This window comes from Haliotis rufescens, unplaced genomic scaffold (assembly GCF_023055435.1).
Source record: "Haliotis rufescens isolate VD_foot unplaced genomic scaffold, xgHalRufe1.0.p SCAF_6, whole genome shotgun sequence".
In the NCBI taxonomy this organism is placed as follows: Eukaryota; Metazoa; Mollusca; class Gastropoda; order Lepetellida; family Haliotidae; genus Haliotis; species Haliotis rufescens.
The window spans coordinates 45,373,285-45,489,823 of record NW_025964334.1 but is presented as its reverse complement, the minus strand read 5'-3'; the positions used below and the strand labels follow the sequence as shown (position 1 = coordinate 45,489,823).

At 42.0% G+C, this 116,539-nt stretch overlaps 6 protein-coding genes across 6 annotated transcripts; 2 read left to right on the top strand and 4 right to left on the bottom strand.

The window, feature by feature from the left end:
- Positions 1-2,010: 2,010 nt before the first annotated feature.
- On the bottom strand, positions 2,011-28,805 carry LOC124142945 (Bardet-Biedl syndrome 2 protein homolog). The gene is made up of 21 exons (XM_046511713.2): positions 28,711-28,805; positions 27,009-27,158; positions 25,157-25,378; positions 21,679-21,804; positions 21,153-21,215; positions 20,561-20,638; positions 20,191-20,295; positions 19,608-19,694; positions 19,360-19,504; positions 18,367-18,464; positions 17,865-18,026; positions 16,728-16,784; positions 13,515-13,548; positions 13,223-13,286; positions 12,189-12,296; positions 11,759-11,885; positions 7,785-7,913; positions 5,519-5,656; positions 4,952-5,064; positions 4,144-4,292; positions 2,011-3,324 (listed from the first exon to the last, which is right to left on the bottom strand). The coding sequence occupies exons 2-21, from the start codon at positions 27,123-27,125 to the stop codon at positions 3,224-3,226; spliced, it is 2,223 nt and encodes a 740-aa protein (XP_046367669.1). The 5' UTR covers positions 27,126-27,158; positions 28,711-28,805; the 3' UTR covers positions 2,011-3,223.
- A 153-nt stretch (positions 28,806-28,958) lies between these two features.
- On the top strand, positions 28,959-60,426 carry LOC124142947 (uncharacterized protein KIAA2013 homolog). Its single transcript, XM_046511714.2, has 15 exons — positions 28,959-29,147; positions 37,641-37,738; positions 38,675-38,797; positions 39,678-39,806; positions 39,995-40,053; positions 43,030-43,122; positions 44,050-44,123; positions 44,421-44,561; positions 46,354-46,456; positions 46,795-46,863; positions 51,285-51,484; positions 52,281-52,393; positions 52,804-53,068; positions 54,550-54,674; positions 54,989-60,426. The coding sequence occupies exons 1-15, from the start codon at positions 29,020-29,022 to the stop codon at positions 55,174-55,176; spliced, it is 1,908 nt and encodes a 635-aa protein (XP_046367670.1). The 5' UTR covers positions 28,959-29,019; the 3' UTR covers positions 55,177-60,426.
- A 4,825-nt stretch (positions 60,427-65,251) lies between these two features.
- On the bottom strand, positions 65,252-66,853 carry LOC124142948 (U3 small nucleolar RNA-associated protein 18 homolog). Its single transcript, XM_046511715.2, has one exon. It carries the CDS (start codon positions 66,749-66,751, stop codon positions 65,369-65,371), a length of 1,383 nt encoding a protein of 460 aa, XP_046367671.2. The 5' UTR covers positions 66,752-66,853; the 3' UTR covers positions 65,252-65,368.
- A 3,117-nt stretch (positions 66,854-69,970) lies between these two features.
- LOC124142949 (NSFL1 cofactor p47-like) lies at positions 69,971-85,459 on the top strand. The gene is made up of 10 exons (XM_046511716.1): positions 69,971-70,128; positions 74,116-74,267; positions 74,910-74,999; positions 76,249-76,329; positions 77,253-77,394; positions 79,475-79,584; positions 80,048-80,185; positions 83,052-83,195; positions 83,862-83,921; positions 84,476-85,459. Exons 1-10 carry the CDS (start codon positions 69,985-69,987, stop codon positions 84,606-84,608), a joined length of 1,194 nt encoding a protein of 397 aa, XP_046367672.1. The 5' UTR covers positions 69,971-69,984; the 3' UTR covers positions 84,609-85,459.
- A 110-nt stretch (positions 85,460-85,569) lies between these two features.
- On the bottom strand, positions 85,570-86,454 carry LOC124130670. Its single transcript, XM_046493737.2, has one exon. It carries the CDS (start codon positions 86,452-86,454, stop codon positions 85,570-85,572), a length of 885 nt encoding a protein of 294 aa, XP_046349693.2.
- A 3,504-nt stretch (positions 86,455-89,958) lies between these two features.
- LOC124142950 (dnaJ homolog subfamily C member 25 homolog) lies at positions 89,959-112,720 on the bottom strand. Its single transcript, XM_046511718.2, has 11 exons — positions 112,559-112,720; positions 106,735-106,763; positions 105,616-105,681; positions 102,578-102,631; positions 102,251-102,305; positions 101,557-101,663; positions 99,977-100,120; positions 99,155-99,219; positions 97,019-97,214; positions 95,145-95,210; positions 89,959-94,165 (listed from the first exon to the last, which is right to left on the bottom strand). Exons 1-11 carry the CDS (start codon positions 112,665-112,667, stop codon positions 94,043-94,045), a joined length of 1,014 nt encoding a protein of 337 aa, XP_046367674.1. The 5' UTR covers positions 112,668-112,720; the 3' UTR covers positions 89,959-94,042.
- Positions 112,721-116,539: the final 3,819 nt, after the last annotated feature.

Below are 116,539 nucleotides of genomic sequence, written 5' to 3'. Positions count from 1 at the left end.
CTTGTAATGGTCTCCAAACATGCCTGATGTATAAGATTGACATCCTTCTTGTTATAGTCTCCAAACATTCTTCATGTATAAGATGGACATCCTTCTTGTTATGGTCCTTCATCCTTCTTGTAATGGTCTCCAAACATGCCTCATGTATAAGATTGACATCCTTCTTGTTATAGTCTCCAAACATTCTTCATGTATAAGATGGACATCCTTCTTGTTATGGTCCAAACATCCTTCTTGTAATGGTCTCTAAACATGCCTCATGTATAAGATGGACATCCTTCTTGTTTTAGTCTCCAAACATTCTTCATGTATAAGATGGACATCCTTCTTGTAATGGTATCCTAATATGCCTCATGTATAAGATTGATATCCTTCTTGTTATAGTCTCCAAACATCCTTCTTAAAAGATGGACAGCCTTCTTGTTATAGTCTCCAAACATTCTTCATGTATAAGATGGACATCCTTCTTGTTATGGTCCTTCATCCTTCTTGTAATGGTCTCCAAACATGCCTCATGTATAAGATTGACATCCTTCTTGTTATAGTCTACAAACATTCTTCATGTATAAGATGGACATCCTTCTTGTTATGGTCCTTCATCCTTCTTGTAATGGTCTCCAAACATGCCTCATGTATAAGATTGACATCCTTCTTGTTATAGTCTCCAAACATTCTTCATGTATAAGATGGACATCCTTCTTGTTATGGTCCAAACATCCTTCTTGTAATGGTCTCTAAACATGCCTCATGTATAAGATGGACATCCTTCTTGTTTTAGTCTCCAAACATCCTTCTTGTAATGGTCTCCAAACATGCCTCATGTATAAGATTGACATCCTTCTTGTTATAGTCTCCAAACATTCTTCATGTATAAGATGGACATCCTTCTTGTTATGGTCCTTCATCCTTCTTGTAATGGTCTCCAAACATGCCTCATGTATAAGATGGACATCCTTCTTAAAAGATTGACATCCTTCTTGTTATAGTCTCCAAACATTCTTCATGTATAAGATGGACATCCTTCTTGTTATGGTCCTTCATCCTTCTTGTAATGGTCTCCAAACATGCCTGATGTATAAGATAAACATCCTTCTTGTAATGGTCTCCTCACATGCCTCATGTATAAGATGGACATCCTTCTTGTAATGGTTTCCTGACATTCCTCATGTATAAGATAAACAACCTTCTTGTAATGGTTTCCTTACATTCCTTATGAATAAGATGGACATCCTTCTTATAATGGTTTCCTAACATGCCTCATGTATAAGATGGACATCCTTCTTGTAATGGTTTCCTAACATGCCTCATGTATAAGATAAACATCCTTCTTGTAATGGTTTCCTTGTCACTCTTATGTATAAGATAAACAACCTTCTTGTAATGGTTTCCTTACATTATTTATGTATAAGATTGACATCCTTCTTGTAATGGTTTCCTAACATGCCTCATGTATAAGATGGACAACCTTCTTGTAATGGTTTCCTAACATTCCTTATGTATAAGATGGACATCCTTCTAGTAATGGTTTCCTGACATTCCTTATGTATAAGATGGACATCCTTCTAGTAATGGTTTCCTAACATTCCTTATGTATAAGATGGACAACCTTCTTGTAATGGTTTCCTTACATTCCTTATGTATAAGATGGACATCCTTCTTGTAATGGTTTCCAAACATTCCTTATGTATAAGATGGACATCTTTCTTGTAAACATGTCTCATCTATATAAGTATCAGATTCATTTTTGTTTGTTGTTTAATACCACACTCAGCAATATTCCAGCTATATGACCGCTGTCTGTAAATAATCTTGACCAGACAATCCAGTCATTGACATCATTAGCATTAATCCACCCAATTGGGATACGATGACAGTCAACAATGTACAACCACCTGACACATCTATAAGATTGATGGGGACGTATATTCTTACCAAGATTCCCCTCAGGGTTAAGATCCATCTAAAGACATCTTGTGTGACGATACTGGAGAAACCAAAACACGAGGCATGAGCATGAGGACGGAATCATTGTTGTGCAGTTTGTACAATATCAAAATATAGACAGAAAAAATACACTGGACATTGTGACATACATGTTTCTATATCAACAATTGCACAACATACATGTTGAAGAAATGTAACTTGGAGATGTTGTGTCATTGATAATAATTGAAATCAATATTTCAACCAATTAAAACATCAATTGATTCCCAGATTAATGAACACATCATACAATACTGATGCAAGTAGTTCTTTCAGTCTGTTGTTGTGATACATACATGTTGTATTTCAAGAGTAACAGAATAATATGTAAACATCTTATGGAGAAAGAAGTCAGAAATGTCCTATTGGTATAACACTGAGCCTGACTGCTCGGTTATGCCACTAAAATGTTGGGGATAAATGATGTAACAACTTCTGAGTAATTTTCTTACCCACAAACCAAAACATACCTTGAATTCAAAAGATGTCTGAAAACAATTTGTGTACACAGGATCAATCCACAAACATATTGACACATTCTCACTTGACACATTTCCTTAAAATGGCTTGAAAATGCAATGCCAGGTTATCTTCACCTGGAGAAAGCACCCTGGGTGTCATGCATCTTACTGGATATGGTATCAGTCCCTAACAAGGATGAAGATAGTGTTCTATAAACAATACATTAACATCTATCACACCATGGTAATGTTGGGAATATGTCTTGTCCCCTTAACATTGATGTGGGGTTTTAGTATGTACAGTGTGTACATTGACCTGCAATTCTGCATCAGTGATCTTGTTTGTTCAAGAAGAAGCAGTGTCCTCACTCCATCCAATCTGTGCTGATGACTCACAAAGTCCACAAAGTAATAGCAGTATCAAATAATTCTTGTACTCATAAGCAGATAGTTTCAAAATAGTACTTATCACAGTTGATGCTGCTGTTTACAGAGCTCTGTATAGACACTGCTGTTGATGGAGCTAAGTTGACATCGCTGTTGATGGATCACTCTGCAGACACTGCTGTTGTCAGAGCCATCTGTTAATATTACCAGTACTGCTAACAGACACTGCTGTTGACAGAGCCATCTGTTAATATTACCAGTACTGCTGACAGACACAGCTGTTCAGAAAACACTCTGTCACTGGTTATCAACACATTCCTGCTTACTGAAAATTCTGATATGCCACTCTGTTGTTGTTGTTGCTGTTGTTGATGATGGCACTGTGATGCATATTAAGCTGCTCCTGCCCGAATGATCTTGTACAGTCCATTAATGTTGTCATTTTTTATAGCTGCTCGACAGGCATTTACAATCTGTGTCTTGTATTTGCCCACTGGAAAACAAATTTAATATGACAAGTCAATCTGAAATCTTTCCTTGAAAGGTGTAAGAGATTAAGAACATACATTGAGAGATGCCTCGTGAACAAGGGGATCTATCCTGCATGTTACAGGAATATTATCTCTCAATAAGGTACTGCATCTGACAACCACCGGAAGATCTATCCTCCATGTTGTCTACGGATCCAGGAATATTATCCTCAATACAGTATCAGAATCTGACAACCACAGAACATACCTTTCAGTGATTTGTCCAAGTTATTTGTTAATCTCTAGTAGCCATGACCATCTGGGAGGAGTGAGTGAGTGAGTGAGTTGGGTTTAGACAACTGGGCCACCCGTGCCCCCCCCCATCTGAGAGGAGATATGGCTACCTCACAAGTCATGATACGTGTTGCTATTCCTGGGCAACATACAATTTGCATTGTTTTGTGTGAAATTTCTCTATGTTCTGCATGTTGCAAGTGGTCTGTCTGATAAGAGGTAATTGCTAACAACCAACTCAAAGGACAGCTTAAGTAAGGCTACTCCATACACCATTGTGCAACAAGGTTTAACATGATGTTTCATGATAGGCCATTAGAAAAAAAATTAGTGTGTGTAGTTATTGGTGCAAATGCAAATCTGTGTAAAAATCAAATTTTGAAAATCAATCCAGAATTAACATATGGTCCATTGTGGGGGAATCATGTATTGTATCGTGAGGTAGGTTTGTGATGCATCAGTACATCAGTGTATAATTCTGAGGAGCATTTGACCACCTGGGCTGGCTTACATGATGGACACACAAGTTGCATTCTGCAGCCTCCTACCTCTCAGCCTCCCGGCCTTCTGTATGATCTGGTTGACCTGCTTCAGACACGACACAAGTTCCTGGTGGTTGCCACAGCGTATCTTGTACCCATTGATCAGGTCCTGGTTCAGGTCAAACAGCTCCATATAGCCTTTCCTCATGCTCTTCCTGGCACACAAACACACAAAGGTCTGCACCAAGTCTACTGTATTGCACTCTGATCACCACACAAACACACAAAGATTTGCACCAAGTCTGTTGTATTGCACTCGGATCAACACACAAACACACAAAGGTTTGCACCAAGTCTACTGTATTGCACTCTGATCACCACACAAACACACAAAGGTTTGCACCAAGACAACTGTATTGCACTCTGATCACCACACAAACACACAAAGGTTTGCACCAAGTCTGTTGTATTGCACTCTGATCAACACACAAACACACAAAGGTCTGCACCAAGTCTGTTGTATTGCACTCTGATCACCACACAAACACACAAAGGTTTGCACCAAGTCTGTTATATTGCACTCTGATCACCACACAAACACACACAGGTTTGCACCAAGTCTATTGTATTGCACTCTGATCACCACACAACTTATGAAAACAATCAACATTAATTGGACACATGACACACAGCATACATCATCCACATTAGCTAAATGCTAATTTCTATAGTAGTCCTATGAAGCATGAAAGCATCAAAAAAGGTTTATGTTTCTGTTTGCCACAGGCCTTGCAATATTATCTTTACTTGTATGCATAAAGGATGCAATATTCTGCATCTGGTAACCCTGGCAGGCTATAAGTATAGGTCTTACATGTCTCCCATAATGCGAGCATCTTCTGCCCTGACGACCATGCTGCGGATGAGGTTAGAGTGATCGGCCATCTCTGCTGTCAGTTTCTGTCTCACTGAGTGGTACTCATTAACCTGGGACACAGGACCATCAACTATATTACCGAATTGCAGCAAGTTAGGTTGTTTTTCAATTCTTGCAAAGTCCAAGAACCCAAATATGTTCTTTCTAAACATCATGTATGACGATCATCGTTGACTGAGGACCCTTGACCTTAGATACCTTCAAATACAGTTTCAGCCCTCAAAAGCTTTTAGTTATTCGATTAAAAATAATCTTTATTAGATAAAGTTGAAACAACGTGAATTTCCTTGTAGCATGTATAGTGATAAACAATGATGTGCTAACCTAGGCTCATGGTGTCAAAAAAGGTCTGGAAAATGTAAACTTTGATGACAAACAGATTAGCAATGGTTGGTTGACCTACAGTGAGTTGGTCTACATGTTTTAGGCAACCTAGAATTTCCTGTTTAATTGTTTAACATTAACCTAAATACTAAACCGGTTAGAGAGAATGAGTGTGTGAACCTTCTTGAGGATCTGCTCCAGACTCTCCATCTCCACGGGGAAGTCTGCTGTGGACATGAGGTCCTCCAAGTTGAGGAAGACGGCCAGAGCCTGGATGATGTCGCCAGCCAGGTCCATGTTGTCTGTCTTAATCACAATCTGCAACAAGATCCTCACTTGCCTCAACTGTCTCCAACAGCTATCAGTGGATCTATCTTACTTCATGTCTGTCACATCACACGCGATCCAACCCTCATCCCCAGTTACAAGAGTGCACATGAATGCTCCTGTCCCTTGGCAGCCAAATCTCAATCCACCAGGAGAACACTGATGAAACCATGGAAACCATTCAAACACATACCAAATTTTTTGTCTGCGGGTTTCACTCCTGTTTGTCTTTTCTGTTCATTTTTATTATTTACTATTTTTGTATTACTACTGAATTGGGGGGCACGGGTGGCCCAGTCATCTAAGGCGCCGCGATTCGCTGTGCAGAGTTGCGTCTCTTGGGCACGCCAAAAACCTATGATTGTGGGTTCGAATCCCGGTTTGCCCCGATTATGTTTCTAGGTTTGTCAGCACCATACCCGTGCTCGTGGGTTTCACCGAAGTGATAAACGTCTGAGACCTGCATCACTTAGGGCTTTCCTCCCACATCAAGCTGACACGCCACGATATAACTGGAATACTGTTAAAAGCGGCGTTAAACCCAACACACTCACTCACTACTACTGAATTGTCATTTCTAGCCCACTTACAGTCCACTTTTAGTTTCTTTGTTTTATATGATACACCTCTTCTTTTCACTAACAAGTGTCAGAGTATCATACATATACACTTTTCACATGTTGCCATCTTAACCATTCAAGATGTGAATTAAGTCAACAGAAAACTTTCCTGACATTTCCTCCATTTATATGCTTTAAGCAAAGTTCTTTTCTGAATATTTTATGTCCGTTTCAGCCACTTTTGTCGGATATGTTAACAAATATTTGATGAAACATGGTTGAATGGGAAAGGACAACAAATGTTTTTATTTATCTGTATTCCATCTGTCTGATTCATCCTGATAAAGAGTGGTCCTCCACCAGGTAGACACATGCAGGTGTGACTCACCTGTCTTGTCTGATTCATCCTGATAAAGAGTGGTCCTCCACCATGTAGACACATGCAGGTGTGACTCACCTGTCTTATCTGATTCATCCTGATAAAGAGTGGTCCTCCACCAGGTAGACACATGCAGGTGTGACTCACCTGTCTTATCTGATTCATCCTAATACAGAGTGGTCCTCCACCATGTAGACACATGCAGGTGTGACTCACCTGTCTTATCTGATTCATCCTTATAAAGAGTGGTCCTCCACCAGGTAGACACATGCAGGTGTGACTCACCTGTCTTATCTGATTCATCCTGATAAAGAGTGGTCCTCCACCAGGTAGACACATGCAGGTGTGACTCACCTGTCCAGTCTGATTCTTCTGATAAAGAGTGGTCCTCCACCACGTAGACACATGCAGGTGTGACTCACCTGTCTTATCTGATTCATCCTGATAAAGAGTGGTCCTCCACCAGGTAGACACATGCAGGTGTGACTCACCTGTCCAGTCTGATTCTTCTGATAAAGAGTGGTCCTCCACCACGTAGACACATGCAGGTGTGACTCACATGTCTTGTCTGATTCAACCTGACAAAGAGTGGTCCTCCACCAGGTAGACACATGAAGGTGTGACTCACCTGTCCAGTCTGATTCATCCTAATAAAGAGTGGTCCTCCACCAGGTAGACACATGCAGGTGTGACTCACCTGTCTTGTCTGATTCATCCTGATAAAGAGTGGTCCTCCACCAGGTAGACACATGCAGGTGTGACTCACCTGTCTTGTCTGATTCATCCTGATAAAGAGTGGTCCTCCACCAGGTAGACACATGAAGGTGTGACTCACCTGTCTTGTCTGATTCATCCTGATAAAGAGTGGTCCTCCACCACGTAGACACATGCAGGTGTGACTCACCTCTCTTGTCTGATTCATCCTGATAAAGAGTGGTCCTCCACCACGTAGACACATGCAGGTGTGAGTAACATGTCTTGTCTGATTCATCCTGATAAAGAGTGGTCCTCCACCAGGTAGACACATGCAGGTGTGACTCACCTGTCTTGTTTGATTCATCCTGATGAAGAGTGGTCCTCCACCAGGTAGACACATGCAGGTGTGACTCACCTGTCTTGTCTGATTCATCCTGATGAAGAGTGGTCCTCCACCAGGTAGACACATGCAGGTGTGACTCACCTGTCCAGTCTGATTCATCCTGATGAAGAGTGGTCCTCCACCACGTAGACACATGAAGGCGACCTCGAGATCATCTTCACAAGTCAAGTCTTCATGCAGTAGAAAGTTCTGGTTGATCCACATCAGCAGCTGCGGGCAAATATAGTTCCAGTTTAGATGATTTAACAATCTCATTAAAATCTGATCTTAGTTCTCGCTATCACTAAACAAAGATCTGAGGACATCCCATTGAGGGTCATGTCAGAACGACCTTTCATCCAACCAATCAGAGCGTCGCTTACCAGGTCATGAAAGTGACAGTCGGAATGTGTTTTCTAATCATGCATATTTTAACACGGGGTATTCCCAACGACAGTTACGGGTTTTATGATTTTATCTTTACAATCTAGGCCATCTATAAGCCATTCCAGAATGCTCTTCTTATCAGTTTCAATTTTTTTAATCGAGAATACGTCAAAATATGTTTCGAATGAGTAGTCGCCAGTTTGAAACTAGTGTCGTCAAGCTTGAGAAAGCTGCCTTCTGATTGGCTAATGTCGATTTCTTGTCAGTCATTTCATTGGTTGGTCAAAATTCACGAAAGGTCGTTCTGACGTGACACATAATGGGATGTCCTTAGATCTTTGTTTAGCGGTAGCGAAAACTAAGATCTGATTTTAATGAGATTGGGTGATTTAACATTAAAGTGACTTCCTACACCTTTCTCATCCCTTTACAACAAATAATATATCATATTTATCTGAATATAAAATCAACATCATCAGTGAGCGAAACACTTTAAGCATGTTAAGAGCGAGCCCCTTCCACTCCGCCCCAGTGTTTTATATTTCATTAGGTTAACAAGGGTGAAAAAATACATGATAAGTGGAACATTTGGGCTTACTTGTTGAACATGCTCAGTGCATCTGTGCAATGCCCTTATCCCTCGATTGAAATAAACATGTTACTTGACCAGACAAACCAAGTATATTCTATCCATTCAAGAAACAAAATCATGGATGATTTGAATATTGGCATGTGAGGATCTAAAATTACATGAATTTGGATATTCATGATATTAGGATGCATATCCTAACACAACATAATGCAAAGTTTAGCCCACAGATAAAGGTAACCAGCGCCGGATTACATCTGGATTAGACTATGCTCAGTGAGCGCCTTCTACACTAATCCTGTATCACCTGTCACATCCTTACTCTAACATGAAAAGCTATGCTCCCTGGTCGAGTACCTGTAGCTTCTGATAAGCCAATAGGATCTAAATAACATATATTGTGATACTATGTGATCCAAGGGAAATATCTGGCAAACACTGAGCAGCAGCTGCAATGATGCTTGGCAGGATCAGATCTTCAAGTTGTTGTGAATAGGAGCAAGATTTCAGCAATCCCTTAGAGTATTTATTGTGACTCTATATGACTCAAGGGAAATATTGGGCAACCAGTTACCAGCAGCTTGTAATGAAGCTCAGAGGATCAGAACATCCAAGTTGTAGTAAATAGCAAGGAGGGCCCAGCAATTCCTCAGAACATATACTGTGACACTTTGTGACACAAGGGAAGTATCTGGCCAACTCTGAGCAGTAGCTTGTAACAACAATCTGAACGCTCAATGCAAAAACATTGCCAAGTGATGCGGTTGCAGCCACAGTGTTGTATCATGTATCAAAAAGAGCTTGATAATCTGACAGCCAAAAGTCACCCAAAGACATGTAGTCTAAGAAAGAGTTTTGTTTGTTTGTTGTTTACACCGCACTCAGCAACATTCCACCTATACGACAGTGGTCTGTAAATAATCGAGTCTGAACCAGACAATCCAGTTGATATCATGTACATCGATCTATTGGAATACGATGACATGCATCAACCAAGTCAGCGAGACTGACCACCCGATCCCATTAGGCGCCTGTTAAGGTAGGCATGGGTTGCTGAAGACCTATTCTACCCCAGATCTTCACGGGCCCTAGGAAAGAGTAGCTAAGGAGCTATCGATATGTGAAGTCCTGAGGATTGGTACTTCCAAGATGTAGCGAATAACAACAATCCCTCAGAATGTACAATGTGACACAGTGTGACATAAGAGCAATATCTGTTAAAACCACAGGAGATGCCAGTAATGAATGTTTGAATGCTGACTGTCAAGGATTACCCGGATAGTAACTCAATGATTTAATTTATCGCAAGCAAGTTGGATATTTCTTGAAAAGCACACTTAGCAATGTTTGGCATTACAGTAAGTAATATTCCTTATCGGTGAAATGGCTTGTTTTCACTTTATAAGTACTAGCACACATGCAGCTATCTTCATCACTTAATCACTGTTAATCATCATGATATTTTGTTATTCGATTTCATGTTGTGAGGACTATAGGTAGTAGTGCTGGCTGGTGGAAAGGTGTAGGAATGGAGACTTCATCAAGATATGGCCAGCACATTGTGAACCCAGGTCAGTGGATCCGAGATTGACATGAACTTGTGGTTGTATCTTGTAGCGCCCAGTTTGATGTTGGGTGCATCCAGCTGTTGACACATCAACCAAAGCAGACTCCAGAGTTCATACAGGCCTTTGGACTCAAGCACTTTTTATGCTCTTTTCAATAAAAAATGTTTTTAATGATTTCTCGTTTAACAATGTCCAAACCCTGTAAGTTTAATCCCAATAAGGACCTACAGTTTTTCCGGTGATGACTGCTTTGTCTTTGCGACTTTAATTTCTGTCTTTGTTTCACACATCCATCGTTTGTAATTGAGCTTGGGTTTCAAAGTACCAAACTTCCCCATGACAAACACAATTTGACTGCTTCCCGGATCCTCCGCTTGGTCCGTCAAAGGAACGGGAACCAGTCTTCAACTATATTCAGTAATACAATGCGTAAAGGAATTAATGCACATGAGCCATAATAGACAGAAGACAGTCTTTATGTTGTAAACAACAGGATGTAAACAACTCATTAAAATGTGATTCATAATAATTTTCTGAAGCAATTTTGCTACAGGTAGACTGATTACACTTACATTCCAGCACTTTCAAGAACTGTTAATAAAACTTCAGTAATTAGATGGTAAAATGTCACTCAAGCACTTTTCATCAGACATGGTAAAATTCAAGCACTTTTCAAATCTGTGTGAACTCTGGACTCGGATGAAGTTGCCATTCTGTTGGAGTTGACTGGTGCTGCTTGACAGGACGTTGGGACGTGTTGAGCCTCGGCCTCCAGCAGCCCACTGTCTATTAACCAGTAGAACTGTAATGTTCTGCCAAACGTATGACTGGAGTGTCTTAACACTATCTTGTTGATGTAGTGTGGCACGGTTGGGTGGTCGCTATAGACATCCTCTCCAATTTTTCCAGTTGCCGGTGGCTTACACACCTATCTGTGTCAAACCAGTATCAAATCCTTAAGAACTCTTTCCTATGTTCTTGTCGTCATTCCCAACGTTATATTAACTGCAAAGGGTCTCGCATGCCTCTCACAGTGATAACCACACTTCGATTGGAGAGACATAATTTATTATCTCCCTTGCACACAAACTGAAGCATCACTAGAATAACCAGCTACTGCCAGAATTTTCCAGCCTGTTGATGTACTGTCCCCTTGTCCGTTGACGACTGCATTGAAAGAACAAGAATGTTTGATCAACTTGAGGAACTTAGCATGAGTTGCGACAAGGCAAGGTCACCTTCAAACCAACGTCTCAGGTAATATTTCCCCAAACTCCATCAGCTGTGTATCCTCTTGTGCCATGAGAATGAAAGTGAAGGATCAAGAACAGATTGGTAACCAAGGGCAAGGGGCATCCTGGATGTAGAAGATGCACGTTTGGGTTCTGTGTTATATGAGTGAAGTGAAGAAGGAAATTGCAATATGTTGTGTCAGGATAAGAAACAATTAGGTTACATTTCAATCTGATGAAATCACTGTTGTGTCATAACATTGTTTAATAACAAAACAATCTTGTTTGAGATGGGCCTACCCTTGGTATTCTGTCATTCACTTGTAGGGTGACAGAGCTCTTTGGTTCTGGGACTGATGTTTCACAGAACGCATACATTGAAAACCGTGGCAACTGCCGACTCAACTCAAACACATGGAACTGTGAGCTGAAACATGAAGGATTTACCCACTATAATGCTGATGCTGGACATGAATTAGCTGCCAACACTGAAACATATTCCACCAACCCTTAAAAGAATACTTATAGTCTATTATACATGTATCTTAATAATTTATAATATATTTATACTGGTCATTTATCATAAGATGGGGGCAGTGAGATTGGTCTTAGCATGCCCCCTCACACATGTAACATTTTTGTCAAGAACTCCCAGAGACAAATGAAATGCACATCAAACTGGAATACTAGTTGTCTTCAGAGTGTAACATTCATTCCCTGCATGCAGTACCTGATTTTGTAGCCTACAAGAGCCTTGATGTGCAGATCCACTGGGACGTCTTTCGGTGGGACGATGGGGACTTTGAGATTCCCTGACAGACAGTTGGTGCTTGGGTGACTGGAAGCAGAGTCTGTGTTCACTCTCCCATCACATGAACCACTTAACAGTCTTCTGTGTTTACCTCTGGCTACTAGTCTGTGTAGCTAGCCATACTTTCACTACATTACATGTATCAGGGATAGTGAATATATTGTTGTTTACTTCTAACAATGTCTTAATGTACCTTGTAATATTCCTCAGTTCATGTAATATGTCACCAAATAGGGTAATGTCAGTGCATCATCTCTACTATTATGAGTACTACGTTTGTACATTCATAGTTAGTGAACATATAGACTTTCATGTTTATTAAGAATTGAGGAACTGCTATCAAGGATAAGTGTTGGAAGACGAAGTGGTATTGCTCATTGCAACTCTGTACATGCTGGGAGGACTTGAGTGAGTGAGTTTGGTTTTACGCCGCTTTTAGCAATATCCCAGCAATATCACGGCGGGAGACACCAGAAATGGGCTTCACTCATTGTACCCATGTCGGGAATCGAACCCGGGTCTTCAGCATGATGGGCAAACGCTTTAACCACAAGGCTACCCGACCGCCCCTGGGAGGACTTGAAGATGAGTATTACTTCATAGTGGTATGCTCATATTTCACTGCTGTGAGATCAAAATATATACCTGATTTTAATTGGAATAACTTGAACATGCGTAAATTCAAAGTTATTTTCTTGTAATAGATAGAATATATTACTGAATTTTGCAAAGTTTGTTGGAGATGCTCTGACTTTCAGAAATGTCCATTTGTAAACTTAACGTGTATACCCATCTGTCAGTGTAACATGAATCCTGCTGAATGTATGTGCATGGGCCCATGGCCTTTGTACCAATAAAGATATATAATCATGTCTGTGCACTGTTGTTTACAATTGATGATGATGATGATGACATTTTCCATCACACTAATGTCTTGAAGCATCTGTACTTACACAACATGACTTTCTCCTTCAAAGATTCCCTCAGCAAATATAAGCACTGCTTTGATGACTGTATCTGGAAACAGACAGAAGGCCATCAAACTGGCACAGTGCTGAAAATTGGGTGGATGTTCAAGCCAGGGCTACAGGAGGAGGTGAGACAAAGGCAAATACACTTGTAAGTCTCTGGAGTACAAACATGTTGACCTCAAGATTCAGCAACACAACACACAGTACCAGTAGATAGTTATTGTCCCTTAACCTTCAGCATATATCAGTCTCAATCTGTTATTTTCCAACTTACCATTGGTTGTGCTGATGATCAACTCAACATGAGGCTGAAATTATAGAAGGAACAAACTAATACAAGTAATTACGACTTGGACTGAAACCCAGGTGCACAAGTATGAGTCAAGTAAGATAGCTTCATGAGTAGTAAATTGTAACGCCAGTACCCATACAATTATCTCCCTTGTTCCCTTTATTATCTCCCTTGCTTAGCAGCCATGGTGGACAATTACCCTTTAACTGAGTGGCAAATGTGAAAATATAACTAAATGCACGATTTGCTCCACAATGAAGAACCACCTGAAAACAAAACATTTGTAACTACTGCACTCAGAGAATTGCGCTCCAAACTGATGGTATACTCGATTTACTCTTTTTTTATGATTCTTTATTACAAGAAAACAGGTTGTACAAAGTAACGTAAATATAGTAAATAGATACAGAATTCTGTTTTTTTTTACATGTTTTATTCATTCACTCAAGCAGTCATACCCTGTAGTGGCCATACTGGCTTTATAACATTAACAGGTGATGCCAGTATACAGATTTTACAAGGAAGGCTGTTCTGATGGACATTAAAAATTTATGATGTTGGTAATTTGATAAAAACAACAGCTTTTGTTTATCATTTATTTTGGACTATTTAACCAGATGGAAGAAGGTCATATTCATTCCACTATCATTGACAAACACACATTAATTATCAAGTAAAAGTGTGAATTGCTAAAAAGGTACAGTTGTCTGAAAAAACATTGACCAACAACCTGCTTGAAGGTTGACTTTACAAAGTGTGTGATAAAATAAATAGTTTCCCTGTCAATAATCCTCCCCCACACCCCATGTGTTACTTAACATGTCAAGATCACAGATAATCTTGTATATATATTAATTAAATGTGAAATACTTCAGATAGAGGTATTATGGTATGGTTAAATTAGTATATTAAGTTTAGATACTGTCGGGTAATACTCTGGGAACAGGTTAGATTCAGGGAAGCATGACTGGGTAAGACTGATAGCTGGGAAGTTAATTGGTGTAACAATGGGGAGGTCAGGGGTAGCTTGGGTAATGGGGGAAAGTTTAAATAGCAGGGCAGGGCAATAATTGTCACAGTCAGGCAGAATGAGTACCGGTATATTGTTCAGACAAGGAATGGACTGACATTGTGGAAGTTTTTCACTCTGGTTGGTGTAAGTTTTTGCATTTATTTGTTTCATGTAGGATTGTATTTTTTAAGGATAGAATTTTAAGTTATATATTGTTTTTAGATGTAATAATGAATATTATTACAATGAGAAACCACTTTAAAAAACAACCCAAAATATGATTAAAGCATAAAAAGTTCCACTCAGTGTAATGTAAATCGGAGTATTGACTTATTGGTGTATGTATTGTAAGGTATTGACACGTACCGAAGTGACTAAATTTGCTAATATTATATTAAGGTGTCCCGGAACTGGGCGGTTATGCTCATAGTCAAGTAAGGAGAGAAGTATATCCGACATTATGTAAGGAGAGAAGTATCTCTGACATTACGTGAGGAGAGAAGTATCTCCGACACTACGTAAGGAGAGAAGTATCTCTGACATAAAGCAATGAGAGAAGTATCTCTGGCACTACGTAAGGAGAGAAATATCTCCAACATTACATAAGGAGAGAAGTATTTCCGACATTACGTAAGGAGAGAAGTATCTCTGACATTACGTGAGGAGAGAAGTATCTCCGACACTACGTAAGGAGAGAAGTATCTCTGACATAAAGCAATGAGAGAAGTATCTCTGGCACTACGTAAGGAGAGAAATATCTCCAACATTACATAAGGAGAGAAGTATTTCCGACATTACGTAAGGAGAGAAGTATCTCTGACATTACGTGAGGAGAGAAGTATCTCCGACACTATGTAGGGAGAGAAGTATCTCCGTCACTATGTAGGGAGAGAAGTATCTCCGACACTAAGTAAGGAGAGGATTATCTCCGACATTACGTGAGGAGAGAAGTATCTCTGACACTTCGTAAGGAGAGAAGTATCTCTGTGGCAGTGCATAACATAGGATGAACACATCTGTGACATACAAGTAACACAGGCACCCTCAACTCCGTGGGGGAACCATCGCCTGGGTGTGAAGATCCCCACATTCACTACACAGAGGCAGTGTCCTCTTGTGAACTGTAATAGTACAGTGACATTAGAAACTGGACAAGCTTATGTATAAAGCTACTGTGAAAGACAGGGGAATGGCATTCTTGTTTTTGTATATTTGTACATTCATGCTGTCATTAATTCATTGTGTCATTGTATTAGTTTTGTTATTATTAGGACACAAGTATGGTTATCATGTTAGTATTGTAGAAGTAGAGCATTAGTGTTAGTGTTGTGTTAGTATTGTTAAAGTAGACTATTCGTATTAGTATAGTAGTATCGTGATAGTAGTATTGTTAGTAGTAGGTATTAGAGTTGTTGGTAGTAGGAGATTCGTAATAGAAGAAGTAGGCTAGGATAAGTAAAGCAAGCTAGTTTAGTTATTTGTTTTAGTTAAATTGGAATAAGTTTACATTTATATATTGTTATTGGGGTTTAAACATAACTTAAGGGGGGGAGGGAATCTTTATAAACTAAATTGGTGTTTGTGGTTACTTCAGCATGTGACATAATATATGCAATATATTTATGAATGTATGTGGTATTTGCAGATTTTCTTAGATTTTCTGAAAGTCATTAAAAAGGTAACTTTCAAAGGACAAATACAGGGTAAATTGTGCTGGATTTGGGATTATTTTAATTAATTTTTTTTGGGGGGGGGGGCCACGCCATATAAGGCTCAGCTACTGCCAACTTGTCGAGTACATGAGTACTCAAGGTCTAATTTAGGTACCCATTTCAGCAATAATCATTACAGTGAGTGAGTGAGTGAGTGAATGTTACACAACGACTTTTAAATAATACTAGTAATATGGCTTGGGATAGGTGGTTGATATCATGATCAAGATTCCACGCCAAATAAGCCAGGTCTGAACCACCTGATACCCACTTGTGTGAGCTTCTATAGGACAAGCATTGTGTATTGGGAACCATTTCTGTCAAGGGAGATAAGCAGTCATGAAAATATGTAAGACACTCAATGGCTGCACACGTTACAGTGTATGTGTTTTGGAGTAACTGCTAAGATTCAAAGTTGACTTGACATTCAATGATAAGGCAGCTTGACTTAATACCAGGGTATATACTCACAAGTTTGCCCTCCTCTCCTGGGAAGACGGCCAGGGTAGTCTGCAGCTGGGTGTTGGCCTGGGGACAACCAAACCTCCAAGTGAACACCAGTGTCTGATGGTGTCTTAACGCTGATTGCCGTGAGTGTCTGCAGGAGTGATGCCACACCCACAGCAAGCAGCAATAACACATCATAAGACCACACCAACTTCATTCCTTGTTGAATGACCCTATCCTAGTTATCATGAACAATGTGTTTAATCAAAAGTACACCCATGTCTGGTAGCATTGTTTTAACTTTCATTCAAGACCGTTGTTGAATCACACAAAACAAAAACATTTGACATAGAGAGGTATTTTTATAATGTCTTTTTTTATCCTTTTATCCCTTGTAATTGATCCAAGTAAATCTGGTGTCAGTTTTTAGCTCACCTGACTAAAAGTCTGCAATTGCGTCATCAAATTTGCTAAAATAAAGATGCTCACGGTATTTCATTAATGTGGTCGTTTAATTCCATGTATTATGTGTGCGATTTCGTGACAACAGTAAGCTGACACGAAATATTAACGCACATATCACTGTTGAAAATGGGGTGGGTGCCATTGTTTACATTTCACCGATGTGACGACCACTTTTGAGTCTCAAAACAGCCTAAATAATGTTTTCCTTCACTAAAAGTAACAATGGACTTTATTTTTGTGACGTATACTATACATTGCAAGAGCATTTATGAAAATGCTAAGAAAAGATTTTAACCACCCGTTCTAGCGTTTTTCTAAAGTAAATACATGCCATGTTTGTTTGTCTAGTGGAGGCGGTCATTGCCTGGGTCAGTGTAAGCAGCATACCCAGGGAACAAGGCTGTACCCCTGTATGACCTTTCCGAGATAACATAATATTTCTGAAAATTTCAGGTGAGCAACAGAGCCTTGTGGTAAAATACATCTGCAATTACAAGAAATATAGTCGGTCTGGCCAAACACCTGTTGTCATCAAAAGTATGTCCACACAGTAAGGCTTGGGTCCTTCAATAATAAATGAGTTATATCTGGGGACATTGCCAAGAATATCAAAAACATTATCATGGGAAATACACTGTCCCGTTTAAGATGTAATCCTGGTAATTACTAAACGTCATCACCGAAGTGAAGTCCTACCGGAATGACTCCCATCTGAGAGCTTTCGTACTCCCCAATCTTGGCGCCAACTTTGCCAACTTTAGCTATTGAGGTGGCACTAGCAGCGGCAGAGGCGGCAGTCACTCCCTGAGCAGCAGTCTTCATGTTCTCGTCATAGTTCCGCAGCTCCAACAGCAAATTCTGTGAAGAGATAAATTCCCCTTTTCAAAATAACATACATTTTATCCAAGGGCAAGTTCACACAAAAATTAAACTGTTTTGCAGTTTTTAACAGATTAACCTATTTGATTGGACAAACAGGGGGAAAACTTAAAATTCAAAGGCAAAGCTCTTGGCAGAATAACGTTTCTGTCTTTTAAGAAAATTCAAGTTTCATTTATAAAATATATCAACTCAGCTGAAGCATGTGTATTCCAACTACAATTTCAGTATACAGGAGTGAACCTGGCATGCTGCCAACAAGGAACAAGGATTGTAAACTTGTTCACAGTGAACAAGCATTTCATGACACAATGATCACCTGTTTCCTCTGACTTAGCTCTCGGATTGTGTCCTGCTCAATATTTGTGTCCATCAAGTTCCCACCCATGTCCTCCGGAGCTGGATTGTACCCTCGCACTGAAAATACACACCATTACTAGTCTGTCATACTGACCCTGAAACAAATATATCCAACATAGCCCATGCAAGTCTATATTAGTGGGCAAATCTACTAGATTAATGAAGAGTCTCTGGGATCCTTTGTATTACATTGTATTAAGATAATTTAACAACTATTTTCTTTGTAAAATATGTTCCTTTCAGAGACTAGATATTAGTCTGACACCATTACATACATCTTTAGTTTTAATTACGACACTCTTAGATTTTGCTACCACCTCAAACACCTATATGGTAACTATCTGACTTGCATGACTTTCCTCCCACATGGACATGTTGTGATGTTACTGAAACATTGTTCATTCACCAAGCAGCATGAAACCAAACTCACTCTCAAATTGAAGGAAATAATCAGAACTTCTCCACACAAATGACAGAACATCTTACACAGTCCTTCAAGATATCGCATGTATTTTTCATCTCTTTAATTTTCGACAAGTCTACACATCTTGATAAACATGTCATAAAATGGTTAACCGTCAATGAGAAAATAAACGAAAATGTGAAAAACTTTGCGTAGTTGTCCTTTATTTACATTGATGACAGCACATGGAGCTGTACAACCAAAGCCCTTGGAAGAGCTAGCGACAGGGTCACTTTGGTGTATAGATATATGTTGTCATGTACCTCACTGTTGCTGTTGTAGTAGCATATCTATATAATTAATCAAAACAATATGTAAAGAGCACCGAAAGGCTTGCATTAAACCAGTTTGTACTGATTTTAGTATAAGCGAGTTTGTTTACAATCAAGAGAAATGTCCGGTCAAATGATATGTAAAATAGCCTGTGACAGTGGTGTAATGTTAAGTGATCACTGCATCGGAGTGTCTGTAGTGAGCTGATGCTGCTACCTTCTCCGTCTGTAGACACACAGATGAGCTGCTCCGAGTTGGCCATTGTGTCCATCTTGTAATCCCCCTGCACAATGCCAGCAACTGCTGTGCTGAAGTTGTCCTTGAAGATGACCTCCCCTGTCCTGTCACTCCGGGCATCAACCTGATGCACAATGATAATTATTGAATGATTATGTCTCTCTCTGTTAATGATACCAGGTTAAGGTAAGAACACTTCTCTAGTTAATGAGGCTGGTTGTCCTCACCTTGCCATTACTCCAGCCAGTGATGAGTTCTGGGACCCCATCTGAGTCAAGGTCGAAGCTGTGGATGGCTATCGCCTGGTTCTTTGACTAAAATCATATTCAAACATGTACTGAGTACCTTCTCCCAATGCCACATACTATTACCACTTTAAACAACTTGATCATGTCAAACATTATTAGCAACCCATAGACACTTCTGTTACATAAGTTACGTCGAGCTGTTTTATATATGTGAATGAGTTGGGTTTAACACCGCTTTTAACAGTATTCCAGCCTTATCACGGCATGTCAGCTTAATGTGAGAGGAAAGCCCGAAGTGATACAGGTCTCAGGCATTTACCACATTGGTGAAACCCATGAGCACGGGTCTGGTGCTGACAAACCTAGAAACAACTGAGGTGAACTGTGATTCGAACCCACGATCATAGGTTTCTGCGTATTGCAACCCCTAAGACAACTGGGCCACCAATGCCCTCTTATCATAAGAGCTGTCACACAGCTGGAATGTTGCTGAGCACTGTCCTAAACAAAGACAAGAAACCTGTGACATTCACACAGTGCCTGCACACACAGGCATACTAACCTTAATCCTCCAGTACCGAGCTGTCCTGTCATACACACCCACTGTCCCATTAGCCAGAGCATAGCCAAACCGACTGTCAGTCATTGGACACAGTGATGTAACAGCCTAAAAAAACATGTTTTATCTTCAGCACATAAGACAGGAAATCAGTCTTGAGATATGGCCTTATCAGTTCACCAGTGACAAACTGTGTCAAGACAGTTTTATGTATTCAGGTAAAAAACAACAGAAACATTTACATTCTGCTTTAGATTAAGATAAAAATGAATACCCCATTGGTAGCCCTAAAATGAACATAAGTCATTTATATGTACCCGGTAGTCTATTGTTAGATGCCATATATATATATATATGGGTGCATAATCATCACCTCTGTTTCTGTCATCTCAGCAATAATTTCATCTTCTCGGAAAACTCGTATATCGAAATCCTCTGAGCCAACAATCAACTGAAATGATACACAAAAACATGTGATATGTCAGACTCCTGAGTCCTATTTTCTGTAGAATTTCCCACTGAAATACATGTACTCCAATAAGTGGTGAGTAAATATATCCATCTTAATGTATATAGCAGATATATGCAGCAGAAGAAACAGAAACACGAATAACTGGTTGTGAAGGATCAGGTTGTGCCACATATCACACTACACAACATAACGTAGCACATGCTACTGAGCATATGAAATACTTACCATGCTTACTTCATATCAATTTCATACATACTGGGATCATATCAAAAAAACAAATTCAACTGCATAAATCAGTAAGTTTCTGAATGGATGTAAACCTGTCTTTACAAATGAACTGAAGAATATGTACTCTTTTGTCAAGTGTTGAACAGAATTTTAACAGGTGACAGACAACATTTGACGGCTGCCGCAGGATGAATAGCCTTTACATTACCACGAAGTGTAACTATGCACCACATCCACGTCAGCACTGTATGGGTGATGCACTAACCTCATTCTGTCCATCATTGTTGAAGTCCACCATAGCCAGAGAGCAGACGTTGTCTCCAGTCACCTGATACAGCCAAGTTAATACACAGTACCAATACACACACATTCTGCAACATTTCTCAACAAGCGTTCAGAGATCATTGAGATACTAATGATACCATAGCACTGTGGTGCTACAAAGACATGTGCTGACCTCAGGACTTCACATCAGTAACAGTGAACATGGTAAATGAGATATCCTTTCTTTGACAGTCGTCATTTCATATAAGTGTTCTTATTACAAAGCTTTAAGTAAACACCACTTTGAGTATTTTGATGAAGCCTTAATATGAGCCAGTGTCTGGTGTAACTGTCACAATCCCCTTGCCTAACTATTAAGTTTCATTGTTTTCACCATGATGAGACATGAGACTTCTGGTGACACGACCTTGTCGTCTATGCTGACTGACTATAATTTAACCAGAAATACTTGCTGTCTACACCAATAGCTGGTGTAAATACTCCTTCAGGGATCAACAATATCTTACCGTCCAGAATGAATCATTGCCATCCTGGTCAAATCCCATTATAGAGCAGTTCCCGCCCACGATGGCTAGCGGTGTGCTGATAGTGCCGAGCTGTCCGATGACCACAGCATTGGAGCCGTCAGGAGTCTGCAATGGATGGCATGTTTATATCATTTACTATTACCATCACTTGTCAAGCTATTGCAGTTCCTATTCAAATGATGAACAAGTAATTCAAATGTTGATGACATTCAACATTGCTCTAACCAATCTAGTAAGTATTTATAATTGTTAGTGGAATCCCTTCAATCTCATAAAAATCAAATATTTTACTCTGATAAGTGAAGATGTGATGACATCTCCATAGGAAGTTTAACCCAGTGCAAACTTTGAACGTCCAGTCTAAATGAAGGATGTGTGGGTTCTTTAGCCAATCAGGGGTCAATTTTTTAAAACGATTTCAACTTTATTTCTTTACCACCTTGATTCATAAATTTTGATTTGTACAAAGGTCACAAATATTCTTTCGATGGTACTCCATTTTGGATGTAGACCCTCATGGTGCTCGGAAACAACAGGGTGTATAAAATACCCACAACAGCATTAATACATTAATCACTTTAATACATCTAATCATACAGTGTATTTGTACCTTACCAGCCATACACTAAGTGCATGCCCACAGCGCAACATTAGTCTTACAGGAATAAGATTCTCTGAATAGAATTCTTTAAAGATAAGATCTGAAAGTGTCCAAATTGGGTCATAGCCTTATTTGAGTACAAATACACTGCATGGCTCCCATTTGGTCAGTTGACTTAATTCCGGTCAGAGATGTTTATAGTTGGAGAGTTCTTGACATGTGAATGTAAATCACTCTGCACAGTAATCTGGAATCCAGCATTTGGTTGAAGCTCCACTCTGACTTCTGTGTAGATTGTGTGACTTGGCCGGTGTAGGGGCAAGTTGATCACCATGATAAGTGTGACGTCTGGTCCTGTCTTGTGAACGATGATCCCGAGGTGGGTACCCAGAAGCATATGACGATTCTGTCAAGTGTCGAATCAGTCTTGAATTTGTGATGATCGTCAACTTTTGGTGCAGATCATATCTATCAGTAGCCACATGAAAGAATTCTACGAGAGTACTAACGCCCTCTCTGTGGAATTGTTCAGCCAATGTTAAACAGGCACCGATTAGACAGAGAGAATTGGTGGGAACTTTCACAGAATCCTCCCCATGAGGCTGCCAGAGCTTGAGGAAAACGTTGGACCTCCGTTGTACGAAAGTCAATTGTGTGTCCAGTGACCACTAAGATCTTGTGTGTGTTGTTGGCCCCTTAGGGATCCAATCCGGAGGTATCATAAGCCTGTAGAATGAGAGCACATAACCACAAGGAGGTCCTCTTTCAGCTAACTTCTGTCTGCAAGGTCATCCCGGATGTGTGCTATGTCTGCCACCAGCTTAACCGAGGAACCTTGAACACCGATGATAGGGATAATATCACAAATTCTTTGTCCAATGCTGAGACCAGATCCTTCCGCATTGGGTCCGGCGTCATGGGGATAGGCTGCAACCAATAGTGTCTCGTTCATCCACGCCCGGGCCAGCCTCTGCTGGAACATGCACTGCATCAACTGCAACCAGGAGGGGCCGATATAGGGAACTTGGAGGAGCTGTTGAGGCGCCAGCTGGAAAGGCAGAGTCCGAATCCCGGAGGCGCCATGTAGCTGCTCAGGAGCGCTAGTACTTGTGGGAAGGCTGATCTCTGGGTCGTTGGCGCCAAGGTAAGATAGGCGAGGACATCAGTGTGGTCATCAGCGACTGGAGTACAGTCGTCTCTGGAGTAGACTCTGGTACCTGTACAGGTGAGGTGTTTGCCGTCAACGTAAATAGAAAAGACGCAGGGGGCTTCCAGCCCAAAGAAAATGGAGTAGCCGTGGCTAGTAGAGATGTAGCAGTCTCAGAGGAGGATCTTCTTTTTAGCTTGTCCACAGGCTTGCTGCGAACAGCACTTCAGAGAGACCCTCAGGTGCTTGGAGAAGGCTGTGGGAGAAAAGCCTGTGGGAGAGAAGGCTGTGGGAGAGAAGGCTGTGGGAGAGAATGCTGTGGGGGAGAAGGCTTTGGGAGAGAAGGCTGTGGGGGAGAAGGTTGTGGGGGAGAAGGCTGTGGGAGAGAAGGTTGTGGGGGAGAAGGTTGTGGGAGAGAAGGCTGTTGGGGGGAAGGTTGTGGGGGAGAAGGCTGTGGGGGAGAAGGCTGAGGGAGAGAAGGCTGTGGGGGAGCAGGTTGTGGGGGAGAAAGCTGTGGGGGAGAGGGTTGTGGGGGAGAAGGCTGTGGGGGAGAAGGCTGTGGGGGAGAAGGTTGTGGGGGAGAAGGCTGTGGGGGAGAAGGTTGTGGGGGAGAAGGCTGTGGGGGAGAAGGCTGTGGGAGAGAAGGCTGTGGGAGAGAAGGTTGTTGGGGAGAAGGCTGTGGGAGAGAAGGCTGTGGGGGAGCAGGCTGTGGGGGAGAAGGCTGTGGGAGAGAAGGCTGGGGGAGAGAAGGCTGTGGGGGAGAAGGCTGTGGGAGAGAAGGCTGTGGGGGAGCAGGCTGTGGGGGAGAAGGTTGTGGGGGAGCAGGCTGTGGGGGAGAAGGTTGTGGGGGAGAAGGTTGTGGGAGAGAAGGTTATGTAAAAGCTACATTTGTAGCTGTTGAACCTATATCGGAGCAGTCCAGACACAGAGGGTTGGGGTCCCAGCCAGACTTGTTACCGTGGCACTGAGTACAACTGGACATAAATCAAAAGGTGTAATCACAATGTGTTCCAACCATAATTGTGTGTATTTAGTATTCGAAATCCCAGAAGAAAGGTGACAGTTCTCTCTGAGTGACAGCAGTAATGTGATGATATGTGACGTCATCACGTCTGTGGTCCCGTTGGAGCTGTGTGATTGGATTAGACACACAACCAGTTGGAACAACTTCTTCAGCAAGACCTCACAAGAACAAGCAGTAAATGCATTAAGGAGTAATGCAGGATAAGTTTAAAAATAATCAGATTTGAATGTTAACTGGTTCAATCTTGATTGGCTGACAAGAAAGTTCACTGGGCATGGCATTCCTATGAAGGTGTCATCAAATCTTCATGCAGAGACATATTGTACCGGAGCAAAAGATGTGTTTATAATGAGGCAGGAATCCCTTCTGCTTGTTTTACCTAGACAAATCAAGCAGACTTGGCAGGGCCCCAAGATTGCACAAATACTTACTGCCTGTAAATGAGTTAAGTTTACATCACATATAACAGTGTTTCGGTTTTATCACAGCATGGCAGTTTAATAGGGGCAGATAACACAAAACAATTCAGGCAGGGGCATCAATCCAAGGATCATACTCAGGGCAAATCTGGGATTCTAATGCATGATTAGCAGATCCTGGCAAAGACTAGTGAGACACCCTCATAAACTGTATCACATGGAGGGTAACAAAAAAAGACACTAAAACATAAAATACATGTTCTCACATCTTTGTAGAAGAGATCACTGTTATTGTCCACATCATAGGCAATGAGATTCGTCTGTGTGCCCACCACCAGTACGTCGTTCATGTTGCTCGTGTGCAGTTTGCCTGCACACACTGATGACACTTGCTGGTTGATATTGAGAAGGCTGATATCATTCTCTGAGCTAGCCACAATTGGACCCATGCCACGCTGACTGCGAGTGTGGGGACTGTGGATCAGCACCTTCAACATAAAACATTCATACAAGCTGATTTCTGTTTCTGACTGAACCTGAGGACTTACAGGTTGACATCAAGGCATACTCATAGGCTAAAAGTATCACACAAACTATATATCAGTCCCTGTTACATTCTGTAATTCATGGAATGTTTTGCAGAAATGCCAACTCAGACAGAAAATGACTTTTTGTGCAGAACCCGTGCAGAATTTTTCATTTTCTGCCACAAAACTCTTCAAATACATAGCAGAATTTTAACATGTGAGTCAAAAGATGGTCTTAAATGTGTAAAAGTTGCATAGGTTTACTGAAACAGAGAGTCAATATTGAGTGAGTGAGTGAGTATGGTTTTACGCCGCTTTTAGCAATATTCCAGCAATATCACGGCGGGGCACATAAGAAATGGGCTTCACACATTGTACCAATGTCGGGAATCGAACCCGGGTGTTCGGCGTGACGAGCGAAAGCTTTAACCACGGGGCTACCCAACCGCCCAGAGTCAATATTGAAATTGTGCATTGTATAAATTGTAATTAGATCATTCCAAATGATAATTTGATGTGTTTGTTTCAAACTGAAAAATTTCAGTGATATTTCCTGTTTGCAGCAAAACAAAGAGCACACCACAATCCAAACACTGCTAAATTTACAGTATACTTCTCCAACATATATGTAGGTACAGGGTTTTTAAAAAAAGCATAAAAGATACTCTATTTCTAAATTAGGTGTAATTGAACATTGGGACGTCATGATACAGGTGTCACACAATACGATACATGTCTTGATACAGAAGCCTAGACAAATCATGCAGAATATGATACATATCTCAACACTGCATATACAACATTTTGTGTGGGAAACCCAGTCATTTGCAATTAGACTGAGAAAAGAGTCCACAGACTCGCCCATAAAGGTAAAGAAGGACAACTGACGAATTAATATCCATCAACATGACACACAGTCAAGTCAACAATTCTGTATAAGAAAATAATGAAAAACAAACACGTTCAGCTTCTCGTTTTTAATAATCTGTCCAGTTAAACATAAACAAACACACAGTTCCTGTTTCACTCAAGTTATCTGTCAAAACTTAAATGCTCTACCTGCACAGTTTATATCTAACTGTACCGTTCTACATGTTAATGAACTTAAACTTGGTTCTGTAAAATGTTTTCACACTTTCAAGAAAGTAAAACTATATTTAAGCTAAACACTTGGGATAGTACTCAACTTCCATAAAGTAATAAACTTCAATTATATCAACACATCTTCGACTAATGAGCTTAGAGTCTTACAATATTGTCAGTTGACTTAGTTCACACACAGTCAGACATGCATACAACTGGTATGTTTAGAACTGTTAATTCATCCAATCTAAACATGCTAAATGCAAATTACACATACTGTCTTTTCTTTGCAAAAACTTTCCTCATGCAAGCTTCGTCATACACAGGAAACTCGAAACTGGAGACTTGAATTTGCAAAGTGGATTCTCAAATTCATTATCCTTTTTCAATTCTGTTTACAAATAACTAAGCCCTATAGACATGATATCACTAAGAAACACTACTGATGAATGCTCAGCAGTTTGTGAAATTTTACTATGGCTACATGTTGTACAGGTATATATCCTACCTTCCCTGCTGTGGTTGCACAGGTGAGAGAGGGGTGAGTGCCGTCATACTTCCCTATCGTCACCATGTGGGGGTTCACCTTGTGGTTCAGCTTAAGGGTAAAAATAGGAACCAGCATCTTGGATGACTACACAATAAACCTTGACAAGTCCTGAAACAAAAGCAACAAAACAATTTTAGATTCTACAAAGCATCACAATACATGCAATTGAGGACACATTGAGTGAATAGGGCAGGTCCAGCTAATCCAAGGGAAATGTTTCAGCATGTTATTTTGGGTCATAGCTAAAACGGCACCTTGGCAAAACGTCACCGAGCGAAAACAGCACTGATTGGTGAAAATGTCACCTTGCCTAAAACGAAAATGGCACCTTATTTTTTTTTTTACGTTGGTACTGAAATACATGAAATTAAACTGACATGGTCACTTGCAAACACAAATAATTGTGAAATGTTAAAATAAGTTGACATTAGAAATTAGCCTCTATTCCAAATTACTTGCCAACTCTTGACTGGGGGCGCAACTAAACTTATTGTGAAAACCTTACATGCTTTAAAGTAAAATAAATTAAATTAAACTCACATGGTCACATGCAAACACAAATAATTGTGAAATGTTAATCGCCTTAAAACAAGTTTACATAAGAAATTAGCCTCTATTCCAATTTACTCGCCAACTCTGATTGGGAGGCGCAACTAAACTTATTGTGAAAACATCACATGCTTTGAAGTTTTAATTAACATAAACATAAAATATACATAAACATAACTTAAACATAAATACTACAACATAACATAGCAAAGTATGTAAATCAAGCATATATACTACTATATAAATCATTCTTTTCATTATTAAAAATAGACGTGCTGTTTTTGCCCGACAATTAGTTACTGTTTTCACCAAATGAGGTGCCATTATAGCCTGCACCCATTTTTTTCCCCCTTTCTATTGATTATATGGTTCCGCATTGCTAGCAGACTGATCATCATTGAGTGTCATTTCCAAATAATCTACCTTTTTCTTTTTACACTTAACAAAGACTGGATGTATTGTTGTTTGACAGTTGCTGAAGTGCGGTTGGATAGCCCAGTGGTTAAAGCGTTTGCTCGTGACACCGATGACCCGAGTTCAATTCCCGACATGGGTACAATGTGTGGAGCCCATTTCTGTTATCCCCACCATGATATTGCAGGAATATTGCTAAAAGCGACGTAAAACCATACTCTTTCACTCACTGATAGTTGCTGAAAGCTCTGCTTTACTTCACTGCTCTAACGCAGCTGTCTTCTCAGAGAGAAATTGACCAATTGATCAAGGGGAATTAATAAAAACAGAACAAACCAGCAGTAGCACTCTAAATTCACCACTGGAATCTCCATTGATGTTTTACTTTGGCCACTACTAGTCCGTAGGCTAGTAGATATTGATCTTTGGTTGACATGCTGGCAATCAACATGCGTGAAATGTGAGTGAATTACCGAGATTACAGGCGGCTACCCCCGGTGTGCTTCTCTTGCCGATCAATCTTATGCTACACATTGACAGTGACACAGCCACAACCAAGCTGCATTTGTTACCAGTACAAGCAGATCTGGGGCGACGATACAAAGCTATATATACCGACAGATATTCTTATGTTATGTCGTCATCGATAATGGTGTGAGGATAAAATGCTTATTTTTTCTAAATTACAAAAAATCACCTTAATAATAGGTTAATCGATGTGCATAGTATCAATCACAAGCTCATGATGTACGTTCTGTTCATCTCCAACCAAAACATTCCAACCGGATGTGAACTTCGAAAAGAATATTTAAAGTTTGGCGATTGGTGAAACATAATAATATAATCTATATCGCTCTGCTGATAATTAAAAGTACCATTACCGTCACATTTTGAGTAAAATATATCATAAACAGGTCATATCTGGAATATTTATAGCGTCAAATGTGTCAAAACATCATTAACTGCGGTATGAAAATATGGCGGTGTGTCACTCAGAGTGTTGAGTATGAGGAATGGATCAGCTGTGTTAAATAGAATATTTTCTCGTAGATTCCCTGTATCCATATCAATACGGCAAATGTGGCTGCAAAACAGGATCCAGAGTTCACTGAATGCTCTATCCTCCTTGAGCAGGTAAGCAGCTGTCAACAGGCGACACCGACAAGAATTGTTGTCGTAGTGGACGGAGTTGCAACTTGTGTCGAAGTTGCAACGTGGATAGTGATGCCTGGTGTCATTGTCAGGTGATATTTGCTTCTTCGCCCATTTGCAATGCACCCGTCTTTCATAAATGGTAATTGCAGAAAATGTTACACGGCCTTGTTGCTGTAATGTATTGAGGCTAACAGGAACAGATCCAGCCCTAAGTCATTTTCCTCAGATGCGGAGTTAAATCGCTTTTAGTTTAGGACCCAATATGTGCAATCAAAATCATAAGGTTTCGCTGTGGCTAAAAAAAGAGGAATCCCACACTTTACCTGGCACACTTTTTTTCGGATTTCAGTTAACAATGCTTAGAGAATCGAGCTTGAGTTGCCAGCCTGGCTGAAGCTAAGATAATGAGTTACTCTAAGTAACCAACACTTTACCATGGGACCATGTGCGCTATCAACAATAATTAGTATTTGTTTGCCAAATGATCAGCACCCAATTGTTTACATTGATGCAAATGCACAAGCAAAACAGTTTTTGAACAGTATTAGTCTGTCAGTCAGTATATGTACAGTTGGATACGTTTTTTCAACCTGTTTGCAGAATAAGCCTTTTGACTGAGGTTGACCTGTCTCCTTTTATTCAAGAATACAGTAACCTTCAGTTGCAGAAGGAGAGATAAAATGCCCTTGTAAATGTAATGTTAAAGCAATGGGGCAATTTGGAAATTTGTACTAGCCTGGGCAAAGTGCTAGTGTTGGGTTCTCTCCTTTGGTATGTGAAATAAGATCCACAGCCTGCAAAGCCAATTGGCGCTAGAAAGCAAAAGCAACACCTGGTTAACTGCTGTTGTGAAAACAAAAACAACTGGGTAACATAAATGGACCCAGTTTGTCTTAATTGTCCCCTGGTCATCATTAGCAAAACCATACCCAGCAACCATGTCAACATGATCAACAACAACAAAACATGTATGTGATTATTGAGCTTCCTGATTATTTATTAACATATGTTTTTAGCATTCAACCAGCATAAGCATGATTAAATGGCCAGTACCAGGGCTCAATACTTTAAGTTGCAACAGGTGCATGCCGACACAAAATCTGTGATGCATCAGAAGACAAAACCAGGTTGCCACCTGGTCCAATAACTTTATCAAAGTTGAAACAGAAATGCATAAACTAGTCTAAATAAGTGAAATCTCAGATCCCTGATGTGTCATGAATTACACATAACACAGGGATTAGTCTCTCTCTCAACTGATACCCAAAACTAGCAGCCCCACTCCAGTTTAAAGGCCTCCCGGGTTCTACTTCTTCATGGTGGACTGGGCGTAGTGGTTCTGCTCCCTACCCTACCTCATCTCAAGCTACCTCCCAGGGTTTCAACCTGTTGGTCACAGCTACAGTCAAACGATTCTGTGGCAAAGACAACACAATTTGCAAGGTTGGTAGCAAAGCTTCGTTTGTATTGCTTGCAATAGCAATTAGTTGTTACCTGATGGAATGTTACTATTATAACTAACAGTACACTAGCACAGAATTACATGATTATTGATCCTGCAGTTCATTGGTCTGCTTTGAACTATATGATCCTTATTGCCTTCATGGTTTAATTATTATGACACGGACGTGATTTGGTTCAACGAAGTCACCGGTACTCTAAATTGTTTTGCATGCCTACCTCCATCAAAGAAGACTATGGGAGTCACGATATTTTCTGGTGGCCTATATGTTATACCATGACAAAGTTATCTCCCTTTGCATTACACACAATATCTCTTCAGTTTGTTTTTTTACCCCAAATGTGGTTGGTATCCTTGCAGTCGTTACATTCTATGTTGTGTAATGTGTATAGATTCTATGAGACTGTGATGTAATGGCATGATGTAGTGGGGCGGTTAGTTTGGGTATCAGGTGAGAGAGAGATGGCGTTTTACGGAGGGCTGAACCAATTGTGCATCTGTTTGTGTTATTGTCTGTTCAACAGTTGGGTCTGTTGATTGCACTGCACACTTCTATATGTTGAATAATTGTACAGATTGTTTCATCCTGTGTTCCCAGTGTAATTTCTACAGGGGATTGCAATGAGTCACACCAGAGAGGAATTACACGAAAATTACTTTAAAAAATCAGCAGTGATTTATAAGTAATTGAGGATAATTCTTCTCTGGGGTGCTGCCCACCCAGCTTTACCTCATACCCTGCCCCACCATACATCCCCCTACCCCTCCATACACCCCCGTATACCCCCTACCCCTCAGTACATCCCCTACCCAACCATACACCCCCCCTACCCCACATATATACACACACCTACCCCACATACACACCCTACTCAACCATACACCATGTACACCCTCATACACACCACTACCCCACCATACATCCCCATACACACGCCTACCCCACCATACACCCCCTACCCCACCAAAAACACCAACCCCACCATACACCCCCCTACCCCGCCATACACACCCTACCCCAAAATAAACACCTACCCCACCATACACCTCCATACACCCCCTACCCCACTATACACCCCTATACACCCCCTACCCTACCACACACACCCCTACCCCACCCTACACACCCTACTCCACCATACACCCCCCTACCCCACCACACACACCCTACCCCACCATACACACCCTATCCCACCATACACCCCCTACCCCACCATACACACCCCTACCCCACATACACACTCTACCGCACCATACACCCCCTACCCAACCATACACACCCCTACCCCACCAGACACCCCCTACCCAACCATACACCCCCTACCCCACCATACACCCCCCTACCCGACCATACACCCCCTACCCCACCATACACACCCCTACCCCACCATACACCCCCCTTCCCTAACCATACACTCCCCTACCCCACCATATACACCCTACCCCACCATACACCCCCGTACCCCACATACACACAACTACCCCACCATACACCCCCATACATACCCCTACCCCAGTATACACCCTACCCCACCAAAAACACCAACCCCACCATAACCCCTCTACCCCACCATACACACCCTACCCCACCATAAACACCTACCCCACCATAAACACCTACCCCACCATACACACCCCTACCCCACATACACACTCTACCGCACCATACACCCCCTACCCCATCATACACACCCCTACCCCACCAGACACCCCCTACCCAACCATACACCCCCTACCCCACCATACACCCCCCTACCCGACCATACACCCCCTACCCCACCATACACACCCCTACCCCACCATACACCCCCCTTCCCTAACCATACACTCCCCTACCCCACCATATACACCCTACCCCACCATACACCCCCGTACCCCACATACACACAACTACCCCACCATACACCCCCATACATACCCCTACCCCAGTATACACCCTACCCCACCAAAAACACCAACCCCACCATAACCCCTCTACACCACAATACACACCCTACCCCACCATAAACACCTACCCCACCATAAGCACCTACCCCACCATACACACCCTACCCCACCATACACCCCCTACCCCACTAAACACCCCTATACACCCCCTTACACCCCCTACCCCAACCTACACAACCTACTCCACCATACATCCCCCTACCCCACCATACACCCCCCTACCCCACCAAACACCCCCTACCCCACCATACACACCCCTACCCAACCATACACACCCCTACCCAACCATACACACCCCTACCCCACCATAAACCCCCCTACCCAACCATACACCCCCTACCCCACCATACACACCCTTACCCCACCATACACCCACTACCCCACAATACACACCCTTACCCCACCATAAACCCCCTACACCGCCATACATACCCCTACCCCACCATACACCCCCCTACCCAACCATACACACCCTTAACCCACCATACATACCCTTACCCCACCATACATCCCCCTACCCCACCCTACACCCCCTACCCCACCCTACACACCCCTACCCCACCATACACACCCCTACCCCACCATACACACCCTTAACCCACCATACACCCCTACCCAACCATACACCCCCCTACACCACCATACACACCCGTACCCAACCATACACACCCTTAACCCACCATACATACCCTTACCCCACCATACATCCCCCTACCCCACCCTACACCCCCTACCCCACCATACACACCCTTAACCCACCATACACCCCTACCCAACCATACACCCCCCTACCCCACCATACACCCCCCTACCCAACCATACACACCCTTAACCCACCATACATACCCTTACCCCACCATACATCCGCCTAGCCCACCCTACACCCCCTACCCCACCATACACACCCCTACCCCACCATACACACCCCTACCCCACCATACACACCCTTAACCCACCATACACCCTTACCCCACCATACACCCCCCTACCCCACCATACACCCCCCTACCCCACCCTACACACCCCTACCCCACCATACACCCCCCTAACCAACCATACACCCCCTATTCCACCATACACCCCCTACCCGACCATACACCCCCTACCCCACCATAAACACCCCTACCGCACCATACACCCCCCTACCCAACCATACACCCCTCTATCCAACCATACACCCCCTACCCCACCATATACCCCCCTACCCCACCATACACCCCCCTACCCCACATACACACCACTACCCCACCATACACCCTCATACACACCCCTATCCCAGCATACACCCCCTACCCCCCCCCCCCCCCCCCCATAAACACCTACCCTACCATAGACACCCTACCCCACCACACACCCCCTACCAGTGAGGTTTATCAACACCTCTGTAGCCTCGTGGTACACTCACTGGGCTACAGATATGAAGGTTGCGAGTTCGACCCTCGGGAATTGAAGAAAACATTTGTCATTTGATTTTACATTTCATTACATGTTACAATCTGAACGGAAGTTATATTAATAAAATACCCAGGACATTATATAAAATCCCAATATCACAATAGGTCTTAATGCCTATAGAAAGAAGTCTCTTACTTAATAGCGATCCCAATGAATAGGTTTATAATTTTGGATAAGTACCAGAAGTTAATTGAATATTGTCTGCACAGGATCACATAGTACCTACAATGAAACTTAAAGTAGGGAAGTACACACACAGGAGTCTGATGATAATGTCACTAAGTTGGGTGTTTTAAGTCTTTTGTATTAATATCACTATTAAAACAGGTCTGTCATAAGGAAAGAATATAAGAATTGAAATGCAATGAGTCACCCCAGAAAAGAATATATCCCAACTTTTATCGGTGATTTAGACACATGTTAGAAACACCCAGTCTCTTAACAAACATAAAGGTTATTGGAAGGTTTATTACTGATGTCATGTATAAGAAGTTTGACATGTCACTGTGCAATATGGCTGGACACTCACAGGACCCTTAAAATACTCATTTGAATATTTGGATCCCTCTGGACCACCAGTTTCATAAGCATGGGTACAACCTTGAGTGAGAGTATACTTACATGATATTGATCAACTTGATAACACTCCAAATTTGTAAAAACACATAAACAGACCTGAGAGATACGTGTAAATCTATGCAATATTTTGTAACTGACTAAAGGTAATACTGATATTTTGTTTCTGGCAATTGTAGTACAATTAAGATACGATAAAGATATATAGAATACTAAACCAGCTCCTGTGTAATACCAATTTTATGAAACGAATGAATAGTTCTAGTATCTGGCGAGCGGAAGCGAGTCAGATACCATGGATACCAGAACTATTCAAATGTTTCATGAAATTGGTGTTACACAGGAGCAGGTTTATTATTATACTTATAACTTGCCTTTTATAAAAAAAATAAATTCTTTCACTGTCGTGTGTGAATATGCAGACATCTACTCAATCCACAGTCAGTGTGCGAGCTTAGCCTCAATTTTGTAATTGATATCTTTTCCCGTAAAAACCAAGCCTCGTTCTCAAGTGCGACCTACAAACAGTAAATACAATTTGCTAGCAGATGACATATTCACTTTATAGTCTGTGTCAACTGGAGTTTTTAAACAGAGGTTTCTACTGAAACAACGTTTTTGTACTTTTATTAGCTTTCCATGTTACAAAATATATTCACTGGATATTAATGCTTTTCACCTGGATAATAAGGTTTATTCATTTCATGATGAGGATCATCTTTTTTAAAATTGTCCCAACTGTATGCATACCTGACAAGGACGACATTGGCTACCATTACGATACGATGTCTTACATTTTTCTCAGGAGGAATGCCATTATTTTTTCTTTTGTTTCTATTTTTTCTGACTTGTTGGATGGCATAAATGCACATATATTCACAAGATGCAAAATTCTACTAGCGTTTAAACTTCTATATAATATTAATGCATACACAAGCCTTATTGGTATAAATGTACTCTTGATATTTTCCACTTGAACATTCATTAGTTATAGAGGTGCCAGAATTCCAATATGTTCATACCTTACTTGACAAATCTCCAGTGGTGTCACTTGGAAGTCGCATCATGATAAATAGTTAGTAAGAGACTGGTATTCCAAGTGAGTTCCAAGAAAATAACAGTTGAAACACACAATTTAGCCATGACCGAGCATAAAAATGCAATAGCCAAGGTATAATCCAAAAGTAATCGTCCACCACAACAGTAAAAGTAGTATACTGCTACAGCAGACGATAGGTTTGAGCCAATCATTTTACTGATAGAGGTCACGTGACTAAAATCTTGACTACTTCCGGTGGTGTGAAGGGTTACTTTCCCTAATTAAAACTAACAAACCAATACATATTTGAGATTTAAGTTCTGATTTATTTAAGTGCAAATGTCTGTTCAGTGTGATAACACTGACAAACTATGTCCAGACAGCTTAAGACAGAAAGAACCAAATGTCAAACACCACAACCTGTAAACCATCAGTTTAGACCCCTGACACACAAATTAGTCCCTCAATGACATATCAGTCAACTCAAATTTAAACAAACGGTGTTAAACTGCCCTAAAGTAACATATCTGTCACTAGAATGTGATGCTATCAGTAAGATGCCAGATGTATTTATGTTTCTGGCCGCTCTGTGTGGGACTTCTTGGTCACTTCGAGGGGGAAACTGGGGACTGTCTTTTATCCAATTAAAAACATGTTTACATTTGTAGCTCCTCCTGTTTTAAGTTGGATATAGTAAGCTTAGTGATCAGTGATTGCAGGAAACATAGGAAATGGCCCCTCCTCCCTTTAAGATAGATGGAACCCATATTTTTGTGAATGACTTCTACCCTGTGAGAGAATATTTTGAGGTCACGTGACTTCAATAAACATGTTCTCACAGCCTCTACAGTGCATGGATGGGTTATATTTAGGTATTATTTTGGTAAATTGACATATGTGGAAATGGGAAATATATGAAAACATTACATGTACATATAGGATTTGTAATAAAAGGTTTATATGAGGTAGGTGTAGAGCCCAGGATTTTTCACTTCCTGTGACAGGGGCTGTGACGTCACTATGGGGCCTTTAGCATTGAATCTATTTATAACCTGTGTGAAAGCGAGGCTTGGTTTTCATCTATAAGCGGTAACACAGGCTGAGCTCGCACACTGAGTGTACTCCAATTGAGTTTAACAGAATAATACTTCAGACACGTCAAAAGATGATACTTGCTAATTTAATATCATACAACGGCCAACCTTTAGAATTCAAGGGTCCGTTCCACAAAGCTATCGTAGCACTAACTTTATGTAACAAATATTATATTTGGGATAATTTATTTATCTTTATATTTATGTATTCATAGCACTAACTTTATCATGACTCCCATACTTTAACATAGACTTATGACTGCCGTTGCACTATGTTCACCATGTGGAATGGGGCCCTGCGCCACAAGGTTTACAATCATGTCACAATGCCCTATGATGTGATTTGTGAAATTTGTTGCAAGAGCCACCAGCCATGTGACTTCAGCCTAGCTGCAGAGTTGCTGGGGTCATTGAGTGTGCATAAGCTCCTCTCAGTGATCTATCATCTCTTCATGCAATGTCATTGAAAAAGCCCAGGGATGTTGGGAGTTTACAATATTTGTTACTGTTAGTGAAACTTGTTCCCGCAGTACATAAGCGCACACTTTGGTATTACACAATGTGTTATACAGCTGTATTTATCCAAAACATAATACATATATAAAGGGGATTAACCAAATACAACGAGACATTTAAAACATCGACCTGACATGGAACGTACAGCATTCAGAGCATAAAAGGTTTACAATTAAACAAAACAAATGATGCAAATATTGGGTAATGAAGGTAATATACATGATATACACAAGGATTACATTTGTTTAAAAGTGATATTCTACCTGGAAAAAGCTGATCATTTAGATTTAACTTTCAGAATGAGTTATCTTCATCCAGATGGTAGAGCAGAATAACTGTAGTTTAAAAATTACTTAAATGAATAAACGGCATTCTCACTGCAGATCTCGGAAGATAATCCTGCTTGTTCTGGTGTTATTGCTGCTGGTCTACTATCTGGTACCAACACTCTTCAACTTAACCTCACCCAAGATCCATCTAGGTTTGTACCAACACTCTTCTACTTAACCTCACCCAAGATCCATCAAGGTACGTACCAACACTCTTCTACTTAACCTCACCCAAGATCCATCTAGGTACGTACCAACACTCTTCCACCTCACCCCACCCAAGATACAGCTCGGTATGTACCAACACTCTTCCACCTCACACCACCCAAGATACAGCTAGGTATGTACCAACACTCTTCCACCTCACCCCACCTAAGATACAGCTCGGTATGTACCAACACTCTTCCACCTCACACCACCAAAGATACAGCTAGGTATGTACCAACACTCTTCCACCTCACACCACCTAAGATACAGCTAGGTATGTACCAACACTCTTCTACTTAACCTCACCCAAGATCCATCTAGGTACGTACCAACACTCTTCCACCTCACACCACCCAAGATACAGCTAGGTACGTACCAACACTCTTCCACCTCACACCACCCAAGATACAGCTCGGTATGTACCAACACTCTTCCATCTCAGGGGCAGTCGGGTAGCCTAGTGGTTAAAGCGTTCGCTCGTCACGCCGAAGACCCGGGTTCGAATCCCGACATGGGTACAATGTGTGAAGCCCATTTTCTGGTGTCCCCCGCCGTGATATTGCTGGAATATTGCTAAAAGTGGCGTAAAACCATACTCACTCACTCACTCACTCTTCCATCTCACCCCTCCAAAGATACAGCTAGGTATGTACCAACACTCCTCCATCTCACCCCACCCCACCTAAGATACAGCTCGGTATGTACCAACACTCTTCCACCTCACCCCACCTAAGATACAGCTAGGTATGTACCAACTCTCTCCCACCTCACCCCACCTAAGATACAGCTAGGTATGTACCAACTCTCTTCCACCTCACCCCACATCAATCTGGGGATAAACCATCTTGGGATCTCCTTCACCACACTTCTCTTGGTTTTAGCTCTGGAGGACTGTTTAGAAGAGAAAATCCACAAATCCTTTTTCAAGTCCTCTGAGTCCTTGGATGTAGTGATCAACCACAGGCCCCTGCTGCCGGGGGAGACGGCATATCCCATCTATGTTGGTAAGAAGGCAGTTGACAGTGTAGGATTCTTCCCGCTGTCCTTTCATGGGTGAAATGCCTGTCAAATGTTGTGGTCAGCATTAGGTTATTGTGGTTGCCAGTTACCATGGTTACTTTTGTACTTTGATACATTGTACCAACAACAATCACTGAAAGCACATGAAAAATTAATTCTTCCTAAACATTTGTCTTTGTTGATTTGGTTAACTGTGGTTCAACTGTAATGATCAGTTTTAACAAGGATCACAACATCGTGTTGTCTTGTGATATGTTACCACAGTGTTTTCACAGTTAGTAATTGTGGTGTCTGGGTTTTACTAAAGGCCAGATTCTAAGAGAAGACATGGATTAGGTAAACTGAGTGAAGGAACGCTGCTACCACATTGTTATTTGTAACATCTGTAGTGACATTGCCAATTATGTAGACATGCTTCATCAGGTGTTAGTGGATTTGACCAGTGACTTTTCTGTTTGTGAATTCCAGTTTTAAATAAATGTATGGTATCACGTAAAATGTAAGTTGGTGCTCAGTCATCGTAGTGTGCTGTAAAAATGTCATGGGCGAGAACAGTGAAAAGAAAGAATTAAAACGAATATTGGTAACATGTTTTGTATCTGTATCTCGAATCACTTGATATCTTCAACCTGGAGGGTTTGTCCCTTCAAGTTCCTGGTAGAGGCATTCTACTGTATATTACGTGTCACTGACAGCAATCAAAGCCAGGCCACCTAACTGAGAATCAGCAACATTTATGTCATCACTCTTGCCACAGATAGTTATGTACAACTTCTACCAATATTTTAGTTTAACAACGCAGTGAAGTCAAATACTGGTTGATGTCAGATGGACAGTAATGTTTCAGTACTTTCTTCAAAACAGGCAATGGTAAGGTAGCGGCAGCATTTGACTCACAGAATGGACTCTTTATCCGTTTGAACAGAGCTCTGTCTCTGCCGGTCAAGTTCTACCCAGTTGTTCAAACTCAGGTTGATGGAGAACCATCGAGAGGTGAGTTATGTAACTTGTATTGATTCCCCCTGTTGTAGAGATATCTCCATGATGACATGAACATGTATAATGTAGCCACTACCATTATCATCCTCCTCATCATATCCATCACATCCAATGCAAAGATTAAATTCGAATGGAAATGTTATCAGTGGTATGTCACAAGAACATATAACACTCTGTTACAGAGGCATTCGCTGTGGATATGAAGGCAGGGGTGGCCTACCGGATGCAGACAGTGAAGAGGGTGAGAGATTACACACTAACTAACATCTGACAAAGGTCCATCTGTCAGGAAGCTGAAAACACTTCGCTTTATTTTAAATCAGTTGTACAAGAAACTTTAGGTGGTGGGTGGAAGGTTACTCCATGTTAACCTGTCTATTAAATGCTAAGGCAGCCACTTGTGACTGATCATGTAAACACAGGGGTACCTCTTATGACTGATCATGTAAAGCAGGGTTGCTACAAGTGACTGATCATGTAAAGCAGGGTTGCTACAAGTGAATGATCATGTAAAGCAGGGGTGCTACAAGTGTCTGATCATGTAAAGCAGGGTTGCTACAAGTGACTGATCATGTAAAGCCGGGGTGCTACAAGTGACTGATCATGTAAAGCAGGGGTGCTACAAGTGTCTGATCATGTAAAGCAGGGTTCCTACAAGTGACTGATCATGTAAAGCAGGGTTGCTACAAGTGACTGATCATGTAAAGCCGGGGTGCTACAAGTGACTGACCATGTAAAGCAGGGGTGCTGCAAGTGACTGATCATGTAAATCAAGGGTGCTACAAGTGACTGATCATGTAAAGCAAGGGTGCTACAAGTGTCTGATCATGTAAATCAAGGGTGCTACAAGTGACTGATCATGTAAAGCCGGGGTGCTGCAAGTGACTGATCATGTAAAGCAGGGGTTGCTACAAGTGACAGATCATGTAAAGCAGGGTTGCTACAAGTGTCTGATCATGTAAAGCAGGGTTCCTACAAGTGACTGATCATGTAAAGCAGGGTTCCTACAAGTGACTGATCATGTAAAGCAGGGTTGCTACAAGTGACTGACCATGTAAAGCAGGGGTGCTGCAAGTGACTGATCATGTAAATCAAGGGTGCTACAAGTGACTGATCATGTAAAGCAGGGGTGCTACAAGTGTCTGATCATGTAAAGCCGGGGTGCTGCAAGTGACTGATCATGTAAATCAAGGGTGCTACAAGTGACTGATCATTTCAAGCCAGGGTGCTGCAAGTGACTGATCATGTAAAGCAGGGGTGCTACAAGTGTCTGACCATATAAAGCAGGGGTGCTACAAGTGTCTGACCATGTAAAGCAGGGGTGCTACAAGTGACTGACCATGTAAAGCAGGGGTGCTGCAAGTGACTGATCATGTAAATCAAGGGTGCTACAAGTGACTGATCATTTCAAGCCAGGGTGCTGCAAGTGACTGATCATGTAAAGCAGGGGTGCTACAAGTGTCTGACCATGTAAAGCAGGGTTGCTACAAGTGTCTGACCATGTAAAGCAGGGGTGCTACAAGTGACTGATCATGTAAAGCAGGGAATGCTGCAAGTGACTGACCATGTAAAGCAGGGGTGCTACAAGTGACAGATCATGTAAAGCTGGGGTGCTACAAGTGACAGATCATGTAAAGCCGGGATGCTACAAGTGATTGATCATGTAAAGCAGGGGTGCTACAAGTGTCTGATCAAGTAAAGCCGGGGTGCTACAAGTGACAGATCATGTAAAGCAGGGGTGCTACAAGTGTCTGACCATGTAAAGCAGGGGTGCTACAAGTGTCTGACCATGTAAAGCAGGGGTGCTACAAGTGACTGACCATGTAAAGCAGGGGTGCTGCAAGTGACTGATCATGTAAATCAAGGGTGCTACAAGTGACTGATCATTTCAAGCCAGGGTGCTGCAAGTGACTGATCATGTAAAGCAGGGGTGCTACAAGTGTCTGACCATGTAAAGCAGGGTTGCTACAAGTGTCTGACCATGTAAAGCAGGGGTGCTACAAGTGACTGATCATGTAAAGCAGGGAATGCTGCAAGTGACTGACCATGTAAAGCAGGGGTGCTACAAGTGACAGATCATGTAAAGCCGGGGTGCTACAAGTGACAGATCATGTAAAGCCGGGATGCTACAAGTGATTGATCATGTAAAGCAGGGGTGCTACAAGTGTCTGATCAAGTAAAGCCGGGGTGCTACAAGTGACAGATCATGTAAAGCAGGGGTGCTACAAGTGACTGACCATGTAAAGCAGGGGTGCTACAAGTGTCTGATCATGTAAAGCAGGGGTGCTACAAGTGACAGATCATGTAAAGCAGGGGTGCTACAAGTGACTGACCATGTAAAGCAGGGGTGCTACAAGTGACTGATCATGTAAAGCAGGGGTGCTACAAGTGTCTGATCATGTAAAGCAGGGGTGCTACAAGTGTCTGATCATGTAAAGCAGGGGTGCTACAAGTGACAGATCATGTAAAGCAGGGGTGCTACAAGTGACTGACCATGTAAAGCAGGGGTGCTACAAGTGACAGATCATGTAAAGCAGGGGTGCCACCAGTGACAGATCATGTAAAGCAGGGGTGCTACAAGTGACTGATCATGTAAAGCCGGGGTGCTACAAGTGACAGATCATGTAAAGCAGGGGTGCTACAAGTGACTGACCATGTAAAGCAGGGGTGCTACAAGTGACAGATCATGTAAAGCAGGGGTGCTACAAGTGTCTGATCATGTAAAGCAGGGGTGCTACAAGTGTCTGATCATGTAAAGCAGGGGTGCTACAAGTGCCTGATCATGTAAAGCAGGGGTGCTACAAGTGACTGACCATGTAAAGCAGGGGTGCTACAAGTGACTGACCATGTAAAGCAGGGGTGCTACAAGTGACTGATCATGTAAAGCAGGGGTGCTACAAGTGTCTGATCATGTAAAGCAGGGGTGCTACAAGTGACAGATCATGTAAAGCCGGGATGCTACAAGTGATTGATCATGTAAAGCAGGGTTGCTACAAGTGTCTGATCATGTAAAGCAGGGTTGCTACAAGTGTCTGATCATGTAAAGCAGGGTTGCTACAAGTGACTGATCATGTAAAGCAGGGGTGCTACAAGTGTCTGATCATGTAAAGCAGGGTTGCTACAAGTGACAGATCATGTAAAGCAGGGGTGCCACCAGTGACTGATCATGTAAAGCAAGGGAGCCAACAGTGACTGATCATGTTTCTGTTTCCAACAGGGTTGGAACTGTGTCAGCATTGGCTCCAAACTATACGCTCATCGATCACATCCATCTGTCCTTGTGCAGGACATCCGTATACAGAACCCAACTGTAAGTATCAAGTGGCCCTACTCACAATGTACTGAAAAAAGGTTCCAAATACATTAGGGAATCTGGGATACAGTCGCTGGCCAAAAAGTATGTCGCATGATGTAATAAGAGTTTTGTGCAAAGTGCTTGTGTTTACCTCTCTTGTGCCGGGTAGATGTACTCAAATTGATTTATGAATTATGTGAACAAATGATATGGGTATGTTGTTTGTCTAGACCCCGGCTAGTCTGAGTTGTGTCCCTTAGAATGTTTTGCTATCAGGCCTCCTGAGCCCCAAAAATTGACATCTGCCCATGCTGACCAGAGAAGTTATATGACCCCCGATCAGTAGGCTTAAAGATATAGAATTTCATACTTAACCGGTGTAATCCCTAGAACTATTCAAAAACCTTCCAAAAGTTTTTGGCAGTGCGAATTATTGGAATAATGACTGAGAGGTGAAAGGCCAAGAAAATCGTCTCCTTTAAGTGACCAGCAATTAATTTATTTGATGAAATATTTGAGAGATCTAACAGTTAATTTTTTCAATCGGGTACCGAACAGGTTTCTTCTCAAACTGTTAGCATGGTTAGAAGGCATATTTTTTCTCATGGTTATTGTAGATAAATTGTATCAAAGAAAATTACAATATACCCCATTAATCAGATTATGCCCAACCCAAAATTACTTTGGAGGATAGTAAGTGAGGAAGAAGGTAGTGTTGGAAACCACATGGACATGTGCTCCCTGGATGTTTTGGGTTTTCATAAGTTATTGTCCTGATGTCACACTTGACAAACACACTTTCAGCCAGCGATTGTTACTTGCAACTTGCATTGTCTGGTCCAGACTGGATTATTTACAGGCAGCCGTCATATCACTGGAATATTTTTGAGAGAGGTGTTAAACAGCAACCAAACAAAGTTAACTGTTAACATTTTATTTAAGCAATCTGCCGTGACTGTTGAGCTGGATCAGATTGGGCCCTCAGGATGGACGGACTCCAAGACACAGCAGTTTCTGTAAGCTGACATTGTAAACCACTGTTGGGTTCTATATAATTTTCCTGACACATGTACAGATATATTAATTTTAATGAAATCTTCATGCTCTACATGAATACTTTTTACCTTCACAAGGTTCTTTACAGTTTCAAGAATGTTCCATTGGGATCATGCAGCCTTCTCTCCTAAATATATAACAACATATAACAATTTTAAATGAACATGGTAATGTCCTGGCAATATTTCTTAAGTAATTTTGTAATATCTTTGTAAGAAGTGTCTTAAGATGGAATTGAGTTACTTTCTGTTCTGCAGGGGCAAGACATCTACAGGTGAAAATGTCTCATACAAAGTGACAACTGGCATTGTGCAGATCCCTGAATCCACATCAGTAGTGGCAGCCGCTATAGGCATGGTCTACCTGGACTCCGGCACAGTCACAGTGCAGCCAGACAGGTATTCAGTTACTGGTTGATGGACAGGTACTCAGTCACTGGTAGATGGACAGGTACTCAGTCACTGGTAGATGGACAGGTACTCAGTCAGTGGTAGATGGACAGGTACTCAGACACTGGTAGATGGACAGGTACTCAGTCAGTGATAGATAGACAGGTACTCAGTCATTGGTTGATGGACAGGTACTCAGTCACTGGTAGATGGACAGGTACTCAGTCACTGGTAGATGGACAGGTACTCAGTCAGTGATAGATGGACAGGTACTCAGTCAGTGATAGATGGACAGGTACTCAGTCAGTGATAGATAGACAGGTACTCAGTCATTGGTTGATGGACAGGTACTCAGTCACTGGTAGATGGAGAAGTACTCAGTCACTGGTAGATGGAGAAGTACTCAGACACTGGTAGATGGACAGGTACTCAGACACTGGTAGATGGAGAGGTACTCAGTCAGTGATAGATGGACAGGAACTCAGTCAGTGGTAGATGGACAGGTACTCAGTCAGTGGTAGATGGACAGGAACTCAGTCAGTGGTAGCAATCAGTCAGATGGAGAGGTACTCAGTCAGTGATAGATGGACAGGTACTCAGTCAGTGATAGATGGACAGGTATTCAGTCACTGGCAGATGGAGAAGTACTCAGACACTGGTAGATGGACAGGTACTCAGTCAGTGATAGATGGACAGGAACTCAGTCAGTGGTAGCAATCAGTCAGATGGAGAGGTACTCAGTCAGTGATAGATGGACAGGTACTCAGTCAGTGATAGATGGACAGGTATTCAGTCACTGGCAGATGGAGAAGTACTCAGACACTGGTAGATGGACAGGTACTCAGTCACTGGTAGATGGACAGGTACTCAGTCAGTGATAGATAGACAGGTACTCAGTCAGTGGTAGATGGACAGGTACTCAGTCAGTGATAGATAGACAGGTACTCAGTCAGTGATAGATAGACAGGTACTCAGTCATTGGTTGATGGACAGGTACTCAGTCAGTGGTAGATGGACAGGTACTCAGTCAGTGATAGATGGACAGGTACTCAGTCAGTGATAGATAGACAGGTACTCAGTCAGTGGTAGATGGACAGGTACTCAGTCAGTGGTAGATGGACAGGTACTCAGTCAGTGGTAGATGGACATGTACTTAGTCAGTAGTAGATGGAGAAGTACTCAGACACTGGTAGATGGACAGGAACTCAGTCATGGGTAGATGGACAGGTACTCAGACACTGGTAGATGGACAGGTACTCAGTCACTGGTAGATGGACAGATACTCAGTCACTGGTAGATGGACAGTGCAGCCAGACATGTACTCAGTCAGTGGTAGATGGACAGGTACTCAGACACTGGTAGATGAACAGGTATTCAGTCATTGGTAGATGGACAGGTACTCAGTCACTGGTAGATGGACAGTGCAGCCAGACAGGTATTCAGTCAGTGGTAGATGGACAGTGCAGCCAGACAGGTACTCAGTCACTGGTAGATGGACAGTGCAGCCAGACAGGTACTCAGTCACTGGTAGATGGAGAGGTACTCAGTCACTGGTAGATGGACAGTGCAGCTAGACAGGTATTCAGTCACTGGTAGATGGACAGTGCAGCCAGACAGGTACTCAGTCACTGGTAGATGGAGAGGTACTCAGTCACTGGTAGATGGACAGTGCAGCTAGACAGGTACTCAGTCATTGGTAGATGGACAGTGCAGCCTGACACTGGTATATTAGTACATGTATTTTGACTGATAGCATTTCAAGTTTTAGATATCAGCACATGAAGTTGTTACTCTGTTCCAGAACGAAGCTGTATCACATCCTGACCGTGGTACATTACACCAAACCTGCAGACAAGCATGAGGTGCCACATTTAGTCCCTGACCTCCTCTCCCAAGTCAAGATAGTAAGTCTAAATTAACTATGTACTTAGCAGCAAAATGAATGGGAGTACTTATGGGTTTTTTCAAACAATGATATCTCAAGTCAAAAGAGGATGTGCAGATCTATGACATGTTTGAAGTCAAGTCACTTGTTGCCAGCATGTAGATGCCATGGTCTCTCATGGTCACCATAGCTACGACCTCCATTGTCATGTTACTATTGTCATTATTACTAGTAGTCGCTACAACCTACAGATAGATAATCCAGACTAATGTAGGAAATATCTTAAAACACAATTTAGAAAACTTATAAGCTTCTGGTTTCTTCATGTTTGTGTAAACATGCATGTATTTGTTTCAGGATATGGAAAAAGGATTAAATATTGATGGGAAGCTTTTGCTTCAGGAGCACACCAGAGTGTGGGCATCCGTGAGTACACCTACCTTACTGTCTACATACAAAGGGTGGCAGAAACACTCTGAGCCTCACTTCCATGTATGGTACACCCGTAACTGTTTGCATGTACATGTGTTTTGTAAAGTAGTTTGAAACAAATACACAACAGATATAAAAGTGACAAGGTATTCTCTGTTGATGAACAAGAGTTATCAAAAGATGAAAATCGCAAAAGACACCACTTCAGGCCCTGGTTAATACATGGACCAAGTTTGGATGAAAAGTCTTTCACAGTTTTCACGTTATGTTCCGGAAACAAAATACGGACAGACAGACAGACAGATTAGATGATGACTATCCTCCCCCATTATATGCAGACAAATTTGGCTACTATGCTGTAATCAAGTATCTCCCAACTGAAAGGGCTAATTACAACAGCTAACTATGCAGACACGGTGTCAACCTTTAGGGGATGATGCTCCTTTCATTGCCACTGTTAGGAGGTGGGCATGGGAGTTTAAGAGGAGAAGGGAGAGTGCCGACGATAGTCCAAGACATGAACAAGACAAGACCATCATCTCTTGTCATTTTGAAGTAGACCCAGCTGATTGTGTTCAGCGAGATGTCACCATGGATGAGCCTTCTGTTCACCACTATCAGCCTGGGAATGAACAACAGTCAAAGCAGTGGAAAGATGTAACATCTCCTCCAATGAAGAAGGCAAAGTCTCTGCCATCAGCTGGCAAGATAATGTTTTGATTTTCTGTGATTCCAAGGACTCCTCATGGTTGACTATCACTCCAAAAGTCAGACCATTAATGGCCACTATAGTTCTAATCTGCTTCAGCAAACTGCTTGGGAAAATCAATCTTAGACATCGTGGAAAACTTGCTAAAGATGTGCTGTTTCACAAGAACAATGCACCTGTGCCCAAGTGTGTTGTTGCCATGGCTTCAATATATGACTTGTTTTGAAATCATTAAACAACCTCCGCATACACCAGATTTGACACCGTCAGATTTCCACCTCTTCCAAAGTTTGAAGAAAAACTGTCTGGCAAGCATTATGCAAATGATGATGAAGTTATTTCCCTTGTGGAGAACTTTTTTCACCATGAGGAGGAAGCCACTCCGGCATTACTGATAGAAGTGTGTGGAGCCCGGTGGGGAGTATGTACACAAATATATAGCAGCCAACTCCATCAACGCAGTCCATCATATTTAGGCTCAAAACTTCAGCCACCCCTCGTACCTTACTCTCAGATGTTGCTGAAAACACATGGGTAGAAAGTACTTCAGTTCCATATGATACCACATTTACACTGGTACAGAGAGTACTTCAGTACCCTATGATACCACACTTACACAGGTACAGAGAGTACTTCAGTACTCTATAATACCACATTTACACTGGTACAGAGAGTACTTCAGTACCCTATGATACCACACTTTCACAGGTACAGAGAGTACTTCAGTACCTTATGATACCACACTTACACTGGCACAGAGAGTACTTCAGTACCCTATAATACCACATTTACACTGGTACAGAGAGTATTTCAGTACCCTATGATACCACACTTACATGGGTACAGAGAGTACTTCAGTACCTTATGAAACCACATTTTCACTGGTACAGAGAGTACTTCAGTACCCTATGATACCACATTTACACTGGTACAGAGAGTACTTCAGTACCCTATGATACCACATTTACACTGGTACAGAGAGTACTTCAGTACCCTATGATACCACACTTACACAGGTACAGAGAGTACTTCAGTACCTTATGATACCACACTTACACTGGCACAGAGAGTACTTCAGTACCCTATAATACCACACTTACACTGGTACAGAGAGTACTTCAGTACCCTATGATACCACATTTACACTGGTACAGAGAGTACTTCAGTACCCTATGATACGACATTTACACTGGTACAGAGAGTACTTCAGTACCCTATGATACCACACTTACACTGGTACAGAGAGTACTTCAGTACCTTATGATACCACATTTACACTGGTACAGAGAGTACTTCAGTACCTTATGATACCACACTTACACTGGCACAGAGAGTACTTCAGTACCCTATAATACCACACTTACACTGGTACAGAGAGTACTTCAGTACCTTATGATACCACATTTACACTGGTACAGAGAGTACTTCAGTACCCTATGATACGACATTTACACTGGTACAGAGAGTACTTCAGTACCCTATGATACCACACTTACACTGGTACAGAGAGTACTTCAGTACCCTATGATACCACACTTACACTGGTACAGAGAGTACTTCAGTACCCTATGATACCACATTTACACTGGTACAGAGAGTACTTCAGTACCTTATGATACCACATTTACACAGGTACAGAGAGTACTTCAGTACCCTATGATACCACATTTACACTGGTACAGAGAGTACTTCAGTACCCTATGATACCACATTTACACTGGTACAGAGAGTACTTCAGTACCTTATGATACTACGCTTACACAGGTACTGAGAGTACTTCAGTACCCTAGGATACCACATTTACACTGGTACAGAGAGTACTTCAGTACCCTATGATACCACATTTACACTGGTACAGAGAGTACTTCAGTACCTTATGATACCACACTTACACTGGTACAGAGAGTACTTCAGTACCCTATGATACCACATTTACACTGGTACAGAGAGTACTTCAGTACCTTATGATACCACACTTACACTGGTACAGAGAGTACTTCAGTACCTTATGAAACCACATTTACACTGGTACAGAGAGTACTTCAGTACCTTATGATACCACATTTACACTGGTACAGAGAGTACTTCAGTACCCTATGAAACCACATTTACACTGGTACAGAGAGTACTTCAGTACCCTATGATACCACATTTACACAGGTACAGAGAGTACTTCAGTACCTTATGATACCACATTTACACAGGTACAGAGAGTACTTCATTACCCTATAATACCACATTTACACTGGTACAGAGAGTGCTTCAGTACCCTATGATACCACATTTACACTGGTACAGAGAGTACTTCAGTACCTTATGATACTACGCTTACACAGGTACTGAGAGTACTTCAGTACCCTAGGATACCACATTTACACTGGTACAGAGAGTACTTCAGTACCCTATGATACCACATTTACACTGGTACAGAGAGTACTTCAGTACCTTATGATACCACACTTACACTGGTACAGAGAGTACTTCAGTACCCTATGATACCACATTTACACTGGTACAGAGAGTACTTCAGTACCTTATGATACCACACTTACACTGGTACAGAGAGTACTTCAGTACCTTATGAAACCACATTTACACTGGTACAGAGAGTACTTCAGTACCTTATGAAACCACATTTTCACTGGTACAGAGAGTACTTCAGTACCCTATGATACCACATTTACACTGGTACATAGAGTACTTCAGTACCCTATGAAACCACATTTACACTGGTACAGAGAGTACTTCAGTACCCTATGATACCACATTTACACTGGTACAGAGAGCACTTCAGCACCTTATGATACCACATTTACACTGGTACAGAGAGTACTTCAGTACCCTATGATACCACATTTACACAGGTACAGAGAGTACTTCAGCACCTTATGATACCACTTTCACACTGGTACAGAGAGTACTTCAGTACCCTATGATACCACATTAACACTGGTACGGAGAGTACTTCAGTACCTTATGATACCACATTTACACAGGTACAGAGAGTACTTCAGTACCTTATGATACCACACTTACACAGGTACAGAGAGTACTTCAGTACCTTATGATACCACATTTACACTGGTACAGAGAGTACTTCAGTACCTTATGATACCACACTTACACTGGTACAGAGAGTACTTCAGTACCCTATGATACCACATTTACACTGGTACAGAGAGTACTTCAGTACCTTATGATACGACATTTACACTGGTACAGAGAGTACTTCAGTACCCTATGATATCACACTTACACTGGTACAGAGAGTTCTTCAGTACCTTTTGATACCACACTTACACTGAAACAGAGAGTACTTCAGTACCTTATGATACCACATTTACACTGGTACAGAGAGTACTTCAGTACCTTATGATACCACACTTACACTGGTACAGAGGGTACTTCAGTACCCTATGAAACCACATTTACACTGGTACAGAGAGTACTTCAGTACCCTATGATACCACAATTACACTGGCAAAGAGAGTACTTCAGTACCTTGTGATACCACATTTACACTGGTACAGAGAGTACTTCAGTACCCTATGATACCACACTTACACAGGTACAAAGAGTAACAGTATTGAAAATACTGTTCAATGCAGCATTAAACCCAAATATTAAGCATTATACTTTCATTATTTCAGGAGACAGATTATTATTACAAACAAATATGCAGTTAATTCCATGCTTTCGTCATCAGTTGTGGCAGAGTGGTTTCGGCATCAGCTACTCCAAGGCAGGTGGGGCTCTGAATGGTGACAAGATTAACTCTACAATATACTTTGTCCTGAGTAATGTGCCTGCTCCTCTACACGACCCGTCTACCACTAAAGCCCAGCGCATCAACATACAGAAGGTTCTGTACTACCCCGATAGATGCTATGGAGAACACTCAACACTGTAAGTTCTACATGACTCTCTCCTCTACCACAACTAATACTATACACATGACTGATACATCAGGCAGCTTCAGCCACAAGTTGACCCTATTTATTTTAAGTTGACCCCCTGTGTGGATTAAGTTGACCCCCTGTGTGGATTAAGTTCAGCCTCTGTGTGCATGAAGTTGACCTTCTGGCCAACTCTTGTATTATATTAAGTTGACCCACTGTGTATATTAAGTTGACCCACTGTATATATTAAGTTGACCCTGGTGTATATTAAGTTGACCCTGGTGTATATTAAGTTGACCACATGTATACAGTCAAGTTCCGTTAATCCGACATGGTTGGTTGCATTTGATTATGTCGGATTAACGTGTATGTTGGATAAGCGAAATTTAGTAGTATCAACGTTTGTCATCAAAAATCCGACATCTTCACGATAGATAAGAAGCATGTGTACCTTGTAGTAAGATCATTAAATACGAAATATTCATATTGTTTTGTTGTTCATTCATTCATCTTTGATTAATGACATTGCAAAAATACAACTAATTTTCACATTTTAATGAGTGGTTTCAGCAATCTGTTGCAGAATCAGTGTGTCGGAGTCAGAGTCAGATTAAGGGGTCTAAATAGCACTGATTTAATCGGTTCCTATCATTTGTGTCGGATAAAGACGATTGTCGGATTAACGAGACTTGACTGTATATTAAGTTGACCTCCTGTGTATGTGGTGTTGACCTTCTGTATGTGTAAGTTGACCTAATGTGTACGTCAAGTATACAAGTGTTTATCAAGTGATGTTGTTGCAGGCAAGCAGACAAACTGTGGATTGATGTCGAAGATGAAGACCAGATAGCGCGTGTGGTGACAACGTGGATGATCACCCTGGAAAAGCAGGGTTGTGCGGTCATGGTGCAGTCAGGTGGCAATTTCAACTCAATATACAACAATATACCTGAATTGACCATTGTTGCAATTGATTATGTTTAAACATTACTTTTGTAGCCATGTGAAAAAATAATGCAGATGTGGGAAAGTTACTTTTAATCGGTTGTTTGTTTCTGACAAGATGGGCCAAGATAACCTAGAGATAAAAGTAGTCACTCGGCACACTGAAGTCTTTGGTTTGAATACCCACTCAGGTACAATCTATGAGTCCCATTGTTCTCATCCCCCATTGTAATATTGCTGGAACATTGCTTGCGGCAGCATAGAACCTTACTTAATCACTTAAGCAAAGAATATGAGGAAGTAACGAGTGGCCAATATATGACCTGTATATGGAGGAATATTATGAAGCTACTCAGAACAAGAGATCTGCTTTCTCGGCAGGAGCTGAAGGGGTCCTCCAGGCCATGATGCTTAGCTTTGGAGCACTTCGTTTCCACAACTCTCATCTGGAGATGGCTATACACCCTAAAGATTTACATAGAGATTTCTTCTTTCGTCGCATCAACTACGGCAACAACACCCATGTCAACATCAGTGTCACCGTTGGGGAGGACAATAAGGCCAACCTGTATGTGGCCCTGGACAGGAATGACAAGCCCTACTATGCCTGTGATGCTGGTTGTCTGGATGCCCCGGTGCCACTGGGGTGAGTATATACCTGATAACACATCTCTAGATGCCCCGGTGCCACTGGGGTGAGTATATACCTGATAACACATCTCTAGATACCCCGGTGCCACTGGGGTGAGTATATACCTGATAACACATCTCTAGATGCCCCGGTGCCACTGGGGTGAGTATATACCTGATAACACATCTCTAGATGCCCCGGTGCCACTGGGGTGAGTATATACCTGATAACACATCTCTAGATGCCCCGGTGCCACTGGGGTGAGTATATACCTGATAACACATCTCTAGATGCCCCGGTGCCACTGGGGTGAGTATATACCTGATAACACATCTCTAGATGCCCCGGTGCCACTGGGGTGAGTATATACCTGATAACACATCTCTAGATACCCCGGTGCCACTGGGGTGAGTATATACCTGATAACACATCTCTAGATGCCCCGGTGCCACTGGGGTGAGTATATACCTGATAACACATCTCTAGATGCCCCGGTGCCACTGGGGTTAGTATATACCTGATAACACATCTCTAGATGCCCCGGTGCCACTGGGGTGAGTATATACCTGATAACACATCTCTAGATGCCCCGGTGCCACTGGGGTGAGTATATACCTGATAACACATCTCTAGATGCCCCGGTGCCACTGGGGTGAGTATATACCTGATAACACATCTCTAGATGCCCCGGTGCCACTGGGGTGAGTATATACCTGATAACACATCTCTAGATACCCCGGTGCCACTGGGGTGAGTATATACCTGATAACACATCTCTAGATGCCCCGGTGCCACTGGGGTGAGTATATACCTGATAACACATCTCTAGATACCCCGGTGCCACTGGGTTGAGTATACCTGATAACACGTGTAGATGCCCCGGTGCCACTGGAGTGAGTATATACCTGATAACACCTGTCTGAATGCCTTGGTGCCACTGGGGTGAGTATACCTGATAAAATATGTCTAGATGCCCCGGTGCCACTGGGTTGAGTATACCTGATAACACATGTCTGGATGCCCCGGTGCCACTGGGGTGAGTATACCTGATAACACATGTCTAGATGCCCCGGTGCCACTGGGGTGAGTATACCTGATAACACATGTCTGGATGCCCCGGTGCCACTGGGGTGAGTATACCTGATAACACATGTCTGGATGCCCCGGTGCCACTGGGGTGAGTATAGACCTGATAACACATGTCTAGATGCCCTGGTGCCACTGGGGTGAGTATATACCTGATAACACATCTCTAGATACCCCAGTGCCACTGGGGTGAGTATAGACCTGATAACACATGTCTGGATGCCCCGGTGCCACTGGGGTGAGTATAGACCTGATAACACATGTCTGGATGCCCCGGTGCCACTGGGGTTAGTATAGACCTGATAACACATGTCTGGATGCCCCGGTGCCACTGGGGTGAATGTGCGACTGGTATGAGTATAAATGACAATGTTACATGTTTTCCATGTTAATGGATTGTATGTTGACAGCAAAGAGTGGCAACGCTTCCCTGTGAAGTTAACCGACCCGTTGACATCCATCCTGTACATCACAGCGGACAAGATTCACGTGGAGGAACTGAAGCATGCTATACATGTCAAGGCCATAGAGGAAGGTAAAGATGCTACTGTTGCCTGTTGTTCTTCTGGTACTTTGGCTCATGGACAGCCACAACACTCAGCACCAACACAGTCAGTCTGGATGGGACAGTTTCAATTTATCTGATGAATTTGTGGAAACCGAACATTATCATATTTTTTAAAACTTTTATTCACATAAATATCCCCAAAGGCTAACCTTTCTAAGATAAACAAACAATGTCAGGATGCATATTAATCTGTTCATTTGCCTTGTTTTTCGCTAGTTTTTTATGCCAGTTCTTTTGAACATCTGATCAAGTGTGTGTCATTGTAACTAATCCTGTTTCAGCACCTGCTCACGAGCACCATGTGATTGCCTTACATCGGCACGGCCATCACTTCGGTGGACTGCCCACTCTCTTCTGGGTTTCCATTGCCTTCCTCATCATCATCTTCCACCTGTTCCTGTTCAAGCTCATCTACAATGAATACTGCCAGGGACAAGATAGATACGCTCGCTCAAAGTACAACTTATAGCACCTGCTCCCCGGCGGCGGGCTCCACACATCATCATGTATATATCATGTTAATATATGACACATTATGCAAACACCAGCTGCTACAATACTGTCCATGTAAAACATGTGCTACAATCACTGCTCGTGTGCTCAGTGTCTCATTGGTTGGGTGCATCTTGCAGTTTGTCAACGTCAGTGTATTGCGTACTTGTCATTAGACAGATTACATTGTAATTGGGCAGTAAAAGGATAAAACCCATGTTAACATAACTTCAGTATGTGCAAGGAAGTGCAAGCTCAGACATGTAGGAAATTATACTTCTATGATTATTACTACCAGACAAAATGATTTCAACTTAAAAAATGCCAGTTAGGAATGTCTTGAAAACCTGTTTGTCAGGCAGCAATAAACTATGATTGTGAAATGAATGGATGTATGAGCTGCAGTCTGATTGGTTGAACTCTATTGTTGGGTGTATGAGCTGCAGTCTGATTGGTTGAACTCTATTGTTGGATGTATGAGCTGCAGTCTGATTGGTTGAACTCTATTGTTGAATGTATGAGCTGCAGTCTGATTGGTTGAACTCTATTGTTGGATGTATGAGCTGCAGTCTGATTGGTTGAACTCTATTGTTGAATGTATGAGCTGCAGTCTGATTGGTTGAACTCTATTGTTACATCGAACTCTAAGCCCAGATATCTTCTGGTCTTTGGCATTTCACGTGGTTACATCAAGATTGTTTTTATTATGTATTCTATTTGATAATAATTGACTGAAAAAAATGCCTTTAGTAACAGTTGATTTTCTGAGCGATCTGTTCATGGGGCTGTTCAGTTGTCTCTGATGTTATGCATTGTTTTACGGTGTCATTGCATTCCACGGTGACATCATGCCTCATTCACAAGTACAGATGAAGAAAGAGAGTGTGTGGAAAACCTTGTTTTACCATGTTGACATATCTGTCCTACGTATTGAATATGTGGTGGCCGGAGGCCCTGTCTGACTGTCGGCATTGCTGTACTGTCTGTACTTCAGTGATACGGAGGCTTGCCTGTAGCATGTCATGTGACCACACCAGAGGCCCTGTCTGACTGTCTGCATTGCTGTACTATCTGTACTTCAGTGATACGAAGGCTTGCCTGTAGCATGTCACGTGACCACACCAGAGGCCCTGTCTGACTGTCTGCATTGCTGTACTGTCTGTACTTCAGTGATACGGAGGCTTGCCTGTAGCATGTCATGTGACCACAGCAGAGGCCCTGTCTGACTGTCTGCATTGCTGTACTGTCTGTACTTCAGTGATACGGAGGCTTGCCTGTAGCATGTCATGTGACCACAGCAGAGGCCCTGTCTGACTGTCTGCATTGCTGTACTGTCTGTACTTCAGTGATCCGGAGGCTTGCCTGTAGCATGTCATGTGACCACAGCAGAGGCCCTGTCTGACTGTCTGCATTGCTGTATTGTCTGTAATTCAGTGATACGGAGGCTTGCCTGTAGCATGTCATGTGACCACACCAAAGGCCCTGTCTGACTGTTGCCATTGCTGTACTGTCTGTACTTCAGTGATACTAAGGCTTGCCTGCAGCATGTCATGTGACCACACCAGAGGCCCTGTCTGACTGTCTGCATTGCTGTATTGTCTGTAATTCAGTGATACAGAGGCTTGCCTGTAGCATGTCATGTGACCACACCAAAGGCCCTGTCTGACTGTCTGCATTGCTGTACTGTCTGTACTTCAGTGATCCAGAGGCTTGCCTGTAGCATGTCATGTGACCACACCAGAGGCCCTGTCTGACTGTCTGCATTGCTGTATTGTCTGTACTTCAGTGATCCGGAGGCTTGCCTGTAGCATGTCATGTGACCACACCAAAGGCCCTGTCTGACTGTCTGCATTGCTGTACTGTCTGTACTTCAGTGATCCAGAGGCTTGCCTGTAGCATGTCATGTGACCACACCAGAGGCCCTGTCTGACTGTCTGCATTGCTGTACTGTCTGTACTTCAGTGATCCGGAGGCTTGCCTGTAGCATGTCATGTGACCACACCAAAGGCCCTGTCTGACTGTCTGCATTGCTGTACTGTCTGTACTTCAGTGATACGGAGGCTTGCCTGTAGCATGTCATGTGACCACACCAAAGGCCCTGTCTGACTGTCTGCATTGCTGTATTGTCTGTAATTCAGTGATATGGAGGCTTGCCTGTAGCATGTCATGTGACCACACCAGAGGCCCTGTCTGACTGTCTGCATTGCTGTACTGTCTGTACTTCAGTGATACTAAGGCTTGCCTGCAGCATGTCATGTGACCACACCAGAGGCCCTGTCTGACTGTCTGCATTGCTGTACTGTCTGTAATTCAGTGATACGGAGGCTTGCCTGTAGCATGTCATGGACCACACCAGAGGCCCTGTCTGACTGTCTGCATTGCTGTACTGTCTGTACTTCAGTGATACTAAGGCTTGCCTGTAGCATGTCATGGACCACACCAAAGGCCCTGTCTGACTGTCTGCATTGCTGTACTGTCTGTGCTTCAGTGATACGGAGGCTTGCCTGTAGCATGTCATGGACCACACCAAAGGCCCTGTCTGACTGTCTGCATTGCTGTACTGTCTGTACTTCAGTGATACAGAGGCTTGCCTGTAGCATGTCATGTGACCACACCAGAGGCCCTGTCTGACTGTCTGCATTGCTGTACTGTCTGTACTTCAGTGATACTAAGGCTTGCCTGTAGCATGTCATGTGACCACACCAGAGGCCCTGTCTGACTGTCGGCATTGCTGTACTGTCTGTGCTTCAGTGATACGGAGGCTTGCCTGTAGCATGTCATGGACCACACCAAAGGCCCTGTCTGACTGTCTGCATTGCTGTACTGTCTGTACTTCAGTGATACAGAGGCTTGCCTGTAGCATGTCATGTGACCACAGCAGAGGCCCTGTCTGACTGTCTGCATTGCTGTACTGTCTGTACTTCAGTGATACGAAGGCTTGCCTGTAGCATGCCATGTGACCACAGCAGAGGCCCTGTCTGACTGTCTGCATTGCTGTACTGTCTGTACTTCAGTGATACGGAGGCTTGCCTGTAGCATGTCATGTGACCACACCAAAGGCCCTGTCTGACTGTCAGCATTGCTGTACTGTCTGTACTTCAGTGATACGGAGGCTTGCCTGTAGCATGTCATGTGACCACAGCAGAGGCCCTGTCTGACTGTCTGCATTGCTGTACTGTCTGTGCTTCAGTGATACGGAGGCTTGCCTGTAGCATGTCATGTGACCACAGCAGAGGCCCTGTCTGACTGTCTGCATTGCTGTACTGTCTGTGCTTCAGTGATACGGAGGCTTGCCTGTAGCATGTCATGTGACCACAGCAGAGGCCCTGTCTGACTGTCTGCATTGCTGTACTGTCTGTACTTCAGTGATACGGAGGCTTGCCTGTAGCATGTCATGTGACCACACCAAAGGCCCTGTCTGACTGTTGGCATTGCTGTACTGTCTGTACTTCAGTGATACGGAGGCTTGCCTGTAGCATGTCATGTGACCACACCAGAGGCCCTGTCTGACTGTCTGCATTGCTGTACTATCTGTACTTCAGTGATACGAAGGCTTGCCTGTAGCATGTCACGTGACCACACCAGAGGCCCTGTCTGACTGTCTGCATTGCTGTACTGTCTGTACTTCAGTGATACGGAGGCTTGCCTGTAGCATGTCATGTGACCACAGCAGAGGCCCTGTCTGACTGTCTGCATTGCTGTACTGTCTGTACTTCAGTGATCCAGAGGCTTGCCTGTAGCATGTCATGTGACCACAGCAGTGGCCCTGTCTGACTGTCTGCATTGCTGTACTGTCTGTACTTCAGTGATACGGAGGCTTGCCTGTAGCATGTCATGTGACCACACCAGAGGCCCTGTCTGACTGTCTGCATTGCTGTACTGTCTGTACTTCAGGGATACGGAGGCTTGCCTGTAGCATGTCATGTGACCACACCAAAGGCCCTGTCTGACTGTCTGCATTGCTGTACTGTCTGTACTTCAGTGATACGGAGGCTTGCCTGTAGCATGTCATGGACCACACCAGAGGCCCTGTCTGACTGTCTGCATTGCTGTACTGTCTGTACTTCAGTGATACGGAGGCTTGCCTGTAGTATGTCATGTGACCACACCAGAGGCCCTGTCTGACTGTCTGCATTGCTGTACTGTCTGTACTTCAGTGATACGGAGGCTTGCCTGTAGCATGTCATGTGACCACACCAGAGGCCCTGTCTGACTGTCTGCATTGCTGTACTGTCTGTACTTCAGTGATATGGAGGCTTGCCTGTAGCATGTCATGTGACCACACCAGAGGCCCTGTCTGACTGTCTGCATTGCTGTATTGTCTGTAATTCAGTGATACGAAGGCTTGCCTGTAGCATGTCATGGACCACACCAGAGGCCCTGTCTGACTGTCTGCATTGCTGTACTGTCTGTGCTTCAGTGATACGGAGGCTTGCCTGTAGCATGTCATGTGACCACAGCAGAGGCCCTGTCTGACTGTCGGCATTGCTGTACTGTCTGTACTTCAGTGATACGGAGGCTTGCCTGTAGCATGTCATGTGACCACACCAGAGGCCCTGTCTGACTGTCTGCATTGCTGTACTGTCTGTACTTCAGTGATACGGAGGCTTGCCTGTAGCATGTCATGTGACCACAGCAGAGGCCCTGTCTGACTGTTGGCATTGCTGTACTGTCTGTACTTCAGTGATACGGAGGCTGCCTGTAGCATGTCATGTGACCACACCAGAGGCCCTGTCTGACTGTCTGCATTGCTGTACTGTCTGTACTTCAGTGATACGGAGGCTTGCCTGTAGCATGTCATGTGACCACAGCAGATCTCAAAAGAGTTCACAATATTAAGCATATATTCATGGTCATGGTAGAATGAAGATTAACACACTATGTTTAGAGGTATGTTTTGATAATAGTTAAAAGCTCACACCTTCAGCTTCAAAAGCATCATAATATTCAAAACACAGTGTGTTAGTCTTTTAAGCAAGAGATGTGTACAGTGCACTTGTCATGAGACGACTGTAAACAAGATGCGCACAGCTACATTCCAGGTGGTGTTGACTGTTTGTGATGTCTTGCATGGACTGTATTTACAAGGCCAGGACCTACTGTGATCATTGTGGTTGTGTTTATGCGGGGTAGATTGTATGCATAGGGAGAAGATACTGATTCACCACTATCTTGTGGCAACGTTATCTATATGTCAGATGGCATTTATAGAGGCGACTTTTACACCATAGTAAACAACATGACAGCTGAATCACAGCCACCTGCATTGAATCAGGCCTGGAACAGGCAGCCAGAGACTGACTGTTAGGGATGGCGTCTTGGCACATAAAGCGTATTGAATAAATCGCAATGTGGAGAGCTGTATTGCAATACATAATACAGTACGTATTGGGGCCCAAATTATATATACTTGTTCTGTTCAAATGTTACATCTTATTTCAATAATCCAGACTTCGGATTGCTAGATTGGTAGTATGGATAAACAAGACTACCTATTTCATCATCAATATGCTATGTTAATGTAAACAGCGTGATTCGTGTCCTGTTTACATGGTTTAGATGGGAACCCGACATATCAACATGCAGGGGTTTTATTGCAATATGTGTATCTAGGACAGCCTTGTTGCCGTAGTGCAGTATACTGGTGTACCAGTTACATTGCACACCCCTACTGACAGTAACACTCCTTTCTGCTGTGGTGCGTCATTCAGTCGACCAGTGAGTTGTTTTAGTTACATAAACCACTTACCCTGCTACTATTCATTCAGCCATTGTGACCACCTCGTCACCATTTGAGTTGTCTTTCATAACAAGTCTTGATGTCCAGAGTTGCTTTGTCACAACACGGTCAACTGTTCTGATGTCTGATCGTATATATCATGTTTATTTTACTTATAAAAGTACTGGTAATTTTGTATTCTTTGTTCAGATACAAATCCTTCATCTGCGCCACTGAAATTCATCACGTTAATCATATCGCTGACCAGGACGGAAGGTCCAAGTGAGCTCATGCTATGCTGCATTATGTGTTGTGTGTGTCTGTCAACTCCGTACTTCCGTCTGTGTGAAGGTATGCCCCTGCTGAACGTGGAGGAGGTGTCCAGCACCAGGGCAGTTCCTCACGTTATTGTCAACCGTTCTTGTTTATTTCTTTTTAATTCAAAGAGAAAATAATCATCTCAGAAACATCAAGTTCTCGGAAGCTGAGACTTTGATTATGTAGCAACATAGTTTTGTTTGTGTCAGTAAAATGAAAATATTCCCTTTCTTTTCTAATAAATCAGTAAACATGTATTCTGAAAATGTCGAAGAATATTTCTTAGAAACCAAAACTTTATGAGAATATTAATAACTATAATGTTTTGTGCATTGGAATTAATGATTTATTTTGGGTTAAAATATAGAAATATATTGATCAAATTAGTGAGAGATGCTTAAGCATTGTCTTTTCAGAAAGCACACTCCTGATATTGGAAGAAGATAATTAATGTATGATATAGCACTACTATGGAATACATGTATAAACATAGCATTTAAATTGTCGATACATTACCTGAATGTTTTGTTACCATAACACTGTTCTATGGAATATAGAATGCCTCCATGGTCTAGTGGTAGAGCATCTGCAAAGAGAGGGGAAGGTTGGGGTTCAATTGCCAGCCGCCTCTTAAAGACGTTAAGAGATGGTACTTTTTGTTACCTTGCCTGGCGCTCAGCAATAACAAGGACTGGTAGGCTCAGAGTTAGTATACTGTGTCTGACTGGGGTATTCATGTTAAACTGCAGCATGGTATCTCATTGGGCTAGCACTATACGGACTAGTACAAGCAGAGAGAGAGACACACACACACACAGACACACACAGCATTAAATTTAAACCCCATTTCACCTCACCTCTATGAAATGTAAGAAGCCAAATTGTCTCACATCAGACTATATTACACATCCATTTAATAGATACACAGGTCCAGAGAATGGTGCAGGGTTGTGCAGGCTGTTAATCCTTTCACTAGCTGACCATCTCTCACAATGTACCTGGTGAGCAACAGTGTCTTGGCGCTGTTTTTTGTTGTTGTTTTTTCCTATTTATCATATTTCACGTTTTATCTTTTTTAAGATTTGTATACGTTAACATTACATGTATATTTAGTATTAACATCTCAGTATACCTGTGTTATGTAATTTCTCGGTATCTCTGAGTGTCTGACCATTTGTAATATCTATAAATGTTAATGCCTTAATTGCTGGATGAAGGGAACTTTGTGGCAGCATATTTCAATCTTCTGTCATAAGCATGTGAAAAACAGAAAATCTCAAGACAGCACCTTGATTGTTCAATCTAGAATTATTGCACCATTTTGTAAGATTATGTGATTTATTATCTGTTCATATCAGTTGCTGTATAAATTAAAGGAAGTTGTGAAAAATGGTGAAATGCAGAAGTATGAACAAGTGTATCAAAGGATCTCCAGGTGATGTTTGTCTTGGGAAGAGGGTGCTGGTGGCGAAAGGCTGCTTTGGTGCATAACTATGGTATCATGATAATCATCTTTAGTTAATGCTATGCTATAACAGGGTTAGCTTTCTGTGTAGTGTCAGGCTGTCTTCGGTATATAGAACACACCAGGTGATGTGGGAAGCCTGGATGTGAAGTGCTGACTATGTGTGCAGTATTTTCCATAGAGGAGTGAGCTTAATTGAAGCTAGTTTAGAATGACATAGTCCCAATGTTTATTCTGCTTGTGTATATGTAATGACTGCACATACAGAGACTCACAATCATAATTTATATTGTTGCCCTACTCCTCTGTGTGCAACTTGGGGCAGTATGTATATAGTGTACTATGGTGTATATAGATGAGGGCGAAAGAAGGATGAAGTATGTCGTAATGTTTGACTATGGTCTCAAAGACTTTATAAAATATGATTTGCAAAAAATATACTTGTTTTGTTGTTGATACATTGATCACGGTCCTGTCAGGGTTCCCAAGAGTTGCTATGTGTAATCCTCATCTCAACTCACTGCTTGAGTGTAATGAGCACACATCAACTCCCGAAGAAACTTACCATTACATACAGGAAATTGTGGACTGTATTGCTAAATGTCCAAGACATAACCAGAGAACATCGGGTTATAAGTTCACCGATATTTCTCAGATCTCGAAATTGAGCTCCTCTGCCACAATTGGTTTTCTCAACCAGACCTATGTTTGTTTGTTGTTTAACAGTGCCCTCAGCAATATTCCAGCTATATGATGGCGGTCTGTAAATAATCAAGTCTGGACCAGAAAATCCAGTGATTGATATCATCCATGCAGTTGGGATACAATGACATGCATCAAACAAATTCAGATCCCTTTAATTGCTTCTTGCAACAATCATTGGTTGATGAAGACCTTTTCTAACCTGGATCTTAACGAGTCACAAACATGACAGATTTGAGACACTTCTTAGTACATTCCTGATATAACTATTATATACCCGTGGGGAACGTTTCTAACACGATTGGATGACCTTTACGGTCAAGGTCACTCAGTAAGAACAAAGCATAATAAAAGCTTGTGCGCGAATTGGATGGAATAAAAGGAGACTTAGAAACCATGATCTCCAAGGTGGTTTCTTCATTGCATCAACTCCATATAAGGTCAGGGTCACCGTGAGTCAAATTATTAACCATGGTTCAAATTTCATAAATCTATTTCATGCTATTACGATGAATTCAAAGTATTTAACTAAACACCTATCATGTCATTATTGTGTCAAATGGCAAGGTCACTTTCAATTTCATTGACAGTTTTTCCTATTTCAAAGTTGTACTGCATTGACCATGCTTTCTCCAACCGAAGTTTATGTTATTGTACCAGAAGTGTTCATTACTTTGTTATTAAGTTTGCTAGAGGGATAGGCTTTTCTGTTTCAAGGTTGTAGTGGATGGGGATGTGTGAGGCCAACTGTCACTTGACATGGTGATGTCCAAATGGCTCATATGGTACATGTTTCTGATGGGAAGTTTGGGGGCATTCAGAGGATGGGGCAGCTTATGTTTTATAATGTAATGCGAACACCTTTCCTGTTCACGAGCATGTGCTGAACTACCTTTTTCTTTTTAAAGACGACCCAAAAAAACCTAAACCTATTAATATGATGTATGTAAAGTCTGGTTACCAAATCATCAACACATTTGTAGTAACAAGCTACTGGCAAACAAGTATCAAACCTGCGTGGGATCAAGTTTCAAACAAAGCCTCTTACCACCTTATTCTAGTTTTCAAGGAGCTCAACATATCAAGATCTGAGAGCTCATGGATGGTGTTTGTTCAACACCACTGAGCATCATTCAAGCTACATGACCATGAGATGTAAATATAAGTCTGGACCAGATAAACCAGTGATCCTGACCACCTGATCCATTTAGTCACAGGATTGTACAGGCATGGATTGCTTTGGACCGACTCTAACCAGTTTGTTTGCTTGCTTGGTGAGGGAGGGAGCGAGTGAGCGTGAGTGATGGGTGGTAACTTGGTGCAAGACATGGTAATATAATGCACGGCTGTTCCTTTAATGGAATCCCCACAATATCCAACCAATCCCAAAATTTACAGACGAGGCAATGAAGATCAAGGATCTATCAAGGATTTCTTTTTCTATCAAATTTAGTTGGATTCTATTGTTAAAGGCATCACCTACCAGCAGGAACATGAACAAAAGTTTTGAAAGTAGGGACCACTAGAACATATTTAATGTATGTAAGTGATAAGCTGTTTCTTAGCAACAGAAATTGTGACATTATGAAATGTGAAAACAGTGCAGTTGTATCAATTGATATGATGGTGGAAGACAGTTCAAGCCTACTGTCGTTCTTCAGTGTTGGTTCTTATTTTAACCTGAAAGTTAGAACAGTACAGGTATTACTGCATGTGACTCAACCAGTGCTTCAGATGTGGTTGCCATTTCTTTATGGGGAATTTTTTGTTTCTCTTGGCAGAAAAGAACAAACATTTGTATTGATTAGTATTTGTATCAAAAGGCAGAGATTCACAAACACATACTCGAACATATCAAACAGTTTAATAATGATAACCATGTAACATCCTTTCTTTGAGGTTTAACAAAGTTAAACAGTCTAAACAATACAAACATGTGAGTTGTTGAAACTAGCATTATTTCCATTAGTATTCAGTGTAATGTTTTAATCTATAGAGCAAGGCCTGCCCTTTCTGATTGCCAACAGCCATATAGCCTCCGTTTGGTGAAAAGTCAATACACTTGGGGACCTGCAGTTGTCTGTCTGTCTGCTCAGGAAAGTTTGAAAATACTTGTAGTGATGGAAAATGAACCAACTTAAGCGATTTCATGTTTTCATTGGATAGAATTGCTAGGATCTCTGATGTGCAATTAAACTTGGCTTTGTTGCAAACAGTTGTAAGATTCATAATGGCCTTCAGAGGTTTTGGTGAGCGGCTTTTCTGGCAAACATCGGTATCATATATGTTGACAATGCCGCTTTGGGAGCCACATGCAACATATTGATTATTTGGTGAGACTGCAATGGACGTACCCTGGACACACCCTTCATCTATGAAAGTGTGCACACAACTTAGAGTATTCATGTCCCACACAAACACAGTGCCAGTGTCTCCAAAAGAAAACATCCTTGTACCATCTCTTGTGAAAGATACACAATAGACATCCCCATTCATTTTCAAAGATGTAATCCATTCCTTTGTTTTCGCGCTAAGAACATGCATTGACCCGTATTTGCCAAGAAAGACTAGATATCTGCCATCAGGTGACACTTCAAACCTGGCCAAATTACTACCTTCCAGTCTTTTCATCTTAGGTACGTTACCCACTTTACCTCCTATCATATCATAAAACATAAAATTCTTGCGATCCGACCCAACAATGATCTCGTCACCATTTTTGGTGAAGTGAGCTGAATGTATTGGGAAGTCATCAAAAAAGACACTCTGGATTTTGGGGTTGTGTTTTCCATCAATCTGAAAGAGGTTGAGTCTGTGTGATGATCCTGCTGTTAAAATCACCTTGGCTGTAGGGTGGAACTCCACATTCTGGATCTTGCTTCCTCTCGTGTCATCTGCATTAGCATCAGCTAGTTTCTTGATTTGCAGCAGGCCTGAAGGGAGGGAAGTAGATTCAACTAAGAAGTCACCTGTACGATGGAGCAACTTTTCAACGTCACGATCAAGATCATCGCGTTCCAGCTTGGCCCAGTTAGGCACTGGCGGTTGCCCAATTTTTGTTTCGGTTTCCTCAAACTCATCATCCCATGCAGGTTTCTGCTCATCCATACTGAAAACACATTTTTTCATTTGGGTTTTCCTTTCGTTTTTTAACAAACCATGATCAATTTCGCTCAGCAAATCACCACCAAAGACGATCCCTTCAAGTTCTCTATCTGTAGTTTCATTTCCAATTGTCTCACGATTGTTTATACCGAGAGAAGCATCTTCTCTGTTTCGCTTAGCATGTGTGTCTTCTGCCTGAGAGTGGGACTCGATCCCCGACCGCTTAAACGCTCTTCGCAACATGACAAACAACTTTGACAAAACTATTTACTCGTTAGAAATGTCCACATTCAGATATGGCAACACACTTGTCCATGTGGTTCAGCCACTTCCGGTTGCGTTTTGGCACACGTTTTTGTGTTCGAGTAGTGATACTTGAACCAGCGCGTTTGCTGGGTCGCAGTGGCTCTGTCGTAGTATTCATTTTCATGTACGAACTCTTGGTTATTTCGTATCCGATAAAGAATTAATAACACCTTTTCCCCCGTGTTACATCGTTACGTACATTTGATTAATCTAAGTATTTCTATTGTACATAGATAATGTGCAGTCCATTTTTCCTTTAGTGCAAACATGATAAAAGTTAATACAGTACGTCTACATAATGTTATTAGTAATAATTACTTTCAAAAAACTTTCTAGTTTTTAAATGAAATCAGTAAATTCCAACCTATGAAATACAGAAATGTGATCCAAATCAATCTCAGTCGGCTTGTCACAAATACAATCAGAAATATGAACACTTTCACTGCGGGAATACTTCTTTCAATCAAACTATTATTAATAAACATTGTGCCCTTTGTAATATCGAAATCTTCAGATATTGCCTCAAAGTTTATTCCCGCTGTCCTTAACGGTAGCCCAGTCTCTTGTCACGCTCGGTTGCGCCGGCCGGCAAATCAATCACGGTAGCTGAGGGTGGGTGTTAGACAGCGGAATCCAGACTGAGCCAAGTCCGCTCCCTAAGAGACTACATGGTGCAATCACCACATGTTTCATAAAGTTTCAACGAAATATATTGTACTATACCGTTCCCATGCTGCATTAGTGAGTAAATGCGTTTTACGCCGAATTCGGCAACAAACAACGAGGTAATGAATTATAAACACGAGTGCACCAATACAGCTATTCCGGCCTGTAATTAATAAACCTAGCCTATACCGGATTTCCATGGATAGTTCCCAGGCCATCGTCAAATTGGTAATATTATATTCCAGCAATATCACGTCGGGGGTACACCAGAAATGGGCTTCACACATTCTATTCATGTGGGGAATCGAACCCGGGCCTTCGGCATGACGAGCGAACGCTTTAACCACTAGACTACCCCATCGCCCTATTAGACAAAGAAGGAAATACATTATTCACATGAACATGCACACAATACTTAAATTTCATGCCGATTCAAACACTTACGTTTTATTAACAGACTAGAGAAGGTCCCCAACAACCTATTATGGCCGTTTATGACACGATTTTTTTTTTTGATCGGATGGTGGGGCTCGGTGATTTGGTTGACTCTGTGTCAACAGGCCGCTGGAATTTTTATGACTGCGGCGTCAGACAGCAAACAAATATTCTTAAACGACCATACATAAATAAATCATACAGCCACTGTGATTGCTATATACTGTAAGCTGGAATACACCCGCGGAGCAAACGTCCCCATGAGTCTCGCTGCCACGCCAGGGAGTAGTGTGTTGATTGCAAAACTTATTTAAAGATACATGTATATACATTTATACTATACAATACGTATGTAATGATTCATAATCACTAACACGTGCATGTTTAGGAATAATTTTAGCAATTATGCGATTCCGTTTTTCCCCAGGTGTGAGATTCATTCGGCCAATTTAGTGCTATTTGCAGGTCGTTCCAACACAAACTCATATTTTATTATACATCATATCAATCTATCAGTTTGTGGTGCCTTGTCACACTTGACACACATTCCAACGTTTAAAACCATAGTTTAGAAATGGGCACCAGACACGGTTCCTTGTCCTATGAACCAAATTTTCATTTTTATTTCATGAATGCTAATAAAGTTCAGTTTATGTTTTTGGATCGCCATATACTATTAAACATTTGCCGATCCAAACTATTCTCAACGCAAGTATTAAAGGGTCTTCCATATGGATATACATGGTCCAAAACTAGAAATGAATTGACGGTGAACGTTTTCGACATTATTAATGACAACAATATGCGATCAAGGATATATGACACAGGAGCAGGTAAACAGGCCAAATATTAGCACAAATGTTAAACAACCAAGCGCCATTAAATATCTATACGTGCACCTCGAGTTGTGGACACAATCTTCCCAACCTCATTAACAGTTGCAGATGAAAACTGAAACGATGTGTCGATTCCTGAGTAATGACAAATGTGACACAACTACTGAGATGCTCCAAACGGGTGATACAGTCAACGTCAGGTGGCAAGAGGCTTTAACGTCACTCAAAGTCCACAGTCCACACACCACCGGTACTGATGCTGTTGCATGGGCTCAAAGACCTCGCCACAACACAGGCTGCATTAGTACCTTGATAATCGTCTCCTGTGTAGCAGGTTTCTGGCGTCACGTCATTTTAAAGGAATGACGGCACGGCCTGCATTAGAAGCAGGTTCTTTCTGCTGGTCACTGTTGTCGATGTCCATTATTTTGTTCACCACCGATACCACGTCAGTGGCGTTTTATTAAGTGTGTTTGCTGTGATGACGATGTCAGCAGCGGTTGAATCAACGCCAGTGATCACTGGTTTTGTTATCAGATGGGAGTAAATTTAGTGTTGTTTTGAGGAGGATGCTGTGGCAGCGCATCATTGATTTCTTGGCGGCTCCATGATGGTATTGGGTGGTAGTATACAAGGACATTGCAAGTTTTTTGTAGGAAACAAAAAGCACAGTGTTCCAAAAATGAGATATTGGTCGCAGTTGTGTTACCATTCACGAGGACTATGCTTCCTTCACGACAATGATGTCCTCATGCCTTAAGCCCGTTTGAAAACCCCTGGGATGAGTTTGGGCGCCCAGTGCCATATGATCTTGGGGCTCTGCAAAGAGCTCTCATCCGAGATTGGAACGTCATGCCTCAGGCTGCCCTTATGCATGTGTGAGTGAGGTAGTATTTTTAACGCCGCTGTTAGCAGTATTCCAGCAATAACACGACGGGGGACACCAGAAAAGGCCGTCACACATTGTGTAACCATGTGAGTCCGTCGGCGTGACGAGGCTACGCACAGGACCATGTAAATAATAATAATAATAATAATAATAATAATAATAATAATTTGTCAGTACATGAATATAGTATATAGAAATGTGAACTTTGTCAGGAACCTGTGATCCAAAAAGGAAACAATTGTGCAAACACAACCAAGGGAAGTAAATATGCTGTAATGGAACTCTCCTGTGGAAGGCACGTTTGTAGGATTTCATTTAACCAGTCACAGATATGTCGAGCATGAATGGGATATCGAGCATTACTTTTGTTGCTCAATCATTCCAACATGGCTGACAAACAAGAACTCATTGACCAATTCGTTGGTGTAACTGGTATCGATGTCGATAGAGCAAGATTCCATCTTGAATCGGCTGCATGGAATCTAGAGGTAACGCTCAAACAGTATAAAATTGCATTTTCAACCTGTTCTATGTAGTTCTTCTTTTCTTGTACCTCGATGTAGAAACACGCACAACTCCACGAGTCTTGGCACATGCAAACCCTTTCTACTAGACATAGTTCTGGACAGGTCTTTAGTTAATACGGTATTTTACTCCCCTTCGTAGGACAAAAACAAAATTAGAGAAAGACATTGCAAAATTACAGATTACCGGGCGCACCTCATAGCGCTAATATTGATCAGACTGCCGGTTGTACCTCTCTGCATATTGCCTCGTCGATTCTTTGTGGTTGGGGTAGGTTACCCCTAACTTTATCCTTAGTCCTTGGATCTCCTTTCCTTCGTGAGGTTTAGGTACCACTTTAATATCCATCAATCTCCCCTTTACGGTCCTTAGGGTTTGTTCTGAGTTAGCTATCTCTTTTATCGAATTAATCCAACATAATTTGAGGTGACATGTGAGAGAACATTTCTCACAAGAAGTTGTGATCTTGAGTTCTAAAACTACTTCCGAGGAATCCCTCGAGACAGGTATATTGGGCCTACCTTTAGCATACAGTACCACAAACTTTTCAAACACGTGACAATACCCTATGTCGTAATTTTGTAGTATTTTGTAGTATTTTGTTGCAAGTCACACCGGCAAAACAATGCCCTGTGACGTCAGGGGGTCATCGAGTGTGCATAAGGTCCTCCCAGTGATCTATCATCTCCGCACGCAATGTCATTGTTTACGCCAATCGGTGTTGAGAGTTTTGAATATTTGTTTTCTAAATATAGCCTACGGCGGCGCATTTTATCACAAGCGCTAGTTTATGAAAGCACTTTTATTTTTTTTATTTTTTTTCCCTCATAATTCAAGTGGCTAAAATGGTTATAAATGGGAACTACTATACATATATTTTTTTGTTGGTTCATTAATTTTCATTAGTTGTCATTAGTTGTGCACAAGAATGCAGTTTATTAGCGCTGAACACATCCAAATGTCGCCAGTGTTAGGGTAGGTTACCCTTTACGATCAATCATCCCTTACAATCATTAGGGTTAGGTAGATCTACCCGTTTATAGATTCTATTGTGGCTCCTAATATTCTTCACACAAAAATGTCAAGTAAAAAGGATGAAATGGTTTTGTGTTGAATACTTTGGCTACTGGAAACTGTCCTGGAACATTCACACAAGCCACTTTCACTGGCTACATTTTTTCAGTACTGAATCGTAGTGATTCAAAATCTCACAGTTGTGTCGTCATTACTACATTAGCCATGCTCATGCCTCCCTCGTTCTTTACTATTATCCACATCATCCTTACAGTGTTCCCTACCACACTTTTCTGTCACAAAATCCACCCGAGGAATTATATAATACCATGTCATTCATGTATACTCGCAAGTTCAACGTCTGACGCCTGGTGCCGTTTTTAGTTCGCGCCATATCGGATCATTCCTCGCCACTCGGTATCTTGTAGATTACGGAATGGGACGAGAGTGCCAAGTGGCTTGGGGATCATTTGTAAGTGTCTGTAGACTAAAGTCACGAGACACCATGCCTACCCGTAACCTTTGGAAGTGTCCGTCACCTATTCGACCCTTTTCGTTCAGTTCCGTAATGTTGTAGGCATGACTATGTAAATTTGCACTGTGTTTCACTGTATAGACGTAGCTCAGTCGGTTGGCTGTTGGGCTAACAATCGGAAGGTCTTGTTACTTTGAATGCTTTGTTTCATTATGTACGCTTTTACAACAAAATTTATACCTGCCATAGTACAGCAGCTGTCCGCCTCTCTCAATTAAAGTCACTCTTACTTGCGCATTCGCCATTTTGGTGGTATTATTGTGGAAGATAAGACTCATATAGCATGCAGTTTTACTCAGTTTCATATCTATGTTATTTCAATTATTACAATTTGGCATATGAAAGCTTTTCGGTGTGTTTGATCTTCTAAAACAAGCGCTTTATCTGTAAAACATGTCTAAATCATGAGTAGACTCATTGCAACTGTAAACACAGTCAATAACTCTTTAATAGTTTTGATCTTCTTAAGCTTTATCTGTAAACACATCCACATCATGAGTAGACTCACTAGCTGCAACTGTAAACAGTCAATAACTCTGAATAACTTGTTTATATCATAAAACAGTATGCATTCATGGTTCACTGCACTCACGGGTAATCCATCGGTTTGGCACTCCTGGTACCAACATCAGAATCTCTCGATTTATGAGTTCAGCATTCCCGGTACTATCTGAAATTCAGATTAGATAGTAGCTGATGCAGATTTTGTACTGGCTGTAACATGCTCACAGTCAAAGTGAACATTGAATGATATCATGGAGGTTGTTATCCACCAAGTTCCCAAACAATATATGTTTTAATTCAGTCCTATATTTTGATTGACAGCATATTTTCTCAAAGTTATAAACTGTACAAAGAAAAAGTATACACTCTGCACAAAAGTATTAACAAATATTTTACTTTGTCTGTGTATGATGTCAGTGAAATCTTGATTCAAATGATATGGAAAATAGGCTTTTCAGATGAATTATCAATTTCACAAAAGATGTTCAGCGTGTTCAGTTATCATGGTTAAGTAAAAGACAATCAGAGTGATGATGTGATTTCAGTGGTGATATGCAGAGCTGAAACTTATGCTAGCGATGCTGTCCCTGTACATCATGTTCAGAGTTGTTCATAGTAGGCAATTCAAAGTCAAACAGCAGTTGGAGTCAATGTAACAAAATGTGATATAAAAAACATGTTGTATATCATCACAACCCTGGACAAATGTAAGTTTGCTGTTCTGATGGGATATTTTACCCAAGAGTATACAATTTTTATTTTGACCAAGGACTGAAAAGTGACAACACCCCATTTGATACTGAAAATACAAAAATTAACTACAGTATATCTCAAGTCTTCTAAGCGACATGTGCATTAACATATTTCTCAGAATTTTTCATGGAAAAGACAAACAATATTACAGTTATTAGTATTACCCATAGGCAATAGATAAAAGTGAAATTATTTTTAGTATAATTCTCACTGAGCTTTATAATTTTTTGCTCCATGCTGATTGGCTTGTTAATTCCACATGTCCAACTGCTTCTTGGATTGCGATATACAAATGTATTGTTCCTATATATTCTGACCTAAAACTGATACAAACAGTATGCATAGTGTGTCAGATGCAAATATACATGTGCTGGCAACGCTGTGGTTATGTAATCCTGTAATACATCCCAAGAAGTATGCATGTCAAGTACATGATAATGTTGAATCCACCCTACTTTCATTTGATTTGACCTGAAAACAGTGATAAGTAAAGTTTTTCCTGTACATTGTATAAGTGCATTCTAAAAATAGCAACTGTGGCTGAAGAAGGGAAACTGAAGTGTTAATGTTTTCCTGTTGGAAGGTTCAACTTATTCATTATCTTTTCCCATTCCTGCTGCCTTGATATGGATGTACATTGATCAGTAAATATGGTGTCATCATTTGAAGTTATTGGCTTTGAATGAAACTGTTCTCCTGCTCTCTCCGAGTGAAGTGGCAAACAAGCCTACTATCACTTTGTAAATAAGTAACGTCATTGTTCTACTGTCAGTCAGTTACAACATGAACCGTGAAAGCAATATCATACTACTCATAAATAGCTAAACACATTTAAGCTGACATTCGCATGTTTATAAGCATGATAATGATTTTATGTTTTTATCTTGTTTATTGTAGATTCTTAATGTTGTTCTCTGCATGCATCAACTTGTGAAATGAGCAGATAGGCACCTTCATGAGTCAACTCATCAATCATCATGTGTATGTTTCTGTTGTGTGTTTCTGGAACAACTTGTACTTGTGGAGGGAATAGAATGCTAATGCTATTGTCATGATTGTTGTGGACTCAGACAGGATGTTTCATTCTGTCACTTGCCCTGGCAAACACACCAAACAAATTCATAGAGAGTTAATTGTTCTTCAGCTTGCAATGGCAAGTTTCTATGAAGATGGTGATGCTGAGCCTCAGGTTGTGGAGGTTGATGATGATGAAGATATTCAGGAGACAGCAGCGCCTTCTAGTGGTGATGGTGGTGGCAGGTCACAGAGTGCGGGACAGTCTGGAGGAGGATCAAGGTGAACCTTGTAGCTAGTACCAGTACCAGTATGTAGAATCACATCTGCATAGTGTAGCAGGGAAGGGATTATGACAGGTTTAAGAAGGCCTTTGAGTGGAAGTGGTCATTAGATAGCAACGGAAGTATCTGTTTAAGCAAAATACTGATTGTGAAAAGATTAAAATATTTTTTAGTCCCCTGACTGTTTTTCACATTTCAACTTATAACTGTGTTTGTTTGTTGTTTAATGCTGCACTCAGCAATATTCCAGCTATATGACAGCGGTCTGTAAATAATTGAGTCTGGACCAGACAATCCAGTGATTGATATCATGAGCATTGATCAATGCAATTGGGATACAATGACATGCATCAACCAAGTCAGCCAGTCTGACCACCAAATCCTGTTAGTCCCCTCTTATGACAAACATGGGTTGCTGAAGACCTATTCTAGCCTGGATATGCACAGGTTCAACTTGTAACTCTACTTGTTAATGATTAGTCTAAATACACAGTGACAATGTCTCAAACATGTCACTAATTACAGCACCTGGACTGACATGGGTACCAGACTGAGGTAACAGTTCCTCTGTAGGATTGGTAATGAAAGTCTATAAGGACAATCTGAATCTATAAGCATTGATAAGTGTCTCATGTTTCAGGTTTGCTACAATCTCAAGTATGAAGGACAAGGAGGAAGATTCTGACTCAGATGAAGGTCAAGCCTTCTATGCTGGAGGTTCAGAACGCAGGTAAGATTGGTTTCCATATTCACAATGTCAGCTTCAGTATAGAGCATGGGTAAGAGTTTTTTTCCCGTTGTCATTTCTCATTTGTTACCATGGTTACAAGTAACAGAAGTTCAATGTCCTTCACCCATCATATTAACCTGGGGGCACAGGCGGCCCAGTCCAAGGTGCCGCAAATCGCTGTGCAGATTTGTGTCCCTTTGGCACCCCAGAAACCTATGATGTGGGTTCAAATCCTGGTGTCACACCCTGCTTGTGGGTTTCGCCAAAGTGGTGAATGTCTGAAAAATGCATCACTTCGGGCTTTCCTCCAACATTAAGCTTACATGCCCATCACAAGGTGACCTACTTGACATCTACAGTCTGGCAACATGCACAATGGGAGACCACAGTGACCTACTTGACATCTACAGTCTGGCAACATGGACAGTGGGAGACCACAGTGACCTACTTGACATCTACAGTCTGGCAACATGTATAATGGGAGACCACAGTGACCTACTTGACATCTACAGTCTGGCAACATGCATAATGGGAGACCACAGTGACCTACTTGACATCTACAGTCTGGCAACATGCACAGTGGGAGACCACAGTGACCTACTTGACATCTACAGTCTGGCAACATGCACATTTGGAGACCACAGTGACCTACTTGACATCTACAGTCTGGCAACATGCACAATGGGAGACCACAGTGACCTACTTGACATCTACAGTCTGGCAACATGCACAATGGGAGACCACAGTGACCTACTTGACATCTACAGTCTGGCAACATGGACAGTGGGATACCACAGTGACCTACTTGACATCTACAGTCTGGCAACATGTGGCTGAGCTCACTGGGACCTACTTGACATCTACAGTCTGGCAACATGTGGCTGAGTTCACTGGGACCTACTTGACATCTACAGTCTGGCAACATGTGGCTGAGTTCACTGGGACCTACTTGACATCTACAGCCTGGCAACATGTGGCTGAGTTCACTGGGTCCTGACGGTGTACATGCTATGAAACTCTGCACAAATGGGGATTTCCTTGTCTCAAACAAAACTTGGTGATAAGGGGATATTAAGGGGGAATGGACAGTCTGAACATTGATTGTATATCTTATCAGTATAGAAATGTCAGTTAAATTTAAAGTGCCTACTACAATTGAATTAATGTCATGTTTCAAACAGCCTTATGTTTTTTCAGTCCTACTGATACAAGTAGCATTGGTTGATTGTCATTGACTGTTATGTTTCAGTGGACAGCAGGTACTGGGCCCGCCAAAGAAGAAATCTGAACCAGATGAGGTGGTGGATACACTTTTCAAGTCTGCAAAAGAGTCAGTTCTCAGAAAAGAAACATTTAATATGCACTTACCTTCAACAAATATTTGTGTGTGAAAGAAACTACTGCAATACATTTTAAATATGAAGTTATCTCTTATATTAGCATCCGTTTCTTAAGCCTATTCCCAAAATATACTTATTGGTGAGATGTCTACAGTTGATAAGTTGTCTTGCATACAGTCAAGTCTTGTTAATCTGACATGGTTGGTTGCATATGATTATGTCGGATTAACGAGTATGTTGGATAAACGAAATTAAGTAATATCAACGTTCGTGATTGAAAATCAGACAACTACACAATAGATAACGATACAAACACTAATTTCATTAATTGTTTATTTTCAAGCAAGTTAATCTCTGCAGCCATTGTAATATGCAGCTACCAGCCAACTCGTCTAACATCAAAACACAGGCTGTGTACTCGTGGGCAGATGACAACGGAGTACGCAGATCACTGTGTCGGATTAAATGATAATGAGTGATTTCGGTATTTCGTTGCAAATAAGGTGTGTCAGAGTTGGAGTGCTAGACTGTCGGATTAACGGGTCTAAATAGCACTGATTTAATCGGTTCCCATCATTAGTGTCGGATAAAGCTGATTGTCGGAATAATGAGTGTCGGATTAACGAGACTTGACTGTATATGAGTCCTGATGACTATGTGTAAGGCCTGTTATGCATAGTGACGGAAGACATAGAGAATACTGAAGGTAGTTGAGCTGCCGGAGGTGATAGCTGTGTGTTATACCTCTACAGCATGGGATCATTCCTCTGTTACTGGTTGCCTTGCCCAGACCTATGGTTTACAGGCCGCCGAAACCGAAACATAGTCAAGTTAGTTTCCAGCTGTCAGGGTATTAGTGTTGAGGGGAGGCATATATAGCATTTATGTATGTGCTGTTTCATCTGCTTTATAGACATGGGGCTGAAGTTGTTGATGCAAGTGAAAACAAGCGGAAAAAAGCAGGTCCATCGTTCAGAGGTACTGGATATAGACTTGGGGACACAGAGGGGACCTCTCATACAGTACAAGGTGCAAAAGTGAAAGAATCAAGACAGGTAATAGGTGCACAGTAGTCTCGGATAACCTGGATTGACAACCTGGACTGAGTCCAAGTATTAGTTGTATGTGTGTTGTCAGATATAGGGTTCAAGTAAGGATGTCTGATATATGTGTCTTGTCAGATATAGGGTTCAAGTAAGGATGTCTGATGTATGTGTCTTGTCAGATGTAGGTTTCAAGTAAGGATGTCTGATATATGTCTTGTCAGATGTAGGGTTCAAGTAAGGATGTCTGATATATGTGTCTTGTCAGATGTAGGGTTCAAGTAAGGATGTCTGACATGTGTGTCTTGTCAGATGTAGGGTTCAAGTAAGGAATGTTTGACGTGTGTGTCTTGTCAGATATAGGGTTCAAGAAAGGATGTCTGACATGTGTGTCTTGTCAGATGTAGGGTTCAAGTAAGGATGTCTGATATATGCGTCTTGTCAGATGTAGGGTTCAAGTAAGGATGTCTGATGTATGTGTCTTGTCAGATGTAGGGTTCAAGTAAGGATGTCTGACATGTGTGTGTCTTGTCAGATGTAGGGTTCAAGTAAGGATGTCTGATATATGCGTCTTGTCAGATGTAGGGTTCAAGTAAGGATGTCTGACGTATGTGTCTTGTCAGATGTAGGGTTCAAGTAAGGAATGTTTGACGTGTGTTGTCAGATATAGGGTTCAAGTAAGGATTGTCTGACGTATGTGTCTTGTCAGATGTAGGGTTCAAGTAAGGAATGTCTGACGTATGTGTCTTGTCAGATGTAGGGTTCTAGTAAGGATGTCTGACATGTGTGTCTTGTCAGATATAGGGTTCAAGTAAGGATGTCTGACATGTGTGTCTTGTCAGATGTAGGGTTCAAGTAAGGATGTCTGATATATGTGTCTTGTCAGATGTAGGGTTCAAGTAAGGATGTCTGACGTATGTGTCTTGTCAGATATAGGGTACAAGTGAGGATGTCTGATATGTGTGTCTTGTCAGATGTAGGGTTCAAGTAAGGATGTCTGACGTATGTGTCTTGTCAGATATAGGGTACAAGTGAGGATGTCTGATATATGTGTCTTGTCAGATGTAGGGTTCAAGTAAGGATGTCTGATATATGTGTCTTGTCAGATATAGGGTACAAGTGAGGATGTCTGATATATGTGTCTTGTCAGATGTAGGGTTCAAGTAAGGATGTCTGACGTATGTGTCTTGTCAGATGTAGGGTTCAAGTAAGGATGTCTGATGTGTGTGTGTTGTCAGATGTAGGGTTCAAAGTAAGGATGTCTGACGTATGTGTCTTGTCAGATGTAGGGTACAAGTGAGGATGTCTGATGTGTGTGTGTTGTCAGATATAGGGTTCAAAGTAAGGATGTCGGACATGTGTGTGTCTTGTCAGATGTAGGGTTCAAAGTAAGGATGTCTGACGTATGTGTCTTGTCAGATATAGGGTACAAGTGAGGATGTCTGATATATGTGTCTTGTCAGATGTAGGGTTCAAGTAAGGATGTCTGATGTGTGTGTCTTGTCAGATATAGGGTTCAAGTAAGGATGTCTGATGTGTGTGTGTTGTCAGATGTAGGGTTCAAGTAAGGATGTCTGATGTGTGTGTGTTGTCAGATGTAGGGTTCAAGTAAGGATGTCTGATGTGTGTGTGTTGTCAGATGTAGGGTTCAAGTAAGGATGTCTGATGTGTGTGTCTTGTCAGATATAGGGTTCAAGTAAGGATGTCTGATGTGTGTGTGTTGTCAGATGTAGGGTTCAAGTAAGGATGTCTGATGTGTGTGTCTTGTCAGATGTAGGGTTCAAGTAAGGATGTCTGATGTGTGTGTGTTGTCAGATGTAGGGTTCAAAGTAAGGATGTCTGACGTATGTGTCTTGTCAGATATAGGGTACAAGTGAGGATGTCTGATATATGTGTCTTGTCAGATGTAGGGTTCAAGTAAGGATGTCTGATGTGTGTGTCTTGTCAGATGTAGGGTTCAAGTAAGGATGTCGGACATGTGTGTCTTGTCAGATATAGGGTTCAAGTAAGGGATGTCTAAACATGCTTAGTACAATTTTGTACTTGCAGTTGATCTACCAGCAGACAAATAAGTTATTGTATTGTGTTTCAGGTTGATATGGTATTGAAACTGTGGAAAAATGGATTTAGTATGGATGACGGTCCGTGGAGAGATTACAACGACCCTGCAAATAAAGATTTCTTAGATTCAATAGGAAAAGGGTACTTTTGTTTTTGCCAAACATCACAATTAAATTTCTATATTTGAAAGTACAAATATTACTGAAACATAGATTTAAGTAAAGCTCAGCACAGCTATTTTGTAACTTAAACAGCTCTTTTTATTTGAGCAAGATCTGACTGGCAGAAAACGAGTAACATGATCAGCCGAGTCCATATCAACGTATGTGTTGTACCCATGATACCTGTAATTCCTCATCCCTTATGTTTTTATATAACATCCACAGCTGCCAGTCAGATCATTCAGCATGTTTAGTCAATATTGTTTTAGTTATTCAGGAAGTATTTTGGTGATAATATGTTTAATAGATTGAGATTCTATACACTGTTTAAGTCAACTTTGACAACAGATGTCTTTATTAACATTTGTTCTTTCACTCACATCACATCAAAGTATGATATTTAAATGGCAGAGGCCAGGGATGACTTCTTTGTATGTGTTTAGTGAGGTGCCAAGAGAACTCATACGATTGGCTAAGGGTGGAGAAGTCAATCTCAACATGGAAGATCATCGCAATGAAGAGTATGTCAAGCCTAAAGTACCTGTCAGGGCATTCACAGGAGCAGGGCGGATGCTGGGCAGGTAAAGCAAACTTTACATTTTTTGCAAGACAAACTATTTAGATGTCATTGCATATCTCTCATCAGTCGCTTCACTACTATAAAATAACACTGAACTGTTGTCTACACCTTGACACATGCATCACACTCAACTGTCACCTACACCTTGACACATGCATCACACTGAACTGTCACCTACGCCTTGACACATGCATCACACTGAACTGCTACCTACACCTTGACACATGCATCACACTGAACTGCCACCTACACCTTGACACATGCATCACACTGAACTGTTACCTACACCTTGACACATGCATCACACTGAACTGTTGCCTACACCTTGACACATGCATCACACTCAACTGTCACCTACACCTTGACACATGTATCACACTCAACTGTTACCTACACCTTGACACATGCATCACACTGAACTGATGTCTACACCTTGACACATGCATCACACTGAACTGTCACCTACACATTGACACATGCATCACACTGAACTGTTGCCTACACCTTGACACATGCATCACACTGAACTGTCACCTACACATTGACACATGCATCACACTGAACTGTCACCTACACCTTGACACATGCATCACACTGAACTGTTGCCTACACCTTGACACATGTATCACACTCAACTGTCACCTACACCTTGACACATGCATCACACTCAACTGCCATCTACAACTTGACACATGCATCACACTCAACTGTCACCTACGCCTTGACACATGCATCACATTGAACTGTCACCTACACCTTGACACATGCATCACACTCAACTGTCACCTACACCTTGACACATGCATCACACTGAACTGTTGCCTACACCTTGACACATGCATCACATTCAACTGTCACCTTCACCTTGACACATGCATCACACTCAACTGTCACCTACGCCTTGACACATGCATCACATTCAACTGTCACCTACGCCTTGACACATGCATCACACTCAACTGTCACCTACACCTTGACACATGCATCACACTCAACTGTCACCTACACCTTGACACATGCATCACACTCAACTGTCACCTACACCTTGACACATGCATCACACTCAACTGTCACCTACACCTTGACACATGCATCACGCTCAACTGTCACCTACGCCTTGACACATGCATCACACTGAACTGCTACCTACACCTTGACACATGCATCACACTGAACTGTCACCTACACCTTGACACATGCATCACACTGAACTGTCACCTACACCTTGACACATGCATCACACTCAACTGTCACCTACACCTTGACACATGCATCACACTGAACTGCTACCTACACCTTGACACATGCATCACACTCAACTGTCACCTACGCCTTGACACATGCATCACACTGAACTGTCACCTACACCTTGACACATGCATCACACTGAACTGTCACCTACACCTTGACACATGCATCACACTGAACTGTTGCCTACACCTTGACACATGCATCACACTGAACTGTCACCTACACCTTGACACATGCATCACACTGAACTGTTGCCTACACCTTGACACATGCATCACACTGAACTGTCACCTACACCTTGACACATGCATCACACTCAACTGTCACCTACACCTTGACACATGCATCACACTGAACTGTCACCTACACCTTGACACATGCATCACACTGAACTGTCACCTACACCTTGACACATGCATCACACTGAACTGTTGCCTACACCTTGACACATGCATCACACTGAACTGTTCCCTACACCTTGACACATGCATCACACTCAACTGTCACCTACAACTTGACACATGCATCACACTCAACTGTCACCTACACCTTGACACATGCATCACACTGAACTGTCACCTACACCTTGACACATGCATCACACTCAACTGTTGCCTACACCTTGACACATGCATCACACTGAACCATCACCTACACCTTGACACATGCATCACACTCAACTGTTGCCTACACCTTGACACATGCATCACACTGAACTGTCACCTACACCTTGACACATGCATCACACTCAACTGTTACCTACACCTTGACACATGCATCACACTCAACTGTTGTCTACACCTTGACACATGCATCACACTCAATTGTCACCTACACCTTGACACATGCATCACACTGAACTGTTGCCTACACCTTGACACATGCATCACACTCAACTGTTGCCTACACCTTGACACATGCATCACACTCAACTGTTGCCTACACCTTGACACATGCATCACACTCAACTGTCACCTACACCTTGACACATGCATCACACTGAACTGTCACCTACTCCTTGACACATGCATCACACTGAACTGATCTCTACACCTTGACACATGCATCATACTGAACTGTTGCCTACACCTTGACACATGCATCACACTGAACTGTCACCTACACCTTGACACATGCATCACACTGAACTATCACCTACACCTTGACACATGCATCACACTCAACTGTCACCTACACCTTGACACATGCATGACACTCAACTGTTACCTACACCTTGACACATGCATCACACTCAACTGTCACCTACACCTTGACACATGCATCACACTCAACTGTCACCTACACCTTGACACATGTATCACACTCAACTGTTGCCTACACCTTGACACATGCATCATCTGAGTGGGGTATTTATGTTAAACTGCGGCATGGTATCTCAGTGAGCTAGCACCATAAATCGGCATCAGTCCGGACTAGTACAAGCAGCCACACAAACACACACGCATACATGCATGTCGCTATATAAGTGCAATAACCTGTACGCGACGTTAAACCCCATTTCACCTCACCTCACCTGTTAAACCCACCTGTTAAACCCTATTTCACCTCATCACATATCACACCCTTCGTATTGTACCATGTGATATCTGTTTCAGCCCTGTCCCCAACCTGGCATCAAAGCCACCTGAAGCAGCAGGGGCAAGCGCAGTCAATGACAACACAGCGCAGCAGGCAGCCGTTGCAGTTGACACCTCCAAACCCACAACCAGCATACAGATCCGACTCGCAGATGGATCAAGGTTTGTCAAAACAAAAATGTTAACTTAACAATGTGATATGTTACATTTGTTGACAATGGGGACCACATTGACCATGTTGACATCTTGACCATAATGTCTTCAGTGACCCTGTTGGGATGTGGTTGCTGTTTTTCACCTGACAGCCTGGTTCCAGCAAGGGGGAATCCAGCAGGTGCCCAGACCACTGAGTGCTCAGTTTACGTAGAAAACTGAAAATAGACACGCCTCCACAACATGACATATCAGCTTAATGTATTCACTGGAGGGGCGTAGTGTATACACCACATAAAGTATTGATGATGTGTAACCAAGTGAGCCACAGTACTGTGTAGTTGAAACCTCATTCTCATCCATTTACCGTGTTGTCCATACATAAAGTGAAGTGGGGCCATTAGACCATACTGCCAGTAAGGATTCTATGGGGCAAGGTTCCACTTTAACCACTAGGAATTGTGTTACCCAAACATGATATTAGGCAAACATTTACCATTTGAAGATTTTTGTAATTGTATGAGAAACGTGATGGCAGTAATCCTGTATTTGAACAGCTTGAAGTACACTCTGGTATTCTACACTGCTTGTGTCGCATGTTACTCCCTTTGTGTGAAGCTAGTTGTCTTAGATTAATATGGTTATGTCTAACTCATTGTTTTATTTTATTTTCAGACTGGTTGCCAAGTTTAATCACAGTCATAGGATCAGCGATATTAGAAATTACATTATATCGTATCCTTTCTGTCTCTGGTTTAGCTATTTAGTTCCATCTAGATCTGTTAACATTATCTGAACACATATGGATGAGCCTGTGAGAGATGGGGTCCCAGCTCCTAGATTCTCTCCATGCTTGGAGAAGACATATATTGCATGTGCTTTGTCAGTTTGAGATTTCATTTTAAAACTCGACAGCCATGACTTGCGCCATTCTGTGTGACTTTCAACTCGTTAACTTAGAGCAATTAGCTTTTGATCTTGTCCTGTCTTTTATGTGGGACCATCTAACCATCACATGTGGTCGCACTGGAACTCATGTTCAAAGAACTGACGGTTTGCATTCATGTCGAAAGGCCCGTGAAACAGATAGTGTTTAAATTGATCAGAGCATTTATTACCCTCTACAACCACACTTAATGATTTCAGGGACTAACAATATCACTGTATTCAGCTTTAAACACTTCACAAGTATGTAACTGCCACCACTGATGTCTCTGGTTCAGCCAGGTGAGCTACAATGTGTTAGTCTTGTCATGTTTGCTGTTGTGTGTTTCCTTGACTCGTGTAAGATCCCATCCTCAGTATGCGGGGGTGAACTTCGTGTTGATGACAACCTTCCCAAATAAAGAACTGACTGAGGAGTCGGTGACACTAGAGGATGCTAAGCTATTGAATGCAGTGATTGTCCAGCGACAAAAGTGACCTGTCTGAGCATGGCCACTCACAGGGACAGAGAGTGATTCATGGGGCACAGTGTCCTCTTGTGATTTCCCTTTGCATTGAACAACTTTTGTTCTGAAAATATTAGGATGAGACAATAGGATGTGACAACCAAGAAAACTAAAGTCCAAGCAAATCCAGTTCTTGAGAGCCATGTCACAACTTTAATTTTTAAGACAGCACAGTCACCAGGCATATATTCCCTGTGTTTGTCATTGTGATTGAAAAACTTCCTAGATAAATGTCTTGAGTTAAGTATACCCCAAGTGTAGTTACTCCAACAAACTGTCCCACTAGATTGTCAGGCATGGACCATCATTTCTGATGGTTGTTTTGTGAGGGCTCCTTGTTAACCCGTTGTGTCCTGACTGGCTGAAGCTGCTCGTGACGTGTCGTATTACTGTGTTTATCAAGTACCAAGCAATGCCAAAATCAGATGCTACACACAAGGAAAGAGATACCGTGTCCTCACTCACTTAGAGCAGTAAAGTGGGACATTCTCCTTCTTTGCAGAAGAGGATTTTATCACTTGAAAGTGCCATGAAATATGCTCCTGGCTTATTAAGTCCACAATGTAAACAGTCACCTTGTAATGGTGAGGTGATGTGGAAGAGACAGACACCTTTCTATTTAACACAAGAAACACTTGTACCACTTGTTGTTAAGTGCAGATTACAAAATGAATAAATTTGTGGTTTAACAACAAGTTCTATTTTGTACATGAATGTGGTGATTTCTTGGGAGTTTTATATGGTTCCATCCTACTACAGTGTCATGAAGATGTTTTGTTTTGCTGTTACAAAAATGTCCATAAATAAAACGGATAAGCATGAGTGGAGGGTTGCACATATTATTTGTATTTAAGGATCATTTACTGTCACATGATTAATGAATAAAAAACAAAAGATTTTCCTAGCTATGTCCAAAGCACTAAAAATAGTGGCTAACTGAAAGACTGTTCACTCTCATTATACGAGTAGCCGGTCATCTGCATGTAGTAGCCAGTCATCTGCATGTAGTAGCCGGTCATCTGCATGTAGTAGCCAGTCATCTGCATGTAGTAGCCGGTCATCTGCATGTAGTGGCCAGTCATATGCATGTAGTAGCCAGTCATCTGCATGTAGTGGCCAGTCATATGCATGTAGTAGCCAGTCATCTGCATGTAGTAGCCGGTCATCTGCATGTAGTAGCCGGTCATCTGCATGTAGTAGCCGGTCATCTGCATGTAGTAGCCAGTCATCTGCATGTAGTAGCCGGTCATCTGCATGTAGTAGCCGGTCATCTGCATGTAGTGGCCAGTCATATGCATGTAGTAGCCGGTCATCTGCATGTAGTAGCCGGTCATCTGCATGTAGTAGCCGGTCATCTGCATGTAGTAGCCGGTCATCTGCATGTAGTAGCCAGTCATCTGCAGGTGGTGGCCAGTCATATGCATGTAGTAGCCAGTCATATGCATGTAGTAGCCGGTCATGTGCATGTAGTAGCCAGTCATGTGCATGTAGTAGCCAGTCATATGCAGGTGGAGGCCAGTCTTATGCATGTAGTAGCCAGTCATATGCATGTAGTAGCCGGTGGTATGCAGGTGGTGGTCAGTCATGTGCATGAAGTGGCCAGTCATATGCATGTGGTGGCCAGTCATGTGCATGTAGTAACCAGTCATATGCATGAAGTAGCCAGTCATATGCATGTAGTAGCCGGTCATATGCATGTAGTAGCCAGTGGTATGCAGGTGGTGGTCAGTCATGTGCATGAAGTGGCTAGTGATATGCATGTGGTGGCCAGTCATGTGCATGTAGTAGCCAGTCATGTGCATGTAGTAGCCAGTCATATGCATGTAGTAGCTAGTGGTATGCAGGTGGTGGTCAGTCATGTGCATGAAGTGGCCAGTCATATGCATGTGGTGGCCAGTCATGCATGTAGTAGCCTGTCATATGCATGTAGTAGCCATTCATATGCATGTGGTGGCCGGTCATATGCATGTAGTGGCCAGTCATAAGCATGTAGTAGCCGGTCATATGTGTGTAGTAGCTAGTCATATGCATGTAGTAGCCAGTCATATGCCTGTAGTTGCTAGTCATATGCATGTGGTGGCCAGTCATAAGCATGTAGTAGCCGGTCATATGCATGTAGTGGCCAGTCATAAGCATGAAGTAGCCGGTCATATGCATGTAGTAGCCGGTCATATGCGTGTAGTAGCCAGTCATATGCAGGTGATGGCCAGTCATATGCATGTGGTAGCCAGTCATATGCATGTAGTAGCTAGTCATATGCATGTGATTGTCAGTCATATGCATGTAGTAGCCAGTCATATGCATGTAGTAGCCAGTCATATGCATGTAGTAGCCAGTCATATGTAGGTGATGGCCAGTCATATGCATGTAGTAGCCAGTCATATGCATGTAGTAGCTAGTCATATGCAGGTGATGGTCAGTCATATGCATGAAGTAGCCAGTGGTATGCAGGTGGTGGTCAGTCATGTGCATGTAGTAGCCAGTCATATGCATGTAGTAGCCAGTCATATGCATGTAGTAGCTAGTCATATGCAGGTGATGGTCAGTCATATGAATGTAGTAGCTAGTCATAATCATGTGGTGGTCAGTCATATGCAGGTGATGGTCAGTCATATGCATGTAGTAGCAGGTGATGGTCGGTCATATGCATGTAGTAGCTAGTCATATGCATGTGGTGGTCAGTCATATGCAGGTGATGGTCAGTCATATGCATGTGGTGGTCAGTCATATGCATGTAGTAGCTAGTCATATGCATGCAGTAGCAGGTGATGGTCGGTCATATGCTGAGTACATGCTGACAGATATGAAAGTAGTATTTCAAATAACACAGAAGAAATAGTTCACCATATAAAGCAAGGGTGTCTCCATAATAGATTTCAGCATGTCAGAGAAAAGGGCAGTCATGAAGTTTTTTTTAGCAAGGGTCTACATGATCAAATGGTCAACATGATGGGGAATGATGACCCTTGTTACAGAACAGTAATGTGATTGAGTAGAGTTTAAACATGGTGGAGTGAGTGAGTGAGTGAGTGAGTATGATTTTACGCCGCTTTTAGCAATATTCCAGCAATATCACGGCGGGGGACACCACAAATGGGCTTCACACATTGTACCCATGTCGGGAATCGAACCCGGGTCTTCGGCGTGACGAGCGAACGCTACCCGACCGCCCCTTAAACATGGTGGAAAGTCCCTCAATAATATCTGTCAATAAAACTGTCAGAGGTTACAACTCATGAAATGATAGCTGCTGTGGGAAAGAAGATAATGAATTGTGAATTTGAGGTTTCAGTGGGTAGCATTGAAATCTTTCATCAGCATCTTGGTATGTGAGGCTAGATGGGTACCCAGGAACTTTATCATGTATGGCAACGTGTGATGAGATGTGTGTTCATCACGGGTATCCAGCGATCAAAACTGAATCATCAAACACCTTCTGCACCTAACAAGTTCCAGACTCAAACCTCAACTGGGAAGATTTGGCCACCGAACCTTTTGAACGCCCATTTGTATGTGTGTGTATTTATATGTATTTATATAACACTATAACCCAGTGTACACAAAGCTGCTAGAACACTTCCAAAATACCTATGCTGACATCTTGAAGGCTTCATTGAAGAGATGTGTCTTTAATCTGAATTTGGAAGTGCAAAGTTTTTGTGCTGATCTTCTGTCAAGTGAGAGTTTGTTCCAGAGGAAGGGTCCTACAGTTTACCATTCACTGAATGTCTTGCTATCTGTACGAGATGACATGATGGCTGGTACTTAGTACAAGATCGGAAACATACACTCACCAGTAAAAGAAACATGAACCGTAGAAACATATAGAGAAGTATGTATGGTCAGAAGAGATGTGTATTGGTACCAATTAATGACAAAACTAATAATCAGTCAAGTGTAACCACAGTGTCTATATTCTTATCACAATATCCTGCATGTGATTTCCAAACTTTACATGCTAATCCTGCACAAGACAAATGGTGCATCTCGAGTCATGTTCGTTTGTGCATCAGACCAATCTAATATCTCTAATATCTGGGGCATGGTCACAAAGGAAGTTATACCACTAGGTGGCAGCATCATAAAGTATGTGTTAAACTTAAGGCAAATTCTTGCTGAAGTTAGCTATTACTGGCTACCTTCTCTACATTGAGACAGTGTCTCTTCCCTTTCCAACCTTGAGTTGTCTGGATCAGAGTAGGTGCCCAGCACCCAATGCTTGTCATAAGAATCAACTAACATGAGGATTGGTAGTCACAATGTTTTACCAGAGTCATTGTGCCTGCATGGGGGCATCAATTCCCACGAAATCAACCACCAGTGTGCCTGGCTCCGACCTGACTGGGGACATCGTTGCCCATGATATCAACCACCGATGTGCCTGGCTCCGACCTGACTGGGGGCATCATTGCCTATGATATCAACCACCGGTGTGCCTGGCTCCGACCTGACTGGGGACATCGTTGCCCATGATATCAACCACCGATGTGCCTGGCTCCGACCTGACTGGGAGCATCATTGCCTATGATATCAACCACCGGTGTGCCTGGCTCTGACCTGACTGGGGACATCATTGCCCATGATATCAACCACCGGTGTGCCTGGCTCTGACCTGACTTGGGGCATCATTGACCATGATATCAACCACTGGTGTGCCTGGCTCTGACCTGACTGGGGGCATCATTGCCCATGATATCAACCACCGGTGTGCCTGGCTCTGACTTGACTGGGGGCATCATTGCCCATGATATCAACCACCAGTGTGCCTGGCGCTCACCTGACTGGGGGCATCATTGCCTATGATATCAACCACCGATGTGCCTGGCTCCGACCTGACTGGGGGCATCATTGCCCATGATATCAACCACCAGTGTGCCTGGCTCTGACTTGACTGGGGGCATCATTGCCCATGATATCAACCACCAGTGTGCCTGGCGCTCACCTGACTGGGGGCATCATTGCCCATGATATCAACCACCAGTGTGCCTGGCTCTGACCTGACTGGGGGCATCATTGCCCATGATATCAACCACCGGTGTGCCTGGCTCTGACCTGACTGGGGGCATCATTGCCCATGATATCAACCACCGGTGTGCCTGGCTCCGACCTGACTGGGGGCATCATTGCCCATGATATCAACCACCGGTGTGCCTGGCTCTGACCTGACTGGGGACATCATTGCCCATGATATCAACCACCGGTGTGCCTGGCTCTGACCTGACTAGGGTCAACGTTGCCCATGATATCAACCACCGGTGAGCCTGATTGCACAGACCCTATTAATTACAGCCCCATTCACATTGTGAGCTTATAACAACAAATATGGATAAAACATTTTATTTCTGTAATGGTGTTGAATAATACAACATGAAAAAGAAATCTTACCCAACAAAAACAACAGTCATGTATGCTGAACACATGATGATCAAATGTGAAGCAAACATGCATCCATGAACAACCCCTCACCTCTCAAATACCTCACTTTCATACATCTACAAGAGCATTATAATATATTCTTGACTCACCCACCTCCGTGATCTATACAGTCAATATTTAGACAAAGGTTATTCCTCTGGTTAGTGAAGTGCACAAGTTAACAAGTGCACAAGCAAGATATAAAACTATTAATCAGAATCGTTCAACTCAAATTCCTTCAATTGTTATCTTTATCTGATCTCTGATCAGTTGAAGCAGATGTGTTAAATTTTCAGTTGTCTCAAACAAAAATGCCCTGATTAGTGGAACCAAATATGACCCCTAACATGCATCACGATCATGGTCAAAATACCAATTCATTGTTTCTTTTGTCTTTTTATTAATATTTCAAAATTCTTTTGAGAAACTGTTTGCAAAACAGTGTTTAGATTTAAAAAAATATAATTAAAAATAACTTAAACCCACAAACTCAATTGAAGAGAATGTATAATCATAAATAGGTTGACAAAGAGAAAAAAGCACACGGTTCTTGGGCAATTACCTTTGTTTCAGGAATACCACCTGAGAACCAATGTTATACTTTGTAAGCAATTCCTTCCTATTATGCAGAGATGAAGTAAAATAACATTTCAAGGTTCCTCAAATATTGCTTATAAACATTCTAACGGTTCTAAGTACTTATTTGAATGCACCGAATGTTTCTTGTTAATCCTATCTCAATGTGGTATCCTTATGTAGTGTCTTAAACACATGACGCAGTTTTTTGTGAAACGTTTCTCTGTACAACAACAGCAGTGGCAATGTGGAAGCCTTGGCAGCATCTCCGATGGAGCAACTGCTGTGTGTACTGCCTGTGCTGTCCACTCAGGGAACAGGAGCATGTGTACCACTGACTCTTTATCTCCAACCTCTTCATTGGCCCAAAATTCAAATTTATATCTACCTGGTGCTGAAAGCATAACTAGCTTTTGGTTTCAAATTACACTGTTCAAATGTACTGTTTTCTAAAGCATATTTGTAGTGGGTCATGAATACATGAATGCTTTTTCTACAAACTTTTATGGGATGATGCTACCTTTGCTATTTCCTGTCTATACAACTTGTGTTTGTAGTTAATCTGTAGATCCCCCTACAACTTAGTGGAGCATGGTTGTAGATAGTCCTTCATTAACTGTCAATAAGTACACATCAGAAGCTGTTGTACATATGGATTTCTACTTCATTACTCTTTCAACGCGATGTGGCACTGATGCTGATAACTTTGTCAAGTACCTTAAGGTACTAGCATCTGTACTGAAATCCATGTCAACTCACGTCTTCATTATCCTCAAGTACATAGACCACCCCAACAAGGGAACAACCTAGCCGAAACGTTAGAAAATATTAGACTCAAGGATCACTGGCAATCTTCAATGTGGCTAGTCATCTCATGCTCATGAAAATATGAACAACTGAGTTTAGTCTTGGTGAACTGACCACCCTTGATTGACCCGACACTTGTTCAACAATTCACCTCAAATTTCCTCAATTTCCTCACAAAGCAGACCACCCCAACAAGGGAACAACCTCGCCGAAACGTTAGAAAATATTAGACTCAAGGATCACTGGCAATCTTCAATGTGGCTAGTCATCTCATGCTCATGAAAATATGAACAACTGAGTTTAGTCTTGGTGAACTGACCACCCTTGATTGACCCGACACTTGTTCAACAATTCAACTCAAATTTCCTCAATTTCCTCACAAAGCAGACCACCCAAACAAGGGAACAACCTAGCCGAAACGTTAGAAAATATTAGACTCAAGGATCACTGGCAATCTTCAATGTGGCTAGTCATCTCATGCTCATGAAAATATGAACAACTGAGTTTAGTCTTGGTGAACTGACCACCCTTGATTGACCCGACACCTGTTCAACAATTCACCTCAAATTTCCTCAATTTCCTCACAAAGCAGACAGGATCAATACATGTTCATATGTTATCATTTACAAATGTTGAATTGAGAGTGGTGCAATCAATACCTTACTGACACCCAGCTGGTGCTGCAGCAGCTAGTCTTGGAGGAGGATGCTGGGCAAGCACATACAAACACAAGGGGGAAGGAGGAGGACTATCTGTTAGCCACAAATAAAAGAATTTTGAAATTCTGAGAAAAAAACCCTCTCAAACCACTTAGTCCTGTTTCAGATCCACAAAACTCAAGTTTCATTTGCTGTTTCCATGCAACCAAGAAGAGTGGAGGAGAAATAGAAAATATATAGTGAACACTGTCCTGTTTAATCCATTCACACATGTTACAAAACTATAGCTATGTGAATGTTGGACCGGAGATTCTCATGCATGACAGAATTGTACAGGATATATTCCTACATTCCATTGTCTGTGTGAGGGTATAGTCAGGTTTAGGCTAGAACAGGTCTGTGGGCCGGGTTCTGTACTGAAAGCTAAACAGCTGGTGACATGATCATACTAATCTATACACTGACTGTGAGTTAGACCCTACACTAAAAGAAAAACAGCAGTATGTAAGCAGTCTTGAGGAGTAGTTTATAAATAACTGATTGATAACAATAACAAAATAACAGGCCAAAGACCCCTACAAACTTCAAGCCAAGCATATCAAAGGACAAATAATTATATGTATTCACAAAAACTGATCATGACTGACTGACTGACATGACTGTTTTCAAATTTTAAAATATAATATGACAATCCCCAACCCCAAATTTCCAAAACATGATTGCTTGGTTCAAAACATCTTTTTAAGGATGCGTTCAATTGACATCAAAATGGCAAAATTAAATCTGGCAACTACAGTGAGCGCAGTGATTTACACACAAAACTGTCTCTGTCTCTCATCACGAAGATTTCCAGTATATTAGATCAAATACAGTAAAATAATGTTCCAAAATTAATTTAGTCATACACACTATCTTGTGCAACCTTCCACAAACAGTGGGCCTTCACATTATAACTGTGAAATAATTCCTGTGACATCATTCAGGGACGAAGTGTGCTGATGTCAAACTCTGGGGTGTCCTGGACATTTGCCTCAACTGAAGCATGTCTGTTGTTTATTTAAAATCAGAGAAACATGAAGCTCCATGAACCTCCATTGGCCTATCACATCAAAGCATTCTCCAAGAAATGGCTAAGTAGTTTTTGAGTCCAGGTAAGTGAGGCATGCACTTAAAATTAAATAATTTTGTGTTTACAAAAACTCATCTTGAAGGTTTGAAATATATAAACAGTGTGCACACAGTGAAATGAAGTGTGCAATACACTAGTCTCAGCAGAGGAACAGGAACACTGGGGAAGGTGTGCTGAACACATATTGCACCTCATGGACATCACTGGGACACCATGTGTTGCCTCATCGACAACCGAGGCTTAACGACCAGATTCTGAAGATGGGAATTACAATGTGTTATCACTATTATCAGTAAATTGTCACTGAGAGTCCCTTTCTGGAGAGGATGGAGCAGAAACATGCATGCTGACTACTGCCGAAGATACACCTCAATCAGATAGCTGAATAGTTAGTTGCATTTACATTCACGTCAAGTAAGACAACATAACACTGCTGAACCTGTGTATCCATCTCCTATTTCCTGAGATCAAACATAAATAAATGTATTTGTCTCTAAAAAAAATCTGTCTGATCTACAAATGTTTCTTAGAAACTTGGCTGAGTAATCTCAGTTTGGTATCTAGATCCGTTATCTGCTACACACAAGAATTATAACTGTTTATATATAACTATTATAACTGTTTCTAATTATCCTTAAAAATAAAATGTGTTTGACATCAGCTGTGGGCTGGAAGATGGACGGCAGGTGATGTCTGCTTCGTCTCCTCCATACACTTCTGTGTACATTCTCACACAAGTTCTGATTTGGCAAAATAGTTCTGACATGTGATGATGATGATGATGATGATGGTGGTGGTGGCGTGTGAAGCACCTGCTGACTACTCTGGCCCGAATGAAATCTGGCCTGCTCCTCCCTTCTTCATATAGCGCCTATAACTCTTGTAGCGGGCACTCTCTGCCAGCTTCGACTTCCTCTCATTTTCCTGATCTTCCCTCCACACCTGCACACACAATATACACAATGTACACACATATCCAAAACATAACAATTTCTCCCAAGCATCATCCAAACATTTTGGCTTGTAACCTTGGCAGTAAATATAAAAATAAAGTCTGTCTGACACAAGGGTACATTGCAGTTTCTTGCACTGAAAATAGACAACAGGAAACCCTGATGATAAAAGACAAGCTGACTTTATTCGAAAAATATAATTTATTGATTATCGCCATTTTTTTTTTTATTTGCCAGTCCACAGGGATTGACACCTGTCCAAGCCTAATTTTACCAGTAAAAAACTGGTAATAACCGGTAAACAGGAACACTGCAGAGGGGCTTGACGAGAAAAATCGTGAACAGACACTGTAGCTCACCTGCTTATGTAGTCCACAGTTTAAATGTCAACAAGGACAGCCAATTAATAACAGTTGCGATCAGCATATACAAATAGTGTCTGCCTAAAAAATCTAAGGACTTACAAAAACCTGCTTAAATCCTAAGGATTGGAACAAAATGAGATGTAATCAGAGGCAGAAACACAGATACCAAAGTGGAGCTTCTTCAGTCTCATAATTTCAGAGGAGAATATGTTTACAGAGCCAAAAAATATATTTCAAGAGAATTTATGGGCATGATCAAAATAAGTTCAAAATGTAAAAGTACTAAACATATAGCAAACTTCATTACATTTTGAACAAAACTGAGTGAGCAACAGCCCCAAATAGGTTTCTCAATATGTGTGACCTTGACCATTGGCATGACAGATCAATGTATCAAATAATATTTCACATTTCACAAATTTCCCACAAAGTTCTTCTTTTAAACAAAAGATACACTTGATATATCAGATGTCCAAGCACTATGTGGTGGCAAGAGCAAAATCAGAACAAAACCATCTGAACTGGGCTGTTTAACTATCTATAACTTTATTGATGAAGTTAGTATCTTCTAGTTTGATTTAAAATACAGTAAAAAATCTTTACCTCAAAATTTTCCCATTTCCATAACTCTAAATCCAAGAAATTTTCTTTGTCATAGTCCTCCAAAGCCTGCAATAAAAATGAAACTAATCTTTAATGTAGTTCATTTTACATCAAGAAGAAGAGTCATCTATATCCCCAATCAATCATTTTATTTCCAATACATTTTTGTGTGCAAAAGATGAGTACAGTCAAGTTTTAAACATTCAGTTTCGCATTTCTTACTTCATTTGCATAATATAATATTTTGCTAGATTTGTAATAATATATGTATCTGGTGATGACAGAAGCATATTAAATTTATCAATGTTAGGATGACAACAGATCTTTGCTTTGAGATATAGATTTCCTTGGATTTGATAATGACGTCCATTCTCAATTTCCAAAGTTTGACAACTCAGTGTGAATCTTGTGAGGGTTGTTTTCATATTTTGCAAATTTAAGAATGACAAATAAGGTTCACATTTAACATAAGTGTTAAAAACAAGCATAATATGACATTTTTTAACTTGCAAGAAGTTCGCTTTGCCAGATCTGCTGAAAATTTTTCTTTCAAATGTTTTTGCCGGCAGGGCAATCTTATCAAGACTTTAAGACCAGTTAAGCCTATCATTAAAATACAAACCCAAGTAAGTATAACCGCAAGCAACTTCAACCCTTTTCCCTTTGAAAAACCACTTTTCGAAACGTGACAAACAACCACCATTTTTAAATACAACAACTTTAGTCTTGGACATTTTCCGAGTGTTACAAAAATTCTCAAGGACGTTTAGTTAATTCTGAAGGTTAGAAACACTATCATCAACCATTATCAAATCATCTGCAAATAGAAGTAACAGGATGTGGATAATGTGTGGATGGAGCTGTACACCAAGTGGACACTCCTCTTCCATCTCAAGAACTATTTCATTTATAAAAAAACTGGAACAAGAACGGGCGAAGCACACAGCCTTGCCTGACACCAAAAGGGCAATCAAATGCCTCAGACATACGATTGTTAGACCTTGCACTTGCCTTAACGTCCTTGTAGATTGACTGCAACATTCTACCCATTTTTGTACATAATCCGCGTTTATAAAGCAAACTCCAAAGAAGGTTACGGAGTATGGAATCGAACGCCTTAGAGTCAATAAAAGCGACGTAAAACTTATCCCCTTTACATGAAAGTAAGCGTTGTACAAGAGCATTAAGGACAAAACAGTTATCTACAGTGGAATACCCCTTCCGAAAACCTGACTGGCCCCAATCATCGTCATGTGTGACTGTTGTTTAACAGCGCAGACAACAATGCAATGCACAGCAGCCTGTAATTCCTGGAGTCTGGACCACACAAACCAGTGAGTGAAAGCATGAGCAACAAGCCATGATATTGGGGTACGATGACATGCAATACGCTGACTCAGCCTGGTCACCCAATCTATTTTAGTCAACTGTTACAACAAGCATAGGTTACTGGGAACCAATCCTACACTAGATCCCAACAATGGTTTTAAATAGCCTTGTTAACTTCTTGTAAAATCCCCATACCAAGTATTTAAAGCAGAGACCTCCGCCTTAGATATCACATATACATATTATTGGGATGTAAATCAAGGAGGGCATGGGTGGCCCAGTTGTGTAAGCTGCTGCAATTTACAGTGAAGAGTTGCGTCCCTCGGAAACATATGATCGTAAATTTGAATCTCGGTTTGCCACAATCATGTTTCTAGTTTTGTCAGCATCATACCTGTGCTCATTGGTTTCTCCAAAGTGGTAAACATCTTAGAGCAGTAGCTTTTCGGGCTTTCCACCCAGTTTAAGCTGACACTTGGGGATATAACTGCAAACTGTTCAAAGTGGCGTTAAACTCATTCACTCCTAAGTCCAGTGGAACTTACATCCCACTGTGACTGGCTCAGCTTCATGTATCTTCGTATCTTGTAGAACTTTTCCTCCTCCCCGTACTCGTGCCTCAGTATTGTGAACTTCCAGATCCAGGTGATCCACCAGATGAAGTAGGTCACTGTGTAGTAGGGGAGGAACACCAGCTGTATCCATAGGATGTCTCGGTAGCTGGGCCGACTGTATCCCCCTCTGTACAACACACAAACATTGTATCCCCCTCCATACAACACACAAACATTGTATCCCCCTCTGTACAACACATAAACATTGTATCCCCTCTGTACAACACAAAAACATAGTATCCCCCTCTGTACAACACACAAACACTGTATCCCCCTCTGAACAACACACAAACATTGTATCCCCCTCTGTACAACACACACACACTGTTTCCCCCTCTGTACAACACATAAACATTGTATCCCCCTCTGTACAACACACAAACATTGTATCCCCCTCTGTACAACACAAAAACATAATATCCCCCTCTGTACAACACACAAACACTGTATCCCCCTCTGTACAACACAAAAACATAATATCCCCTCTGTACAACACACAAACACTGTATCCCCCTCTGTACAACACACAAACACTGTATCCCCCTCTATACAACACACAAACATTGTATCCCCCTCTGTACAACACACACACACTGTTTCCCCCTCTGTACAACACATAAACATTGTATCCCCCTCTGTACAACACATAAACACTGTATCCCCCTCTGTACAACACACAAACAATGTATCCCCCTCTGTACAACACAAAAACATAGTACCCCCCTCTGTACAACACACAAACACTGTATCCCCCTCTGTACAACACACAAACATTGTATCCCCCTCTGTACAACACACACACACTGTTTCCCCCTCTGTACAACACATAAACATTGTATCCCCCTCTGTACAACACAAAAACATAATATCCCCCTCTGTACAACACACAAACATTGTATCCCCTCTGTACAACACAAAAACATAGTATCCCCCTCTGTACAAGACACAAACATTGTATCCCCCTCTGTACAACACACAAACACTGTATCCCCCTCTGTACAACACATAAACACTGTATCCCCCTCTGTACAACACATAAACATTGTATCCCCCTCTGTACAACACATAAACAGTGTATCCCCCTCTGTACAACACATAAACATTGTATCCCCCTCTGTACAAGACACAAACATTGTATCCCCCTCTGTACAACACACATACATTGTATCCCCCTCTGTACAACACACATACATTGTATCCCCCTCTGTACAACACATAAACATTGTATCCCCCTCTGTACAGCACACAAACATTGTATCCTTCTCTGTACAACACACAAACACTGTATCCCCCTCTGTACAGCACACAAACATTGTATCCCCCTCTGTACAACACACAAACATTGTATCCCCCTCTGTACAACACACAAACATTGTATCCCCCTCTGTACAACACATAAACATTGTATCCCCCTCTGTACAACACATAAACATTGTATCCCCCCCTCTGTACAACACTAAAACATTGTATCCCCCTCTGTACAACACATAAACACTGTATACCCCTCTGTAGAACACAAAAACATAGTATCCCCTTCTGTACAAGACACAAACAGTGTATCCCCCTCTTTACAACACACAAACACTGTATCCCCCTCTGTACAACACACAAACATTGTATCCCCCTCTGTACAACACACAAACATTGTATCCCCCTCTGTACAACACACACACACTGTATCCCCCTCTGTACAACACACAAACATTGTATCCTTCTCTGTACAACACACAAACATTGTATCCCCTCTGTACAACACATAAACATTGTACAATTTATTGCAACAATTGTATCTTCTGTACAATCTATTGGAATACTTGTATCTTCTGTTCCACCTATTGAACAATTGTATCTACTGTAAAATCTATTGAAACAATTGTATCTTCTGTACAATCTATTGAAACAATTGTATAATCCTCTGTGCAACCTATTGAAACAATTGTATCCTCTGTGCAACCTGCACGCTGCCAACTTGCACGCTGAGCATCTGTAGCAACCTGTATAGGACTGGGGATTGCCTTGTCATTCTTACAAAAACACTGAAGGTTCACAGGGCTAAGCTGTACAAACCGTATATCCATTTTTTCTTCTATAATCTGTCTGATAATGGCTTCCTCTTCCTCCTTTAACTCCTCCTTCAACAACACAAACAACATGGGGGAGTCAATTTATAGGGTCTTTCTCATATGCGCATATTCTTTATTCACAAAGCTGATTGGTCAGTTGAAGCAATATGCCATCACACTGTTGTTTGTTGAGAACAATACATTAGGGCATCATCCATTGTTTGCCACAGACAAGGCAATGTCATCATAACTGTGGCTTGACTACAATGAAGTTTCCTGACTGGATTAACATTCCACACAACATAGTCATAAATTAAGTCCCTCTAGATTCTCACTAGTCTTAAATTAATGGACATTTGGCCATGCCTATCTCTGTTATTTCATTTGTTGTTTTATGGCTAATATATGGCACCTGCGGAGACTCCTGTTGGATCTTGGATGCCACACCCAGCAATATTCCAGCTATATACTGATGGCCTTTTAATTTAAAAAAATCAAGTCTGACAATCCTGTGATTGATATTGTGAGCAATGAAGCATGCCTTCAGGATACGATGTAACGCTATCAACCAAGTCACTGAGCTGGGCCACTCAACATATGTTGCTGGTGACCTGTTCTAACCCGAATCCCCACTGGGTCTTTCCTTCCTGAATGAATGTTGAAGGTCTGCCCTCAGTGGCTCTGGGTTACCATTCACCCACTCAGCATGCCTAGAGCATTGAAACTTTGTAGCTCAGTCGACTGTCTCTATTTCAACCAACACACAGAAGCAACGCTAGTTTCCAACTCTCCTCTGTCAGTGAGTGATTGTCTCTATGTGACATACCTTACTCTTCCCTTTCTTTCTCCTGTTGTTGTTGGCACTCAGTGTGCCCTCAGATTTAGCAATGTCAATGGCCTTGGTCCGGTACTTGGGTTCCCTGCACAGGTAGTTGATAGCAGTAGTGTAGTTGTTCCAGGCTCCCCAGTACTGCAACAATATCACATCAGATCAACAGCAGCAACAGCAATACTCACAAGAGGACAGTCATCGATATCTCCTGCAATGGTAATACTTGTCTTGAATACATCAACTTGTCATATCGACTGTAAATGTTACATGTTAATTGTAATGGTATCAAAAGGCACCAGTTCACCACTTGACCTATCTGTGCCAAGGTTGGTGAAGACATTTTGAACGTTTTTCAACATTTGCTCCAGAAACGAGCACTACTGGCATTTCGGTCAAGTTGTTACTTTGGAAACCCAAAAAATCCCAAACTATCAAAAGGCACCAGTCCACACACACACCAATCTATGTGCCAAGTTTGGTGAAGAAATATTTACCAGTCTTCGTGATCTGCTCAAGAAATGACATCCTGCATGGACAGATTGACGCATGGAAGGACAGAGTACAACTAAATACTCCACACCACAGTTGCTCAAAGCGCATGACACTATAACCTCATGTAATCTCTGCAATCTTACCTGTATGACAGATATAACAGTGATGGTGACACAGACTGCAATCTTACCTGTATGACAGATATAACAGTGATGGTGACACCGACTACAATCTTAACTGTATGACAGATACAACAGTGATGTTGACACAGACTGCAATCTTACCTGTATGACAGATATAACAGTGACGGTGACACCGACTGCAATCTTACCCGTATGACAGATAAAACAGTGATGTTGACACAGACTGCAATCTTACCTGTATGACAGATATAACAGTGATGGTGACACAGACTGCAATCTTACCTGTATGACAGATATAACAGTGATGGTGACACCGACTACAATCTTAACTGTATGACAGATATAACAGTGATGGTGACACAGACTGCAATCTTACCTGTATGACAGATATAACAGTGATGTTGACACAGACTGCAATCTTACCTGTATGACAGATAAAACAGTGATGTTGACACAGACTGCAATCTTACCCGTATGACAGATAAAACAGTGATGTTGACACAGACTGCAATCTTACCTGTATGACAGATAAAACAGTGATGTTGACACAGACTGCAATCTTACCTGTATGACAGATATAATGGTGATAGTGACACAGACTGCAATCTTACCTGTATGACAGATATAACAGTGATGGTGACACAGACTGCAATCTTACCTGTATGACAGATATAACAGTGATGGTGACACAGACTGCAATCTTACCTGTATGACAGATATAACAGTGACGGTGACACCGACTGCAATCTTACCCGTATGACAGATAAAACAGTGATGTTGACACAGACTGCAATCTTACCTGTATGACAGATAAAACAGTGATGGTGACACAGACTGCAATCTTACCTGTATGACAGATAAAACAGTGATGGTGACACAGACTGCAATCTTACCTGTATGACAGATATAATGGTGATGTGACACAGACTGTAATCTTACCTGTATGACAGATACAACAGTGATGGTGACCCCAATGACAATGCGGATATCCACCTTGGGAGCCATCCTCCTCCGGTAGTAGTTGAAGTAGATAGAGTAGTACTCATCTGTGAACATACAAGAGTTTGGTTGATCACATCACTGGAGTGAGTGAGTGAGTGAGTGAGTGAGTGAGTGAGTGAGTGAGTGAGTGAGTGAGTGAGTGAGTGAGTGAGTGAGTGAGTGAGTGAGTGAGTGAGTGAGTGAGTGAGTGAGTGAGTGAGTGAGTGAGTGAGTGAGTGAGTGAGTGAGTGAGTGAGTGAGTGAGTGAGTGAGTGAGTGAGTGAGTGAGTGAGTGAGTGAGTGAGTGAGTGAGTGAGTGAGTGAGTGAGTGAGTGAGTGAGTGAGTGAGTGAGTGAGTGAGTGAGTGAGTGAGTGAGTGAGTGAGTGAGTGAGTGAGTGAGTGAGTGAGTGAGTGAGTGAGTGAGTGAGTGAGTGAGTGAGTGAGTGAGTGAGTGAGTGAGTGAGTGAGTGAGTGAGTGAGTGAGTGAGTGAGTGAGTGAGTGAGTGAGTGAGTGAGTGAGTGAGTGAGTGAGTGAGTGAGTGAGTGAGTGAGTGAGTGAGTGAGTGAGTGAGTGAGTGAGTGAGTGAGTGAGTGAGTGAGTGAGTGCTATGTCACGCCACTAGAGGGCAGTGCTTAAGACAGTCAGCTCACCTGGGTTGTCCAACATGTAATCATAGTCCACTCTCTGTTCTTCATCTCGCAGAATCTGAAAAACACAAGAATAAACGTCAGTAGTCTACACATAGGCACAAATCTGTTGGCAATGCTTGATTAATATGACTGAGGTTCTCCAGTTACTGACACTTGTCTTCATTCACAAAGCGTTAAACTAGGTTTAACTAGAGAAACAAACAGACATCGAAATGACAGTTAGTTCTTAAATGTTGTCTTAATAAAATGAAATGACATGGTGTCATTTGACAGAAGCACATCTTTATTCTGGGATTTAGTATGACCAAATGATTACAAAAATCAAACCTCATAAGCATTGGCTATCGTCTGAAACATTTCTGCAGCTTTTTCCTTCGCCTCCTGAAACACATGGTTAATATTGCATCAGCTGAGTTACTTATAAACAATACTGTAGTCACAAGTTATTGAAACTGATATTTATTGTTATCTTCTGGTAAGTTCTGTCATGCACCTTCAGATTATCAGTTTCATATGGTAAATATCCCCCAATCATGACTTTAGTTCCCCATCTTCCCCTCCAGACCTGACTGTAGTCCCCACCTTCCCCTACAGATCTGACTGTAGTCGCTTCCTTACCCTCCAGACCTGACTGTAGTCCCTTCCTTCCCCTCACGACCTGACTGTAGTCCCTTCCTTCCTCTCCAGACCTGACTGTAGTCCCTTCCTTCCCCTCAAGACCTCACTGTAGTCCCTTCCTTCCCCTCCAGACCTGACTGTAGTCCCTTCCTTCCCCCCCAGACCTCACTGTAGTCCCTTCCTTCCCCTCCAGACCTGACTGTAGTCCCTTCCTTCCCCTCCAGACCTGACTGTAGTCCCCACCTTCCCCTCCAGACCTGACTGTAGTCCCCACCTTCCCTTCCAGACCTGACTGTAGTCCCCACCTTCCCCTCCAGACCTCACTGTAGTCCCCACCTTCCCCTCCAGACCTGACTGTAGTCCCCACCTTCCCCTCCAGACCTGACTGTAGTCCCCACCTTCCCTTCCAGACCTGACTGTAGTCCCTTCCTTCCCCTCCAGACCTGACTGTAGTCCCTTCCTTCCCCTCCAGACCTGACTGTAGTCCCCCACCTTCCCCTCCAGACCTGACTGTAGTCCCTTGCTTCCCCTCCAGACCTGACTGTAGTCCCCACCTTCCCCTCCAGACCTGACTGTTGTCCCCCACCTTCCCCTCCAGACCTGACTGTAGTCCCTTCCTTCCCCTACAGACCTGACTGTAGTCCCCACCTTCCCTTCCAGACCTGACTGTAGTCCCCACCTTCCCTTCAAGACCTGACTGTAGTCCCTTCCTTCCCCTCCAGACCTGACTGTAGTCCCTTCCTTCCCCTCCAGACCTCACTGTAGTCCCTTCCTTCCCCTCCAGACCTGACTGTAGTCCCTACCTTCCCCTCCAGACCTGACTGTAGTCCCCCACCTTCCCCTCCAGACCTGACTGTAGTCCCTTCCTTCCCCTCCAGGCCTGACTGTAGTCCCTTCCTTCCCCTCCAGACCTGACTGTAGTCCCTTCCTTCCCCTCCAGACCTGACTGTAGTCCCTTCCTTCACCTCCAGACCTGACTGTAGTCCCTTCCTTCCCCTCCAGACCTGACTGTAGTCCCTTCCTTCCCCTCCAGACCTGACTGTAGTCCCCACCTTCCCCTCCAGACCTGACTGTAGTCCCTTCCTTCCCCTCCAGACCTGACTGTTGTCCCCCGCCTTCCCTTCCAGACCTGACTGTAGTCCCCCGCCTTCCCTTCCAGACCTGACTGTAGTCCCTTCCTTCCCCTACAGACCTGACTGTAGTCCCTTCCTTCCCCTACAGACCTGACCACAGTCCCTTCCTTCTCCTACAGACCTGACTGTAGTCCCCCACCTTCCCCTCCAGACCCCACTGTAGTCCCTTCCTTCCCCTCCAGACCTGACTGTAGTCCCTTCCTTCCCCTCCAGACCTGACTGTAGTCCCTTCCTTCCCCTCCAGACCTGACTGTAGTCCCTTCCTTCCCCTCCAGACCTGACTGTAGTCCCTACCTTCCCCTCCAGACCTGACTGTTGTCCCCCGCCTTCCCTTCAAGACCTGACTGTAGTCCCCCGCCTTCCCCTCCAGACCTGACTGTAGTCCCTTCCTTCCCCTCCAGACCTGACTGTAGTCCCTACCTTCCCCTCCAGACCTGACTGTTGTCCCCCGCCTTCCCTTCAAGACCTGACTGTAGTCCCCCGCCTTCCCTTCCAGACCTGACTGTAGTCCCTTCCTTCCCCTACAGACCTGACTGTAGTCCCTTCCTTCCCCTACAGACCTGACTGTAGTCCCCCACCTTCCCCTCCAGACCCCACTGTAGTCCCTTCCTTCACCTCCAGACCCGACTGTAGTCCCTTCCTTCACCTCCAGACCTGACTGTAGTCCCCACCTTCCCTTCCAGACCTGACTGTAGTCGCTTCCTTCCCCTACAGACCTGACTGTAGTCCCTTCCTTCCCCTCCAGACCTGACTGTAGTCTCCCACCTTCCCCTCCAGACCTGACTGTAGTCCCTTCCTTCCCCTACAGACCTGACTGTAGTCCCTTCCTTCCCCTCCAGACCTGACTGTAGTCCCTTCCTTCCCCTACAGACCTGACTGTAGTCCCTTCCTTCCCCTACAGACCTGACCACAGTCCCTTCCTTCTCCTACAGACCTGACTGTAGTCCCCCACCTTCCCCTCCAGACCCCACTGTAGTCCCTTCCTTCCCCTCCAGACCTGACTGTAGTCCCTTCCTTCCCCTCCAGACCTGACTGTAGTCCCTTCCTTCCCCTCCAGACCTGACTGTAGTCCCTTCCTTCCCCTCCAGACCTGACTGTAGTCCCTACCTTCCCCTCCAGACCTGACTGTTGTCCCCCGCCTTCCCTTCAAGACCTGACTGTAGTCCCCCGCCTTCCCTTCCAGACCTGACTGTAGTCCCTTCCTTCCCCTACAGACCTGACTGTAGTCCCTTCCTTCCCCTACAGACCTGACTGTAGTCCCCCACCTTCCCCTCCAGACCCCACTGTAGTCCCTTCCTTCACCTCCAGACCCGACTGTAGTCCCTTCCTTCACCTCCAGACCTGACTGTAGTCCCCACCTTCCCTTCCAGACCTGACTGTAGTCGCTTCCTTCCCCTACAGACCTGACTGTAGTCCCTTCCTTCCCCTCCAGACCTGACTGTAGTCTCCCACCTTCCCCTCCAGACCTGACTGTAGTCCCTTCCTTCCCCTCCAGACCTGACTGTAGTCCCTTCCTTCCCCTCCAGAATGGACTGTAGTCCCCTACCTTCCCCACCAGATCTGACTGTAGTCCCTGCCTTTCCATTGTGCTTTTGGACTGACTGTAATTCTTACCTTCCCCCTGTGCATATCAGGATGCCATTTCCGGGCCATCTTGCGATATGCCTTGACGATGTCATTCTAAAACAGAAATCATTCACACTAAGACAACATATGTAGATATATAACTTTTCAGACTTATTGCATGGACTATTAACCATGCTTATATACAGAGCATCCATCCCAGAACAATCTGAATGATTTCTATAGAAACAATGTTATATGCCCGCACTTAGTTTCATGATCATAATGAAGAATAAATAATCCTTTTTATTGCTTGTTGCCAATTTACATTAGAATCATCAGAATGAAACATGTACAGAAACACTGTTGTGTTGAACTTACGGTTGTCTGGAAGTATAAGCTTGGTCCCTGCATATTCCTTCTTTAATCATCATTATTTAACCTCCGATTTTTTAATCAGATGTGTTGAAGTTACCATTGTCTTGAAGTTATTTTCCAGTCCCAAACATGTATTCGAGGTAAATTCACTTTGATACGTCGACCTTGCTTCAACCGATCAGGCATCATGGTTCAATAACAAGGTTTAACAAGCCGAAAACCTTCACTGCATTGAGTTCAGCGTGTCAAAGGCCTATTGTCTAGTTAGTTACACTCAGACACACCTAACTTCAAAGCAACCTTTAATTGACGTGTCTCTCTGGGATAATAGGTCATTTGATCAACAACACATGCAGAAGTGAAAGGAGTCACATGATTGACACGTGTTTATGTCGCGATTACAAATTGTGGAATGTGTCACGGATTAGGATTTGCATTGATAGTCTTTTTGTTTCACTGGTGTTATAAAATGGCGGATAAATCAATCAGAGCGGTTAGCAACATGACTAAGCAATCCAGTGAAGGGCCTGGTTTCACTAGTAGGATAATTGGATCACATGTTTCTACATCTAAAATATGCATATTATAATATTAACATCAAAATTGATTGAGACTAAGTGTGAAACAATGCCAATCGGTAAATGTATGCCAAGTTCATGTTTCTATTGCGCTGAACTTCGAATAACTCGAAATATTTACATAAGTCCCTTCAACTTGGCCACAACGGTGTTTGACTGTATGTGCTACCAGGATTTATACAAAACTCAAACTAAATATGAGAGTAAAGCAAACCTTGGTTGAATCCCTTGTGACGCCAAGAACTGAAACAAATTAATTGTAGCAATGAACAGAAAATTGAAACTATGTACACATTTCATTATCATCAACATCATCAACAATGAACAAGGCACACTGAGTAGAACAGAACCTAGCACGAGACAAGAGGTTCATCAACTACTTTCTGTTCAGCAGGAGCTTGGGGAATATTCCAATCAGAGACAGAACTGCCAACGTCCATGAAGGTAAAACAAGCCAATCCTATTGTCCTATAATCAGATGTTTCATTGTGAAAAAATGCATATTGGCTCTCAGCATGTTCATCAAATCCTGCTTGTCATTGCCCTCCACCATCCACCATCACTCTGTACACAACACCCACCCTGTCATCACTCTGCACACAACACCCACCCTGTCATCACTCTGCACACAACACCCATCCTGCCATCACTCTGCACACAACACCCACCCTGTCATCACTCTGCACACAACACCCACCCTGTCATCACTCTGCACACAACACCCATCCTGTCATCACTCTGCACACAACACCCATCCTGTCATCACTCTGCACACAACACCCACCCTGTCATCACTCTGCATACAACACACACTATCATCACTCTGCACACAACACCCACCCTGTCATCACTCTGCACACAACACCCACCCTGCCATCACTCTGCACACAACACCCACCCTGTCATCACTCTGCACACAACACCCACCCTGTCATCACTCTGCACACAACACCCACCCTGTCATCACTCTGCACACAACACCAACCCTGTCATCACTCTGCACACAACACCCACCCTGTCATCACTCTGCACACAACACCAACCCTGTCATCACTCTGCACACAACACCCACCCTGTCATCACTCTGCACACAACACCAACCCTGTCATCACTCTGCACACAACACCAACCCTATCATCACTCTGCACACAACACCAACCCTGTCACTTTTGTCTCTGTGTAAAGGGGCTTTTGTCTTTGTATGGAAGGGCTTTTGTCTTTGTATGGAAGGGCTTTTGTCTCTGTGTGAAGGGGCTTTTGTCTGTGTGAAGGGGCTTTTGTCTGTGTGAAGGGGCTTTTGTCTTAGTATGGCGAGGCTTTTGTCTTAGTATGAAAGAGGTGATGGTGTGTGTTTGTAAATTGAATATTCCTAAGCTGTTAGTGTTCTCATAGTTATGCAATAGAGCATCCACTAGTCCAAGCCAGTTTACAAACTAGTATTGGTGAGGTGAAATGGGGTTTAACGTCGCGTCCAAGATTGTTGCTCTTATATAGCGATGTGCTTGTACTAGAATGGACTGATGTCGACTGAGATACCATGCCACATTTTATCAAGAATACCCTACTCAAACACAGTATACAGTCCTTGTTTCAGCCTCTTAATTCCTAGTGCCAGGCAGGGTAACAACAAGTACCGTCTTTTAAAGTCTTTTGGAATGATGTGGCCAGGAATCAAACCCCTAACCTTGCACTCTCCAGCAGACACTTTATCCACTAAACCACGGAGGCAGTCTACAAACTAGTATTTGAGAGAGGCTTGAGTTTTACACCTGTTGGTGGTGTACAGATGTTTTATCCCTGTTTCAGACAATACATCTCATTACCATATTTACTCCTAGTTATACAATGCAGCTGTTAAACCTGCCTACCCCGGTATCTATTCTGTGTGTCAGCTGCAGCTTTGTATTTCATATATGATTTCTAAGTGACACAATTCTCACATCCAATTTGTCAGCAAATCACAGCAAATGTGATTTATGCAGTTATTGAAAATCGACCCGTGCGTGCGTATCACTTGGAGACCAGCCTCAGCTTTTAGCAAAATTCCAGCAGTATCACAGTTGGGGACACCAGAAATGTACTTCACTCAATTTACCCACGTGGAGAATCAAACACTGGCCTTGGTCGGGATGAGCAAATGCTTCAACCACCAGGCTACCCCACTGCCCTGGTTAACAAATCTGGAAGGAGAGTGATTTAACAGCATTGTCAGCAAAGTTCCAGAAATATCACCAAGAAAAGGCTTAGCCTGAACCTATGTGAGCAAATAAACTTGAAACCCAAGTCTTTGATGGGTCAAGGAAATGACTGAATTATGAACATGTTTAGTTATTGATTAAAAATAAATTACTAGTTAAACACACTCTAAACATGCTAAATGAAACTCCTATGTTAAACACAATCTATCAAAATGTATAGAATTGTCAATTATCTATCAAAATATAGAATGTTTGTATCCAGTACTCCCTAATATGGGCCTAGTAGACAATTAAAGTGAGCAGCTTGTCAGGTGTGTGGGAACGGACGCCAGCTGAGAGGGGGCTGACTGGGACCTCATTGTGTGGTGGCCATATGCCACGTACAAACACCCTGAAATCAATAGTCTATTACCAGCACTAATAGTATCTGGAATTGTGCAGGGCCACGCTGATATTGCAATTATTGTAACACTTTTTCCAAAATAACATTTTGTATCTTCGTTGATATCTTATATGGATATAATCTCATTAAATCTATTGCTGATGGGCTTTTTAATGAAGATGAATTGTTTCTATAAAAGCTAACACAATCATGTTTGTATCAGGGCATGGATGGTTTACACTGGCAACCACTACCTGGAGAAGTTACATACATATCACACTGCAAACTATTGGTCAAGTGTTGTTGCTATGGCTTTATTTGTGCAAGGAATGTTACTTCAGTATTATTTTATTTAGGTGGTTAATGAATTTGTCCAATCAGAGACAAAATCTGAAATAAAAATTAAAATAATTTGAATGAATATAAATAGCTATGTTACAATAGAAATAATAAACATTATGCACTTTAAACAGAATTAGCCATTATTTGTTTTTCCACTTCCACAGAGTAGATTGACACACACAACATTATGCCAAATAAAGTAGAAACAAACTGAGTTACACAAATGTTTTTAATTCTTCCTACCCAAGCTAGGTGGTTAGCCAACAATCTGTCAAGCATACAAACTACAAAGTGTGGCATCCACTGTTCAGTGTGAGGACCCTTGAACAGCTTCCATGCTAGGTACTTCTAACATACATAGGACTTCATCTAACTGTACCAATAACAGGAAGAAAGAACTGTTGTGCTAGATGCTCTCATGACTCTTCACTTATACATGTCCTAAATACAGCTGGGAGACACACAGTCAACAAGGAAATGAGCAGAGTTAATTGCAGGTGGTCTACATCTCCAGTCACTAGTGGCTAATCTAACATGACTAGATTTGGGGGAAAACTTTACTGTAGTCATTCCAAGTTTCCAATAGTTTCAGGACAAACAGACTAGTGGCCCTTTGTAACACCCAGGGACTTATCTAAGATTCCAAACAAATCGCCCTTGGCAGCCAGACTGGGTTTTCTCTCCTAAATTTAGAGGTATTTTAATATTAAATTTCAACATTGGATTCCACACAATAATGTTAAACTAAGCATTTAAGCCTTGTCTTCCTTATCATGTTTATTGGTCCTGTCATCTATACCTATAACAGCATGAACTGAAGAGGGTTTTAATGGCCCTTCAAGTTTTCCATCTGACAAAATCAACTTACCTGATTTCTCAATGTTTTATAGTAACTGAACTAAACCGATCCTATGTTTCATTCATAAGCTGTCAGGGTATTAATACATGCAGTCTTTCCACAAGGTAGGGTTTTACCATCTTCCACAATAGGGCTAAGTCCATCAAGAGTAGTGTGTAATAAAGAATGGCAGATTTGATCTATAAAAAGCCCTACAAATGACTTTAAACACCCAGTAAATAAACTTCAGTCCATAAGCATGGCATAACTTAAGACTAAAGAGGCCACTAAACTAAGGAATTCATCATTTTCAGAATTAAGTTTTTTGGGGTGTGGGGTATGTCTCACAATTTAAAGAAACAAGTTTTTTATCCGACATCAATCATTTAATTACTCTCTAAATGGACATAAATGTGGACAAATTCTATTCTCAGGGTTTGAAAGTAATGTAAGTCCCCTAATACGAGACCAGTCACATTCAGGAAGGACTACCACATTTACCATTAGTTAGATGGCAACTCTGTAACTAATCGCTTTGGTGGACTGGTGGAAATAACAATTAGTTTCAAAGCCTGGTTCATATTAACTACATCAGTTTTCAGTCATGATGTTGGGTAGTTGTATGTGTAGAAGAAACTCAGAATACACATATATATGTACAATCATCTACAATGGTAGATATATTATTATCCTTAAACATGTCAAAATAATTTAATGAATCAAGTTGTTATGTGAAGAGATATGATTTGTTTTAAATGACATGAATGATATTTGCAAAAAAGTCTATCTGATAGCAATAATGTGTGTAACAAAATCATGTGGGTGTAAATATGAATAATGTAAATGATAGGCTCTATTTCAGAGCTTTTTTTTGTTCTTTTGCAAGTATTTAGATTGAGAGCATTGTCAACCACCATAAGTACCTATCAATATAGACTTTATAGACTGACAAGTTATAATGTTATTTTTATGACTATAAGGTATGTTTCATTCAACAGCTGTAAACACTAAACAGACATATAAGATAGCCAATATCAAGCAATATTGTCAGTAAATGTCTTAACAAATGTGTTTCCCAAGTTCCTCACATGGACACTCCATTTCTTATCCTCATGCAACCAGTTTCCATGGTATTAAGAAATATGATACTAAAGATCAATTTTCATCACTGACACTTATATTAATTCCGAATTATCAACTGTCATCTTATCTTCACACGTTTCTAAGAAGTAATAATGCCTAATGATCCTGCTTGTGGCAACGGCACTATTTCAAAAGAACATCGCTGAGATGGCCGAAGGTGACATTACCACTTTCTGTGGTATATATATGTCATAAGCACGCTCACTCTCGTTGTATGAAATCATTATGCAGCAAAATATTATTCTTCGATTGCCCAAATAATGCTATTACTAATGACACAAATACCACATAGTTGATATAAATTTGAGTATTAAAAAAATCCACAATCTTCATTACATGTAGAATTTGAACAGTTATCACAACACAGTTGTGAAAAAAATCCCCTTCCAACTTGATAAATTTCTTATCAGAAGTTGTTTCCAGGAATGACGAGAATACCAAATATCTTTGCATCACTATCTACCATCCTCAAATACAGGGGTGAAATGATGTACACTGTGAGTTTTCATCATACATGATACTTTTTTTTCATCAATATAAGAAAGGTACAGTTGTTAAAATAAATTCCTTACTACTTGTTTAATGCCAAAGTGTCAATTCAGTAAGCATAGATTGGTGAGAGAATGACTTCCATCACAGAGTAGGAGGCACTTGACAAACAAAATCATGCATCTTAATGAATGAATCTCCATATCCTGAAATGGGAGTATAATTATGTTTAACTTAATTCTGGTTGTCTTTTTCAGACAATTGTTTTTAAAGATAACACCAGTCTACTGTTAACACGTATGCTCCTCCCATTACGTGCGTGTACAATAATAGAGTATCGTGTATGGCAACTCAACCATGGAAAGCACCGGCACACAAGGTTCATACGATTTAAGAATTCCATAAATGTATTTGGAATTTCAATTAAGGCGGATGGATGGGAAATTTGGGCTGTAAAGAAATTGTATCTTCAGCAAATGTGGAAACAGGAATTTAAAAATTAACATACAAATATCGTTAAAGTAGCCGATGTGTACCAAATCGATTCCGCAAGTGCGCGAAAACTGTGTCGTTACTGGCCATCACGCGGTCAAACATACATTCATTTCACTGACGCTACACGTCAGCTTCGGTGATATTAACTTACTTTCATAGCAGTTTTCCCTGCCACAGTAGAGTCCTTCAATGAACGCATCCACACACGAGATAGCTGCTAGGAGGAGCACTAACACTTGTACACCGGCCATTCTTGCCATGTTGACACTTCAGGCCATGTAGGCTAGCCCACGATAAAATAGGAGACTAGAGTTAGCCAACAGCTCCCAACAGAGTACCTTCAGGCAACGCAATGTGCTGAGTTTAATACTGTCGTTATCTTTATGAACCAATATACTTTGAATGATCATGAATATGTAGTGGGCGGTGGATCATTCCCCAAAAGCCACACAGATTAATTGAAATAAAGGTCACCAGTTCGTATGGGTAGGTGGTCACAGTCACAGTAGAATTTTAAGACCTTAATATTCTATTTATTGGGGATGGATACTGGTAATGTGTACGTGATACTAATACCCATATTTGATGTTCAAAATGGGGCGCTGAACGCCTCCCCACCACCAAATCCGTCCCTGTATATGGAGGCCATACATATACACAGACATTGATATCACAAGACATGTTCTAATTTTTGGATGTACAACAATGGGAGCATGTATAGAACAGTTTAGAGTTGCTATTGGAAGGTTTGCAGCAGTTCTTGTGAAGATATTGCGTCGAAGGCAAAATGTGGTAGGATACTGCAAAAGTCCAACAACTCCATGAACGACAAACTACAATCTGTTGAAAGTACGCTTCGGTCTGTAATTATTCAGTTGAGTAAAATAAAGCAGAAATGTGAAGATCTGGAAGAGGAAAATGTACAGTTGAAAAAGTTAGTTGACAACATGGATGACATAGTGGATTATTTAGAGAATATGAGTAGAAGGGACAATTTGATTTTTCATGGCTTGCCGAAACAGGGAGATAGTGAACGGGTTGTGCAGGAGATTATCAGAAAGGATTCACATATGTCAGATAGTGTGAAAATCCAGAGAGCTCATCGAATCATGAAGGGGAAAGGTATCAGAGTGAAATTAGCGGACGAAAAGGACAAAGTGTTTATTTTGAAGGCTGCAAAGGCTTTGAAAAACACTGGTAAGTTTATCACAGAAGATCTTTCCCTGAGGGTAAGGCAGAAGAGAAAGAAATTACTATCTGTAACCAGAGACCATATAATAGTCTATTATATGGTCTCTGCTGTAATGATTCAAGCTCGTGAAAATGATCAAAAAGCATATCTGAAATTCGATATCGAGGATAATATTTACACATACGACCTTGACTCAGATTACGTCACAACTCTCAAGTCGGGACAGAAACCAGGACTTGCACGTGCAGTCAGTGCGCTTGATGATAGAGCTTCAGATTGCTAGGGAGACGGCCCGGCCCATCATGTGTTGACAGCAATTGACAACTGTAAACAACGACAGTTTGTAGCTTGGAATGTCAATGGATTAAAATAGAAATTACTCGATCAGGATTTTATAACTTTCTGTGCTAGATTTGACATTTTCGGTTGTGTTGAAATCTGGAGGAATGTAACTTTAAACGACATTTGTAGTGCTTTTTCCGAATATACTGTTTATATAAATCAACGCGACTTTAACACCAGGGGAGAAGTAGCAGCTGGTCAAGAGATACATCAAACACATTTGGCTAGAATATCGACTATTTAGAGAGTTGTTTACTCTCATGTTTGACAGATATTCAAACAAGTGATATTTCCTTTATACTTATGGGCGATTTAAATGCCAGAACTGGTAACTTGAGAGACTATATCATTGAAGATGGAAATGAATATATTCCTTCTTTAGGAAATATGAACTATACATCGGATGAATTTAGAATTAACAAATCCCCCCCCCCCCCCAGGACTTTCTTCAATCTGATGACATTCAAGAAACGCTAAACAAGATAATTGAAAGTCTTGAACTGTCGGAGAGAGATCAAGGTAGTCTAGATGAGGCTTACACTGCATGTGTTGATATTATTAAAAATGAAATGAGAGATAAACTTCCTGTTATCCGTGTGAACCTGTCTGCCGGGAAAAGTAATAAGAAAAGAAGACAACGACACCCCTGGTGGAACGAACAGTTATCTCACAAGTGGAACGACATATGTGCAGCAGAGAAGCCATGGTGTAGAGCTAGTAGTCAGTGTAAAAGGCAGTTAAGGCATGAGTTTATTTTGCTGAGGAAAGATTTCGATAAATGTGTTCAGAAGCAGAAAAGACATTACAGGAGTTCAGTTCTGGAACTGGAACTTATGTGGGATGATAACAACGAGGATTTCTGGAGACAAATCGGTAAGATAGGAGTAGGAACCGAAAGGCAGAAAACTATTCCATTAGAAATTCTGCACGAAGAAGGAAATACGTGTCGTAACAAAGTGTGTGTTCTAAACAAGTGGGAAAGGTGCTTGAAAGAACTCTTAAACGGCAATACAGAGTCAGCGGACACTGAAACTCAAGTAAATGACGATACCTCACCACTGATACCATTTAACAAGGACATCACTCTAGAGGAAGTACGCCGGTCGATGGGCAGAATTAAAGACAAGAAAGCTCCAGGAGTAGATGAAATTCAGATACAGTTACTAAGAGGAGAAAGAACAATTCAAACACTGCATAGATTCTTTAATGTATGTTTTTCAACATCACGTACACCACAAATGTGGTCAAAAGGCGTAATCAATCCTATACCGAAATCCTCGTCAAGTGACCCAGGAGACCCTCTCACGCACAGGGGAATTACTCTAGCTCCAGTAATTTACAAGATATACTGTGGAGTATTGAACACTCGCCTAGTTGAATGGTCGGAAAAGAACTACATAATAAGTGATGAACAGAATGGCTTTAGACGTGGAAGATCAACAATCGATCACGTTAGCTCAATAACTAGTATAGTCGAAACTAGGAAGTTAATGCGAAAATCTACCTTTGCTGCTTTCATTGACTTCAGAAAGGCCTATGACGGAATTAACAGGAGTCTGCTATGGAGAAAACTTTCGCAGTATGGTGTGAAGGGAAGAATGCTGTCAGCAATCAAATCACTGTATCAGAATGTACACTGCTCTGTCCGGATCAATCGAGTACACAACACACCATGGTTTACAGTGAACAGCCTGCTCTCCCCCCTGCTCTATGGACGACCTAATCAAGGCAGTAAATGCAACTGAAAAGGGTGTCAAAATAGGAGAAGAAACTGTTGGTATTCTGGCCTACGCTGATGATATTGTACTCCTAGCTGAAACAGAGGAAGACCTCAAATTTCTCCTATCTACCCTAGATATGTGGTGTCAAGATAACAAGATGTTAATAAATCAAGAAAAGTCAAAAGTGATACATTTCCGATGCAATTCCACTCCAAGGTCAGAAACATTTTTTTCATGTGGTGAAACTAAGTTAGATATATGTGATAGCTATCATTATCTGGGTTTATTACTTACTGAACACTTAAACTATAACTTAATGGCCAAAAATGCAGTGAAATCGGCTAATAGAGCTCTCGGACTTCTCATATCAAAATATAAAGCACTAGGTGGTATGCCATTTAATGTATATACCAAACCTTATGATACAATGGTATGGTCGGTGCTGAGCTACGGAGCGGCAATATGGGGAACAGCAGAGTATTCAGCAGTAAACGCTCTACACCACAGAGCTATACGTTTCTTTTTGGGACTCGGAAAGTATGCCCCAAATGTAGCAGTAAATGGTGAAAGTGGCTGGGTACCTCCAATAGTGAGACAGTGGGCAGCTGTGTGTAGACACTGGGCCAGAATGTGTAACACATCACAAAGGCGTTTAAACAATAGAATATTCAGGTGGACGGAACAGTGTCAAATGAAAAGTTGGAACTTCAGGGTAACATCCCGTCTACGTAACATGGACCTAGGTCACTTTTGTAATGTAGAGATGCCTATTGAAACCCGCGGCTATTTGTAAAAACAGTGAAGACGTCAGTCTTTGAAGAATATATAACAAAATGGAAAAAATCTGCTTTTAAAAGATTCATCTGCACGAAACAAC

What these genes read in the sequence shown, in the direction of transcription:
- LOC124142945 (XM_046511713.2), bottom strand. Translation starts at nt 27,125, where the DNA reads ATGCTGGTTCCTATTTTTACCCTTAAGCTGAACCACAAGGTGAACCCC. An exon ending in CTCAGATGGGAGTCATTCCG is followed by an intron (nt 16,785 to 17,864) that starts GTAGGACTTCAC and finishes GGTTGTCCCCAG; the next exon opens with GCCAACACCCAGCTGCAGAC. An exon ending in GCTCGCATTATGGGAGACAT is followed by an intron (nt 4,293 to 4,951) that starts GTAAGACCTATA and finishes TTTGTGTGCCAG; the next exon opens with GAAGAGCATGAGGAAAGGCT.
- LOC124142948 (XM_046511715.2), bottom strand. Translation starts at nt 66,751, where the DNA reads ATGTTGCGAAGAGCGTTTAAGCGGTCGGGGATCGAGTCCCACTCTCAG.
- LOC124142949 (XM_046511716.1), top strand. Translation starts at nt 69,985, where the DNA reads ATGGGATATCGAGCATTACTTTTGTTGCTCAATCATTCCAACATGGCT. An exon ending in CGGCTGCATGGAATCTAGAG is followed by an intron (nt 70,129 to 74,115) that starts GTAACGCTCAAA and finishes ATTGTTCTTCAG; the next exon opens with CTTGCAATGGCAAGTTTCTA. An exon ending in AAGTGAAAGAATCAAGACAG is followed by an intron (nt 77,395 to 79,474) that starts GTAATAGGTGCA and finishes ATTGTGTTTCAG; the next exon opens with GTTGATATGGTATTGAAACT.
- LOC124142950 (XM_046511718.2), bottom strand. Translation starts at nt 112,667, where the DNA reads ATGGCAAGAATGGCCGGTGTACAAGTGTTAGTGCTCCTCCTAGCAGCT. An exon ending in CTGATATGCACAGGGGGAAG is followed by an intron (nt 102,632 to 105,615) that starts GTAAGAATTACA and finishes CATGTGTTTCAG; the next exon opens with GAGGCGAAGGAAAAAGCTGC. An exon ending in GAAGAAAAAATGGATATACG is followed by an intron (nt 97,215 to 99,154) that starts GTTTGTACAGCT and finishes TGTGTTGTACAG; the next exon opens with AGGGGGATACAGTCGGCCCA.
- LOC124130670 (XM_046493737.2), bottom strand. Translation starts at nt 86,454, where the DNA reads ATGACTGGCTACTACATGCACATGACTGGCTACTACATGCACATGACT.
- LOC124142947 (XM_046511714.2), top strand. Translation starts at nt 29,020, where the DNA reads ATGAGGAATGGATCAGCTGTGTTAAATAGAATATTTTCTCGTAGATTC. An exon ending in TGATGGAGAACCATCGAGAG is followed by an intron (nt 39,807 to 39,994) that starts GTGAGTTATGTA and finishes ACTCTGTTACAG; the next exon opens with AGGCATTCGCTGTGGATATG. An exon ending in ACACCAGAGTGTGGGCATCC is followed by an intron (nt 46,864 to 51,284) that starts GTGAGTACACCT and finishes TTTCGTCATCAG; the next exon opens with TTGTGGCAGAGTGGTTTCGG.